Source organism: Hevea brasiliensis, chromosome 9 (assembly GCF_030052815.1).
Source record: "Hevea brasiliensis isolate MT/VB/25A 57/8 chromosome 9, ASM3005281v1, whole genome shotgun sequence".
NCBI lineage: Eukaryota > Viridiplantae > Streptophyta > Magnoliopsida > Malpighiales > Euphorbiaceae > Hevea > Hevea brasiliensis.
Window position 1 is genome coordinate 11,599,309 of NC_079501.1, and position 144,179 is coordinate 11,743,487.

The 144,179-nt window shown below is 32.0% G+C and overlaps 10 protein-coding genes, 1 long non-coding RNA gene and 1 pseudogene across 14 annotated transcripts; 6 read left to right on the plus strand and 6 right to left on the minus strand.

Annotated features, from left to right (window-relative positions):
• Nucleotides 1-7,721: 7,721 nt before the first annotated feature.
• On the minus strand, nt 7,722-11,351 carry LOC110633706 (protein IQ-DOMAIN 21). The gene is made up of 4 exons (XM_058152882.1): nt 10,802-11,351; nt 9,544-9,837; nt 8,681-9,058; nt 7,722-8,592 (listed from the first exon to the last, which is right to left on the minus strand). The coding sequence occupies exons 1-4, from the start codon at nt 10,889-10,891 to the stop codon at nt 7,951-7,953; spliced, it is 1,404 nt and encodes a 467-aa protein (XP_058008865.1). The 5' UTR covers nt 10,892-11,351; the 3' UTR covers nt 7,722-7,950.
• Nucleotides 11,352-17,492: 6,141 nt separating this feature from the next.
• On the plus strand, nt 17,493-45,061 carry LOC110633695 (structural maintenance of chromosomes flexible hinge domain-containing protein GMI1). Its single transcript, XM_058152883.1, has 37 exons — nt 17,493-17,657; nt 17,859-18,194; nt 18,373-18,405; nt 18,529-18,615; nt 18,717-18,772; nt 18,856-18,945; nt 19,689-19,761; nt 20,048-20,103; nt 20,246-20,351; nt 20,520-20,588; nt 21,099-21,185; nt 22,602-22,652; nt 23,849-23,981; nt 24,173-24,234; nt 24,310-24,438; nt 25,692-25,782; nt 25,878-25,912; nt 28,036-28,111; nt 28,206-28,388; nt 34,069-34,227; nt 34,371-34,392; nt 34,511-34,625; nt 34,745-34,861; nt 34,981-35,304; nt 35,413-35,522; nt 35,791-35,968; nt 36,082-36,190; nt 36,302-36,396; nt 39,460-39,558; nt 40,372-40,438; nt 41,665-41,750; nt 41,835-42,284; nt 42,399-42,513; nt 42,937-43,150; nt 43,249-43,440; nt 43,855-44,175; nt 44,588-45,061. Exons 2-37 carry the CDS (start codon nt 17,880-17,882, stop codon nt 44,859-44,861), a joined length of 4,779 nt encoding a protein of 1,592 aa, XP_058008866.1. The 5' UTR covers nt 17,493-17,657; nt 17,859-17,879; the 3' UTR covers nt 44,862-45,061.
• A 1,714-nt stretch (nt 45,062-46,775) lies between these two features.
• On the plus strand, nt 46,776-57,887 carry LOC110633690 (CLP protease regulatory subunit CLPX1, mitochondrial). The gene is made up of 15 exons (XM_021782407.2): nt 46,776-47,540; nt 48,832-48,893; nt 50,543-50,643; nt 51,119-51,198; nt 51,398-51,448; nt 53,047-53,121; nt 53,258-53,335; nt 53,598-53,654; nt 54,943-55,013; nt 55,111-55,210; nt 55,342-55,446; nt 55,838-55,900; nt 56,109-56,231; nt 57,349-57,504; nt 57,610-57,887. The coding sequence occupies exons 1-15, from the start codon at nt 47,001-47,003 to the stop codon at nt 57,679-57,681; spliced, it is 1,734 nt and encodes a 577-aa protein (XP_021638099.2). The 5' UTR covers nt 46,776-47,000; the 3' UTR covers nt 57,682-57,887.
• Nucleotides 57,888-59,025: 1,138 nt separating this feature from the next.
• LOC110633702 (E3 ubiquitin-protein ligase SINAT5) lies at nt 59,026-62,456 on the plus strand. Its single transcript, XM_021782425.2, has 3 exons — nt 59,026-59,585; nt 60,847-61,233; nt 61,988-62,456. The coding sequence occupies exons 1-3, from the start codon at nt 59,328-59,330 to the stop codon at nt 62,348-62,350; spliced, it is 1,008 nt and encodes a 335-aa protein (XP_021638117.2). The 5' UTR covers nt 59,026-59,327; the 3' UTR covers nt 62,351-62,456.
• Nucleotides 62,457-63,477: 1,021 nt separating this feature from the next.
• LOC110633698 (pentatricopeptide repeat-containing protein At3g49240, mitochondrial) lies at nt 63,478-65,943 on the minus strand. Its single transcript, XM_021782421.2, has one exon. The coding sequence runs from the start codon at nt 65,679-65,681 to the stop codon at nt 63,753-63,755; it is 1,929 nt and encodes a 642-aa protein (XP_021638113.2). The 5' UTR covers nt 65,682-65,943; the 3' UTR covers nt 63,478-63,752.
• Nucleotides 65,944-73,769: 7,826 nt separating this feature from the next.
• Nucleotides 73,770-79,519, plus strand: LOC110633221 (calcineurin B-like protein 4). 3 transcript variants are annotated; one of them, XM_058152886.1, is made up of 10 exons: nt 73,770-74,391; nt 76,629-76,788; nt 77,194-77,276; nt 77,402-77,461; nt 77,641-77,749; nt 78,011-78,063; nt 78,374-78,454; nt 78,537-78,649; nt 78,898-78,973; nt 79,062-79,519. In XM_058152886.1, exons 2-9 carry the CDS (start codon nt 76,695-76,697, stop codon nt 78,959-78,961), a joined length of 657 nt encoding a protein of 218 aa, XP_058008869.1. In that variant the 5' UTR covers nt 73,770-74,391; nt 76,629-76,694; the 3' UTR covers nt 78,962-78,973; nt 79,062-79,519. The 3 variants fall into 3 exon arrangements, with proteins under 3 accessions (XP_058008869.1, XP_058008868.1, XP_021637424.2); XM_058152885.1 differs by lacking the exon at nt 73,770-74,391 and adding an exon at nt 75,038-75,152 and having other exon boundaries at nt 78,898-79,519; XM_021781732.2 differs by lacking the exon at nt 73,770-74,391 and adding an exon at nt 75,113-75,217 and having other exon boundaries at nt 78,898-79,519.
• A 2,122-nt stretch (nt 79,520-81,641) lies between these two features.
• On the plus strand, nt 81,642-87,921 carry LOC110633206 (uncharacterized; annotated as a pseudogene).
• A 13,569-nt stretch (nt 87,922-101,490) lies between these two features.
• Nucleotides 101,491-111,880, plus strand: LOC110633203 (NAD-capped RNA hydrolase DXO1). The gene is made up of 13 exons (XM_021781708.2): nt 101,491-102,114; nt 103,260-103,492; nt 104,661-104,726; nt 104,849-104,927; nt 105,065-105,144; nt 105,240-105,263; nt 107,743-107,867; nt 108,386-108,602; nt 108,713-108,766; nt 110,347-110,393; nt 110,728-110,812; nt 111,383-111,446; nt 111,608-111,880. Exons 1-13 carry the CDS (start codon nt 101,748-101,750, stop codon nt 111,709-111,711), a joined length of 1,545 nt encoding a protein of 514 aa, XP_021637400.2. The 5' UTR covers nt 101,491-101,747; the 3' UTR covers nt 111,712-111,880.
• A 1,010-nt stretch (nt 111,881-112,890) lies between these two features.
• LOC110633212 (probable pectinesterase/pectinesterase inhibitor 34) lies at nt 112,891-116,390 on the minus strand. Its single transcript, XM_021781720.2, has 3 exons — nt 115,127-116,390; nt 114,704-114,840; nt 112,891-113,837 (listed from the first exon to the last, which is right to left on the minus strand). The coding sequence occupies exons 1-3, from the start codon at nt 116,104-116,106 to the stop codon at nt 113,140-113,142; spliced, it is 1,815 nt and encodes a 604-aa protein (XP_021637412.2). The 5' UTR covers nt 116,107-116,390; the 3' UTR covers nt 112,891-113,139.
• Nucleotides 116,391-122,661: 6,271 nt separating this feature from the next.
• Nucleotides 122,662-124,223, minus strand: LOC110633219 (F-box protein CPR1). Its single transcript, XM_021781730.2, has one exon. It carries the CDS (start codon nt 124,104-124,106, stop codon nt 122,874-122,876), a length of 1,233 nt encoding a protein of 410 aa, XP_021637422.2. The 5' UTR covers nt 124,107-124,223; the 3' UTR covers nt 122,662-122,873.
• A 1,662-nt stretch (nt 124,224-125,885) lies between these two features.
• LOC131183361 (GDSL esterase/lipase At4g10955-like) lies at nt 125,886-128,082 on the minus strand. 2 transcript variants are annotated; one of them, XM_058154144.1, is made up of 4 exons: nt 127,789-128,082; nt 127,426-127,578; nt 127,252-127,358; nt 125,886-127,074 (listed from the first exon to the last, which is right to left on the minus strand). In XM_058154144.1, the coding sequence occupies exons 3-4, from the start codon at nt 127,344-127,346 to the stop codon at nt 126,126-126,128; spliced, it is 1,044 nt and encodes a 347-aa protein (XP_058010127.1). In that variant the 5' UTR covers nt 127,347-127,358; nt 127,426-127,578; nt 127,789-128,082; the 3' UTR covers nt 125,886-126,125. The 2 variants fall into 2 exon arrangements, with proteins under 2 accessions (XP_058010127.1, XP_058010126.1); XM_058154143.1 differs by having other exon boundaries at nt 127,252-127,578.
• Nucleotides 128,083-140,758: 12,676 nt separating this feature from the next.
• Nucleotides 140,759-142,436, minus strand: LOC131183062 (uncharacterized). The gene is made up of 3 exons (XR_009151225.1): nt 142,271-142,436; nt 141,471-141,527; nt 140,759-140,891 (listed from the first exon to the last, which is right to left on the minus strand). It is a non-coding gene; the product is annotated as an uncharacterized LOC131183062 (long non-coding RNA).
• Nucleotides 142,437-144,179: the final 1,743 nt, after the last annotated feature.

Consider the following 144,179-nt stretch of genomic DNA (forward strand, 5'->3'; position numbering starts at 1 on the left):
TATTTTCTTTTTCTTGTCAAAATGGGATGATTCCATCAAATAATAATAATAATAATAACAAAATTTATATTAATATTTAAATTTAAAATTCTATAATTTTAAAAAACTTTAATATTATCAAATTAAAATTTATTAATATAATTACTATTAATTAAATAAGTTCTTTGAAGAACAAAATTAAAAAGAGAAAAAATAAAAAATAAATTTTTTTTTATCACCAAATCAATAGATGATTTTGTATATATAGCTTTGTCTCTTAATCATTTAATAGATGAAAGCTAGGTTTTATTTTTTAATTTTTTTAATATTAATTTAGGAAATTTAATAAATACAATTTATATTAATTTTTTTACATTAGTAATTAACAATTCAAATTTTATAATTATATCATTGAAAATTCAAATTTTTTATAATTATATCATTGAAAATTCAAATTTTTTATAATTATATCATTGAAAATTCAAATTTTTAGTCATTAATTTTAAATTCTTTAATTACTTATTACTAATTATTAATATTTAATGATTGACTACAGTTAAAAATTAAATTAAATAAATTTTGATTATTAATTTGATTAATAAGTAATTAAGAATAAGCTTTGATTTTTGAATTTATAAAGTTTAAATGATGGAAGAAATAGCTGTTTTCTCCTATCTTGATGGAAGAAATAGCTGTTTTCTTTTAACTTTTGACTGCTAAGCCCTAAAATCTTAATTTTGAATTTCAAATAAAGTCAAAATATTTCACCAAAACTTGACATTTAAGTTCACTATTAATTGACACTTGGTATAATTAACAAATAGTAATTTTATTTAAAATTTTCACCTTAATTTATCTTTTTTTAATTATAAATTTAATTATTAGCATTAGATAATATTTAACTGAATAATTTTATCTTAAAATATATAATTATTAAAAATTATAAATATAAAACAAAATGAAAGGAATATATTTAACATAAATATAATTTTAGTTTATTTCATATATATATGCTAATTGGTTGATTTTAGAAAATACTAGTTGTACTGATTTAAGAGATTTATTCACAATGAGGTAAACAATTGAACTGTTTTAATTTATTAGAATATTAATTTATTAAATTATTTATTTAATTAAATTAATAAAAAATTTAAAATTTTAAAAATTTTTTGGATCAATAAAAAATAATTATTAAAATGATTCATTTTAAAACAAAGGCAAAAAATATTCATATTACTCATATTATAGCATAATAAATTTTATCTTTTTAAGAATTTTTTATGTAAAAAAAAAATTGTAAAGACCTCCACATCTTTAAGAATTTCAATTATTAAACTTAAGAAAACATAAAAATGATAAATTTCCACCAAAACTAACAGAAAATGGACATTACATAATTGGTTCAATCAATTGAGCAATACAAAGTAACAGTATTTTTAACTTAAATTACATTATACATAAACTTTCATCCAAATTAACTGACAAGAGCTCAACTCTAAAGTGTCTTCAAAATTTGAAAGCATTATTGAGCAGCTTTCTACTAACCATAAAAAATATATATATTTCTCATTTACAAAAATCAAAGAACATGCCACAATTATGTTTTACTCCCTGGGACATTTTTAAATCTCTTTCTTTTTTGTATTCCTCTTAATCTCTATTCTTTTAATTCGATTCAGCAGTCGAACTACAGCCACATTTGTTTCGAACTATAATAACATTTGTTTGTATTTGAAATTTAAGTTTTATTTTTAATTTTGATTTATTTTATATTGAGTGAACTTCAATCAAGTGAATTATTTATTTTTTTATATATTGATAAAAAATCTATATAGTATTATTTTTTATCCAATATATATTAATTTAGTAATATTTTGTTTAAATTTAAATGCATGAAAATTTATGTAAAAAATATTATCGAAAGATATAATTATAATATTTTTTATTTTTTAAATAAAATTATTAATTTTTTAATTCTATCAAATGCTAATTAATGGTGAATAGAACTGTCCAATTTTGTTTATTATTCAATACCAATAATTAAATTCATAATAAAAAATATAATTTAAAATAAAAATTTAAACACAAATAAGATAAAATTATTAAGTATTATCTAATATTAATGATTAAATTTATAATTAATAAAGTTAAATTAAAATAAAATTTCAAATTTATTAAAATCTTACCTAAATTAATTTATCTTTTAAAATGAAATTTCAAATATTTGATTATGCCATATATTATGTAATACCCCTATATGCATAGCCTGGTATATTTTACTATTCCGGTAATCGTTGTCGATCCGCACAATTAAGGGAATTAGAACCACATCTAAGACACCTAGATAAGCTCTGAATGCAAAAATTGGTGATTGCTAGATAGTTAAGTATAAATAAGAAAAACAGAACATAAAATGTTAACTGAGCCGGGAGTCACAGCGATGGGTGACCTTCCCGGGAAGTGACTGCAAGGTCAGTCTTAACCCAAATTTTGAACCGGATTGTGACACTACGGTCCTTAGGACTATTGCGAACACAGTGAAAAAGAGAAAATCACAAAAAAGAATTGTTAAGCTGGTCAAATAATTAGATAAAGGATCCATAAGAAATACTAAATAACTAACAAACCGGATCAGACCGACGATGGGCAAATTGGTCAATTCACCCATAGAGTTTACTTTTGATCTAATTGTCCAATAAAATCGAAGAAACGAAAATTTCGGAGTCGAGAACTAAATTAAAGAAACAAGGAAAAATAAATGAAAAGAAAAAGAAAAGAAAAGTGAGGAAAATTACTTATTACATTATGCTTACCTCATACATATGACATCATAAATTAAATTTAATTTTCCCTACATTTTTTACCAAGTCAAATACACATAATTACACATAAAAATACATAAAAAAAAATTAAAAAGGAAATTCACTTCTTATTCTCTACCCAATTTGGCCAAAACTCTCTCTTCCTCCTCCTTTATTATTTATTCCATGAAAGCTTGGTCTCAAGCTTTTGATTCCATCAATTAACTCTAAATTCTCCCAAAATTTCTCCATAAAACCTTGTTATCTCAATTAGAAAAGAATATTGAAAAAGAAAAAGGAAGGAGAAAAGTGAAGATTTTGAGACTCATAAATCAAGGGTTGAGGTAAGTAATTTAAATTGAAATTTTTAGTTGAAGCATATGTTTTAAGTTAATTAAACTTAGAATTAATGCTCAATCAAACAAAAACAATTATTGGGGGATAAATGGAATTTTCGGCCAGCATTTAAGCGAGTTAGAAGGGTATGAGTTTGATGAAATTAAAGAGGTAATTGAGTGTAATTAAGCATGTAAACAAGACTTATACACTTTAATTGCATGAAATTGTACAATGAAAAATTAGGGTTCTTAAGCCTTTTGAAATTAGGAGAAAAATTGGAGGAAATGGTCAATTGATGCAATTGACCATAATTAAGGTTAGAAATGGTCAATTGAGACCATTTGTTATGTGTATGAATTGATAGAATGAAATTACAATTCGGATTGGTTAGGGATATTATTCTGGCAACTGGACCTAGATCTCTTTTAGGGACTAAAACTGAAAATTTACTAACACAAATGGTGTGAGGCTAGTTGGGAATGAAAATAGACACATAATGACACATTTTTTATTGAGAAACCATGCTCAGAAAATGACATTAACATAGTGAACAATTAGGTCAAACCCATGTGTAGTGCACTGCCACTGTACCAAAATGACCAAATGAACAGTATGGCCATAACTTGGGCTAGACAGGTCCAAAAGACCTAATTTTTGTGGCATTAGAAAGGTATGACATAGCCTTACTGCTGTCATGGAGAACACTAACCCAAATTCTGCCCATAACAAAGTCATTTTGCCACCCAAAGTTGGAGATCCAAAACTGTCAGAACCAAATTAGGTGCCCAGAAATCTGGGTTAAATCAATCTAACCAGCCATGTTCAAATGGCCATATCTTAGGCTACAAAACTCTGAATGGAGTGATTCAAAAATGGAATTAAAGCTAAGACAATAAGGAACAACTTCTATGATAACACTTAACCAAATTCCCACAGTAACATGACCAATGGAATAATGCAAAACAGGTCATCAAAATTGAAAATTTAAAATTATGCCTAGGAGACCTAAAAATTGAAGAGGCAACCAAAATTAACAAATTAAGCAACCAAACTGTGGCATATAGGTGAAATTGAAATTTCCATACTTATTAAGCATAAGAAAGTCAACAATTTAATTTGAATAGTATCGTGAATAGTAACTCCAAAATGCAAAATTCAAAGAACGTTAAATTAAACATATTAGAGCTAGACATAAGTAATTGTGAATTTATTATTGAATTTATTATATGTTTTGATACTGATACACTGTAAAATTGTATGTTTCAGTTGAAAAGAATACCGAAAAAAGAACTCGAGACATTGAGTTAAGGCCTAGAGGCGACTCGCACAAGGTTTGTGCACAAGATAAAATTTTTCTGTAAATTCTCTTGACAATTTATTTTGATGAATAAATTATGATTTATTTTTATTGCAAATTTATGAATGAAATGAATATTATACTTTTAACTTAAATTGTTGGAAATTTAATTATATGTGTTTGAATTGTCAATAAATGTTTAATAAATTGTTAAGATAGTTTTGAAACCACAGTGTTATAACCACAAATTTGAATGCCTCACTAGCTTGACTAGTGATAGGAATTAGTTTTGAATTTTGAATTCCCTCTCTAGCTAAAGTGTTGAGGTATGTGCCAATAGAGGAAGAAATTGAATGGGTACCCATAAATTGTGCTAGCTAGCCTTGAGATTCCTCATAAGCCTCTAGCTATTGAGATGAACATTGTGCTGATGACATGATATAACTGTGAGTTTTTATGAAATCTGTTTTGGGACTTTCGAAATGAGACTGTTTTAACTAAAATTATAAATTGTGTTTTGTATTTATTTTTCATTTTCAGTACCATATGTGAATAAATATGAATTGATTTATGCATAAGATTTTATTTTAGTATGTTGTGCACCACTGAGTCATAGTACTCAGCGATGGCTGTTTTTTGCTATCGCAGATAAAGAAATTAGTAGAGCAGCGGAATGAGCTGCTGAGGATTTCGGTGCTGCTTTGGACCTTTTATCGGGTATAATTTTATACCCTAATTGTACATATTTATTTTGATGTATGTAACTGTATGTATATTTATAAATTGACCATGAGCAATTGTATAGATTCTGTAACAATATTATTTTGGGTTTTTTGATGTAAATTTAGACTGATAAATATAAATAAACTTTTTTTCAATGAAATGCAAATGAGATGAATTATTATTATTTTTGAGAACAATTGAATCGAGAATTATGAACTGTGGAAATTGATTTAAATTGTGGAGTTTGGAAAAAAATGTATTAACTTGAGTTGTAATGGTGATTAAGATTGGTTGAAGTGACATATTTGGAAGTGTTTTACACAGGTATAATTTTTTATTTTTCTTAATTACAGCCGGCACTCTGTTGAAATTAAAATTTTTTATTTTTCTTAATTACAGTCGGCACTCTGTCGAAATTTTTTCAAAATTTGCGAAAAAATAAAAATGAACAAAAATTTTACATAACTTTTAAAATTCAATTAAATATTTTTAATACCTGCTAGAAAAGCTCACCACTTTCAAAAAGTAAGAAAATTGTTTTAAAATCCCTTGTAGTGTATTTAATGAGTTATCGGTAAATGGAGTTAGTAATTCATTAGGTATATTATGGGATCATATTATACCTTACAGAGGGGTAAGATGTGACATATTAATTAATGATATATATATAATTCAGAAATATTTTATATTTTTAAGTAAAATTATTAATTTTTTAATTATGTCAAGTTTTAGTTAACGGCGGATACAAGTTGCAAATGTTGGTTAATAGTTTTTGAGTTTTAAGCATTGAACCCAAAATATTTCTAGATCCTATAAAAGCTTTTTTCATTGAACAATCTTTTTATAAATGATTAAATTTAGTATTATCAAAATTAGCTATTAGCAACCGATTTACAATCAGTTGTAAAATTTTTTTCATGTTTTTTTTATTAGCAATAAATTTTGTAATTGATTTGTAATCGGTTGCAAAATTTTCATTCAAAAATTTTCACTTAATTTTTAAAAGAAATTAGCAATCAATAATAGTTACTAAAATTAGTTGCAATTTCAAATTTTTTTTTCTATTTTTTCTCACTTTCTTCATAATCATTTTTATTCTCATCAATTTTATTCATCTTTTTTTTTTTAATTTTTTTTATCTTTTTTTTCATCTATTTTGTTATTGATCATATTTTTCTTTCTCATATATTTTTTATTTCATCATCTTTTTCTTTCTCATATAATCTTCTATTCATCTTTTTCTTTCTTTCTTATATTTTTTATTTAATTTATTTTTTCTTTAACATAAAATACAAATAGATTTTTGTTAATAAATTATTTGCAGTATTAATTTTTATTAATTATTTGTTTAATATGTACGGTAAATTTTTTAGTAATTTATCTTATAAATATCTTTTTATGTATTTTTGTGTTAGTGGTTATTATTGATAATGTTTTTATAATATTTTTATATTATTTCTAGTATTAATTTTCATTAATAATTTATTATTTGAGTAATTTTTTTGAAAATTTTATTTATTTAAAATTTTTATTAATTTTTTTAAATTAATAACTAATTTTTTAGTTGTTAAATTAGTTGTAAATAACAATTGATTTATAAAATAGTTATAATATTATAAAATTAAATACACTATATCTTTTGTAACTGATTATGTTTTGATTGCTAGTAGTAATCAATTGTTTTTTAATAATTTTTTTAACTTAATTAATTTAGCAAAAGATTTAATTGCTAGTTGTAATATGCTTTATTTTAAATAACTGAATCGATTGTTAAATTAATTAGTAATTAATTTTAATAGATTAGCAATTTGTTGGTCGCTCATTCAAATTTTTTTTTTTTTCAAATAGCAAGAGTGTAAAGAATATATTTTATCGAAATTTTAGGGTATTGTAGTAATTTATTAAAAATAGAAGCGCTTTCTTTATATTACAACAGAAAGCAAAAGCTTTCTTTTATTCATAGAAATCGTTGTGAGAGGGGGATATCAAAAACTAAAGCTGCAGTGCCAATATTAACAATTAATTATATTTCAAGATCTATTTAAATATTCATATAATTAATTGACAAATTTAAATTTATATTTTAAATGAAGAATATAATTTTAAATTTAAATATTTTATTATTGAAAAATAAAGTTGTCTTGTACTGTATTTGGATGAAAATTTATAACAGAACCCATAAACTCCGCAATTATTTTTATTTTTTTTTGTTTTTTATGCATATCTTCATCCAAAGTCACAGAATATCTATCCCAAAAAAACACCACACATTATTCATATCATTTTCAAAAAAATCTCTAATCTCTCATTTAAAAATTAAAATTTTATAAGAATTTAATTCAATTAATCCATCTTTTTAGTGAATTCTTATATTTAGAGTAAAAAATTCATTATTTTTAATTTAAAAAATTTTTATTTTAAGAGAAATAAAAATAAAGTATATAATTGTATGAGAATTTAATTAATTTTTTTTATAAATAATTTATTTTAAAGAAAGAAAAAAAAAAAGAGAATTTATAATTGAATCATTGGAGTTTTGAGTTCAAATCATAATTAGAGTCAAATTATATATATATAAAAAAAAAAAAGACAAAAAAAAGGTATGAATTGAATGGTTGACAAATAGTAGTGATACAATATAGGATCCAAATGAACATGAGAGACGTTAGTTCTTGCACCCAAACAAATATAATTACCAAAGCCTTTCAGGGGACTGGTAAATAATAACATCACGAATGACAAATTAACGTCGATCGCTAGTAACTTATTTGTATAAACATATGAGAAAAAGTTCCATTTAACACTCATCATCTATAAATCATGTCTCCAACCGTAGCCATCAATGCGAGGCAACCTCCAATCCTCGCCAGCACCGTCGGAATGTGGGCTATACCCAGCAATCTGTCTAGACTGGAGGCGCATCCCATTATTATTGGGGCTTGGGCTCCTTGGAGTCTGGTAAACAGCTGTTCCTCCGCCTGAACTTGAGGAATCACAACCTAAACCAACATTCTTTGTGGATGAGTTCCAATGGGGCACACATGGCTTACGCTCCTTGATTGTGCTCTGACTACGCAACTTGGCCTTGGCAGACTGGGTTGGAGCCATGTAGCTAGGGACATGGGTGTTTAAGCTTGATTGTCTTTGCTGCTTAGATGGGTACGGAGAAATGTCCAGTCGGCTATTGTTGATGTTACTCGTGGCTGGTGGAGTGACCATGTCCATCTCCACTGTTTTCTCAGACATGTCATCTGTGGTGGTTGTAGTTGTGTTTAGTGTCATATAAGAAGCTTCATTTGGCTCCAGATGACGAGCATGGTATGGTTGTGATTGCATCCATCGCTCAAGCCAGTTCCAACCCCATTGCACCTTTTCCCTTCCATTTGCATAGAATCCTATCTCTTTACCATTTGGGTCGGATTGCAAGAGTTGTTGATGCTGCCGCTGTTGTTGCTGCTTAAAAGGCCATTTTTTAGCTATAAGTAAAGGACGATTTTGGAGATGATTTAGTAACAAATATACATGCATATAGCTCACCAACCTGATATGCATAAGCATAAGCAAGGGCTCTCTCCCTCTTCATGGCAGCATCATGTTTCCTGGAAGCATTTTCCTTAATTCTCTCTGAACTTTGATGTCTGTTATCCCAAGCTTCCATTCCATAACTCTTTAATGGGCTCTTCGGATAATTTACTCCTTCATCCACTGATCTCCTTCCTTCTTCTTGTTCTTCTTCCTCAACTTTCCTTTCAAGCTTCTCATGAGCCAATTGAAGTCTACGAGCTCTAACTCTTGCCTGCACACGTACTAGTGCTTGCATACACCTCATTGTCATCTGTGCTTGCTTGCGCACATTATGGCCTCTCACCAATGCTTGTAGCCTCACTAATCCCTTCAATGCACGCAAGGCACGCCTGGCCTGCAAATATACAAGACAATTCCAATACAATGTTATGGAAAATTTTTAAATTAAATTTTCGAGCGCAAAGCAACTGCAACATTTTAATGTTGAAGATCGCATTTAAAGTGGCTAATTAACTAGACTAGTTTAATTTTCTCTTTTGATGACGCAGAGATCAAGAGATCAAACTCTTGTATTTTTATAATGAATGGGATGAATTTAGGAATAAGTAGGGTTTTTCCTGTTGTAAAGGGCAAATACAATAAATTTCGTAGTAAAAAAATCGCATTTATTAAAGTGAATGTGTTTGAAAATAGAAATAGTATTATATACTTTTAGTTTTTGTGTCAATTTAACAATAAAATTATAGAATTAGAGCTTGGTGCAAGGTATCTTTTATATAGTTGGCCAGATCCTAGAATGGTCTTCAACAAATTTAAGCAGTGGGGGCACTGAAAGAGAAAGGCAATAAAGAAGAAAATAAGAGAGAAGGAAAGAGTTACAAGGTAGCCCCTGTAGTATGACTGTATAAGTGTAGCAGCTCTTTCCTCCTTAGAGTGACGTCCATAACCAGCCAATCGAACAACTTTAGCTGCTGCTTGTGCAGCTGCAACCGCAGCTTCTGCAGCCTCGGCAGTTGCCACTGCAACTGCAAGGGCATGATTTCTATCTTCAGTCAGTGGACTTGATTCAATGCTCTCTTCATTAGTAGCATATTCTGGAGAACTTTCCGCAGGGAAATGTTCAAATGCAACAACCTCGGGGACCTTATGTTGCCATTTCTCTACATTGTCTCTCTGAAACATACATTATCAGTTCCATGATTAATTCCATAATTATCACTGCAGGAGAAATGTACATATAATCCATTGGTTCAATAAACACAAATTCATTGTAAAATCCTAAGCCATGACGCTCATAACATTACTAAATCAATAACCAATTACTAAATATCAATTATAAATCAATCATCATCATATCATTATTTGGAGCTTTTGCCTCAAGTTGTGAAGGGGAAAAAAAAGAAACAATATTGGCATGATAGGGATCCAACAAAGGAAATCACATGTGTTGATGAAGATAGATGATGTGATAGCATAGGTGGCACGATAATAATTTATAATGGGAAGAGATGTGCATGGTTTGAGGGTCATATATTGATTGGGGACCATATACATGTGTCCCCTTGTTTATTTATGGTCCTAAATACAGCAAGGGCAGTTCATCTTTAATGCGACTCTGTTAGCCAGCAGTCCAACACATATCGACATAATAATTAATCACCACAGATGATAACCTGAAGTTGGGGGAATTTAGGAGAGAGAAATTCACATGTAGATCTACACATATATATACATTTCAAAATTGTTTAATTTTTTATTATATATGTTATATCTTTAGTTAATTCTTTTAAAAAATATAATATAAAAATGGTGATTTCCATCTTCAATTATTATTTGCAAATACACTACTTGAATCAATTCTAAAAATCCATAAAATATATATATATATATATAGGAACTAAATTTACTATGCAAATGAGATCGATAACTCACCCCTGTCAATATCACATATACTTTATTAGGTGTACCTTGAAAATAATTAATAATATATATATATATATAAAGAGTCAATAAAGTGGTGGTTATATGTTGAACTACTACTTTTGAATCTTGCTTACAAGTAAAGTATTAGTACTCTAATTACTTTGTTAACATAAAATAAATTATAAATGAAAATGAAAAATGAACAAAATTTTACCTTTCTCTCTGGCAATTCCTTACTATTGGAAGATGACTTGAACACTTTATGCTTCAATGATGAGAACCAACCACCTTCTTTCTTCCCCATCTCCGGCGAAAGAAATCAACTTTATGATCCACGAAAATTTTGTTTCAGGCAATGCACACTTATATAGATATATAGCATGGACCAGTAAAACCAGAAAAGCTCGCTCTTAATTAAACACATAGAGAAAAACCATTCACGAATAGTTTGGAAGAAAACACTAGAAGTATGGAAGGAAGAAAGCAGTAGAAGTTTCACATCCTCTTTCTTTAATTATAAGTTCATCGGTTTTATTCGCAGAGATTCGGTCGATCGAGCAAGTAAAAGGACGAAAACCTCTGATACCATAAGAATAAAAGGAAAGATAGCTTTTAGAGGGAGGAAATTAGGAGATAAGAATAAGAAGAAAGAGGAAGGAGAAAGTTTTCAATTCAGAGTTTCTGGTTAGATGGAGAGAAAGGAGGAGGAGTAGGAAAAGATGCGAGAGGAGTAACTGCAAACCTTCGCGCTTGCCGATAGTATTTATGGAAGTCACGGCGGGTAATTGAGCCCAATAGAATATTAACACGTCGCCTACAAAAAAAGGCGTAGGTTTCACGGGTTTTGCAAAGATCACGAGTGATTTCCTTATTTAAATATTTTTTTTCCCTGGTAGACTTATCTGAAATCTGAATTTAAATTCTAATTAAAGTTCCTCAAAGTTCCATTTTGTTTTATATATATATATATATAGCAATAGTATGTATTTTGGTTTGGTTGATGAGTTGTTGACTGTTATTTTTCATTTTTATAATTATTTTTTATAATTATTTTTAATTTTTATATTATCGTTAATGGAAAATAAAAAATTTTGAGGAATTAAAATATTTTATAAATTAATAATATGATGATTAAAGTGTAACTAAATATTTTAAACTTTAATTATGTATTAAAATTTAATCTAGTCTAAAATATTAAAGTAGTTGAAAAAATAATAATAATGTTGGTTCATAATAAGTTTTATGGATATTAAAATATTAATTTTAAGATAATAAAATTCAAATATATTTAAGATGAATGTTGAGATTTTTTTTTTATTTTTTTAATAATTGTCCTGATTTAGATTTGTTTTTAGTTTTAGGCTTAAGTAAAAGGGATGTAGGCGTAGAGTTTGAATTTTCGATTCCTTTGTATTATTGTAGGATAGATTTACAATCACTTAATATTTGATCCCTAACATTAATTAATAATTAAATTCTTTATTATTTCATAAGAAGTCAAATAATTAACAGTACTTGTGTAATCTTTATTATATTATTTGTTTATATTTTATGTATAATTATTCTATATGAAAAATAAAATATTGTACTAAATTGATTATTTAATATGAGGTCTAGATTATGGGGTTTGAAAGTTTTAATTTTTTTTTTATAAAAAAAATATCAAGAATTAAGCCATAATATTTCTAAAATAGGGCATAAAGAAGTTCAAGTCTTAAAATTACTTAAAAAACAATGGTGTGGATGAAGGAGGAGAGTCAAAATAAACTATTTATTCATTTATTAAATGTTAGCAAGTTGGAAAATTATAGAAGAGCTTTTTTTAAGCTAAAATTATGAGTTAATAACTACACATTTTAATTTTTAAACTCTTAATTTTTTTAGTTTTTATAATAACTATTTAAGAATTGTTTCAATTATTATATTTATTAAATACTTAAACTAATTATCAATTAGTGGTTCCACACTCTTATTTTTTAAGTGATATTGAGTGTCTCTTCCTTGTTGATAGAGATGATGCCCATTAAGAGTGTTTCACCCTTTTACTATACCAACTTAACATAAATAAAATTAATTCTTATCCATTGGATTGGGAATACCTATGTGATATGAAAAAAAAAAAAAAAGGAAAATTTAAACTAATTGCTTCAATCATGTAGATGCCATTTTAACTAAATTTTCATTTATTTATGTATTTTTTAAAGTATTAGCATTACTTAAACTTTTATTATTTATAAATAAATTATAAATACAATTTACATGGCAATTAATAATTTTATTTATTTATTTTTCTATTTAATTTACTTGCCCCTCACCAGCAATAAATTAATATTAAGGCCTCAACCTACACTAGGGCTAGCATTAATTACCCATAAAATTAAGGAAGTCGTATGAATTGTAGTTTGTGGAAAGGAAAATGTTGACCCTGTGTAGCTCAAAATGAGTATTGATTTTGATGATAATAAAACTCAAATAGAATTTATCTAACCCAACTTTAAAGTGATGTGTAGATTCTTTCTCTTATTCATAAAGAATCTTTGAAGTTGCATCTAAGGAGGAAGAATACTCAAAGGCATCTCAAGACAAATCCAATATGAGAAAGAACAAGATTATGTAAGCCAAGACTCAAAGTAAAGGTATGAAAATCATTGAGTTAGAAATTAAGTCTTAAGACTTGTGTAAAAATAATAGATTAAAGTTTAGTCGAATGGAGCTCAAAAATGAAATTTTATCTTTTAATTATTTTATAAATTTTTCTCTCATTATGACCTTGGATATTACTATTGGAGTATATATATATTTTTTTCTTAAGGTCTAAAATCATTTGTTTAAGATTACAATTTGAAACAGGCATCTGGTAAATTAGTGTGCTAACCTGTTTGCTAAAATATTAGTTTGCTAATGTGTTTGTTAAAACATTAGTTTACTAACTAGTTTACTACTGTTGCCAAAATTTTATTAGTTTGCTAAATGATCAAAGTTGTTTATCTTCGCACAAAAAGACAAAATAATGGTCATTTCGCCTAGAACAGAGTGTATAACATTCCAAAAAAGTTTCAAACGGTTTAAAATGATTTGGGACTATAAATACACATTATTTACTTCATTTTACATTTGATGAAAGCTTACATTTGAACTCCAATATTGATTTTTCATTTATTGCTTTCATGCAAGAGCTTTAAAGTCTTTGAGCTACCATTGGCAAATCAACTCATCTCTTCTTTATAGTTGTTTTTGTATTGAGTGAGAGTGAGTGTTAAAACATTAAATTGCATTTAAGAGAGGTTGTACAAGCACCTATTTAAGCTTGAGAGTGTAAGTGCTTGAGATAGCACTTGTTAAGGGTTCAAGCTACCTTGATAAAAGCTTGGTGTTGAAAAGTTGTAAAGGGCTTTTGGTCTCTTGCCTTTAAAAGAGCAAATAGTGAAGAGAATACTCAAAGAGAATTTTTTGAGAGAGTGGATGTAGGCTAGTTAAGCCGAACCACTATAAAAATCATTGTGTTTGATCTCTCTAACATTGACCTCCTTACTTTTATGCAATTTAATTTTTATACATGATATTGAATGTTGATTGAATAGATTGAGTTGATATAATTGAGGATATATTGAGTAAGTTGAGAAATTAGTTGAATATTTTGTGATGCGTGTTATGTTAAAAATTGCTATAAATATTGATTCAAGCTTGAATTGCAATTTAGGGACACATTATTGAAACACATATCTCTTTCATTATATATAAAGGAGCACCTAGTTGAACAAAGCCACAATTTTTCATTAGGCTACAAATAAGGGCCGAAAAATTATTAAAGTCCAATTTACTCCCTCTTTGACTATTTTTGGGACAACAGAAAATTAAGGGGTTATTACATAAGTTGAATTAATTTTTCATATGTGATAATATGAACTAATAATTCCTTAATTTAACCAGAAATTAGTCCCACATACTAACAGGAAATTGTACGGTGAAATGGTTATTACATAAGTGATAATATGAATTAATTTTTATTTATTATGCCAAGTTGAAATTTTAATCTAAGTTGAATCCAGACTTACAATATAAGAGTAAATAATTTTAATGTGAATAAATTAAAAAATAATATTTAGCACAGAATTATTTATAAAAGAAGAAGAAAGAAACTTGTTGGTGGCATGCATATATGTGGAGGCAAAGAGAATTGTGGAAAGGGTTAATATGTATATGCATGCTAAGAAAAATGGTCCCAAGAGTGTAACAGTAGAAGCACATGCTGTTATGTAGGGCTAGGCCCCTTGCTATTAAGCATTGCAACAGTAACATAAATTTGGAGAAAGCTGCTTCCCACCAACCCCTTCATCAAAAGGGCAAGCTAGCTAGCTGCAAAATACACAAGCCTTGCTTCAAACTTGTTTTCTTTTAATACAAGCAAAAAACCCCTCCATCTAACTCATCTAATCTCTTTTATTTTCACTTTCATATTATGCCCCAACCAAATACTTATCTAGTGGGTGGTTCTGTAAACCTATGTATATATTAATTGTAAAGTATTCATCACAACTCAGCAAGTACCATATATATATATATGTATATATACACCATTTGTGGTGGAACCCCATTGTTCTTAATGTAGGTCTCATGAAATAGACAGCAGATCAAGTTGCACTATCTATACTCATGACTTATATTTTACTAAGTTAAATTAAATATTAATTTATTTATAAATAATTTTTATTGATTTTTATGTCAAATCAAATGTTTTTAATTGATAAGCCATGACCCAATCCCAATTATGGAGAAATCTTTGTTTTTTTTGCAATATATATATTTTTTTAAATTGCACATAAAGAAATGTCATGTCAAAATGCCTTCCAAAAATGGGACAACAATGTGCATATTGGCCACATTGATTTGCTTTTAATTAGCCAATGAAAATAAAAAGGGCGAGAAGTGTGTGAATCATAAGCAAACACTATTTGCCAAACCTGTTAAGAAATAGAAGGAACTCGTGATATACATTCAACCACCCCAAAATGAGAGATCTCAACCATTTAATGCAATCATAAGACAAAAACATCTCTCTACATCTCATTATTAAAGTTTGGTACAACTTATCAAATCAAGTCATGCCTCCTCTTTTTATCCTGTGTCTATATATAACTAGCCTAGCTGCAAATAAAGGGGAACCTGAAAGTGAATAGGATTGACAATAAATTAATTGTTCTTGATTAATAAAGTAATGATTTTGCTTTCTCTTCTCCTTTCTGCACACACCAGGAAATGATTAGATAGAGTCATAAGAAGGAAATTTTAAGGCAATGTTTAACTGGAAGGAGATTTTTATTCCTTTATTTTCTCCCATTTGTGCTTTATTATTATTATTATTTTTTTTTCAAATTCTCTTAGTTAAATGAAACTCCGATAACGCCCAAATTTCAACTTTGATTTTGCCCTAATTGAAATAAGGCAATTTTTCGCGACAAAAGAAATACGTTTGTTCCTGTATATGAGACAAAAAAGAATGAAAATATTTGTCACTGAAGGTATAATGTTTTTGCGACAAAATCAAATTTTCATTGATATATGTCCACAGTCATATCACTAATGTCCACTGTCATGCGCTGCTGATCAGACTTACAATTCAATATATGAAAGATGAATATCTTCGTCTTTGGAAATATATATATATATTTAAGGACGAAAATATATTTTATAGGAGACGAAATATTTCATTATAAAAGCTTTGAATTTTAACCATAAAAGCTTTTTCATTGCTAAAGGATAGTGTTTTATAACTAAGTGTGTATTTGATAGAAAATTTAAAAAATTGAAGGTTAAATATTACTATTATAATTTTTTAAAAAAGTAATTATTAATTTAAATTTTTTAAAATTAATTTTTAATATTATAAAAATATATAAATATTAATGTGATAAAAAATTAATATATTTTTCTTTTAAATATTTAAATAATATTAATAAAAATTTTAAATTATGAGGTAACAATTATTCTTATTAATGTTATACCAAGTGCTCTCTAATTGATTTTTTTTTATCGATATATATTTTTGTTCACAGCACTCATGGGATGGAGGTGGCTTCTTATTTGTTCAGAAATTATTTTAAGCAATGAAAAGTGAAGCTTTTTTCGGTCGTTAACTATATTTCAAAATAAGAAAAATTAAAACATCGCATTGTCCGTTCGTGTTGCCTCCGATGCCAATTCCAAGAGTTTCCTTAATTAATTTACCAAAAATTAAATCAAGGGCTAAAGTGAATAAAATCCTCCAAATTCATTCATAACATTAGTCTAAAAATTTAATTCGTTTTCTTTCAATTATCATCCCACATTCAGTTAACACGCTGTTTGAAGAAGAGGTAAAATAAAATTTTTGGAAATAAGATTTTTCATAAATTTTAAATTTTTATATTTTTAATATTTGAGTAGAAGAAAAATTTTAAAAAATATTTAAAAATTTAAAAAATATATATATTTTTAATCCAAATTAGTGGAATGAAAAATTAAAATTTTTAAAAATTTTCAAAAATTTCATTTTAAAAAACTGTTTACTCTCTCAAATACAAATAAAAGTTTTTAAAGGCTAAAAAAACTTTTTTCGTCTTAAAAAATTATTAAATATACTATATATATCAATTTTTATAATTATATAAAATTTATTTTTTATATTATAAAAAAATTATAATGGTGCGCATTGGAAAGGACCCACACAACATTTCTATCCAACCTGGCAGGTTACTAGTAGTTGTGGGTACTATACTGCTCCCAATGCTGACTCGTTTCTTCGCCGGCAAGTTACTTATTCACTTACGTGGCACGCGTTGCAGTATCTACACCCCGAAACGCATTATGCACATATTAGCAAATGATGACTTAATATGCGCCAATAAGTGCCGTTCTATATTCTTGTCTCCTATGCAACTGTTGAGTTTGCTTTTTCGTATCACTTCCTCTCTTCTTTGTTTCTTTTCTTTCTTTTTTTCTTTCTTTTTTTCTTCTTTACTAAAACCATAGCTTCTGAGTTCTCTCTCTTTCTCCATCTGTTTCAAGCTCAAGCGGATTCTGTCTAAAGAAAGGTGCTATTATCATCTTCATCATGGCTTTCTTGATTGAGAAGCAAAGTTTTGTGTCAGAATAGCAGTTTGCGGTTTGGTTTTTGTTCTTGTCTCATTTTGGTCCGAAGAAGAGTTTTTCTGTTTTTAAAAGAAGATATACTGGCTTCCGAGCACAAATCTTTTAATTATTCTGTTTAAATGGTTCACTTTTGCTTTTGACAGATTTTCTTGTATTTTTGAAATATGGAATCGAGGGGGAGCAAGAGGCAACTAGTGGCGATGGAGATGATTTATAGGTTCAGGATACTATTGCCAAATGGAATGACTGTAGGATTGAGATTGACGGACCCAGGAAGTGAAATTTTGTTTGATGATTTTATTAAATTGGTGAAAGAAGAGTATTTGCTGGCTCAGCGACAATCGGAATCGAAGAGGAATAGGCCTGTAAATTGGAATGGTGGAAATCTGTACCTTGAGGATGCAAATGACAACAAAATAAGGCGCAGGATCTACTTTGCTAATTTCAAGCCGCACAAGTGTCACATTTTGCGCCTTCATGTCAGTATTAGTTGCTTCTAAAGAGCCTTTTTGGACTTATTGTCTTGTTCAATTCATTTTTGTGGTCTTTATGAAGTTTATTTGTGTAATCTCTTCATAGTTTGATTTGGGTGTGCTATTCTGTTTTTGGGTACATTTGTTTGCTAACACTTCTTAACTTGCTTTGTTCTGGAAATAGGATGGGTCCAAAATGACTATTGATATTTATGAGGTTCGAAGCTACTCTGCATTTTTTTTTTTAAATATGATTAAATAATTTCTTTCTTTCCAGACAAGTAAACTTGCTTGATCAAGGGTTCTGCGTAGTTTTGAATTCTACTTATTTTGTTTGCAGAACATGTGGGATTTGACTCCTGATACTGATTTACTAAGGGAGCTACCAGAGGAGTATACTTTTGAAACTGCTCTAGCAGATTTGATCGTAAGTTCTTGATAATTTTGTGAATAACAGGTTTAGTTGTGTGTTCCTTTTCTTTTTTTTCAATATATTTACGCACTTACTCACTTCTGGTCATTTAACAGGACAATTCCTTGCAAGCTGTTTGGTCTAATGGTAAAAATGATAGGAGATTGATAAGGTTCGCCTTCATATTGCTAATTCAAGCTTTGTTTTTGTTAATAGTGATATGTTTACTAGATTATTATTTTCTTAAAATTGCAGTGTTGACTTCATGAAATTGGAGGATAAAATTTCAATTTTTGACACTGGTCCTGGAATGGACAACAGTGATGAAAACTCTATAGTGAAGTGGTATGCTATATCAAATTCCTTTGTTAACTTCAATTTTCTGAGTTATTAAATAAGGTTATTTTGGTTTTTGAATGAGATAGAAATTTGTATGTGTAAGAATGGATTACTGTTGAATAGCAGAATATATATATATATATATATATATATATATATATATATATATATATATATATATATATATATTCTTCTCATCATCCTGCAAAAAAGAAAATTGGATTTCTAATTGCACATTTTATTTTGATGTGATTTTTTTGCTTGCTTGAAAAGGAATGTGTGAAAGTGAATAACAAATCTTCAAAGATACATGCATTATTTTTTCCAAAAACAAGAATGAAAGAAAAAAAAATTCCAAAAGATGCATGAATAAAAATTGGTGAAAATGAGAAGTCATTTTTCCGATTTAGGCATTCAATATGAGAAGTCACTTTCCACTTTATTGTTTATTTTAAAGCTTCAAATTTATTTATTTGTTTGTTTCCAAAATTACCATTTAGTGACAAAATTAATTGATGCTGAAAATTTTTAAATATTTTTCTAATGAAGTGTCATATGATAATGATTTTTATATATTTCTATAAAATGGTTGTTATGTGATATTTTATGTTTGGTGACTTATGTTCCATGTTTGGGTTTCACACTGCCCCTGCTCTCTGGCAAAAGTTACTGTGATATGCAGTTCTTCTGAGCACCATTGTTTTTGGTGCTGTTTTAGCCAGGAATTTTATGTTGTTAATCTTATTCAGGGGAAAGTTGGGTGCCTCACTTCACAGATCATCCAAGACTCGGGCAATAGGGGGCAAACCACCTTACTTGATGGTACATGCATTACTGTCTCATGAATTTAATATATAGTCATATTGTTAGTCTCTAGTGCACTTGAAGTATGCGCTCCAAAATTTTAGCTTGGCTGCAGGAGAATAAAGTCTTCTGCTCTTTTTGGTCTGGGATTTTACCTCCTTATTTTTAACTTAATCTCAAGCACTTCATAGATTAAGTTAATGAATTTTTAATCATGAAGGTGCTTGTGATTATAAATTTAGCTTTAAAGGCCAATTTGCTCTTCTTTGTTATGCATTATGCATTTTGTGATGATGCATTGCAGCCGTATTTTGGCATGTTTGGATATGGGGGACCCATGGCATCTATGCATCTGGGGAGGTATGACCTCTCTCCTTCTCCCTCACAACACAAACACAGAGACTTGCACGCATGCACTAACCCTATTAATGGATGTCTGCCTTGATAAGGTGATTTGCTAGGTGTAGTTTTGGATCTAATTTATTATGCTGTACTGTCATAGGTGTGCTTTAGTCTCTTCCAAGACAAAGGAGTCTAGAAAAGTTTACACTTTACATCTTGAGAGAGAAGCTATGCTTAGCAGTACTCATTCTGAACTAACTTGGAGGGTAATAAACTATTGCAAGATGTTATTCTATTCTTTTAGTGTTAAGAGTAATTTTTTTTTCCCACATTATGCTCTCTTTTATTTCTTTTATGTTTTTGTAGGTTTTAGAATTTTTTCGAGGTACTAGCATATTAATTTGTTGCTAAAGGCCATTTAACCTATATTTCAGACTAAAGGAGGCATGAGGAATCCTACAGAAGATGAAAATAGAGGATCTCCTCAGGGAAGCTTTACAAAGGTGAATTATACTGCATAAGATTCCTTCCTTTCCTTTGCTGTCACCGACATTTTTTCTATGTCTGCATAATTTACTATCTTGGGATTAAACTTGGTTTTATCTTTGAACTAGAAGGCCATTGCGTGCTGTTATCTTTTAATTGTAATCTTTATTTGTGTCCTTTTATTTACATAGAAATTTTGGATTTTTTTTTCTTTTGAGATTGTCTTGTTATTATGGGCTCAATATGCAACTCTTCAAGTGTTCTTTGCTTTGGCTTTTTTGTGCAACTGTATTTGGTCCAGTTCTAGATAAATTCTACTTCTTCATTAAGTTTCTGAGGTAGAATGTGGAATGGGTTAATAATTATGTTCATGAAAACTGGGACAAACATTAACACATGTTTTCACATAATTATAGATCCAAAGGGTTAAGGGGTTGGTTCATTAAGGACTATGTGCTATGCACAATTTCAATTTCCAAAGCTTAGACATAATAAAATGTTGTATAAGTTTATGAAATACTTGACAGGTTGAGATATTGGAGCTTAAAATGAAAAACTTGGACGTATTTCAACTCCAATGCAGGCTGAAGGACATCTACTTCCCATATATTCAGGTGGGCAACCTCAATTTACAAGCTTATTGTTAATTTTAAAATGTCAAAATAAGACTAACATGTGATCGCTCACTGTAGGGCTCAAACCTACGACCACAAGTTTGAGAGCCTTGTGCTCTACCGAATGAGCTAGATGTGCATTTGTTAAGCTTAATAATTACTTTTACTTTGTTGAAGTTGCCTGAAGGAGGCTTGGTTATTTTTATTGGTATTCCATGTCTGCTGTAGACTTGCTTTTAGTAGGTTGTTAGGAGAAAAAATGTTGCAAATGGAAAAGGAATATTTTATGTTTTATTTTGCTTTGATTATAATTGGATATATATATACACACACACACACACACACACACACACACACACAATCTTGTGGTTGAATCTTATGTGCTGAAAACCTCTTAGTTGGGACCTACTAATGGAAATTTGCATCTAATGTTTATGAACTTTTGCTCACATCTATTGATCTGCAAATATTTTATGCATAGTTGTCAAATCGAGATTTGAATTGAGAATGAAAATCTTCATTTTGTGAATCAAGAATCAAATCAGATCGTAAGATTCCATAAAAGTTCTCAAAATTAATTAAAAATAATGTATGTTCTAAAAAATAATTAAAAGGAAATATTATAACATATTTTGATAAATATAGAATTATCATTTAGCTAATTAGAAGTATGCTTTATAATAGAACAATATATTCTTATTATGTTATATAGTTTTATGTTATTAGTTATGAACTCTTGAATTATAAGCAATGATTATCATTGTGCATATGTTGAAACTTCCATTTAGATTTAATCAAATAATTAAATAATAAAAAGGGATAGAAGGTTAAATTAAAAGGTCATCATATATTAATATAAAATTTCATAATTTAACAACTATAATTAGAGAAGTAAATTAAAAAAATAAAAAGAAAAAGAAAGAAAAGAGAGAGAGAAAGGAATGGCTGGTGGAAGCAAAATAGCTAGGGGACGGTTTATGTGCACTTTTCATTATAAAAATAAAGTGAAATCTTAAATGTTGATGGTATAGGGTCTAACAGCCATTTAGAAAAAAAAAATCAACCCAATGTGTTGATTCATATCTATTCACCCGATTCATTATCGAATGGTAGGATTCAGTCACAATTTAGGTACATTTGCAATTAACTCCATAGATTTGAATCGTTGGATTGGGGAATCGAATTGAATCGTATGAATTGAATAAAGAATCGAAAGATTCTAACAATAGTGATTCTATGTTAGCGACTGCTTTGGGTAGAATTTGCAAAAGAACTAACTGGCCGAGAAATAGATATAGAGAGAGTATAAAATCTAAAATATCATCTAGAAATACATATTCATTGTTTACCATCATGATTATTCTTTTTTTTTTCTCCCCCAAATTTTTACATATGAATTGTTCTATTCATGTGCAGTGTGATGATCTGTCCAACGAAGGGAAAACCACTACACCAATTAAGTTTCAGGTTTGATTCACTACTATAATTTGATTTTATGCTTTGTGAAAAAAAAATAATTTTGATTTTATGGAAACTTTTCTGGTATGCATTAGACATTGGTGATAACCTTATTTGTTACTGATTCTTTAAATTTCAATGTTCAACTTTGTAAATCATTAACAGTCTAATATTTGTTGAACTTATACCCTCTAGGATTTAATGTGGCAAATATCTGCAAATCATCTTCAACCTCTGTTGGCTACTATAGAATAAGTGAATGTATAAGATGATCAAATAATGAGTATAAAATACACAAATGGGCTATAATTAGATCAGGAGTTTCAATACATGGCTTTACTTTGTAACTTTATGAACTATCTAAGCTCTAGGCAGTTTTATTTACATATGGTCTTTAATTTCTTAAACATGATGGAAATATGGAGCAATATATTTCATTTCGAGAAGGGTCAAAATAATTCTTTATTGTGATTTGGTTTTAGTAAAATATAATCCGATAAATTAATGTCACATTAATATTGATATTTTGCATTTTATCGTGATAAATTAGCAATAGATATATTTTTTATTCATCAATGGTGAAACTTGCTGCCAATTCACGTGGAACTGAAAATTTCTCTCAGATGCCTCTCATTGATGCTTCAAGCCTCCAGCAGGACTAACACTTGTCAAGTCATGTTATATATTACATAAACTAATAAAAAATGCAAACTGTAATATCAAATTAAGGATATATAAAAGTAAAATTCATTTGATAAATGTTTTTAATAAAATTTATAAATTAAATTTATTTGAATTGATATGTAAACATGCATATTTAAATTTATATTATTCTATGAAATCATTTGTTTTTCTAATTTATTTAACATCTATTTCAATTTTTTTTTAGTACTAAATTATAATAGTTATTTTGCATTCAGTTTAATTATAACTTTTTTAAAACTAGAAAAGTCACATGCATTTTAAATATTTAATTGTTATTTTTTAAGAAAATTCGAATTTGGTATATTTTTATGTTAAAACCAATATCTTTGACTTCTATTGGTATTTCATCGATATTTCGATATATCATTGAAAAACTAGATATATACATGGAAATCAATATTAAAGACCCTGTATGTACATTATTCTTTTTGATAAGATGATGTTGTCCCACGGCCCAGGGCGGGCTGCTTCGCCATTGAAGTCTATTTTGTGTTGTTCAGGTTAATGGTGAAGATTTAGCTGAAATTGAAGGTGGGGAGGTTTCAATTACCAACTTGCACTCTTGCAATGGCCCTGAGTTTGTTTTTCAGCTTCACTTTTCTATCAATCAAGATAATGTTGGATCCAATCCAGGCAAGTAATATATTATTCTAATAATTTTTTTTTCTAGTTTTATTTCTTCATTTGTTGAAGCATGAACTCTCTTTTTCCCTTTTTCCCCTTGTATTCCTGATATCATTGTTCTTGTTTGACTAGCAACAACATTCTAGCTTTCATTTAAGTTGCAATATTTGAACATTTCTCTAAGAGCAGAAAATTTTCAGGTTCAAGGTCATCTCGAGAAGCTAATGCACGTCTAAAGTGTGTCTATTTTCCTGTTGTTGAGGTATGATCATAGCACCAAACCTGTAAATTTATTTTGACCGTGGACTTGTGGACAAATTTTGACTTGTTTTTACAGGGGAAGGAGAGTATTGAGAAGATCTTGGAGAAGTTAGAAGCTGAAGGATGTGGAATTCAAGAAAAATTTGAAACCTTCGCCCGTGTCTCTATCCGTCGGCTTGGTCGTCTACTTCCAGATGCTCGCTGGGTTAGTTATTCATTACACTGTAGGCACTGATGAATTTGATTACCTCAGGAATCACTGCCTTCCTAATTTGTGCACAATGTTAATACTGCTTTCATACAATAATTAAGGAACACAAAACAAACTAATCAAAAAATGATACTAATTTTAATCTACAGTTGATTATAATCATCACATGCTATACATTTTCTAAACCTGACTAATTTTGTGTGAATTACAGCTATAGATCAGACATTAAATTGTTCTATCTATGTGGCACGAATTCTATATCTTGGTGTGAGTCGAAACCTCATTTCAGAACTCTTTTCTTTATGACAATGAATCCAATTATCACCCAAGTTTGTGGTTTCCATCCTATACAGATATATATATTTGGTGATTTTTTTTGAAAGGATATATTTGGTGATTTTATTACATCTTGCTTTATGCATTTGTGCTTAAACATAATGATATTAAATAGTAATTGCCTAAATGAAAAATAAATAAATATTGTGGACTTTTTAATCATCTAAAAGAAGTCTTTAACAAAATATCATTTAAACTTGGAATCATGCTAATGCAGCCCATGAATAAAAAAAATTGTTACTTTAGTGCATAGTTACTAGATTCATTCACCCCGTGGGTACTGCTTTCTGGGTCACATGTTCCAGTTGGTGTATTTTTTGCATCTCAAACTGCTAGGGGACATGATCAGAGGTGCCAAAAGGGTTCCAGTGGAAAAGGAAAAAAAATATCAATATACCTGAACCTTACTGGTTTAGGGTTAGGCTTAATTGCTGTTGTTGTTCTCTATGTAAAACTCTTCAATGCATTTTCTTAAAGTCAATTTAAGTCAATATAGTGTCTTCGCCTCATATATGTCATGTTTCCTTTGAATGGGTAATGCTGTTGAACTTGGAAAGTTGTAAAAGTAAAATAGGAAGGAATTTTGTTTTATTTTACTTTAGGTCATGGCTGCATCAACTTGAAGATGTTAATTATCATTGGTTATGTTGCCTCTCTTATCACATGGTTGATTGCAACATACACATCTATACACAATTTGAAGGAATTAATTATATTTTCATGATTATGTACTCCCTGAATGATGGTTATATCAAAATTATGAATATAGGGATGCCACAATTCATTTCAATTTCATTTATTCATCTGCACACCCTTGTTTATTTTGTCTCTACAATTATTGAATAGTATATTATTTGTTGGTTGATGGATCATTCATGCGAATAATGTTGGTTATTTTTCCACCAACATAGATGAGTCTTCCTTTCATGGAATCTAGGCAGAAGAAAGGTGACAAAGCTTACTTATTGAAGAGATGTAGCTTAAGAGTTAAATGCTATGTTGGTAAGTATGCATGATTAATTTTTTATTCTTTTATATTATCCCCTTTTTTTAACCATGTTATCAGTATGCTTTAGCATGAATGTTTGTAAATGCAGAGACTGATGCTGGTTTCAATCCAACACCTTCTAAGGTAAGGCATGTAATTAGCCAATATCATGCACAAGTATGTAAATTAGATTGCTTCTATCATTTTCCATGGGGGGCCCTAGAATTTTGTACTTATATTGTCCAATCTTGGAGATGGTTCCTTAATAAAGTGATCGTGGTTAAGGGTTAACAGAAAAAATAAGTAATAGAAACATTTTACTAGAGTTTGGTTCCAAGCAATAGGAAGGATGACCATACCGAAGTGACAATTAGATAAAAAATCTGAACTTTGCTAGTTAATGAGCAGTTGAATTTATAACTCTCTAAACTGAATCACAAACTCGCTTATGGCGTATATGATTTCAAGAGAACAAACTTCATTATATTCATCATTTTTCCAAAGTATTAATAAATTTGGCCACACCCTTGTAGTCCATTTTTATAATAACCTTGCGAAATTTAATTGAAGACTATTACAGACCCAAGAGTGTGAATATCAAACTAGTAGGGCTACAAGCTGAATTGGACTTGAAACTTGGCTCACATCACCAAAATGTCTTGTTTGATTTAGTTTGCCAATACTTATATGCCCTTTAATTCTCTTGTATGTTGTCGATGTAGGACTTATTCCCATAAGCCATATTCCAACACTCTCCAATTTGTGCAAACTTCTTGTTGAATGGTTGTTTTCCTGTTTAGTTGAAAACTTGTTTTCCTATTTAGTTTAATTAGTTAAATAATCTCTTGTATTTTGCTTAACTATATTTTATTTCAATTCTAGTTGAGGTTATCTGTGTAAGAATCATTTTTTTTTTCCTATTAAGTGTGGAGCTAGATCTTTTGTAAGATCCAAGGACTTTAAATAATTCTTACTGTAGTCAATGTTCTCCATGCACTACATTAGTCTTCTTCCTGTTATATATCAGCCCATCTATAGGTGCAGGTTGAATGTGACCAAACCATTTCAATTGACTGACCTTCAGCTTATCCTAAAAAGCACTCACATAAGATTATAGAATATTGGTATTGTCACGTTTCCTTTCACCTCATTAATCAACAACCTAATCAATCATCATTGAATGGCATTTATGTGCTTGTTGTGCATCTATTATTGGTACTAAAAACTATGCTCATGGGCTTACAATGCTTAAATGAGAGAGGGAGACATTGCAAAATGCAGCTTCATATTCAACATATTTATTTAAATCTTTTAGCGCAAATGGGCACGCACTTGAAATGCAATCTGATGTTGATCCTCTCCTTGCCATTACTCTTAGAATTATGATTATCACTCTCCTATTTTTTCTCTGAGCTAAAAGTTAGTCACCGGAGCGATGAGTTGGGTCTCTACATCATACTTTTTATTGACTTTTTTTTTTTCACAACAATTGGCTTAGTGTAAATCCTAAATGAACCCTCCACTAACTTTTTTCTTTTTTTTAAAAGAAAAAAATTAAAAATAAAGGGCAATAAGAGATGCTTAGTGTAGAAATTATCTAAATAGAATTGCTGCAGTGATAGTATCATGCCATTTAAATGAATATTGAAAAACATTTTTTTGAACTATCCAACTTATTTGAAATGATTTTCTTTTCTTCTTTTAACCTATGTAACATTTTTTGAAATAATTTCTCCATACTAATCAAGTTTTAACTATCCAACTTATTTGAAATGATTTTTATTTTTATTTAAAAAAAAGTTTAGTTCTTTATGATTAACACTGCTAAAGATAGAAGTGAAAAACACCTTGTCTTTAAAGAAAAATTTAGCTCATAAAGGGTACCCTAAAAGTGATTGGCCAAAACCAATAAATCCTTGTAATTGAATCCAAATATGTTGAAAACCTATAGGAAGTCTCTATTTATTGGAAATCTGAAATCATATAGGAATTTGAAACTAAACCTAACAAATGCCATATAAAAAATTGTTAAGTTTAAACATAAATAGATTTTGCATCAAGGGAGTGAGTGGTTTAGGAAGAATGTTTGGGCATCATTGTAATGCAATTGCATGTAACTTTTAGGATACAAGTGAAAAATATGGTTGTAAAATCTTGTGAAAAGTGCTTTCTTGTATGCTTTTTGTTTTCTCTCGCTCTCTATGTACATAGATATACTATTGCTAGCATTCATATTTATATGATTAATTTAAATTATTGTTCTGCAGACTGATCTAGCACACTATAATCCTTTTACTACCGCTTTGAAGAACTTTGGTAGTAAGATGTTTGAGAAGGAAAAAGGTTAAATTTTTCTTCTTTTCAATTATACATGTGAAACAACTAGTGATTGGTTTATTTTGTTTGCTGCTTTTTTTAACTAATTTCATGCTTATAGAAACCAATGTTGAAATTTCTCGAAATGGTAAATTGTTAACTCCTTTGCAACTGGAAAAGGAGTATCAAGATTGGATTCTTCAAATGCATGAATGTTATGACGAAGAAGTTGGTTACGGTGAGGATGATCCAGTTCTTATTGTTAGTCCTACAAACAAAAGGGATCTTGGGATTTCTTCTGATGGTAGGTATTTGTTGATTAAAATCCTGATTTATAATATTAAATTTGTTTGATTAGTTTCCAATCACTCCAAACGATAAAGAAGCTGTTTACTTTTGTTTGTAATATATTTCATTAATTCAAAAATGCTTTTTGTTGGCACCAGTTATTTAGACAATTGTTGTTGGAATAAGGAGTATTGAATTTTATGCCCATTCAATCTCTAATATTTTTTGGATAACTGCAAGGTATTTGTTGAGATTAGAGAGAATTGAAGAATTTCTTGATGTATTTCACAGTGTTACAATGATTCAAATTTATACACAAAGGCTATAGCCTTAATAGAAAAGAAAATAAAAGCTAATAAATACAAATATTCTTAATATCACTAATTTACATTCTAACTACAAGGTATTTGTTGAGATTAGAGAGAATTGAAGATTTTCTTGATGTATTTCACAGTGTTACAATGATTTAAATTTATACATAAAGGCTATAGCCTTAATAGGAAAGAAAATAAAAGTTAATAAATACAAATATCCTTAATATCACTAATTTACATTCTAATTTACAGCTAATGCACTAATCAAGGGATTTTAATACATTCTAATTTACAGCTAATGCACTAATTAAGGGATTCAAACACTTTCCCTCAAGTTGGTTCATGTATGTTGCACATGCCCAACTTGCAAACTAGGGTATGAAACACCTTACAACTTAACCCTTTAGTGAAAACATCAGCTAACTGATCTTTCGAACTTACGTAAGAGATATTTAAGGAACCATCCACAATTTTTTCTTTTATGAAGTGTCTATCAATTTTTACATGCTTGGTCCGATCATGCTAAACTGGATTATGAAATATACTGATTGTAGCTTTGTTATCACAAAACAAAAACAAACCATTAGCTTCAAACAATTTTTTATTCTTCCATCAACTTCCGTAACCACAATAACTCGCAGATACCTTGAGCCATTGCCCTGAATTCGGCTTCTGCACCAGATCTAGCTGTCACATTTTGCTTCTTACTTCTCCAGATGACTAGATTACCACCAACAAAGGTACAGTATCCTGATGTTGATCTCCTATCATCAAGAGACCCAGCCCAATCTGCATGCATCTGTAAAGGCTTTAATCTGAAGGTGAACATGCTTTGAGAAGAGAAATCCTTTCCCAGGTGTAGATTTTAGGTATTGCAAGATGCGAAAAACAACCTCCAAATGAGATTCACGAGGATCATGCATATACTGGTTTACTAGACCAACTGCATATACTATGTCTGGTCTAGTGTGCGAAAGATAAATTAGTTTGCCAACCAACCTCTGATATCTCTCTAAATCTATTGATTTTCCAACTCCAGCTTGCAATTTATGATTGGCCTCAATAGGAGGCTCTGCCGGTTTATAGCCCAGCATTCCTGTTTCTTCAACAGATCCAAGATATACTTTCTTTGAGAAATAAAGATTCCCTTATCTTATCTGGCAACCTCTATTCCAAGAAAGTACTTGAGCCTTCCCAAAGCTTTGATTTCAAACTACTATGCTAGGCGCTCCTTTAAAAGAGCCATTTCTTCCTTATCGTCACTAGTTACCACAATATCATCCACATAGACAATAAGTAGTGTGATTTTGCCTCTACGATGTCTCATAAACAAGGTATGATTAGCATTGCTTTGGCAGTATCCAAAGGAGATCATCGCTTTACTGAACCTATCAAACCATGCTCTAGGTGACTGTTTTAGACCATACAAAGCCTTTTTCAATCTGTAAACTTTTCCTCTGGTCTTCTCATCCTCAAACCCTGGAGGAATTTCCATATACACTTTTTCTTCCAAGTCATCATGTAAAAATGCATTTTTAACATCGAACTGCTACAAGTTTCACTCAAGATTTGCTGCACATGACAACAGAATTCTGATGATATTTATTTTAGCAACAGGAGCAAAGGTCTCTTGGTAATCTACTCCGTACGCCTGTGTGAAGCCTTTTGCTACCAGTCTGGCCTTATGCCTCTCAATTGAACCATCTGTTCTATGCGTCACAGTAAACACGCACTTGCATCCAACTGGCTTCTTTTCCACTAGGAGAGTAACTAGTTCCCATGTCTCATTCTTTGCCAAAGCTTTCATCTCCTCCAACATAGCTGCCCTCCATTTTGGATCGAGGCAAGCTTTCTTCCAATCCTGTGGGATAGAGATAGAGGAAACAGACAGTAGAAAGGCTCTGTAGGATGGAGACAGAGAATTATAGGAGATGAAATTAGAAATTGGATGTTTAGTACAGGTCTTAACACCTTTCTGGAGAGCAATAGGAATATCAAGATCATTATCAGAAGAAATAAGAATCAAAATTAGACTCATCAGAAGCCAAAGGAGACTCATTGCATACCTCAAGATGTCCAGGGATTCCGATTGATCAGCAGTCTCCTGCTCGATGGCTATATCTGTCTTGTTTTGTCGAGTATATGTTCTTAAATCTAGCCTTTTCAGTCTTTCTCGAGATTTAGGTGACTCTCCATGATTCTCCCCCTGAAATTGAAGGTTGGGAAAGGATGAGGATGAAGAGGTGGATGGAAATAAGATTCAGATTCCTTGAAGGTAACGTCGATACTCTCAAAATATTTTCGTGAAGGAGGATGATAACACCTATATCTCTTCTGAATGCTAGAATAACCAACAAAAACACATTTCAGGGCTCGAGGTTCTAAATTCCCACTATTAAGCTTATGAACAAAGCAAACACAATCAAATACCTTTGGAGGAATGGTATATGAATTTTTACCCTGCAAAACCTCTAAAGGACTCTTAAACTTCAATGTCTGAAGAGGCATCCTGTTAATAAGATATGCAGCAGAAAGAATAGCATCTCCCCAGTAAGGTTTAGGAACATTCATGGTAAATATAAGAGATCTAGCAACCTTAAGTAAGTGTCTATTTTTTCTCTCAGATACCCCATTTTGTGAACTAGTATTAACACAACAAGTCTGATGTAAAATCCCATGTACCTTCAAATACTCCTGAAAGACTCCATTCATATATTCTGTATCATTATCAGTTCTCAATATTTTAACATGAGTATCAAACTGTGTACTAATTATTTTATGGAACTGTTGAAAACAAGAGAAAACTTTATTTTTCCCTTTCATCAAATATACCCAAGTTAACTTACTGTAACAATCAATAAAGGTCACAAACCATCTGTAACCCGATAAAGATACAGTTTGAGTAGGCCCCCGTGCATCAGAATGGATAGTCATAAAAGGAACTGAAGATTTATTATTTATTGCAGGATAAGATTGTCTAGTATGTTTACCAAACTCACAAGCATCGCATGCTAACAATTCAGTTTTGCATTGTTTAAACAGAAAAGGATAAAGTTTTTCTAACACAGTAAATGAAGGATGTCCTAATCTCTTATGTCACATGATAATTTGTTCCTCAGAACCCATAGATTGCCCCAACATGGCCTGACCAACATAATCATTCAAGAGATATAGCCCATCTTGCAGTCTACCACTGCTAATCGTTCTTCCTGTCGTCAATTCCTGAAATACACAGTGAGTTGAGAAAAATTCAATTTTGTAGTTTAGAACTTTTGTGATTGAATTGACAGACAAGAAGTTAATAGGAAAGCTAGGCACATGTAAAACAGAGCTAAGACTTATATCAGTGATGCATTTAACAGAATCTGTTCCAGAAACACTAGATAAGGATCCATCCGTAGTGCGGACTTTTTCTTTTCCTGAACATGGAGAATAGGATATGAATTTATTTGAAGAGCCTGTCATATGCTTGTTTGCTCCAGAATCTATAACCCAAAAAGAATTATTAAGATTGGCAAGAAAAGCATTACTTGAGTTGACGAAGTTAGAAGAGGCAAATGTGGTGGATTGAGATTCAAGTTGTGATAGCAAACGCCTTAGAGTCTGTACCTCTTCATTGGAAAACATCTCAGTGGTGGTAGTATCTTTAGACAGATTCTAAGGCCTCAGATACATTAGCTTGTGGTCTAGTAAAGCCCATCCTTTTTCCTCTACGCCCTTTAGTGGGGCGTCCATGCAATTTTCAACAGTGTTCCTTAGTATGCCGGTTTTTTTCACAATAGTCATAATGTAGTTGATCCTTATCTGATAAACCATGTGACTGTTCACGTGAGGAATTAGCAACTAGCCCTGCCTTGTCAACAGACATAGAATGAATCATGGCACTCCTCCTGCTCTCTTCCTGCTGAACATAAGAGTATGTCTGTCTTAAGGCAGGTAAAAGATCATTCCCAAGCACTTGAACCCTAATTTGATCACATTCCATATTCAACCCAGCAAGAAAATCATAGATCCGCTCTTTCTCAATTAATTTCTGAAATTTAATAGCATCTTCAGGACATGAGGCCTGAAAGTCCTAGTAAAAGTCCAGTTCCTGCCATAGACCACTCAATTCTGCATAATATTGAGCAACAGTGAGCTCACCCTATTTCATACCATGAACCTTATTTCGAAGCTCTTACACTTGTGCATCGTTCCTAACTTGAGAATAGGTCTGAGAAAATGCTCTCCAAATGGCAGCTGCACTATTCAACAGTAAATACCCACGAGCTATATGTGGTTACATGGAATTGATAAGCAATGACATGATAAGAGAATTTTTTGACTCCCATTGACTATAGGCAGAAGCAGACTTTTTTGGTTTTTGCTTATCTCCAGTAAGATAACCCTGCAACCCTCTAGCTTGAATAAAAAGGAGACACGATCTAGACCATGCAAGGTAATTTGTCCCATCAAGCTTTATGGGGCTAATAATTAATGAGGGATTTTCAGTTGTAGTAGTTATTTTCCCTTTAACTACTGAATTTTTTGCATTAGACATGACTCAGAGAACTGATTAAAAAGAAACAGTAGGCAAAAGACAAGTACCCAAAAATAAAATTGCAAACCATGAGATAGGAATGGGCTGGGTAGAGGCGCGGTACACTAAGGATGCAAAAAAGTGCGGCCGGAAAAACTAACCAGGAACAGGCTCACTCCCCGGCACGTGTAGACTTGGCAGAAACCTTCTGTTAGCGAGTGGGATCATGCACCTCACCGGATGGCGGTGAGAATCCAGGCGAGGACTGGCGGCGAGGTTCTCTTCCTTCCTAAAGGGGCGGTGACAACTAGCTCTCTCAATAGACCCACTTTCTAGGCTTACCCACACAAACCCTAACTATTTCTCACTGTTTTCTCTCTCTGCAAAAAAAAAAAATGTCAGATAAAATGGCTAAGGCTTTGATACCATGTTGAGATTAGAGAGAATTGAAGAATTTCTTGATGTATTTCACAGTATTACAATGATTCAAATTTATACACAATCTAATTTATAGATAATGCACTAATTAAGGGATTACAACAGTGTTATACACTAGATTTGTGGGTTTTGAGGGGAAAAAGTTATCAAACAAATCGGGAAAAAAAGGTTCTTATGGTGTTGCTTACCATATTTCCAATGTAATGTGAAGAAAAGCTTTTGCAAAAAAATATCTGTTGTTTTCCCAATAGCTGGCTAAGTAATGAAAAACAATGTCATGATGGATTTATATCTTTTTTGGATGCTCTTTGATGTTGTAGATGTTATTTATGTATTTTTGATGCTATATATCAACTCCTTGCTGCCTTATAGCGAAGTTTCTGAAGAGATCCAAAAAATAATTTAATTGTCATATCAATCTGTAGTTGTACGGGTGCATCGGATTTTGAAGAGGAAAGGCGTATCTTGGAAATGTGGTCAGAAAATAAAAGTTCTTAAGGGAGCTTGTCCGGGGTTGTATAAGACCAATGTATATGCAACATTAGAATATTTTTTGATTGAAGGTTTTCAAGGAGATGCTGGTGGTATGTGACAGTCCTTGCAGCTTTCTAAAATATGTATTTGTTCTTCGCATTGTTTAAAAATAAAATTGAACTTATAATATTCCTTTATTTTTTAATTTATGTCATCTTCATGCTGTTTCTTATTTTTGGTCCCTGTTTGATAGGGGATGCTCGGATGATATGCAGGTATCTTTTCTTGGGCAGTTTCCTTTACATAATTTATTTATCATATATGTATGTATATAATGTAACTCACACTATCTATTCCTGATGATTTGTGCCAATGTTACTTTAAATTTGGAAGACCACTTGATGTTGGAGACGAGGATGGCTGTGTGCTTGAATTGAACAATGGGACAATAAGTTTGGAAATCCGTCGCTCTTTATCCTTGCCTTTTAGTATAGTTGATTCTGGAAAGGTTTGCCTGTTTTACTTTCTCACCTTCTCAATTTCCCTCTGTACACGTTCACAAACCCCCATTTTCTGATTGTTCCATAGAATTGGGTAATTTGCTGATTCATGGTCAACTAATACTAGTGTCTAGTAATTGAAAGGAATGAGTGGGATAAACAACTTGAGAAGCGACGTTTGAGAGCGCCCTCTACAATTGACTTGCTGGGCACAAAACATTGTCAAGAGTTGGAAGTTGATGGGGTCAGTGTATTTTAACTTTTTTTTTTTTTTTTTTACTTATTTTAGAACAAGGTATAGCTTATTTCTTCATCTTTGTGGACATCAGTTGGTCCCTTATATTAATGTTTGCTTTGTTTCAGGCATTACCGTTTGATGCTACAATTGATGTTGGACAAGTACCTCCGCTTGAAATTGTGGCAGTTATTCGGCCTGCCAGTTATGTTGCTTCTAGCACTTCAAACAGTTTGGACCAAAAGTATATTTTCAAAGATGTATCGGAGATGTCTATGGAAGTTAGTTTTAGAAGAGAAGCAAAGGATTGCAGAAGTGTAGAACATATGTACTCAAAACGTGTTGCTCCTTCATGTCGCAAAGGTTTCAATGGCTTATACATTTTTCCACTGGGTCAGAAGTTTCCTAACTTGTTCCAACATCCGGGTGTTTATAGATTTTTGTTCTCTCTTGTAAGTAGTATATTGTAATTGTAAGTATCATTTTTATATTGTATAGTATAATGTGGTCTTACATCTCAGCAAGTAACTAATATATTGCAATAAATTATTATTATTTAGGTTGGTTCTATTTGTAAGGAATGTGAGAAAAATGTGGTAGTAAGGGCATCTTCAAAGTTTGCAAAGTGGAAACTTTTGAGTAATAATGGGAGTCAACCATATATTGTGAGGTAATGTGGCTTTGAGTAAGTGATTTCATGAGGAATTGCTTAAAATACCTGGTTACGCAAATGCTCTTTCAATAATTGAATTTAGATAATCATCCTACTGATTTAAAAAAAAAATTCCAAAAAGAAAAAGCTTAAGGCATGCCACATGTGATATGTTTTTTTTCCATTAATAGTATTATGTTTTTCATAGATTTTCTACATCAATTTATCAGCACATTAAGATTATAAGTTTTCCATCATTTACTGATCAAGTAATTATGTTGGTCAGGGTGGGCTCAACGTTTCGACCACTGGCAATAGGTTGTTTTGACAAATATGACAATCAGATTCCATTTGTCTCACTTCCAGGTGTAAGAGTTACACTAAAATTACATGATGGCTTGCATGCTCAAATTGACAAAGTTAAGACCAGCCTTTCATCTGATAAATTGACACTTAAAGTTATGGTATGGTAATATGGTTTATATATGTAAATCTATGATCTGATGTTGCATTTTATTTATAATAAAAAGTGTTTTACATGACAAGGAGCCTTATTCAGTATATTCTGATTTTGCAGGATCTACTAATTGAAAGTAATGAGTTGGATAAAATACGGCCAAGTTATGAAGCCATTTTGCTGATATTCCTACAAGATGAGCTAGATCCGCTTTCCGTTCCATGTAAAGGTATTCTTGTCAATGATAATCCTTTTATTATGGATTAAATAAATTAACTTTTACACATTTGTTTTGGATTATCAATGTCTGATTCTTTTTATATGCTTTTTCTTGTATCAGTCACTCCTGGACATTTAGATCATGTCATACTACAATCACCGTTACCTGAAAACCAATTGTTTACAGGTCTTGTTGTTAAGGAGTTGGTATTAGAGGTAACATATAATTATCCACTTGATGGTCAGATGGTGTTTCCTATTTTTACGAATCCATGATGTTTTTGTAGTAGATATTGCATATCAATATATGAAATGTGTAAGTAAATATGATTCTGCACTAGTTTCATAATGATTTTAGAGTTGCAACTAAAACAGGAAAGCCTTTGAAGTAGCAGCTTCTTAAAATTGTATGCGTGCTTAATCTTTAAGAAATGAAGTTATGAACTGTGGTTGACTTGAGCTAAATTAGTTGTAGATTTATTGTTTCGGATAAAAATAGGGGTCATTTTGTGTCAAGGCATTCTTTTATTTATTTATTTATTTTTATTTTTTGTACCTTTACATCAATTTGGTATAGAGTCTTTTTGATATGCTTGTGAACAACCAGGCCCCCTACTTCACGCAAAAATTTCCTTCAAAATTTGGTATTAGGTTACTGTTTGGAAAAAAAAAAAAAACACAATGACAAGAGCTTCGTAAAGGCACCACGGTCCCCTACACATCACCACCCATCATTGTCATGGTCTTCAAAGTACCACCACCACCACCACCATAGATGCAGCGCTTGGCACGAGGCAACACTGTTGGTACCTATCTGGCCTCCAGATGTTACCAAGGGACTAAGATCCTTTGGAATCTAGTCGCCATCCAAACCACAAGTGAAAGAATAATGACTATTTTGGAAATCAGTACCTTCCCACAGCTTCTCTGACTTCTGTCAACTCAATAGCTACCGAAGGAAAAACCATTTGACCCTTCTGGAGTCAAATACTTGATTGGTCAGTTTGACCTGAAATGTGAACAGATTGAGACCTGTCTGTTGGCAGCTCCTAATCTTTCCCCTCCCTTCGCCTGCCTTCAATTCCCTGTGCAGCTGTCAAACTCGAAACTTCATTTTGGCATCTCAACTTAGAGAAACCAACAGGTTAGGTCAAGGAGTCATCGAGTCTACTAGGCAAGCTCACAACCGGCTCTGCACCTGTTTTATATCAGATCTTGCAGGTGCCATGTCAAACTTCCATTTCAGCACTACTTCACTCCCATCTCAGTGTCACATCACCTGATAGTAACACATCATCACTGCCACATTAGGAGTAAAAACAACTGCTAAAGGCTGAAAATTGTGTTCCGGTGAGGTATGCTTTTTAATTGGAACTTAATGTTACGACTCACATCGAAAGACTAAAAGATGAAATTGATCACTATAAGTGTAATTACTGATTTATATCATTGGTTAAGTAAATATTTTGGTGTTCCTATATATTATAAATATCGAGATATGCAACGAATTTTATGAGTCTGGGAAAGAAAACTTGAAGCATGGAAGAAAGAATAGGTGATATCAAGTATCTTTAAACTGAAAGCAGAATTTGATGCAATATCAGGATTGAAAGCACAGTTTGATGAGTTATCAAAAGTTGTTAAAGATTTAAGGCAAGAACGGAAAGAGCACTTTGAATCCAGAAAGCAACTTGAAGAACCTGAAGCTTTGGATGTTGAGTCTTCATATGTTTAAGGACCACTTCTAGGAATGCATGTTGAAGAATCTGTTCTAGAACAAGAAGCTTATGAAGCTGAGCATGAAAAGTTTGAGGATACTAGCCTAGAAATTGAAGGAAATAAAGACATGGGGTCTTCAATAGAAAATAAAAATAATCAAGCTAATGAGATGACAATGGAAATTGAAGATTTTTCAAATTTCCTTGTTCTTATTGAATTAAAGAGCCGTTTGGTGGTTGTTCTAATTCATTTTATGTGTGTTTGATGTTGCTGGAGATGAAAAAAAATGGACTTCTTCGCGTCAACATTTTTGCTGTCACCTAAGAAGATAATTGTGTTTCCTTCTCACTTGGTTCCCGATTGTCCTGCACTACAAGACGAGATGAGTTTTCTCCAGCCATTGGAGATAAATGTAGTATTGGAAAAACTCAATAATGTAGTATTGGGAGAAAACTCAATTTAGCATACTTAGGAATTATATTCAATGCAAAATTAGGAAGTTTATATTTTTAGGCTTAGAATTTATTATTTAGCAATTCTATAAGGTTTATAATTTCACTATTAGGATTAAATTTATATTCATAGATTGTTTTGTTTAGAATTTCTAGTTAGTATTTGATTATTGTTTCTTAATCCTAAAAGTAGTAAGACTACTAGTCTATAAATACCCACACAAATTTTAGTATTTTCCTTGGAGATTATTATTATGGCTATCATTGAGAATTAGTTTCTCTAGTGAAATTGTTTCTTTTTATTTGTGTCTTGACAATTTGTTTCTCTGTTTTCTTCTTGTTCTACATCATACTGCCACCAAAGAAATTCCAGTCTTTCTATTGGAAAAAGACCATCAAAGATCCCCCTATAAGAATTGGACTATAAGTACTAATTTTGAGCATATATGGCGGGGACAGACTCATTTTCATTTCCCAAATTCATGGTTATTAGTGGAAACTAATATATCAATTTGGCATCCTTTAGATGATGTAAAGATAAAGCTTGATTACTTAAATTTGATTATTTCTTTCGATTCTTTTTTACTTTTAAGTGATAGAATGAAACAATTATATGTATTTTTTCTTGTTCAAATTCATTTCATTTTGTTTTTCCATTGGGTTTAATGAATTTTGTGTTATGCTGAAGTCTATGTAATCCATTTGTTGAAGCACAATAGAAAAAACTTCCCTAATCCTTGCAATGCAAAGCAACGATACACTAGGGATGCCCTTTAATTTTTTTGCACTATACGGGGCATGAGATTTTTCGTAAGATAGATAACTGTTACAAATCATAACAAGTCATTTAACAACTAGGCCAACTATCTGGAACTTTAGTATCCATAATGTAGTAGGGTGCCTTACCATAGAGTATGACAACTTTAGCCATTTATCTGGAACATTAAAATAGTGGAACAGTAATTTCTTGTTAGAGATAGTAGAATTATCCTTTTTGGAACATAGAGAATGTTCAGTACATGACCATGAATAGTCAAGCATAAGCTCATTTATCAGTTGTTTGAATTGGAATTTTGCTGACAATGCTTATCCTACACATTTCGTCCAGATGTTTGATGTTTATGGTAATCATGTTGCAAAAGATATTGGTGTTCAACTCAATGCAGATGGATTTGATATCCTTGATCAAACAGGTCCATTTCGTAAGGTCAGGTTTTACTGAGCATAGTTGGTATATCCATGCTGCATTCCTGTTCTGTCTGAAGAATTGCCTTTATGCTTGTTCGATATATTTGATTTCCATATATTTTTCTTGAATTTGTTATTTACATTTTAGTCTTTGATGAATGCTGATGATACATGTGAAAGAAATAAGACGTGTAAGAATCCTTTTACGAGTACATCAACAGGTGTTAGGCAATGGAGAGGTCTTTTCCATTTGTCAATCTTCAAAGACTTTTTTTGGTGTGTGTGTTTTGTCATTAAGAAAGCATTGATTTTGAATAGAAATCTAACATTCAATTTTAACTAAACTTTAATCCCACTTGGTTCAGGGCTACATCTGCTCAATGGTCTACTGTTGGTACATCCTTCTTCACTACACCACACGTTATACTAGTTCTTTCCTCCTTATTTAATATGCTAAACCTTCAATTGCTTGTTTTGTTTGTTTATCTTTTTCTATGGTTTTCAAAGTAGAATAGAGCAGAGTGTAGAACCCTTCATTTATCTTCTATTTGATGTCTGCCTTTTTGTAAATAAGTTTCTGTATAGTTTAAAATGCATATCTGCTTATTGCTTTTCAAAAGGAAAAGAGCAAGGGAAACAGGGGTGGGGTTTTCTCATCTGTCAATATAGAATCGACATAGTGTGTGGAATGATGCTATATTCTTCTTTTCCGTGCAAGGCAGTTTGATAAGAATTTCAGGTGTTGGAAATAAGACTTCAGTCGTTGAGTTTTGAGTATGATGATGCTTCATATAATATTATATTTTGTTGATTTGTAACTTTTTCAACCTAGGTGGATGTCAATGGATTTATCGACCTTAGTGGTATCCTGAAAGTAACAGCTGGGTTTGGGAAAACTGGTATGTCTCTATTATCTATCAACTTTTAATTCCTTCATATTTCTCACTATTAAACTGTCCTGGAGTCAACAAAAGCAGTAACACTCTTGAAAAAACTAGGTCAAACAACAAAATACGACGACAATAACATTTAAGCCTTAATCCCAAACTAATTATGGTTGGTTATACGGATCTACTTTTGCCATTCAGTTCTGTTTGAGACCAATTCCTAATCAATGTTAAAAAAAATTGTAGATTTTTTTATACTACTTCCTTCCACGTCATTTTAAGCCAAGCAACAACATAGGAGGGAAAAGAAAAAAAACACTGCATTTGAATTTTGCTAAAGCCTAACATCATACCTTGTTATGCCTCCAATGTTATGAACCATTGTTGTCAATATGTAAATGGTTGTTAGTGGGAATGTTTTCTGTTTCTTTTGAATAATATAACCATAGATTATTAGTTAAATTATGTTTAGTAACATTCCAAGCTTTTGTGGACCACATAGTCAATAATAATATTCCTAGGTTGAATGGAGTTTGACCTTTTTGTTGACATTGAGTGAGGATAACTTGGTGAGCCAGCATCACCTTTTCGGCTTATGGCGCTTGGGTTGCTACACTATAAGAAGTTAGAATTGCGCCTCTACTAACCGCATAAGCTTTTGTCACGGTGGTAAGAGCTTGATCCTATAATTGGTATCAGAGATGAAGTCATGGGTTCGAATCTTAAGTAGGTGTTGGGGGGAATTGTTGGCACTGAGTGGTTGGGGATAGTGTAGTAGGTTAGCATAGTGCAGTAGGTTAGCATCCTGCCATGATCCTTTCGACCCATAAATTCTTTCTGTATTTTTTTATTTCCCTTACCAGCTTTAGGGTATAAAACAATCTTAGCTCACTCCCTAAAAGCGAAGGCTAGGCTGCTACAATATAAGAAATTGGGGTTGTGCCTCAGCCAATAGTGTAAGCTTTTAGCATGGTAGTAAGCACTCGATCCTACACTTTTCGTGCGATAGCTTTGTTTTTGCAAGTAAGCACTCAAAACTTGCTACTCTTGGATGAAAAGGTAAGCTTGACTTATTTACCATAGGTCGAATTTGCCCGGCATAGGATTCTTCACTTAGTTTGTGAAAAATCACAGCAAATACTTTTGTACAGTATGAAGTTCAACCTAACAATTCAGAGTCAGTAATATTTAGCCTGTATTAGTTCATGGTAATTACATTATAATGCACTGCCCTGCAGTGTCAATTTCTGTTTCATCTTTCAACAAAGTAGTTTTCAAGCAAGAGTTTCAAATTGGCAAGAGGGAGCTGAGAATTGCTTCAAAGGTTGGTTTTCCTTTGCTTTTGTTCTTGATTTTCATGCTTTTTTTGCATTCTTGATTGTAATTTGCATAGGTTTATATAATTCAGGTACCGGAATATTTAACTGCTGGTTCTCTGCTGGAAAATCTAGTTTTTGAAGTAGTCAATTCTGAGGGTGATGTTGATAAAACTATTCATGATCAAGATAAGTGCAGCCAATCTCATACGCTTACAATAAAGTCAGATTCATTTAAATCAGAGGATTGTGTTCGCTATGCTTTTAGGCATGGGCGTTGCACTGTCCCTGTTGTTCCCCTTCCTGCAATTGAAGGAAACTATTGCCTCGATGTTGCTCACACCTTTTACCCAGAGCTACGTCTAAGTTTCAATGTGTCTGTCTTAGAAGCTCGAAATGTGGAGTATGATGAGGTTCAATCTCCATGTTCACACGGAAAGTTATTATTGCTACAGGATTCATCATTGCAGAAGAATGTAGGAAACACAGCATCATTTGATAATGCAGGAAATCTAATGCAGTCAATTGTGAATCTTGAAAAGGTATCATAACAATGTGAAATATTAATGCAAATTCAAGTTTAATATGAGGCATGGTCGTTGGTATATAGTTTTATAGTTTTACATACCATCCGTGTTTTGGATTATTTTCTGTAGGGACTAGAGGAAGAAATTTTCAAATATGGTGAGCGAATTGGATTTTGTGAAAATCAACTAAAAGAGCTTAATGAATTGAAGGCAGATCATGAGCAAGGGTTATCTGAGCTTGAAGGTTGTGGATTACTAGTACAATACTTCTCCAATTTGGTTTCTTATTTAAGTTGATGGGAAATTTTATTTTACTTGTTACCTGTTAATTTTTCTCTTCTTTTGGCTCAAACTTCCAACTGTTATATTAGGATGGTTGCTAAAAAGGAAAAATTAAACCATTGAATTCTATTACTCTCTCTGCAAGTATAACTTGTTTGAATAATCTTCTTTATTACTTTCTTCAAATATCACATTTTAGAGTTTTGGCGTTTGAGCCTTATGGCATACTTGGGTTGCACATGAGCACCTACTGTGTTGATTGGGATACGTGTTATTCTCACTCAGTTACCATTTTCTGGCAGGTGCCAGATGTTGGCAATTTTATTTGAAATTTATTGTAACTGTTTAATTAGCCAATAATGGTTTATGGCTGATTTCTTTTCAGCTTCCACAGAACTTCAGTTGTTTAATAATGTGAACTATCTGTCCGCAAAAGAGGAAATTACAGAGCAGATTAAGAGCAAGAGCCATTCTGCAGCCGCCACTCTCTGCCATCTTTCTAGAAATTTTTCATTCCAAGAAACCCAGAAGCTTTTCATGCAAGATATATTTGGCCTGGTTGCATTACTTGGAACGGTTTGTAGCAGTAAACTAAGCAGGCATGCAAATGAAAATGTTATTGAGTCCTCTACAACCTGAAAATCATTTGTCAACACTTGCTTCTGATTTTTGACTTTCTTGACTGGACTGTTTGCAGGATATTGGCGGAGTACTTAGGTGAAGATCAAATGCTTGCTATAGTTTGTGGTTCCTATGAAGCTGCCAGCTCACTTGAGAAGTACAAGGAAAATGGGGAAGTTGATAGCAATGTTGCTTTTCATGCAGAAGCAGCTTCTCTTGGAAAATCAATATCTGGCCGATTTCTCGTTATTTGCCTTGAGGATATAAGGTGCAAGATTGTGTTTTGGTTGCAGTTTTGCATGATAATAATCATTGATGTATATTTCTCCCTACTACTCAGTTTCCTATTCCTAACCTGGATTAAAATTGAGTATTAAAGATCAGAAGTTTGTTATAAAATGGAGCATATGCAAAGGAAGAAATTGAATTATATTTCAATGCGGCAAGTGGCACCTTTTCTTGGTGTGCACTTCTGTTTAAAGTATTTTTATTCATTCATTTATATTATTGTTGTCATTCTTATTTTAAGGTAATGACCTTGAAGTCCATTCCAATAGTATTATATTCTTATGTCACTCACATATCTATATGTACATTGATGGAGCCTCTTTTCCTTTGTGTTATTTAATCAGTTTGTAATTAAAAAAAAAATGATGCCATGGTCTGCGTTGTTTTTTGGCAGGGCATACAAAGGAGAGGTCGATGAGAGTGACCCTCAAAGGAAGCTAGTCTTGCCAGATCCTCTCTTGCGTAATGGGAATACAGCATCAGGTTTCATTGGCTATGCGGTTAATATGATTAACTTAGATATCTATCATTCTTGTATTAGGACAAGATCTGGCAATGGTCTTCGAGAGACCTTATTCTATCGCCTTTTTGGTGAGCTTCAAGTTTATGAAACCAGGGAGCATATGGTAAGGGCTCGTGCTTCTATTGAGCGTGGTGCTGTCTCTCTTGATGGTGGAATTTTGAGAGAGAACGGAATTATTTCTCTTGGATGTGGGTATGTCTCTTATTCTACGTTCTTGATGCATACAAATTTGGATATAATTGCATACACAAAAGAAAAGTAGGAAGTTGAAGATGCTATAATTATTTGGTGAGACCAAGTAGCATTATATTCTAGTTATAATACTATTATGTGACCTCATTCTCCAGACAGTCCAGTTCCAAAAGAGGGTACATGTTGTTACGAGATGGGTTGCATTGTACAGAATCAATTACCTTGCCTTTACTATTAATCGAAAACCTTAATTTTTTTTTTTTTTATGAAAAAAATCCGTCTTGAAATTAGATGGAATGTGTACATGTAGCTATATGCATTCATAATTTATCACATGAAGTGGAAGATTTTAATTAAAATTTGCAAGGTGTAGTTTTGCTGAAGGCTACCTATGCTGATCCTTTGTCTTCAGGAATCCTGAAATCTGTTTTCCCGTTGAAATGCTGGATGATGCGATGGATTGTTCTCCAGTGAGTTTAGAAATCAAGAAGAAAATTGAAGAAAAGAAGAGAGACTTGCAAAAAATCGTAAGCCAGATAGAGAAGTGGAATAGAATGCATGATAAAGCAATGAAAAAGTTCACAAAGAAACGTAATCGGTATATGAAGTTCATTGATCTAATGGAGCCTGGACTTGAAGACCATAACAGATCTAACATGAACAGTGGAGATATCTTCGGTAGGTAATTTGCTTCGTATTCTGCAGTAGAGAAAATAGTTGCTTGTTCTTTATATCATTCGCGAATGTTCAATTTACAGAGTAGAAAAAGAATATAGAGGCTGACACAGACAAAATCTTCCCTCTATTTATTGTAATATGTAGTAGTTAAATTAAACAAACATCAGTTCTGATAATTTTTAAGTTTATGCCGGTTAGAGATTCAATATGCTGTGGAAGTTTTTTTTGGTTTTGACATGGAATAATTTCAGTTTGTGCCCCCAGCAAGACACTGTTTGGGTAAAGACCAAGCCATGTTTTAGACTATTAATTTGATATAATTATCCTTTCACATTAACTAATGATAATAAAATTTTCAGGAATTGCTTTTGCAACTATTTCATTTTTTTTTAAAAAAAAAGAAAAAAAATTTATCTTATTATAACTTCAACAGAATGCATTCTCTGCAAATTGTAAGTTTTCTTCGTTATTTTCATGGTGAATTATAAAAAAAAAAAAAATCACTCTTTCAAAAAGTATTTAGTATTTTGAAAGTGTACTTGGTTTAAAATAAAGTAAATATTATTTTGTTAAAAAAAAAAGGTGATTTAAAGAAATTTTATATTTGAATTTATTAAATTTTTGTAAAATAATTTTTTTTTTATAAATTAGTCAACTATTGAAAATTTTATTCACTTAATAAAAAAAATATTAAAAAAATAATCTTAAAAAAATTATTAAAAAAAAGGCATGGCCCCAATTACTGTTGTTTGAATAGTATCATATAAAAAATATGAAAGCCTAATTAGCATGTTGCATGGCTCAAAATAATTTATATTTAAATTGTAAAAAAAAAATTTCAACACTTTTTTTGTGAATAATATAAATAATATAAAATTTTTTTATCACTCGCTAATAATATATAAATATAATATAATGTTACTGTGTTTCATTATTAGTCTCTCTTATTACTTATTTCATTGAAAGTTATACATATTTTTTTTAAGAAAAATGTGTCTTATAAATAAGAATAAAATTGATTAAATTATTTTAAACAGTGATATTCAAATGATTTGCATCACTTCAAGAATTATTTCGAACACAAACTTTATTGCAAATTTGTTTAAATTAAATTATATTTAAAATTCAATATAATTAAATTTACTTATAAAAAATTTTAGTCCATGTTAATGATTTGACCTTGGGGGCAGAGCGAAAAATATAAAACTCTAAATTTGCTCCGAGTTAAGACTACAAAACCCTAAATTTGAAAAGAAAAAAAATATATTTATGATAAACATATATAAATATCTTATCATAAATTATTATATAATTATCTAAATGTATTTGAAAAGTAAATATAATATAAAAATAAAAATGATTTTATATTTGATCATATCGGCTAAAAAAAATGTGTAAAATTTTTTTTATATCGGTGGTGAAAGAAATTAAAAAAATAGAATACTAATAAAATGAAGGTCGAGATATAATAAATTGAGAGAAGCTAATTACAGGATCAATTAAAGAATCGACTAATAATCAGTTTAACTTATTTTAATTATTTTTTAAAATTATTTTGAGCATATTTTATAATGAGAATTTTGAGATTTGGAAAGTCATGAGAGGATAAATACTCTGAATTTTTATTATTTATTTTTATTAATTTTCAACATGACAGACTCCCTCTTTTATCGGAGGGGAGGGAGTATAACGCAGCACTCTATAACAAGGCACCTTGGAATTTGGATGATTGAGTTTTGAGGTAATAAATATTCCATGCCCTCACGCCTATTTTTATGATTTGCACGTGATGATCTGCACGATGCGTGAATTCAACTCCCTCTTGGATTTTTGTTAAAGCAACGACGTCGTTTCAGTAAAAAAAAATAATTGAGGACAGCCGTAGATCTTCTCGAAAGCTCACGCCGTGTTGGCCTGGTAGTGGTTTAGCAAGATATTGTGTTCTGCCCCTGTTATTCTTTCATTTATATCTACAAAAATTCTGCATCCTCACACGATGTTCATAAAATCTAAGATATACCCGCTTAAATTCACCTCCAGATGTCTCAAAACCCTTGATCGATTTTCCATTTTGATCCATTTATCAGCCCTTAATTTTCTATTATTCTGAGCTTCTTACTTCACTTTCCGGCGAAAATTTCGACACCATGGCTGCGCTTCTCAGATTGAGAACTTCCAAGGAAACGGCTTCTTTCACAGCCTCTCAATTGAGAAACTTATCACTCAATTACATGCACGCGGGTGGCATGTCTAGCTCTTACCGTTCGCACCATTCAAAATGGGACGATCGCTTCGCTAATGCTCCTTATCATTTCACTTCTTTCAAGCCTGTCTCGCTGCGTGGTGAATTCGTTGACAAGAGTACTCAACCATTGGATAATAGGAGAAGTGGCCGTAATTCAAGTAAGGATCTTTGTAGGAATTGGAGCGGGAGATTGAATGCCACTGACAGTGGGTCCAATAATGGGGACCCGCCTGAGGTGTGGCAGCCTCCGGGCGATGGGATTGCAACGGTTGGGGTAAACGAATCCGCCGTGAATGTAGTTCATGGAGGTAGAGGTGGGTCTGGGTCCAATTCGAAGGATGGGTGCTGGGGTGGATCCAATTTGGGTAATAATTTTCCAACACCAAAAGAGATCTGTAAGGGGCTGGATAAATTTGTGATTGGACAAGAACGAGCTAAAAAGGTGATTATTCTTCTGGTTCTGTTGGTGTTTGGATTTCAGAATGCAATGGCTTTGTCTTTCAAGTGCTTATACAAGTAGCATAGAATTGTTTCCCTCACGATATATAATTGATTTAAATTTGGAAAACTTTGTTTTGGTTATATGGTTTAACACAAGTTATTGCAATTCGTTTCGTTTAGTTATTCACTTAGTTACTTGTTCCTTTTTTTTTTCTTTTTCTTTTATCGATTTTATGTTTAATTGTTTGGAGTCCAAGTTTTTGGTTACGCTGGATCTTTTTAGCATAGTATTTTTTTTTTCAACTTTTAGCATAGTATTAGAGATGTGCTTCTTTGCAAACTTCTGTTATTGCCTTTTGACGGGAATCCATTTTGCTTATACAAAAATTACGTGTTTTCATTATTTTTTTCACTTTTTTTTTACGAGCAGAAAGACAATCCGTCTTTATTTGAACTTTGGTTACTTTTGATGGAGCCTAATGTAATACAACATTATGTAATGCAATCAAAATTGTAATACAATGTAATTATCATTACATTTCTCAATTTGGTTGCAAAAATAAAAATATAAGTAGAATAATGTAATGATAATTTTTATTTTAATATTTAATTTATTTATAATGTTAATAATAAGTGGTAGTGATTGCAATGATTGCTAGTCGAGTGATAGTAGTGGTGGTGGTGATGGCAACAACGATAACTAGATGGTGGTGTTGGTGTCAAGGTGAGATAATGGTGTTAGTAGTGGCCAGGTGGTGGCAAAGGTAATAATAAATAAGTAGTAACAATAAATAAGTGTTAATAACGGTGGCTAAGTGACGGTGACAGCGATGTTGGTAACAGGACCATGATGGTGGTCGTCATGGTGATAGAGTGGAAGTAGCGTTGGAAATAGCAGTGGTGGTCGAATAGTGGTGATGGTGATAGTATTGACAATAAATAAAAAAAATCAAAACAAGTAATTATAATTATATCAATTTTTATATGTAATGACTATTATATTATTTTAAGTATAATTAATTACGTTAATTGTTATTCTATTACATCAAATTTTTTTTGTGTTACCAAACAACATAATCAAATATGTAATGTAATCGCGATTACATTACAACTCTAATTACGTCATACCAAACACGGCCTTTGTTCATAAATTATAGAGCTTCTCATATGTAATGTCGATTGTGAAATCCATAGCTACATCTGTACTTGTATTAACATTTTTATGTTTATCTATTTCCACATCTTCTACATCCTTCTTGCATTTCTTTTTTTCTAATTTTATTTCTACACAGGTGCTTTCTGTTGCCGTTTACAATCACTATAAGAGAATCTATCATGATTCCATGCAGAAGTGGTCAGTTATATACCTTCACAACATGCACACCTTGTTCTGTTTAGCCTTTGTGACCAATCTTTCAAAAGTTCTGATCATCCCATGAAACTGGGTGTTAGCTGAATGCATAGCAATAAGCACATTCTTGAGATTTATTTTCAGTGCCAGATAAATTGCCAGTGTTATGTGTTTGGCCTTAGCTTTCTCATGGCTAGCCTTTGAAAAGAGAATAGTGCAGGAGATTTGTTTGGTTAGCAGCTAAATCTTTACCTTTTTATTTTAATACAAAAAAGCAGTGGGAAGAAGAAAAGAAAGAAAGAGAGAGAGAAGAGGGGGGGTAGATGGGTTAGTATGTATTCAAGCTGTAATAGTACCTGATAGGTTTAGCACCCCTATTGTGGTCAAGTGGCCAACCTAACCGAGGTGTGCGCCTTATTGCCTAAGCATACACCTTTATCTAGGCACAAGGCACGACAAAGGCGCACCTCTGATAAATTTTGCCTGCTATTAGTTCTTTTTTTCTATATACTGTTATTTTTCATCTATACCTTATTGTTATATGGTTGAGCATTGGTTTATAGTTTATTGTAATACACCCAATTAAATTAGAAGCATCTGAAAAAATAATGACAACTAGGACCAAATAGGTAATAGGACATTTTTAATAGAAAATACCGCTTAATTAAAATAACAATAACTAAGCCTTAATCCTAAACTAGGTGAGGTCTACTATATGGATCCATTTTCATCATTTAGCTCCGCTGTTAAACACCAAGTCGTATCCATATTCAAAACTTGTAAATCCTTTATACTATTTTCCTCCATATCTTCTTAGGTTTCCCTCTTCCCCTTCTCACTCATTCCCTTGCTAGCTTATCACACTTTCATACTGGAGCATTTGATGCTCTACGTTGGATATAACTAAACTATCTTAATCGACTTTTTCTCATTTTTGTCTCCAATACATGCTACATGCATTCTCTGACGAATGTAGTTATTCCTAATCTTGTCCATTATTGTGTCACCACTCAATTGAAAAATTAAAAAAAAAAAATCTACCAAATAAATAAAACAAAAGAAAAGAAGATAAGAAGAAGGCTTTGTCCCAAATAGGATTTCCACAACCCCACCCCTATCTGTCTTTGCCTTAGTATGACATGTAGAATTTTTGTAATTCAAGCAGTAATATTTCCATAAGAGATACTACACAGAACACTTGTTAAATCCAAAAGAAGGGAATCTGAACTACATAGTAGTTGTCTTGTGAATGTGTGATTTTAATTTTGAATTTTCTAGCAAATTTTATTTCTTTTGTGCCAGCTCTCAATTGTGTTCCAGTGCCGAGCCTCCTGTACCCTTTTGTGCCTTATGCCTTTCATAACTATTAAGTGAATCCCTTTCCATTTCCTTCTGATTTTCCATTCATTCCTCTGCCCCCTAATGGAGAAGGCCTCAGGTGCCCTTCCTCTTATGATAAGAGAATATTAGCAAACCAAATTGTGCCCTTCTCAATTTTCATCCTTGATAGGTGCAGAACAGTACTGTTGGATCACCGGGTCAATAGTAAATAACTAGGATGTGCATGCACACTCGATTCAATATTTCCATTCATGATGTTTATCATGCAAGTTGTTGACTTCTAACTTGTTTATTATAACTTGGGAAGTTAGGTCTGCAGGAGGTTCAGGGAACAGCAAAGTAGAAGCTATGGATGATGATGGAGTGGAACTTGAGAAAAGTAATATTCTTTTAATGGGGCCAACAGGTTCAGGTAATTTGTCATTATTCATATTGTGACTATCAATCATCTTCTTGCTTTCTATCAGTGTTTTCAGAAATTGAAATTTTCTATTTCCTGACACCCAAAAATCTCAAGGCGTTCTTGTTTTATAATTTAGTTGTTTCCATATGCGTCTTTACATGCTGTGTGGAAGGAGAATATATTCCCTTGATGCTGGTCCAGGGTGAATAAATATTGCTAGTTGTTATTTATTATTGCTTCTTTGTGAAGTTTACAGTCAAGATTTCCATCCTGCTGCTTTTTTATGTTGTAATTTTATCTTAATAATACCAAAATAATGATTGTGGACATTCTACAAGGGTACCTCGTCAAGTAGCCTTGTTTTCATTTTACCTTGGATTGTAGGGTAATGAAGATGATATATTCTTTGTTTGATTGATTATTGATGACTCTGTTATTTACTGTTCTCACTTGTTTGCTGTTTTTGATGCCATTTCAAGGACAGGGAAGACATTACTAGCTAAAACCTTGGCACGGTTCGTTAATGTTCCCTTTGTTATTGCAGATGCAACTACATTAACTCAGGCAAGTTTGTGGCAATCATTTCTTTACTATGGTGATCTTTGTTCAAAGATTTGAGTAGAGTTCTTTAACTAGAATAATATGCTTTATAACATTTTTTCCTATATTCCCTTTTATGTGAAATTTGGATGCTAATATATGAACATTAGAGTACTTCATTACATTAAGTGATTTGTGTGTTTTATGAAAATGCTATGTGCAGGCCGGATATGTGGGGGAAGATGTGGAGTCCATATTGGGCAAGCTACTAATGGTAACTTCATATGACCCTAAGTTTCCCTTGTGTCTCAAGCATTACCATATGGTCAAAAACTCATGTCCCTTATATTATGCTATTTATGATGTCTTATTTATCTTATTTATGGTTTGGTAGATCATTGTATCTTCTAAAATTATTACCTGAAAATCTACAAAATTTTCTTGTGTGGTGCATATGCTAGGCAAAGTTGCTTGCTGTTTCAGTTTTCATCGTGCCACTATTTTTGGCCACCTTGTCGTACCAATACCATCCATCCATAATTGTATTTGGTATCATCTGCATTGGACTTGCTGAGCTGTTGATATTTGTTGTAAATTTGTTCAACGATTCACAATGTTCCCTTTGGGTTGTTGAAGCATTTCTTTATCATCCTTCTCTCACACAATCATTTTGTAATTGAACCTCCTTATGACTTGTTTCCGCCCTAGTTTCTGTTTTGCTAACATTTTAGTATTTAAAATTTGCATATCAACTAACAAAATATCTAGGCATTCCATTCCATTTATAGAGTTCCATTTTTCTATGGCAATCTTTCATTTTATTGCTGTTAATCCCAAGCAGTTGAGATGGAAAACTTGTGATGTAGTGAAACCCTAGATATCCTTTATATTATGATGGGTTAATATAGATTACAGGTTAGGGTTTGATATGAATGAATTTGAAATCATTTAAGGGTTTTTTGTTTGTATGATTTGGATTGCTATTGGTGGCTGAATTGTAAGTTGAATGACTGGTTTCAATTCTGGCCTGCAGTGAAGGTTGCTAACTCGTGTGTGGTTGAGAAAGAAGGAAAAATAAAACAGCCAAAATTATAAATAATGAATATTGGAATCATTTTATGTACTCCAAAACTGTAAAAAATAGTCCTAGTCCTAGAAAATGATTGATCATGATCAATGGTTTAAAATCCTTAAAAAAAAAAAAAAAACTCGTTAAGTAGAAGATATTCTATTTCCCAAAAAGAGAAATTTACATCACTTCCGTAGTCCAAGAAAACAATACATTGCAGCCATTGGTCTAAAATCCTATCAAAAGAATCCAAAATTACCAAAACTTGCACAATGCCACAGTGGTTTAAACGGTGGTGTCAAGTGAACGAGACATACTCCACAGTATCTCAAAGAGTTCTTAGAATGACTTGACTGAAGAAAATTTTCTTGAAGTCCTACTTATATAAGAACCAAATGACCTAAGAAAGAACTACCACTGACACTTGTTTACATACAATTATCTCTTCATCAATTGGAGTTCATGCATCTAGTTTCAGGCTTCCAAATCTGTAATTCCTTAAGAACCATGTTAATTTGTTGCTAGATTATAATGTATGTATCAATGGAAGAGGCTTTTATTCATGCAGCTATATTGGGGAGTTTCTATTACTTATTGAACCATATTAGGGATATCCTTTGATCTTAGTGGCATGTAATCCAGTGGGTAGCATGTGAAAATTTGGCGAGGTTGTTGCACCTTTGTTAGTTGTTACAATTACAGCAATAGCATGACTCCATTGAACTGTGAATAATTGGTTGGACTATGATTATGTCCCTATTGTGCGCAAGTGATTCTCACATTTTCTTTTCTTCTTATATCAGGCTGCTGACTATAATGTGGCAGCTGCCCAGCAGGGCATTGTATACATCGATGAAGTTGACAAGATCACAAAAAAGGTTCCCTGCACCATTTACTGTCAAGTCCTTTTTTTTTCCCTTTCTTTATTCAATCTTTCTTCTTCTTCTTCTTCTTCTTCTTCTTCTTCTTCTTTTTAAAAAAAAAAACTTCGTGATTTATATTTTCCATTTGCAGGCTGAGAGTGTTAACATTAGCAGAGATGTGTCAGGTGAGGGTGTTCAGCAGGCATTATTAAAAATGCTCGAGGGAACGGTGTGTATTTGTTTTGCATAAACTGTAGGAACAATTTCATTTAATAATCGTGTATCACTCCATTGGCACATGATGTTATTATGATGCAATAGAAACAGCCAGATGACCTATTTGTTTTATATGTTTATGAGTTTAGCAGATTAGACAAAATTTCAACCCAGTCATAGATGGAAAAATTAGCTTATTGAATTATGGCTTTTTTCTAATCTGGGTGAGTTTATGGATTCATATATTTACACTCATGATCAATTGCTTGATTTAGGTTGTCAATGTTCCTGAAAAGGGAGCTCGAAAGCATCCAAGAGGTGATAATATTCAGGTAACATGCAACAGTGCTTATAACACTTGCTTATTGTTTGATTGGTTATCGTCTTGGGTTGCAACCATGTTTAGATAGTAATATGCATTTTTTTTTTTTTTGGCTATGTTTAAGAGATGGTGGGGACTTTGGCTATGGGCCTGGTCTTTACTATCATTAATGAGCTTTTGCTGGTGCTTGCCTGCAATTTTTTTTTTCCTTTCTGAGCGTGGTTGCCAAAATTGCGTAGGGAAGCGATATAAGAATGTAACTTTCCCATGTTCATTTTGTGTAGGAAAGCTGAAATCCCAAGAAAGTTACATTCTTGAACTTGTAGGTCCCAGCACAACTTTCCCATGTATCTGGATAAGTATTTTCATATCCCAGAGGGTGGGAAAGTTACATTAATGGGAATCTGAGATGAAAAAATAATGCAGACATTTTTTCTCTTATTTATAATAATGTATGGATTTAAATACCTTATTGATATTATTATTTACAAGTATATGTGCTTGGTATGACATAGATTTTATTGCATTAGTATTTATGTATTTATCATGCGTTTCTTATGGAAATTTAAATAAAATTTGGGAAATTATTGAGTGCATCTAGTGTATTAGACATTAGTGCACCTTGCATTTACAAACACATGGTATCCGCTTGAAAACGTGGAAAGTGGATTCCACATAAATTTGAGCAATAAAGCACTAGATATATTGAATAATCTCTCATATTTTTTAATTTTTACTTGATAAATTAAAAGGATTTTGTGTTTTAACTCTTAATACGATACGGATACATTATGAAAGTAGAATAAAAGCTCAACAATTTTCAATTATGCATTTAGTCTATTCTCTATAAGGCCATACACTTTTTTCTGTAATAATATCAAACCATGCACTCAATTCAAGCAAGAATCATGCATTTTTTTTTCCAAATAAACAACCCATAATTGATTGACTAAAATTTTAGATAAACAATTCGAGTAAATAAAATGCATTTATATCAGGGGTAGTAATTTATTTTTTTTTACATTTTTATAAACTAACCAAATACAGTAATGATACATTCTAAGGAAACTTCTTATTTCCAATAAAAAAAATAATATTCCATTCCTAAAATCAATTGCAGGACAGTAATGATACATTCTAAGGAAACTTCTTATTTCCAATAAAAAAGATAATATTCCATTCCTAAAATCACTTGCAGGACTTTAACTTTTCCTAAATTCTGTCAACCAAGCTCACCACATAGTATTTGTTACTTACACCTTTTATTCCCTCTTTCTTGATATGTGTTTCTCTGACAGATTGATACGAAGGATATACTCTTCATATGTGGAGGTGCATTCATTGACTTGGACAAAACCATTTCTGAAAGGTTTGCCTCCATGCAGATTACAGTTCTCGTCCTTGTGGGGAAAGTAATGTGAACTCATCTTCAAAATGAAAAATGATGTGTTTTGTGTTCATCACAGGCGCCAAGATTCTTCCATTGGGTTTGGTGCGCCTGTACGTGCAAACATGAGGGTTGGTAATGTTACTAGTGCTGCTGTGACATCATCTTTATTGGAGACTGTAAGTTCACAACAGTCTTCGATCAACAAGTAACAGCTGATAGCTTTTTTTCCTTTTTAATGTTTTCTTTTTCTTCCCTCCTGTTTAGCTTTATGTTGTTCATATACTGTACGAATTCTTATCTTTGGCAGGTTGAAAGCAGTGATCTTATATCATTCGGTTTAATACCTGAATTTGTTGGAAGATTTCCTGTCCTTGTGAGTTTGTCAGCTCTTACTGAGAATCAACTTGTACAGGTAATATATTGAAATGATTTTCTTCCTGTAGATATAATATATGCATTTTTTTGTTTTGATGCTTCTATATCCTAGATGAAATCATGGAGAAAGTTGAAATTAATTAATAATTAGTAAATAGACATCATGATAAGAAAGAGTCCAATGCTTATATTGCACCTATGGTCTTATGTTATCCAATATTCGTAATGGAATGGATACTAGTTTATATAGAGCAATGGTACGAATGTTCAAAATTTTCTGTTACCATGGAATTATTTTTCATGGAAATCTTGTAACTGATGCACTTGGCACTATTTGTTTATACTCCTGAAAAATTACTCGAGTCTTTAAAAGTCTAAGCAATATCACTGTTTATTTGGTGTGATTGATGGCTAATAATGTTTTGAAGGTTCTGTCAGAGCCAAAAAATGCCCTTGGGAAGCAATATAAGAAGATGTTTCAAATGAATGGTGTAAGTGTCCTTTTGATGCTGCTCTCTTTTCAAAGATATTTTCTGGGAAATCCATATCCATTTCGTTAGCAAACTCTTAGTTTCACGCATGCTATCTATATTTGTCTTTTTATGTGAGCGTTCGGGTGTTCTTTGTCAATTCCTTTTTAATGCTTGCTCATAAAATGTGATTATTTTGGAGCCACATTCACTTTTTCATTTTTTCCAGGTTAAATTACATTTCACAGAAAATGCTTTCAGATTAATTGCTAATAAGGCAATAACAAAAAATACTGGGGCTCGAGGGTTGCGGTCCATACTAGAAACTATCTTGATGGATGCCATGTATGAGGTACGTAACTTCTTGCCTGTTTTCAGAACTTGCCTATAGGATCACAACTAGGGGTGTGCACTCAATTAACATAACCAAATCAAAATTCTCACTGACTGAAATTTTTAATAGTCTCTAAAATAATAGCCTAACCAAACTAGAATTAAGAGAAAATCAAACCTAATTAAAATTGAAAATATTCATTGTTTATCGGTTATAACTTAACTAATTGAAAAAATATATATATATATATATTATTAATTAATAAAATAATAAATATATATTTATAATAATTTTCTATTTATAAAAATAATAAGTATGATATATTTTTAGTAAAAGAATAATTATAATTAAATATTACTAACAAATTATGAAAAATTATAATTATAAATGATATATTATTAATAAAATAATAATTTATACATTAATTAATAAAAATTCGGTTAGTTCATTTGCTAAACCAAGGGTAAACAAACAGATAACTAAAAATCAATTTTTCTTAAAATAATCAAATGTCATCTGTTTATTTCGATTATTCAGTTATAATCAAATAATGCACATCCTGGATCACAACTACAGGGGTATTGTTGAAGGATGAGGTGGCTAGGTGGATGACACGAAATGAATAATACATTTCTGTGTTTGAGCCATGACCCAAGTAATGCTACATCTATGCGTCTGTGGGGTCATTTGAGCCATAATATAATGCGAGAACATATGGGCCTGTTGTGGTAGACAGCAGAGATGGCTTTTCAGTAAGAGTCTTGCAAACGTGGACTGAGTCTAGGATCCTGTTCTATATCAATTTCTGTTGTAACATATACTCAGGTAGTTTCAGGTTAGTTCTCACGGGGACTGAAAAGGAGAGAATTCCTTATTTTTATGAATAAGTTGACTCCTAGCATTTTGTGTACATGCTATTGATAACCTTTGAACCATTGGGAGTTGATATATTATTTAGTTGGTTGGGATTTTTTTTTTTTTTTTTTGTCTCAATACATTTCTTATACTCTTTTCCCAAACCCCTATCAATCTCATTCTCTATCAATCTTTTATTTGATAATGTATTACTCTTTATTATTCTCTATCGCTTTCTTTTTTTCAGATAATGTAGCCTCTATCTTTAATTTTTGTGTAGATTCCTGATGTTAGAACAGGTGAAGATATCATAGATGCTGTTGTAGTTGATGAAGAATCGGTAGGAACCGAGGGACAGGGAACTGGAGCCAAGATCCTTTATGGAAAGGGTGCATTGGATCGATATCTTACCAAACACAAATCAAAGGATTTAGAGGTGGGCGTATATTTACTCATTGAATGCATCTTTTGATGAGTAAAATCTGTCTTGAGATCTGGTCCACATTTTTCTTACTGGCTAACACATTGATTGTGTTTGTAGACAAATGCGGAAGGGTCCGATGGAGAACCAGAGGCAGAAACAGAGCTTTCTTCTATAGTTGCTAGCATGTAGTCTGTTGATCTCATTTGTAGCTTTATCCATGTACATAATAGCTTCACATTAATTTAATAAATTTAAAGATGCAAATTACAATTCACACTGTGATTGGTCGGAACTGTGCAGCACTTGATACAGTTGAAGCCGTATATTGTAATTGTACATGTATTAATCATGTGGCAGCCCAATGGATAGCTTTTACTGTTGTTTAGCTAAAATAAGGCCCTTGTTTTCATTATTAGCTCGCAAATCACGGCTTTGAATAAAGCAGGTAAAGATCCCTAGGTAATTTTGACATTGTTTTAATCTCTAATATAAAACTCTCTAAACATCAAATCAATTTTGTGAATAAAGCTTTTATTTAACTTAATTTTTCTTAGTCTTTTACTTAGTTATTAAGATGAGATGGTAGACATTGGAGAAGACAATAATTTTTCTTTCCTCCCTATCTCTTTATGCACTGTGCTTGTAATAACTCGGTTTGCTCTAAACATCTCTCAACTTTGATCTTTATAATTTTTGATTTACTTGAGATAATTTCTATGGTGAGGAGATTGTGTTTGGTGTCAACAAGGGTGTTCAATTTGTGTCGAAAGATCTCTTTTCCCAGCATTATTTTTTCATACAATGGATTGACAGTGATGATGATTAGAAGAATGATGAACCATGAAGATTTGGCATAGGAATCAAAAATGGGCGATGGAGGAGAGAGATGCAAGGGGAAGTAAGTTTCTTTCGCTTTTTATGTCTGCCAAGTGAGCTTGATAACTCGGAAATCGGCAAAAATGAGTTGCAAATGTTTTTAGCGTTCAATAAAAGTCAATGTTGAGAGAACCTTTCAATTAAAAATGTTTGTACATTACATCAAATTAAATTTAAAAAAAAAAAACTTTTATATTACAAAAATATTTACGATATTTGTAATTCAAAGTCTACAAATTTACCCCAACTTTAAGCTTTTGGTAAATGTGTAAACTTTATGGCTTTTGTTGACTTTTATCGTTTGACTAATGGAGAAACCATCTAATTATTAATTAAAGTATTAAATAGTTAATAAATGAAATAATAAGAATTAACAATTTGAGATTTTTTTTAAAATAATTAACTATTAAATTTTAAAAGTATAAAAATCGATTCATTAATTCTACTTCCTTTGTATCACAAACATAAATTTATTGTTTGTCCACATATTAAAAAAAATATAATTAATATTGTTTAAGTAATAAATTTTTTCTTTATGACTCTATTTAAATTAAATAATTTATATTATTACTAAATTATTCTTATAATTAATAAAATATTAATAAATAAAATATTATTTTAAAAAAATAATAATAAATAATTTAAGACAGATAATAATTAGAAAAAAAGAAAAAACAACCGACCAAGAAAAGAACCTCCTTTTCCACAAAGGAAAAAGAGAGGACGGAGGGGGAGTAGTTTGGTTCCTCGGAATCTCTCTCTCTCTCTCTCTCTCCCCCCCCTCTTTCTCTTCTGTATGTTCTTGTAAAACTTTCCCGAGAAAACACCAGAAAAGCAAACGGAAAGCGAAGAAAATTAATTTTGGGAAGAGAAAAGAAGAAAAGGAAAAGGAAAAGAACTCTGAAATTTCATTAGAGCTTTTATTAAATTAGAAAAAAATCGTAAATTTCTGGGGTATTATGGAGTTGGATGGTTTCGGGTGTGTGTCATCATCTGATGGGTTGGACGAGGATGAGATCCGTCATCACCATCCTCATCATCACCACCATCAATTTTCTTCATCAAAGCCTCACAACGCCACCGCCAATAACAATAATAATAATAATAATAGCGTCAATAATGTCGTCGGTTCAACTGCAATCGCTCCAGCCACCAATGTTCATGAGTTACTAGAATGCCCTGTATGCACCAATTCCATGTACCCACCAATCCACCAGGTATCATGCCATGAATTTTTAACTCCTGATCTAGTGTTGTTTGTTTATTGGTTTTGCCCCGTTTTCTTTTGGCCATTATTGTTGAATTTAATGAGTCTATAATTTGTTCGAGTAGATTTGTGTAACTGGGTTTGAAGACATGGATGATGATTCTGATGTGCATGTGTATATATATATATATATTTTTTAATTTTGCTTAATGGTTAATTTGTTGTTGTTTTGAAGTTGTATTTTTATGAATTCATTGTGTTCTTTTGTACAGGATTACTAACTAGGTTCTTGTTCATTTTTTTTTCCTTTCTGAATTATTGCTAAGTCGGTAATGTTCAATGGTTTAGACCACCAATCATGGATATGACTTTGGTACACAGTACATCAATGAAAGAGAGAATCAGTTTATGTCTGTTGATAAACCTATAAGGTATCTTGTGGCTTTTCAATTGTATATGCTTATGAAGGAAACCCTAAAGAATAAGGGGATGACTAGGGGAGTTAAGATGAACTGGATAATTTTCTGACATTGAGGTTACTAGTTGTCCAAGGTGTAATGTCCGAGTTTGGGGATTTAGTTGTTGCCATAGATAAACATGAAATAGTGGATATCCATGTGAGGTTACTGGATTTCATTTTAAATGAATTGCTGTTTTTTATTTGTTTTCCATTTTTGGATACTCTTTCTTACTCTGGGGAAGAGAAGGGCATTGGATAAAATGGACACATTTTAGATGATAGGTTTTCTTTATTATCTAAGACTTAGTGGTGGATTTATAAACTTTAAGAGAAATATCAGTTATCAGCCAAAATGAGTTGTTAATCTAGAAAATTAATAGGATAATGATTATATATCACACAAACATTGGAAAATTTCTATGCCAACTTAATAATAAAAGGAGATCATTCTCCTTCAGGACTTCTGATATTGGAAACCTCCTAGGTTTCTTAAGGCCAACATGGTTTTGGAAGTCCAACATTCTGTTAACATTCTCCTAAGACTTAGCAATAATATTTCAATCTTAGGGCCCTATCTTTGCATCTAAGGTTTAGCAGTAGCTGATTGCACCTTTTGCTTTTTCATGAGTGACTAATCATCAGCATATTTAAATTTCCCCATCTGTTTTGTTGTCTCTCAGAATGTCTGCAACGATACTAAGATATCTCTTGTTAATTAGATGAATGAAAATGTAGGGTTGTGTGGACTAAAGCATGTCTGTACGTGTGCTTACGATAGAGTCTACATTTTAACTATTTTGCTTCGTTACAGTGTCATAATGGGCACACACTTTGTTCCACCTGTAAAACAAGGGTACACAATAGGTGCCCCACTTGTCGACAGGAGCTCGGAGATATTAGGTGTTTAGCACTAGAGAAGGTGGCTGAGTCACTTGAATTACCATGCAAATATTGTAGCTTGGGTTGTCCGGAGATATTTCCATATTACAGTAAACTTAAGCATGAGGTAGTTTGCAACTTCAGGCCATATAATTGTCCATATGCTGGATCAGAATGCTCTACTGTTGGAGATATTCCTTTCCTAGTTTCTCACTTGAGGGACGATCACAAGGTGGACATGCACACAGGATGCACTTTCAATCATCGTTATGTGAAGTCAAATCCCCGTGAGGTGGAGAACGCAACTTGGATGCTGACGGTAATTTTAGCATTGCCTTTTAGATTATTTAACCATATTTGCAGAAAAAAACAATAATGTGATATGCCATGCATGCATGTGTGTGTTGATGAGATGCAATGTATAAATGGGCAGTAAAGTACTTTATATTATAATTTTATTCCTTGACCTTTAAAATTTTACTAAAATTTAGTCCTCAAAAGTTGAAAATTTTGATGACACTTACAGATTATAGTTCTTAAGTTTTAATGCTATAAAATGCTCTACTAGTAATGTGTAGCCTAGACTGTATCTTTTTGAAATAGGAAAGATGAAGCTGATTTCACATGGAGGGAACATTAGTAAATAGTGCTAGTATTAAATAGAATTAGGTGATGAAGACATTTTCATTATAAAATGGTGGTGTCATTTTCATCACTTGGAATATCCTTGTGGAAGAATAGTTTATTTTGATGTGTACGTAAGCACATTGGCAGGATAAATTGCATTGGCTAATTAGCATGATTAAATAGGCTATGAAGGGACAAAGCTTAAAGAGAGGATGTGGTTTGATGACTAATTTAGGAGTACATTGAAAAACAAGTGTGCACTTGCTTTGGTCCGTGCATTATTGGGATGAACACAGTCCTTGAAATGGCTAAATAAACATGACTTGCATATTCACTATGGCATTTGCAGGTTTTTTTTTTTTAAAAAAAAAAAAAGAAAAAAATGGCTTTTTCACACTTATTACCTCAATTACTGAATGTTGGTGTGTTGCTTTCTTTTCTTTAAGGTGTTTCATTGTTTTGGCCAATACTTCTGCCTGCACTTTGAAGCGTTCCAGCTTGGCATGGCCCCTGTTTACATGGCATTCCTTCGTTTCATGGGTGATGAGACAGAGGCTCGTAGTTATAGCTATAGCCTTGAGGTTGGAGCCAATGGCAGGAAACTCATTTGGGAGGGTTCTCCAAGAAGCATCCGAGATAGCCATCAAAAGGTGAGGGATAGTCATGACGGTCTCATTATTCAACGAAATATGGCACTTTTCTTTTCTGGAGGTGATAGGAAAGAGCTAAAGCTCAGAGTTACTGGAAGGATATGGAAGGAACAACAAAATCCTGAAGCTAGTGTTTGCATGCCAAACCTCTGTAGCTAAAGCAAGTGATTTTGAAACATTTCAAGGTTTGTGTTTGAGACCATTTTTTGTTCTGGAAACCTAAGCTTGACGGCCAAAATCATTAGAATGCCAAGTTGCTTGCATATCTGATATATTTTTTTCCCAAAAAAAAAAAAAAAAGCCGACATTTTTTTTATTTGATAAAAAATTTTAAAAAAAAAGTTAGTTTAATTAAATAATATAAAATAAATGTAAAAAATGATAAACAAGTTTCCATAAAACAGAGAATACTGTTGGTTGTGATCCTAAACATAAAAACGATTAAATTAAAAGCAAAAAAACTCTTTGTTTATAGGTGATCGAAATCTTCACTCGTGAAATTATTAAATTTTTGGCTAAATTATATTGGTACATGTATAATAAATAAATCAAATTCTTATTCATTTTAAAAATAAAACTAAAAATCTTTCAAAAAAATCAGAATTTATTAATTTTAAAAATGAAATAAATCAATTTAATTAGACTTCAAGGAAAAAAAATGTCAATTTATGTATTTCAACTTTTTTTTTTTGTCTGAATGCCATTGGCATGTATAAAGGATGTGAAAAATGTAGGTCCCCCTGAATTTGAGCTTTAGATTTTTCCCTATACAAAAAACATGTTGGTTCTTGTCCAAATTTCACATACTTTTAGCTTCCAAATATTCATTACAATTACTTAATTCCAGTTTTTTTTTTTTTTTACTAGTAATTGTTAATTTGATCCCTGAGATGAATTTCAGATTTAAGTTTTATTTATTTCAAAAAAAAATATTTTCTTGAAAAAACATTTCATATACTTTCTATTATTTGAGAACACTTAGAAAAACTTAATCAAAAGAAAAACTAAATTATTTTTAAAAAAAATGACATTCTTTTTAAAAAGAAAATTATTTTTTATTATTTTAAACTTTAAAAATTTTATTAAAATACGAACATGTTTATACATATATATAAAAAAAATATCATTAATTCAACATTTCATTCAAAATATTTTTTTTTTCAACTATTTTCCATCTACAAAGACATTTTTCGTCAAACAAGCGGCGCACCTTTATCGACTAATTATTAATGTGAAGCAGCTAAGTTAAATGATCTCACATCTCATTTTTATCTAGATTAAAAGGCTGCATAAAATCAAGTCACTCGAATTAATTCTTGAATATCTGCGAGAGTTCACAAAAAGCAATTGTAGTCTATACAGCTCCAGCGCTTGCTTCTTCAGCGAGAATAGAACAAATGCTTATAAATTCAATGAGTCGCATGTAAATTTATCATCAATTCCTAACATTTTCAGTTTACATAAATGAAGAAAGAAGCACAAATATGTTAAACATTTCCTTCAAGTTGTTACCTGCTGCTCAGTTGTGTCATCATTTTTAGCTTCTGCCTCATCTGCATTCTCACCTTTGATTCAATTCCTCTGAATTCATGTCAGCAGGAGCAGACCCTACAACATTTGCTTCTTCAACAGTGTCTTTTTTCTCAGGTAGTGCTCCTCCATTTACAGAGGCATCCTCAACTGCATTTCCATTTGCCTCCTTTGACTCTGTCTCAGCTTCTTTGTTCCCAAACAACTTTGATGGAAGCAAAGAAGAAATAGCAGCTCTTGCACTTCGCTTGGCAGCCTCAGCTGCCTCAGCCTCCTTAGCCTTAGCTTCAGCTTTCTCCTTCTCCTTCTTCTCCATAAGCTCCGTCAACTCCTCCTCTCTACTATCTCTTCCCAATTGTTCCTTGGCAAACTCCTGCAACTCGGAATCAAACTCGATCGCCTCATCGTCCAACATTGCTTCAACCATTTTAAGCAGTTCATCCATCTGCCCTGCATCTGCCAATGCTGTCATCATAAACTTGTAGCTCGCATTATCCATCTTAAGTTTCTTCACCATCAAATAATAAAACGATTTTGCCTCATCAATCTTTCCAAAACTAACCAACTTATCAACCAATCTATTGTAGACAGCCAAGTTAGGCCTCAACCCTGAATCCACCATCTTTCTAAAGTATGCAGCCCCGTCATCAACTCTATTCTCCTCAAAGCAAGAATCCATCAATAGACCATAAGTATACTCATCCGGTTTCACCCCCTTCCCATCCATTTCTCCATATAGCTCCTCAGCTTTAACCAACATTCCATTTTTGCACAACTGATCAATCAAGTTATTAAATGATAAGACGTCTGCACTGCATCTATAATCACCCATCTTCCTGAAAACCTCAATGGCATCTTCAAATCTCCCTTGTGCGCAATAACCATCAACCATCACATTGAAGCTCCCCAAATTCACAGCCAAACGTCTAGGTGGGTTATGTTCCTGCACCATCCTATCAAACAACTTCAAAGCCTCATCAAACTTACCATTCTTGCACAATGCATCCAATACCGAATTGTAAGCAACGGCACTCATCTTAACCTTTGAATTCTCCCCCACAGCCTCTTCATAACACTCCATAGCCTCATTTTCCATTCCCCTCAGGAAATAACCCTTCATCAAAGCCCCATAAACCACTCCATCATCCACAAACCCACCCATCTTCTCCTTCAACTCCTTAAAAAGCCTAAAAATCCCATCGGAATCTGAATTTCTCGCGCACCCTACCATCAAATAATGATAAACAAGTGGGTCTGGCATGAACCCTTTAGTCCCCACCATCTCCTCTTTCAACTCCAAAGCTTTCTCAACCTTTCCATTATCCACTAACCCTTTAATCAAAATCCGATAAGTTGTCGGAGACGGATTAAAGGGAGCATCATTGATTAGCTGCTTATAGTGCTCAAGCGCTGTATCCGGCTTCCGGCAATCCAGATAAGTCTGGAAGATTAAATTATGAGTAATTATATTGGGTGCCACACCGGCCTGAATAATGAAGCGATGAAGGGAAAGGAGATCGGAGTATTTGGACTGGCGGAGCTGGGCATTAAGGACGGCGTTCACAGTGTAGATGGTCGGTCGGCAATTAGAGTAGATCGAGTGGCGCGTGAAAAGCGCAGCCTCCTCAAGGTCATTCTGGCGGATGAGGGTTAAGATGCGGTTATGGAGATCAAGACGTTTACCGGAAACTTCAGAGATGGGTTCGGGGACTTTGGGGGCGTTAGGGTTTTGAATGGGTTTTGGGATTTGTTGGGGTTGAGATTGTTGTTGGGCGCGGTGGAGGGAGGAAAGCGGGGGTTCGATGCGTTGGCGACGTTTGCGGCGACGCCGTTCTGCGGCAGCTTCTTCCGGCGAGGAGAAGGAGAGGAAACGGACAGAGACGATAGATGACGGAGAACGGTGGTGGTGAGTAGCGAGGGCTTTGAGGTGGGCGAAGAATGTTGGTTTAGAGAGTGCCATGGAAGATAAGGGTTTCAGCAAGGAACAAGATGAGGATATTGATGGAGGAGGAAAAAAATGTAGGGTTCAGGGTTTAATAGGTAGAAGATAGAAGGTGTTTGGTTACGGGCTTACCTAGCACTTTATACTGGTTGGGGATCAGCTAATCATCAATTTAGAATTATAATTGTTCAATTAACATTGTGATGGTTTTGAGCCGATGGGCCTTGCATTTGAATTGGATCGCATGGTGAGGCCTCTTTTATTTCTGTTGCCCTGTGTATTTGGGATTGTGTTTGTAGGCCGGCTGTTAAGGGCTCTGCAACTCAGTTTCCCTATCAATGAAAGTCTATGTTTGATTTAAATAATAAATTAACATTGTGGATGGCTTTAAAAGCAAGCCTCTCCTCGTAAATATTCAGAACCTTTGCAAGTTTTTCTTCACTCTCTTGGATGAGCTCTGGAGAGGAAATCCCAAAGTTGGCACATAAAATTTGAATGGCCAAGTTGTAAACTTGTGGCCTCCACCTCTAACCATTGCTCCACCAGGCCCCTCTCTTCAAAATCAGTCCCCTGCAACTTTTACTTTCCTGCTAAGTATCTATCTTCTAATTTGCTCGCTATTCTACGCATTGAATTGAACCAGTTGTTATCAAGATCAGGTCCAATTCAGGAAAATATATAGCTAGAGTTTATTCATCATCAATTATATTGACAAGAAAGAGAAGCCAATTCAAACTAAATAAAGGCCATCCATAATAAATGTACAAAAGAAATAATGAAAATAACTCGGTGAATCTTTCTTTTCTGGATTATGAGATTACTAGTTCAAAACTGTGAGATTACTAGAAAAATAAATAAATAAATGAATAAAATAACAAACCTGTAAGTTTAGATATTCAGGGCTTCTATTTTCTCCTTTGTTCTCAAATTCAACACCCTTCTCAATAAGGCAAACGAGCATGCGATTGACAGAAGCAGAGGCTGCACCATACACCTTCACCACCATTTTTTCAATCTGAAATTAGGCGGGTTCAATGAGAGGACTGATCAGGACAGTGTTTCTATTCTTATAGACAATAAAAAGGTTTGCTTGTCAATTATGAATTGCATTACAGCTCAAGAAAGTTGGTAGGTGGAAATTTTATATCGTGTGAAAGCTGCACATACTTGTCTTGATCAAGGAATGTATAATGTTCCTGGGTGTCCCTTGTTTGGAACATACACAAAATTTACAATAAATTTTAATGGCAAGTAATGAACATATTTAAAGTGCCACTTTTCTGAGCAACGTATCAAATCAAACAGTAATGTCAAATTGTCCCTTAGCTTACAACGCTAGCTTACTCAACAGTCTCTTTTTTCTCCGTCTGTGCTGCTCCAGCTACTCCATTCAAAGAGGCAGCCTCAACTGCATTGTCAGTTGCCTCCTTTGACTGTGTCTCAGCTTCTTTGTTCCACAAATTTTTATATATAATTTTTAAAATTAATAAAATATTCAGATGTTTAGAACAATAAATTATCATAATTAGCCTAGTCATATAATTAAGCATATTTCACGAGAGTCATAGATATGTGGCCCAGTATTTGTCCTTCCTTCAATTACCAGCAAAATGGGCCTTCCTGAATGCTTAGCCCTCTCCAACTTGGGCTTCTCTCAGCATCATTATTTTAATATTTATTTTCTTTTTCAAAAATGCTGTCAATAAAAATATATTTTTTTTGTAATTAATGATTTGGTTGGCTTTTTTTTCACATCAAAAGGTGTCTTTTGACTAGACAATAAAAAGTTGTATTTAACAAAAAGTGTTACACTTTATTTAAAAGTAAAATTAAACAATTATATACTAATTAAAATTTTAAAAAATTAAACCAATAAGATTAAATAATTGATTGCACATATTTAATATAATTTTTCACATATAATAATAATAATAATAATTAATTGATTAATTATTGGCTTGATCACAATTTTGTAGAAATTAGGTTGCACATACTTGGGAAGGTTAAGTATTTAGACAGTTGTTATGCGAGGTAGCTCTTTTCTTGGGTTGGTCTGCATGAGCCATCAATAATACACACACTTTATTTTCAGTATTAAAAAATAAAAAATAAAAAATGATAATTGTACCATTTCTTTTGGTTTTTCTAATAGATTAAAAGCAAATCCATTAAAATTAGTGATTCATATTATTGATAATTTATAATTTTAAAATTATAAAATAATAATTAAAAAAAAACTGTGAAAATTCTGAAAGCTTAATAAATTAAACTGTACTTTAATATCTGAAATTTTAAAATATAAAAACTTTTAAAAATACTGGACAGTGAAGTACTGGGAAAGTTAGAATATGAGGTATTAATTACTTGTTTCTTTATGGGTTGGTGGACGTGTGTTTGATTTTGGAATTATTAGAAGGACGGACATGACAATGGTTACACAGCATAAGGTGGGCTGGAGAATTCTTTAGCATGAAAATGTGCATTATGTTTCAAGGATTATTACATAGTGCAATTATTTTATTATTAAGATAAATTATCTAAAATCCTTTTAATATTTTATAAAATTCAAATTTAAGTTATTTATAAATTATATATTTTTTAAAATAAATTAAAAGAGTGAGCATTCGTATCTAATTTAACATATATGGGCAAGCTAGAATAGGCCAATAATTCATTTATATATGAAAATATTTTTTATTATTTAATTATAATATTAAATTAATAATATATATTTATATCATATATATATATATATAAAAAATATTTCTTATTTATTTATTTTTCTGAATATCTTAAATATTAAAAAATATAAAAACATATTTTTTTTAAAAAAAATATTTTTTATAAAATAAATAGAGAGCCTGAAAATTATAGCATTTATAATGAAAATTATAAAAGAAAAATCATTCTCGCTAATTATTACTCCGTTTAGCTAAGACTCCTTAAATCAAAGATTATGCTGATACAGAGTGCTTGTTGTTTCCTGGCCCGCTTGATCTCTACGTGACATTAGTCCTAGCAAAGAAGACAGCATGATTTTAAAATTGCATGGTAATGTGCATGTAATGCCGTAAGAAACCACAACACATAATGGTCCAATTTTTTATTAAACAAATACAAATTTGAGACTGTCATAATTATTATTTATATCAATTTGTGTGAGAATGACAATGTAATTTGTGTGTGAAGGTTCAATCAAAGGTTGTAAGTAATTAAAGTAGAAAAAGGAAAGAAAAGAAACTTGGCCAAAAGTAAAGCATAATTGAATTGCTTTTACATTGATGACATATAATTTGGCAAGCCTATCGGCTAATGCATGATTCACCACATCCAACAATTTGAAGCTTCTATGGTGGGATGGGACTCCAATGTCTCCCTAAAAGATTATCACGTGTTCGGTCGTAATCTTTCCACTTTAATATGGTACTGTACACTCCGTAAGTTCACAGTAATTCATTAATATTATGTTGTCACTAAATTTGTGTGAGCCTATAATTTAAATAAATAATATTTTTTCGTAATTAGCTACATTATATATATATATGTCATAATCTTTCCACTTCAATATGGTACTGTACACTCCGTAAGTTCACAGTAATTCATTAATATTATGTTGTCACTAAATTTGAATCATATACGTGTGAGCCCATAATTTAAATAAATAATATTTTTTCGTAATTAGCTACATTATATATATATATATATTAAATTTAATTAGACTATTAAATAAATTTATAGTGATTATTTAAAACTATGGCCAAACTATTAAAAGAAAATATAATTATAAAAATTTGAATTGAAATCCTGAGTACTAATAATAATTATAATTTTTTTAATATTTAAAGCCTATTCGATAATAACTTTAAAATAATCATTTAATATTTTGATTATAGTTAAATTATTATTTTTTTATTAATATTATTCAGTAATATAATATTATATTAATATTTAAAGATTAAAAAAATTATTTATAAAAATTTATTTTTTCTTACTTTTAAAAATTAATTGAGCATTTTGATTAAATTTAATAAAATAATATAATTATTTTTACATTCAATAAAAACTTTAACAATATTTTAATTAAAAATTTATGTTTTACCATATAAAAAATTAATCATTAATAATTAATATTTAACAACTAAAAGCTATCAAAATAAGTAATGGTTATTAAAATATAAGAGAGTCTAAGTCTCTTATTAAATAAAATTAAATATTAAATTGGATGATACATAAATGGTTTGCTTTTGCTATGGAAAAACAAACTTAACATGATATATATGTTTATCATTTTATGCATTGCACAAATTCAAATTGAATTACTATCATTCAATTTCACCTAGCTACGAAACTTTGTTAACGTGATTGGAAAGTCATTGACTTCAATTAATATTTAACAATTAAAAGCTACCAAAATAATTAATAATTATTAAAACATAAAAGAGTCTAAGTCTCTTATTAAATAAAATTAAATATTAAATTTGACGATACATAAATGGTTTGCTTTTGCTAGTATAGAAAAATAAACTTAAAATGATATATATGTTTATCATTTTATGCATTGCACCGAAGAAAAATTTAAATTGAATTACTATCATGCAATTTCACCTAACTACGAAACTTTGTTAACATGACTGAAAAATTATTGACTTTAATTAATATTTAACAGCTAAAAGCTGTCAAAATAATTAATAATTATTAAAATATAAGAGAGTCTAAGTCTCTTATTAAATAAAATTAAATATTAAATTGAACGATACATAAATGATATGCTTTTGCTAGTATAGAAAAATAAATTTAAAATTTAAATTAAATTATTATCATATAATTTCACTTAACTACGAAACTTTGTTAATGAGGCTGGAAAGTCATCGGCTTCAATTTAATTTTTTTTTATTTTAATTTTAATATATATCTATATTTATCTTTTGCCATGTCAAGTTGTTTGACTTTTACATTACGGATTTGATTAGTCAACTTATGCAACTGTTTTTTTTTTTCTCTCTTTAACTTTACAGATTTGCTGAAGTGCTTTAATAATGCTTTAATATTGGAAACTAATATTTTTTAAATATATTAATTGTAAAATATTAAATTTTGAATTAAATTTAATATGTTTTAATATAATAAAAAAATTCAATATTTTTTCATAATATTTAAAGAAAAGGACTTTTTTTAAACATTAATTAAGTTCCTTAAAATTGTTCTACATTGTTCACCAATAATAGAGCTTCATGTAATAACCGAATTTTAAAATATAAACTTTATATTTTTATATGGTATTAAAATATTAATTTAATAGTATCTATCTAATTTATAATTATTAAATAGTTTAATTTTAATTAAAATAGTTAATTTATGTATTAATATTAAATTATTTATCATAATATAGTCTGATTAAATTGTTATTAATTTTATAAATATTATAATAATAATTATTATTATATTTATTATTATTATTTTCTTTGTTATCTAATTATACACAAAATTATATTTAGAATCTAATTGAAAAAAAATTTTAACATATTAAATTATATCTAAAAAATATTATTTTATATATATATATATTATATTATAAATATAATTTAATAATAAAAAAAAGAAGAAAAAGAAATGAAACTTGGCGTGCCACCAGTCCTTTAAAAAAAAAGAAATTTAAAACAAAAATCGAGAACTACCACCATCATTTCTCTCTCTTCCTCCGCACTCTCTCTTCCTTTTTTTTCATAAATTTTTAAAATTTTTGAGATATAAATAAAATTTTAACTAAGATTATTTTTATTATTTTTTTAGTCTATGAGGCATGCAAACCCACTATTCGGATATCTTTTTTGCAATTTTGGCTCAAGTGGAAGCTGTTCTTTTCATTTTTTTTTTATATAATTCGCTTTGATCGTAATATAAATTCAACAATTTATAATCTTGGAAATGACTCATATAATCTCATTGATAGCTATCCTTTCGATCGCCAAATTTTATTTTATTAAAATAAACATGGGATTTATTTATTTTATTATTATTACTGGAGAGGCAAAAGTCAAACTTCAAATTAGCAAAATGTATATAGACTATAAATAGCAACATATTCTTATATTTTTAAATTTTAACAATAAAAAATGTAAAATCCACCTTGTCACGTCTGCTCAAAATAGAAAGAAAATAATATCTTAACGGAAGTCTTTGATAGGCGAGAATACAATATTATGTGGTCGCGCTCGCTAATCGTCATTAATTGACTGTTAAATATGATTAAGTTTCTATCAATATGATGCGGAGTGGAACTGGTCGTCGGCCGAAAAGATTTTGACAGCGTCTGTGAAGCTATAAATACTTTTTTTTTTTTTTAAATTAAAAATATTATATAAAAATATATTTTGGATCCAACGGGATAACCACGGACCGTTTATCCTGCCATGCCCTGTTGCTTGTAAATTTGTCAATATATATATATATATATATATATATGTCTGATGCCCTTGATAACTTAGTTGGCTAATTCATTTTATTAATTATGAAAATTAGACTTGTTGATAAGGGCAGATGAATTCAAACTCTTTGACTTAAACTTTTTAGGCCTAGTTGAATTAATTTAGTCGCTATATATTTTTTAATATATATATATATATCTTATTTATAATAATTATTTTATATACACTTTTATTTAATATTTTTTATATTAACTAATTAAGAATAGTTTAATTAATTTTTTTAATTTATAATATAAGAAATGTGAAAATCTCAAATTTTAATATCTTTATTTATTTATTTTAAAATTATTTATATTTTATAATAAAAAAATGAGTGAGTTTTCTCCTGTTATATAATTCATTAGACATTGTGCCTTTATTATATATATAAAAAAAAACTCTTACATTAATTAAATTATTATACAAGTATATTAAAAATTTTTATATTTAGGATAAATTTTTAATTATATAACATTAATAATTTTAAATTTTAAATATTAACATCGTGTTTAAAAAGTTATTTTATCTAATTTTTTTAATATTATTTGATACTTAATTTATAAAAATTAATAAATTTACTTATATTAGTATAAATTTATAATTGTTACTGAAATTATTTATTATATAGATTAAAAAAATAATAAACAATATTTATTTAATGTAAATTTAACTAAATTTCGATTAAATTTTAAATATGTGAGCCTCTACCCCCACAAAAACAACAATTTTTTTTTCAATACTTAGATTTTATATGTCTGCATTACAATAAACATCTAATTATGACATTACTGTTTTTTTTTTTTTTTTTTTTGAAAGGACCATATAAATTTAATGTGCGCAGCAATCAGGCATAAATCTGCATTTATCAATAGATTGAATTTTACCTGTATAAAAAATTTAGTACACAGGTAACCATGGACACATTCGATTTGACATTTGACACTGCCAGTGGCTTTTTAATTGAATTTCAATTGAAAGTATATACTCACACACATTGATATGCATGGATTTAGATGTACAAATTAAATATTTTTTTCTATGATTTTTTATTTATATTTTCACATATTTTAAACATGCCTTAAAAAAACCTCTTTGTGCAAATCAAACCATTTTCCTATAATAATTATAGTCTGATTATGTTAAATTGATATTGAATTTTTTTTTTTAATTTGGAACAAATTCAGGTTAATCTTTTTATTTGGTTTACGTTTATTTTATTAATTTAAAATTTATTAATTAAGACTTGAGTAAGTAAAAATTAAAAAATAGTTATTGAAAAAATAGTTTGCTAAACCCAATTCATTTATACTATTTTTAGATTGAAAGATTTAATTATACGAATTTGATTTGAAATTGAACTAAATAAAAAAATATATATATATATATATATAATTTTTATTAATTATATAAATTCCAATATAAATTCTTCCCAAAATTAATAAGATAAATTCTCCCAAAAATTTGGCGTAGCTTTCAAATTCTCAATATAAAATTCCAATAAAAGCTTATGAATTAAAATTTTGATGCGTTCTTCATCCATGAAGTATGAAAAACGTTAAATCATTATAGTCATCAAATTTAATCTTAGTTGACAGAAACTGTGAGACTATGAATTGCGAATCTCATAGAGGGAGAGAAAGCGGAAGCCGTGTAGCACGAAAGAACATCACTTCGGTATCGTGTTTGCAATGTGGCGCTTGCAGATTGTGCCGCCTGGCGCACTCTCCCCTTATTCATCTAATTAAATCAAATTGTCATCGGCGATTTCAATCGATTGAGTGGTGATTCAGAAATTGATGGGATCTTCAGGCCAATGAACCATTGACTCAATCCAATTCTAGATTTAATTCAAGTGGATCTCAATTCGATTCACCGTCCAAATCGGTCTTGGCAATGGCCGGACCTTTAGTAAAAGGTGATAATAGTCATGCAGAGTAAAGGGTTTGGTAGTTGCGGTGGGGACAGTTGTGAAAGTTATATAGCTGTCTTTTACTGTGTATTCATTTTTATTTTATAATCCGCTCTGCTGTGTTGACGGGAAGCCATAGTTGAAAACAAACTAAAATACAAATTTATGCTTAGGAAAGAGAGAGACAGCTTTTTGGAGGCGCCCTCAAATTTATAAGCAAGCAAAGGGAAGCCGAGAATGCTAAGAAACACACATCTAGTCCTTCTTTTCTTCTTTCTTGCTGTAAACACAAGTGCTTAGCTCGCATCAAATTACTCCATCAATTTTCATCTGAATACTCACAGTTTTAAGAAAGGTTGGTCTTTTTTCTTCCTTTTTCTTATTTGTGATCCATTTCCTAATTTTGCATTTCTTTTGTGCCCTTTTTTAATGGAGTTGAAGGTGATTTGGTTGGTTCTTTTGCCTTGTTTCTTTCTTGGGTTTTCGCCGGATGGGGAGGAACTTCTCTAGAAAGAACTAAAATTTCTGAAAATCAAGCTTTCTTTCCCATTTCTACTATTTTCCCTGCAACCAATAGGGAATCTTACATTTTCATATGTTCGTTGTCTCACAATTTCAATCAGCAAAGAATCTTTCATTTTCTTTGACTCTTAATCAATGAATTATCTCTATCCGTTTTTCCTGATAGGATCCTGAGCAAGTTGCTCTGAAGATATTTCATTTTCATTGTTTCTTTCAGAATGAATCATCATGTTCCTTTATATGACCCCCCATGTTATTGTAGTATATACACGCATGGTAACAAATCACATTTTGACAATCTTAATTGTTATTTTCTGTTTGGTTGCTGAGAAAAACTCAAAAAGGAACATAAAATGAAAATTTGAATATTGCTTTCGTTCCCTAGAAATAATTAATTTATTTCAACTGGGACATTAGCAGATGTAGGTATGTGGTCCCAGACAATGAAAGCTTTTGTTTTCTTTTTAAGAATTAATATTGATACTTTCCTTATTTCATGAATTATCTTGGGCATATGGACATGAGAGAATAACAACTTTGTTCTTTCTGGCTCCTTTCTTTGAGATCTGTACCTGTGGTTTCTAACTTTCTAAGGTTTCATCACTAATTTTTGGTGCTCAAGCTACAAGTTACCTGACTTGAAAAAGAAGCTTAATTCTGTTGGCCTACTTTCAATATTACCAGTTTATTTATTCCTTTAGTCGATAATTGCTTGACTTAAAGCCTGGGAGTCCTTTCAAAATCTCTTTTTATAAATAGGGGAGATCATATCTGCTTACATAGGCTTTGTTGGTATTAGGGGTTTAAATATTTATTTAATTGTTTAATTTCCTGGAAAGTTCTGCATATTCCTTCACATCTTTGTATTTATACGTTTGAATATCATGATGTTTGATTAGTTTAAAGAACCGTGTGGCATAAGTGTAAAAGAGCTGGACGGCATTTATGTATTAGATGTGTCTGTTTTTATTACCACCATTAGACTTGATTCTCCTTTCTTTTTCATAGGTTTGATTTTATTTTTGTGTGCATATTCCATTAAGCAGGAAGATTCAAACAGTACATATATAAAAATGTTATTAAGCGTGTGTCTCTAACAAGAATTATGGTATGTGAAGTGAATACTTACAGTGTTGGACAGTCTGTAAAAGGGTCATCATTATTGCTTCCTTCTTTGTGAGGAAGGACTGGTTTCCCACTTTTTACTCACCTTCCTATTAGATCGTATGTTCAAGTTCTGAGAGCAGCTACTTCACGTGTAAAGATGTGGAATGGCTGGACTATCTCCACATTTGCTTCCCTAACCTTGCGTATCAGGCTTACCCTATGATGGTCGTTAAGCCAACTCTATTGGCCAGTGCAGCAGTGCTTACAATAAGTAGATGACCTATCCTGTGTTATCCAGTCAACATGTTCCTTTTTCTTTGTTTGTTAGGAATTATACATCTTTAACCGTTGAATTGCTGACCCCTTATGAGACAATTGTTCATCTTCTGGATGGTTGACTATTCGATCTAGATTAATGAGCTTTTTCTGCTCTTATCAGTGAGACTACTTCTAAAATCATAAGCTTCAGTAATTTATTCCAAATCAACTCTATTGGTCCACAAAACCATTCTGTTGAATCAAAAACAACCTTGAGCTGTTTGGCGCAATCAGTGTATGCAGTTGAACTACATGTAGTTAATAATGCAGTTTATTGATTTTGAATCTGAATTTTGAGAAACATATCTGCCACCAAACTAAATTATTATACATCTTGGGTAGATGCTTATTTTTGTGGATGACTTTAGGGTTTTGTTTAAATTAATGAATTGATTGAGTTATAAATTGAAGAAATGAATGATTTCACAAGCATAAGGCTAAATTTCCTAGGTCAATATTAGACCCATATTTAAGCGATTGCTAATAATGTTATTCCTGATCACAACCAGATTGATGTTGTTGTTTTGTGTTTTGGACTTAGAAGATAGAATTCTGGCTGTTTTATCTTTGCTATCATAGAAATGGTTGTAGGTCGTCAAGTTCGGCCGTTAATTTTATCCTTATTTCACTGGTCTTGGCATGCAGGTTGAATTTTCAAGTACTACCACGGGCATGACCCTATTGATTTTCAGAAAGTTTTGCAATTGAATCATGTTACTTGCTTTCAAAGGCTGCTTTTGCTTAAAGAGATCTAAACAAACACGGGGATATGAAGAACCCACTGTTCTTGCTGCTGAAACACCTTGTGAGTTGCATTATTGCCATGCTGGTTCTTGCAAATTTTCAAGTGTAATTTGCCTCTGCATAGTTTCTAATTAAGCATGATTGACAATAACTTGGTGTATCAAAGTGGTCTTTTCAAAGATTTTGTTTATGGTCTCACATCAATTTAGGATGCAGCCATTATTATGAGTTATTAAAACAAGACTGGTGTCAGTTTCAGTAATTACTAGTCTGAAATGATGTGGGGGAAGGGAATCCATATTACATTTTGACTAGAAGGAAATAGATAGAAAAAAAAAATGTGTGGTTGTTCCAATTGCTAGTCAGAAACGTCCCACTAAAACCATAATAATATATTCTGATTGCAATAGTTATTGATATACATGAATATTGACTGTTGAGTATATGAAATATTTCTCTCTTGCAGTTACGGTTAGTGAAGTAGAGGCCTTGCATGAGCTTTATAAGAAATTAAGCAATTTAATAATCAATGATGGGCTTATTCATAAGGTATGGGAATCAGATTGTTTAATTTAATGCTAATTATATATATGCCAACAATTATGAGTTGGTATGTGTTTTTATCATTTATGGCTTAACTTGAATTACTACTGCCTGTGCTTTCTTTTGATCAGGAAGAATTTCAGCTAGCACTTTTCAGGAACAGAAATAGAAGGAATCTTTTTGCCGACAGGGTGTGTACTTTTTTTTTTTTTGGTGTGTGTGTGTAATATTTTCATAACTCTTGCTGATATTGCTTTGATTCTAACTGGCCATGGTGCTGCCAAATGCTTGTTATCTTCGTTAACAAAGTTGTTACATTCTGCAATGACACTTCTCTTCCTAAGATGCATCTATTTTGGTACATTTGTAGATCTTTGATTTATTTGATATCAAGCGCAATGGAGTAATTGAATTTGGAGAATTTGTTCGATCGTTGGGCATCTTTCATCCCAATGCACCTGTGGAAGACAAGATAGAATGTAAGATTGATTTCTCTAGTTGGAATTTTTCGTAGGCCTATAAAAATATATGCAGATACATTCTCTCTCCTTTTTCTTTTTCCTCTTTCTCAGTTTCTTTCGTTTGAATTTCTTGTAGGCCAGTAAACATATATGCAGATAATTTTTCTTGCCTTTTTATTTTTCCTTCTATGTTAGATCAATCTGATCAATCTGGAATGTAGTTTTCAAAATTTGGTCAAGTATATTTTTTTCACACTTCCCATTGAATACATTTTGCAGTTGCTTTCAAATTATATGATCTAAGGCAAACTGGTTGTATTGAACGAGATGAGGTGAGCACTGCAAAAACCTTCCTTGACCACTCTTTCTTTTACATTCACTAAAATTATGCACATATAACTTTCTATCTTCTACTTTTTCTAATAGATAGTTGTGAACTTCAATTTCATGAAGCTGAGAAGTTTATTTTAACTCATAAGAACTCCACTAAACACACAATTTCACACTGTAGAGCTAACAGTATACTTTTGGTAACTTGTACCATCAGAGAATTATAAGGAAATTGGCAAAAACAGAACAGTAATAGTAGCATTTTGTTTCTCCTAAAGTATGCTACACAAACTTCTAATGATTGTCCGATAGTTGAAGGAGATGGTGTTGGCACTTCTGCATGAATCGGAGTTGGTTCTGTCTGATGATGTTATCGAAATGATTGTAGATAAGGTACATTTTGAACTGATACACACTCTGTTATTATTTGTACTTGGTCAAAATATTCTGACTTATTCTAGAAACTGTTTTCCAGACTTGGAAGGATGCAGACACAAAAGGTGATGGAAAAATTGATCTGGAAGAGTGGAAGGAATTTGTGTCAAAAAATCCGTCTCTTTTGAAGAACATGACTCTACCATATTTAAAGTAAGTAGCAAGATCCAAACACAGTTTGTACCAGAGTGAACTCAGTCAATGTGGTAAAAAATATGATAAAGCACTAGAAATTGAATCTGTTATTGGTGATAAACTGCAATTTTGTTGGCAGTTGTTTTCACTTTAGAAGGGTCCTTTGAAACTTTAAAACCTTCTCTTCACCTTCCTGTTTGATGAAAATTGAGGTACATTGAAATAACCCCTGAATAAACTTCAACGTACCCTTATGTTACTTGTAGGGATATAACAATGGCATTTCCCAGCTTCGTGCTCAGTTCTGAAGTTGAAGACTCGGAAGTCTAAGCTTTGGAAAAGGTTCTCAATCATGTATTGTCTTATGATGGTATGCTTCTGGAGAGGAGTTGGAATCACCAGTCACACTCATTTATGAGCGTTAATGCAGGGACTAGAAAACATGAGCTTAGACAACCTCCCTCCTCCCTCCCCGCCAACTTTGGCCAAGTTATCAACTTCTCAACATATTCTTCCCATGGGAGCAAGCTAAAAGTTAGGTACACTCGTACGTTTCATAAGAGTGACTGAAATTGTGGTAAGATACTTATAAAATGCATATTTCAGATTCTGCTTGGAAATAAAATGTATATGTCGTGTCCTCAAGGGGCATCCCAGTGGTAAAGGCTTGGAATCTCAAGTTCAAATCCCATTGGGTGGGGTAGAGGGGGGTTTATGAAATGGGGGAGAGCTGCACTCATTGTGTAGCTCATCCAATGAATAAAAGAAAATGTATATTTTGTTAGATATTTAAAACTTCGAATTCGGACCCTCAGGGCTCTCATGTATAAGTTTGAGTTTACAATGCATAGTTTGACACAGTTTGTTATAAAATGTTGTTTGCTGTTACCTCTCCTATCTCCATAGGCCCTCCTAAGACAAGGATATGAACCCACTTTGCACCTCATCTCCATCCATATGATAAAATTTTGTATCGTCTGTCATTCTGTTCTGTTATCAAATATTAAGTTAAATAATTATTTATCTTTTATTGCCAAACATTAACTATAATCGCTGAATATAAAATTCCCTTAATCTAATGATAAAAAATGATATATATATATATATATATATATATATAAAGTATAAATTATTTAATATAAATAAATATAGGTTTAAAATTTAGTAGAATAATGCATATATATTGATGTACTAAAAATTATATTTATTAATGTATATACTTGTGTGTTGATGTACTTAAAAAATTACACTTTAATTTGATTTAAATGAGATATACTTTAATTCAATAGAACGAAGTTAATATAAATACATATTATACATAAAAAAATTTATATAAATAATGACCAATTACGCTAATTCAATGGTACAATTTCTTAAAAAAATATATATTTTGAAAAACCTATAGAGAAAGTGAGATAATGGATGCAATTAAGACTAGGAGCAGGTAAAATTTGGTTATAATTAAAAAATCAAATTGAATTATTTTAATTATTTTTTAATTTTTAAAAAATAAAATTCGGTTAATATTATTCATAAATTTTAATTTTAAGTTTGATTTTATATTTTAGTAAAAAACAATAACAAACCTAAATTTTACTCATCTGATATTTTTACTCGTACAAGTTGTGGATCCCGGCCCAATTTAACTATCCAGCCCAACTTCATTGCCCCAGATCTATTTCGAATTCAATCCTTTTTTTTTTATTATGCGTTAAATTCTCATAATTCATTTCATATAATAATATATTAAGTATATTTATGTATTTAAATATTGATGCCTTCTATGATTATTTAGTTTCATGTAAAGTATAATTATTTTGTTATAAAAAATAAGATAATTTCACATAAACTTATAATTTATCTTATGAGATTTTTATAAAATAATTATTTTTTATATAATAGTTAATTATGAAAATTTTATTAATCTAAAGGAAAAAAATTTTATTCATGTAAAAAACACATAATATTTTTTAAAAATTTAATAAATAATATTTAATAAACCAAAACTTGTTTCTATAATTTTTAATAAAATTTACCATAAATAATTCATCTCTTAGATTTTTTTTAACAAATATTATGTATTTTTTTATTTGAGAAAATTTTATTTTTTTTAAATTAATAAAATTTTCATAATTAATTAATTTACAAAAAAAAATTATTTTATAAAAATCTAATAATAAGATGAGTGATAAATTTATATGAAATTATGTTATTATTCTTAATGAATTAATTATATTTTGTATAAAATTAAGTAATCATAATCTTTCTCTTTAAATATTATAATTTTTAAATACAATAAAAATATATTATTAAAATTAGGATGAAATTTTATATTTTATTTTTTAATATTATATAATAATAAATTAAAATAAAAAGGTTCCCGTAGAAAAATTTACTCCTTAATACTCAACCTGAATTCTTGTGAGATGAAACAGAAGAATGATGCCATCCCCAACCCCTTTTGTTGTCATTCCTGCATCGAAATCACTAAGCGAATTGCTAAATCCATCATTCAATCTCCACATTTGTGTTGATTTTGTATCACAGTAAATAAAAAGATCATTGTTCTTTGTAGTACAGTTGTTGGTTTTATGTAATCTGTTTGTGAGAGACCATTGCAGAGAATCTGTGGTTTTTATTTATTTTGAGAGATGTACAAAAAAAAGTTCAAAACTGAAATCGGAATTAAAATAATTTATTTTATTTTTATAATTTTTATATTTTCATTAATCAATTATTTTAATTTTACTCGATTTAAATTGATAATTTCACATCGCTAACAGTAGTTCCACTATCATGCTCTGAGTATCATATAATAATTTTTAATTTGATTAGTTTTTCCCTGTTTAACCTTTTATAATTTTTTATTTAATAAATTAATAATAATTTAATAAACTATAATTTACTTATAAAATGAATATTTTAAATTTGATAATAATTAATTATAAAATATAATTTAATTTATTCAATTTTCTCATTTTTAAAATTAAAAAAAATAATAATGAACTGCTTATTATAATTTTTTGTTCTGCGCTTCCGAATCCAAGTCCAGCAAAAGAACTCAGCTTTTAACAGGTCCCTGCCCCTTGTCTCCAACTTCAATCACAGAATCCAATTCCTTATTCCTATCCATTTTCGGATTCTCTATCGTAAAATTCGATCTGCCCAGGATTCAATCTTTTCCTTTCATAGCTGATCATTTCCATTGCCTTTCCTGGTAAATTCAATATTTTTTCTTCGAATCCAATTCCTCTTGTATAAAATAAATGTTTGATTGCGGATTCGATGCGCTTTATTATTGTGTCCAGCTGATTATTTTTGGCGATGGAGAGAGCTTTGTTACCGAGCTAATCCTTGGAGTTTCTTAGCAGGTAAATAAGTTCTTTTTTTTTTTTTTTTTCTATCCTCCTTGGTTTGTTTGGAGGAAAATTAGCCGGAAATGGAAAGAAATTTAAATTTTTGAAAATGGACTATTTTTGCACTTGATTGCTGAGAAAATGGAGGGAAAATATCGAGGCTGGTTATTGCTTTTCTTTTAGTTCATTTAATGTCTCTAAGTCTGTAATTTACACAGATAATATAGATTTCTTAATCTTTTCTTTCTTCTGGTCATTTGAAGGGTTTGGTTCATGCTCTCTTGCTAATTAATTGAAAGCGGTTACTTATTTTGTAATGCAATCGGTTGACGAGAACGAGATTAAGAAGTTGAAGCGTTTGAGATCATTCAATAACAACATGCCTGTGACTGATACTATCACCCCTCAAAATATTGATGACTGCATTTTTTTCCCTATTGAGGAGATTGTACAGTCTCCATTGCCTGGATACGGTGCACCCACATCAATCAGTTTCAGTCCTGATGATACTTTAATAACTTACTTGTTTAGTCCTGATCAAACTTTGAATAGAAAGTTGTTTGCTTTTGATCTCAAGACTGGCAAGCAGGAATTGTTTTTCAGTCCCCTTGATGGTGGACTTGATGAGAGTAACATATCGCCAGAAGAGAAGTTGAGGAGGGAGAGGTCAAGGGAACGGGGGCTGGGAGTGACACAGTATGAATGGGTGAAGACAAACTCAAAGAAGAAAGCAATTATGGTGCCTTTGCCTGCAGGGGTTTGTTCGCTCATGTCTTGTAATTTATAATAATTGGTGTATTTTTTGGAAGTGCAAGCTTTGTATCTATTTTTGCCTGACATAAGATAAATAGACAGTATTTGCATTACTAAGGTGAAGGAATAAAATGTGTTCTCATTGGTGGTACTTCTTGCTGGTGGTATTGTTACAAAGCTGTCTTGAATCCCATGTCATTATTTGCAGGTGGTAGAACTTATTTGGTAACTTGAACCTTTTTTTAATATGAAGTATTTCTCCAAGTTATTGTTTGTGATGAGGGTTTTGTAAAATCCATGGAATAGATTACTGGCACTCTTTTTTTTTTTTTAAATTAGAAAAGAAAGTATTTCAGTTTGCTTATTACCGTTAAATTTTATCTCATTTATTTGTGTGTTTCTGTGTACAGAAATCCAGAAACTTGAATTCACTGAGCTCTGCTGATGGTTTATTTGCTATTTGTTTACAGATTCATTTCCAGGAACTTTACTCATCAAAAGGGGAGCTTAAGCTTCCTAGCTCGCCATTTTCACCAATTATTGATCCACATCTATCCCCTGATTGTACTATGCTTGCTTATGTAAAGGATAGCGAGCTACATGTTCTAAATCTCTTGTACAATGAACCAAAACAACTAACACATGGTGCCCAGGGAAACGTAGTGGTAAGTTTAGTATTTGTACAAGGTTGGATCTTTGTGATCACTATGGATGTTATGGGTCATATGCATAGATTTCGTCTCAATAATGCATGATGTGATGAGCTGACTGACTGAAATGTTTATATTGTGTCTTTGTTATACTTTGTGACCATATATTTTAGAGTTTTATGTGATCGCAAGATTCCCAATAAGTTGAAAGTAAAATTTTACTGTACAGTCGTACGACCGGCCATATTATATGGTAGTGAGTGTTGGGCACTGAAGGAGTGGTATGTGTCTAAGATAAGAGTTGCGGAGATAAGAATGTTAAAGTGGATGAGTGGCCATACTAGACTAGATAAAGTCCAAGGTTGGAGTGGTGCCAATTGAGGATAAGTTGAGTGAAGGGAGATTGAGGTGGTTTGGTCATGTAAAGCGTAGACATATGGAGGCTCCAGTTAGACAAGTAAAACGCATTAGGTTAGAAGATAGAAAGAAAAGAAGGGGTAGACTTAAACTGACTTGGAGGAGAGTAGTACAACATGATCTAGAAGCATTACACATTTCGGAGGATTTAACCCAAAATCGTTTAGAGTGAAAAAAGAGAATTCATATAGCCGACCCCAAATTTTTGGGATAAAGGCTTAGTTGAGTTGAGTATATAATCAATTTATCGTGCATTCCTAACTAGATGGGATTTCCTAAATTCCTATATGCTTCTTCTTTGCCCTGCAGTTCTATCATTTTCCACTAAATCACTGTTAATTAGTTATTCACTTTCCAACTTGCCATTTTATTTTGGGCCAGTGTGATATTAGTAAGTATTTCCAGTTTTAGTTCTCTTTACATCCACCATGACTGAGAGTTATAAATATGCAGGATACCAGATGTTATAACAGTTAAAAAAATTCAAGTTGTTTTTATTTTTTATTACACTGTGTTCATAAAATCGTTTAGAGTGAAGAAAGCAAATTCATATAGCCGACCCCAAATTTTTGGGATAAAGTCTTAGTTGAGTTGAGTTGAGTTGAGTATTACACTGTGTTCATACCCATCATTGTCTTATCCTACAATTTTCCATTATTTGTAGACTTAGGTTGTCTTAAAATTTAAACTGGGCCACCATGATATAGTAGACACTGTAGAGCACTTGTCTGAATGTGCAACAAGAACTTAGATTTGGGGGTTGACAGTTTTATTCTTCTTTTTCTGGGTAATATTGAAATTGAGGTGGTTTTAAAAGCAGGTGTTGTGGCATGGCATTACACCACTGTGGTTCTAGTGCCAGGCTAGGTTGCTTCAATTTTCTGTTCATTCATATGATTTAGGAATAAAATATACACTTGCAGTGGATAAATTCTTGGCATTCTATTATTTTCTTTTGCTTTGAAGTTGACACACTTCGTTTTCCCCTGCAGACTCATGGCCTTGCTGAATATATAGCTCAGGTGAGAACCATATTCAGTTATTGCCTTTCCCTTCTCCATATATGCATTAAATTAGATATTCTCTTCTTGTAAATGTTTTCCTTTTCAGCCCTGGAAAGTGTCAATTTTGCCTGGGGAGGCTCTTGGGACAACTTTATGAAGAGGGGGAGTTTTTGGTTAATCATTTGCTCCATTGTGAGTGGGTGAAAACTCTAATAGTATTTTGTGTCGGATTAACCGAGTCCATATTCCATGCAGAGAATTTGGAGATGGAGGTTATAATATTTGAGACAGGAGATCTTATTCCACAATTCATCATGATAAAGTTTTGGATGCCATAACATAGAGAGAATTAGATTTAATGGTTCTTAAGGATAAAACAACTAGACAAGCTATATACTGAAGAAATGAATGTATATGCTATACTTATGGATAACAAGGAATATGTCTATTGATCATTTTGGTTTTGTAAATTTTGTTGATAAACTTTCCTGTGAAGTTTTCTAAAGCATAAATCCTAGTCATGGCAAACCATTTTGTGTGTTTGTAAAATTGCTTTTACTAATTTTCCTTTTCCATGTGAACACCAGTTTTATGCATTTTAAGTTGCTAGAATTTGATTTTATAGACTGATGATAATATTATTTTTATCATTACTGTTATGATTTTTAATTTTGCCTTTATTTTCCTCTTTGGTTAGAATTAAGCTCTTCCTCAGGTCTTTAATTGTGTAAATTGCAGGAGGAAATGGATAGGAAAAATGAATACTGGTGGTCACTTGACAGCAAATTCATTGCATTCACCCAAGTTGATTCATCTGATTAACAATAATAATTATTTTATTATTTTATCTATATTTTAAAAATTATTTAATTATCTTAAAAATAATTATTTTCTTATTTCTGGTGATCCAATAAAATAAATGGATATAATATAAACAGGAGATTAATAATTAGGAGGTATATTTATTTAAATAATATAATATATTAATTTAATAATTATATATTTAATTTAATAATAAAATAAATAATATAATGTTGGAAATAAATTTATAATTTTATATTTATTTAATAAAATAAATTATATGATATATACGCTTATTAGTCATTTCACATATTAACAGGATTCAGACATTTGTATCTCCATGACGCAAGTGGCTTATGCTTGGGACCCATCACTGTAGGTGAATGGATGGTTGAGCAAATTGCTGGTGTAAATGAGGCTGCAGGGCTTGTGTATTTTACTGCAACTCTAGATGGACCATTGGAATCTAATCTTTATTGCACTAAACTATACGCAGATGGCAGCCAAAACTTTCTTGGCCCAGTGAGATTAACTCATGGTAAGGGGAAACACGTGGTTGTACTTGATCACCACATGCGTAACTTTGTTGATATTCATGATTCCCTTGACTTTCCCACTAGGGTTTTGCTGTGCTCCTTGCTTGATGGAAGTGTAATTATGCCTCTGTATGAATAGCCATTCACCATTCCACAATTTAAACGGCTTGAACTTGACCCTCCAGAGATAGTTGAGGTTCAGGCAAATGATGGGACCATTATATGGTGCTTTGTACAAACCTGACCCAACAAAATTTGGTCTGCCGCCATACAAAACCATGATCAATGTGTATGGTGGCCCATGTGTACAATATGTCTGTGATTCTTGGTTAAATACCATTGACATGAGAGCTCAATATCTGCGGAGCAAAGGCATTCTAGTATGGAAGGTTAGTATTTTCACTTCAGACATCCTGAAATGCTTACCTGGTTTTGATTTACTGTTTTAATTTAGTTTACTTTTTTTTTTCTCCTAAATCACCTTGATTGTCCAAGAATGCATTCCAAATGCTCTAGAGTTTCTCATATGCATGCCCGCTTCTGTGTGTTCATATTTGTGTCACTCATAGTTATATTCTGGTGTTGGAACCTGGAACCGTGGAAACTGACATTTCTCAATATTTGCTTGCATTCTTATCACTGGGTGCTTGTTTGGGTATCATTCATTTAGAAAATCTTAAGTTCTTTCATGCTTGAATATTCCTGCAGTGTGAAAAGATGTACGCCAGTCGAATGTACAAAAGACAAGGAATGGATCTTGTTCATTGAGATGCATGTTTGGAGATACCTTATACTAGTCGCACATTGTCGTAACTAGCTTAGATGCCTGATGGGTAACGTATCTTGTCTTGGTTGCTTCACCATTTACAGTTGGATAATAGAGGAAGTGCTCGACGTGGGCTGAAGTTTGAAGGTGCTCTCAAATACAACGCTGGCTGTGTTGATGCTGAGGATCAGCTTACCAGAGCTGAATGGCTTATCAAACAAGGGCTAGCAAAAGTTGGCCATATTGGGTTGTATGGATGGAGCTATGGGGGATATATGTCAGCTATGATCCTGGCCAGGTTTCCAGATGTCTTCCGTTGTGCTGTCTCTGGTGCTCCTATGACGTCATGGGATGGATACGACACGTTTTACACTGAGAAGTATATGGGATTGCCTTCTCAGAATCCTACTGGTTACAAGTACAGCTCTGTGATGCATCATGTGCACAAGTTAAAAGGGAAATTATTATTGGTGCATGGCATGATTGATGAAAATGTGCATTTTAGGCACACTGCAAGGCTTGTGAATGCGCTAGTTGCTGCTGGAAAACCCTAAGAGCTACTAATTTTCCCAGATGAACGGCATATGCCACGCCGGCACAGAGACCAGGTTTACATGGAAGAAAGAATCTGGGAATTTGTTGACAGGAGTTTGTGAATTGTGAAAAATAAATCATTGCTTGTAGGTTGTTGAGCGTCAGCCTTGGAGCAACAATAGTTTGCTCCTTCATGACTAGGTGGTCACAAGTTAGAGTCGGGGAAACCATTTGATGAAAAGTCACATATTCGAGTCATGGAAACAGCTGCAGCGGTAGACAAGATATTCTGGGCCCTCTTCAAAATTTCTTTTTACATTGTATAAAAAAGCTTGGGGCGAGTACCCTTTTCACTAGGCAAGGTTCACGTAATGATGCCCCATGTATTAAATTCCAATGAGGGTTTATGTAAAATTTCCAATTATTTACTTATTTTGCTGCGAGTGATATGATCGATTTGCAAATGTTCTTTACTGGCATTCCATGTGCGTGGTAGTAATTGTATATATAAAAAATATTTTTTATGTTTCATGAAAATATTTGTTAAATTAATGATATGTATTTATATATCTTATATATAATTGTTATTTTAATAATATTATTAAAGTTTAAAAAAATTAAAAAAGAGTTATTTTTTTATGAAAAAATAGATTCTGTTATATTATTGTTTTAGTATTTAAAAAGTGAGAAAAATATATATTTTTTGGGAAAAGAGTTTAAATGTTCTAACAAGGTGACACCAAAACTTGCTTTAAAAAAAAAAAAAAGAACATAAGGACCAATATATTCATTTTTCAAAACCATTTAATTATGTAATTCATAAACTGATCTAAACAATTCACTTGGCAGTATTTTATGCAATTTGTCACAATTTATAAAATAAAAAAAAAGGGATAATCCCTCAAAATAAAAAGATAAGTGTTGCTGCTGTATTGTTATTCACACTCCTAATTTAGTTTTGAGCTCATATTTTTAGGGCTGATTATTAAATTCTAACTAATTTTTAGGTAAATATTCAAATTTAACCATAATGTTTCAAAGGTTTACAATTAAATTCTCAATTGCGATCACAATCTTTTCAATTCAACAATATTATTCATCTTAACAAAATGAAGCCATTTATTGGGTATGAATTAAAAAAAAAAAAACTAAATGAAAATGTAATTTTGTGTTATTGACAAAGTAATGAGTGATAACAAGGTAAAAATGTTTTTTTTCAGTTACTAATTCATTGGGTTAAGTACAATCTGTTTGTGTTGAAAAACTCATTATGGAATAAAATGCTTTCGGTGGGAATTTTTTCTATTTTTAAAATAAAAATATTTTTTATATAAAAATATTTTTTATTATAATGAAATTATTTCCTCATTGAGTGAAAGACAATATGTATAAACAGAAGTGAGAAGATGAAGTTGTGGGATTATAATAAATAAGGGTGGTATTAAATATAAATAAAGAATTACTATTTTAGTTTATTTATTTTAGTAATTGCGTAATTTAATTTGTTTTGACTCAAATTCTGGACTGGACTGACAGTAGGACTTGAGTCAGTATAAGGCTCTCGAAACCTATAGTAAGCCTAACTATTTATAGTCTAATCATAAATCTCATAAATATAGTTCAATTTTAAGAAATCAAACGGATAGAGTCTGATCATAAATTGAACTATCAAACGAGGAGCTTAACTCACCCGACCTGTAAACTAATAAAACAATAATATGGAGAGCTCAGCTCACCCTCACAATGTAACACCCCAAATTTTAAATGTATTATTTTGTGAGTAATATTAATATTTTTATTTTATTTAAATTTTAGAAAATTATTTGAAATTTTTCAGATTTTCAAAATCGAGTTTAATTTCTCGAAAATATAAAACTTTGATGATTTTTAAAAATTAATTTAAAGACCACGTGGCAAAACTAAAAATATATTTGGAGTCTACGAATTTTTCTGAGTTTTCTAAAATTTTTTTCAGAATTTTTGGACCTCGTTTTCGGTCCCAAGGCAGAGTAAAAATTTAAAATTTTGTATCTTGAATCGGACCGGCCGAACCGAACCGGACCAAATCGGACCGGCCCTTTTCTTTTTCTTTTTCTTCTTCCTTCTCCCTCGCGCACCCGACCTCTCCTCCTTCCCCTCCTGTTTTCTCTCTCCTCCCTCACCCCCAGGCCGCACCGCCGCCTCCCCAGCCTCCCTACCTCGCCGGCACGCCGCCCCGATGCCTCCCCACGGCCGGCCGTCGTCCCAGGTGGCCGGAAAACTCGCGCGAACCCCTTCCCTACGCGCGTGCGACACTTCACATTCCCGGCCGAAATTCGGCCTATCCGGCCACCGATTGGGCCGGGTTTTGTGTCAAATACCATCTACACCTTGAGAGCTTTCCATAGACACCAAGAACACCAAAATCCATCTAGCGGATTGTCCAATTTTTGTCCGGGAAGTTTTAGCCCATTTTGACTTTTGGGCTAGATTTCTCGTAAATCGTGAACCCCACGAGAAAACCGAGAGTACCAGAGCGCTCCACTTGTCGAGAGCTTCGCTGCAATATAAATTTCAAAATTTTTCGATACCGTTTTTCAGTGGGTCCCACGGAACTTCGTAGTGTTTTTTCGAGTATTAAATGAGCTTAGAAAATTTCGTAAAAATTATATACTAACCCCCGTGTTGTGGGCTTCGTGTAGGTACCTTCAATTCGCGGAAATTCGACAGTTGTCCAGGTCTGTGAATTTCCAGCCAGACAGACCGGCTACTAAAAAAGTCTCTGAATTAGATCGAGATTTTGATTACCCCACCATTGTCAGATGTCCCGAGCGCGTCCCCGGAGTCAAAATCGGCATAGGTAAACCCGAACCTTGCTTTTTCGTAATTTTCTAGTGCTTAAATAGGATTAAAAATCCATTAAATATTCGCGGTAGCTCAGAAAATTATAATTCTTTTTGCATTAGCCTAGTAATATTGCTAAAGATCGCGGGGCAAAGTTTTAGAATTTTTAGAGTTTATTTGGGTAGTTTTTGCAAAACGGGTCAATTATAAGGACTAAACTGTAAGTTTACATATTGTGATTGATGACTGTTTGGATGGGCCCAGGAAGGGCTGTGTGATATGATTGAGTTATGGGTGTATGGTTGGTGGATATAGAAGTGTGTTTTAAACCCATTTGCAGGTTGGGTAGGTCCTAGGTATAGGGGAGACTCTGTCGGATTTTCGGCACGACTTAGGACGTTTTTGGTCTTTTTCTTAGTTTGTATTGACTCAAATTTATTAAATGATTATAATAAAACTGTCAAGTGAGCCGGGACAGCCTTCTTCCTCCGCCCAACTGCCACAGTGACTGCTGTCAAGTCTATGAGTAAAATATTAATTTTAATTGTAATTTCAATATTATTATATGTTCAAGCATGCCCATGCATCACTTATATGTAAATATCTATGTAGTTAAACTCTAGGCACGTTTTATGTTGCATTCATAACTGTTAAAGTGCCATGGATATTATTGTGGTAATTTGGAGCAGTGTGCGTGAGTTGGCGTGCGTGTGGTGTGGTGTTGGCTATGGACAGGACGGGTAGACATGGCTTGAGATCTTTGCTGGGACCCGGTCCTTCGGGGTAGACATGGCTTGAGTTCTTCGCTGGGACCCCGATTTGGTTTATTAAGCGAAAGTCCAGCTTGAGTTCTTCGCTGGCACAGGTTGGATTAAAGAGAGTCAGATAGGATCACTCCCATATATTTATGATTTGACATTCTTGGGTGTGTGAGTGCTTCAAATTACCTTTTTTTGTTATGATGTGAAAATATTACGATGTTGCATTTCACTCTCTGAGGTGCATTAGCTTTAGATAGTTATAGAGATTATGGTTAAAATTGATATTTTACTCTCTGAGTCGAACGCTCACTCCTGTTCATTATTTTTCAGGCTACAGGAGGATTTTGTTGTAGTTAACCTGCTTTTCTCCTTCGCAGGTTGTTTATTAATGTTTGTGTAATTCTATTAACTCCTAGAATTTCTGCATGTGTTAGAAATATTTATTTGTTTTGGGGACTGTAATATAATTGTTATGTTGGGCCTGTAAACTTATTATTATATACATGTTTGTTGGACTGGATGAGGGAGCTGAGCTTCCATTTATTTTTATGACATTTGAGTATGTGGAGGATGAGCTGAGCTCCCCAATTGATTATATATTGTGTTTACAGGTCGGGTGAGTCAAAAACTCCCCGTTGAAAGGTCCACTTTATGGCCGGACTCTATCCGATTAAATTCTTGAAATTGGGCCCAAATGGGCCTTAGAGTTGGGTTAAGGAATAGTTAGGCTTACTACGAGCCTCGGGGGCTTTAGGCTGGCCTAGGTCCTAGTGCCGGTCCGGCCTATAGGTTGGGTCGTGACACACAATCCTTAAAGCAGATAAATAATCAAATGAGAGCTCAGCTCCCTTATCCAAAAGAATGAATATCTCATGCATCCCAATATTTCCACATAAATAAGGTTACAACTCCAAAACTTTAGTTAATACAATCCTAGATAAGGATAATACACTACTAGTACATGCAAAGTTTTAGAATTTTACAAAAGATAATAAAAGTAAATTGAACTTTTGTGGTTTAACCTACAAAAAAAGAAAGTAAGTTATTTTCAATAAACCCATCTGTCACCTAAGAAAAAATAGTTGAACAGGGGTGAGCGTTTGACTCACAGAGTAGGATATTGATTTTAAATATAATTTCTATAACTATCTAAACCTAATACATTCCTATATATGAAATGCAATATACAAACATAATTTCGAACAATTCAAACAATATTTGTATAAAAGATAATTTGGAACACTCACAAGCCCGTGTGTCACATCAACATATATACATATGAGAGTTGATCACCTATACAACTCTCTTAATTTCAATACCTGCCAGGGGGATCAACTCAAGTCGGACTTTCTCTTAATAATTCAAGTGCAGGGGTCAGCGAAATCAACTCAAAACAGTACTCACCCTGATTTATCCACATATAATGATCAAGTCCCAGCGAGTCAAGCTTCAGCCATGACTATCCGTTATGCCCATATCCATATCCACATCACACGCACGCCAACACACACACACAGATTCAAATTACCTTAAGGCGACATTGACAATAATTTCATCAATAAAATATGTAGCATAAGGGCGTGCCTAGCATTTAACTACATATATATATATATATATATTTATAAGTGAATGCATAAGCATACTTTCAATATATAATAATAATATTGTAATTAAAAAATAAAATTAATATTCACTCATAGATTATCCAAATGTCACTGGGGCAGCTGAGAAGATGAGGAAGGTTAACTCGGATCACCTAAACAATCATATTCAAGAAATTTATGAATATTAACTCAAAATAAGGAACTAAAGAGCTTAAGACACCCTAGATTTATGTTAGAAATCTGGCAGAATTTTTTATGTACCTAGGACCTATCCAACCTACAAAATAACTCAACTAACGCTTCTCAATCCAAAAGGCCTCAGGCCCACAATATAACAACTACACAATACCCCTTCTGGGCATGCCAAACTAGTCAATTCCTACATAAAATAATTACTTAAAAATTTAGGACGTTACATTCTTTCATCCTTATAGAAAATTCATCCTTGAATTTTTATACTAGGCACAACAAATGCACTGAGTTACAGACTGTGCATATCCACTCTAACTCCCAGGTGCATTCCTCTATAGATTGACTTCTCTATAGGACTTTAACCATAGAGATCTGTTTTGACCGAAGCTGCCTCATCTGACAATCCATTATAGCCACTGGTTGTTCCTCAATAGTTAAGTTCTCATTTGACTCCATTGTGTCTTGTTGCAATACATGAAAAGGGTTAGGAACATATTTCCTAAGCATAGAAATATGAAATACTGGGTGAACATGAAAAAAGTTTGGTGACAACTCTAACCGATAAGCAACCGCTCCCACTCTGTCCGAGATCTCAAAAGGTCCTATGTAATGGGGTGCCAACTTGCCTTTCTTTCTAAATCTCATAACCCCTTTTATCGAAGAGACTTTTAAGAACATATAATCACCCACTGCAAATTTTACATCTTTCCTCCTTGGATCTGCATAACTCTTCTGTCTGCTCAAAGTTGTCTTTAAATGTTCCCTGATTAAAGGAACCATCTCTGAAGTGTATTACACTAGATCTAAATCATGTACTATCGTCTCTCCAACTTCTGTCCAACACAGAGGGGACCTACACTTCCTGCCATATAATATCTCACAGAGCATCATTCCAAATAATAGCTGTTATTATAAGCAAACTCCACTAATGGTAGTTGATCATCTCATTGATCTCCAAAATCCATGACATACATGCGAAGCATATCCTTCAATGTCTAAATTATCTTTTCAGACTGTCCATCTGTCTATGGGTGGAAAGCCGTACTAAAATTCAACTGTGTGCCAAGTGCTTTTTGAAGTTTCCTCCATAATCGAGAAGTGAACTTGGGCACTCTGTCAGATATTATGAAAGCAGGAATCCCATACAATCTGACTATCTCATGGATGTACAACCTTGCATATTAAGCAACAGAATAGGTGGTCTATACAGGCAAAAAGTGAGCTGACTTTGTGAGACAGTCCACAATCACCCATATAAAATCATACCCTTTGATAATGCGAGACAACCTAGTCACGAAGTCTATGGTGATCATTTTCTACTTCCACTCTGGGATGGAGATCTCCTGCAACTTCTCCAACGGTCTCTGATGCTCAAACTTTATTTTCTGACAAGCTAAGCACTTAGACACAAAGTCTACTATGTCTCCCTTCATACTATTTCACCAGTAACTATCCTTCACATCATGGTACATCTTTATACATCCTGGGTGAACACTGTAAGGTGTATAGTGTGCCTCTTGAATAATTTAATTTCTTAGGTTGTCCACATCTGGCACACATACCCTGGAGCCTTGCATAAGGGTACCATCTCCATCAAATCCAAATTCACAATCTTCTTCCTGTTGCACCCTTTCCACAATCCGTATTAATTATAGCTCCCGTTGCTGGGAAACTCTAATTCTATCCTGTAGATTTGGCCATACTCTAAAATGTACCAAAAGTACACCCGAAGCAGTTATATCTAACATTAAACCCCGATCCAGCAGTTCATGCAACTCATGTATCAATGGTCTTCTCTCTATTATTATATGTGCCAAGTTGCTAGAAGACTTTCTACTCAAAGCATTTGCCACCACATTTGCTTTACCTGGGTGGTACTAGATAGTGTAATCATAGTTTTTCAGAAGCTCCATCCATCTCATTTGCCTCAAATTTAAATCCCTCTGCTAGAAGATGTACTTTAAGCTTTTATGGTCGATGTATATCTCGCTCGTTTTGCCAAACAGGTAATGCCTTTAAATTTTCAGTACAAAGACAATAGCTTTTATAGTATTCTCTCTATTGTTATATGTGTCAAATTGCTAGATCATAAGTGGGATAATTCCGCTCGTGCTTCTTTAACTGTCTAGAAGTATAAGCTACCACTTTAGCATGTTGCATCAAAACACACCCTAATTCAACTCTAAAAGCATCACAATATACAGTATACCCTTCTCCACTCATAGGCAAAGTTAACACAAGAGCTGGAATTAAACAGTCCTTAAGCTTCTAGAAGCATTCCTCACACTCATCTGACTAGAAAAACAAGATATTCTTTTGAGTCAACCGTGTCAGAGGAGCTACTATCCTAGAGAAAATCTGCACAAAGTGCTTGTAATAACTTGCTAGGTCTAAAAAACTTTGGATCTCAGTAATTATAGTAGGCATAAGCCAATCAGTTACTACTTCAATTTTCCTGGGATCCACTTGAATTCCTTCACTTAAGACCACATGTCACCAGAATGAAATACTTTCTAGCTAAAACTCACACTTTAAAAACTTAGCATACAGCTGATACTTCGTTGAGGTCTGTAACACCATCCTTAAATGCCAAGTATATTCTTCCTCGGTTCGGGAATATACTAAAATGTCATCTATGAAAATAATGACAAAGAGATCCAAGAATAGCCTAAACACCTTATTCATTAGATCCATAAAAGCTACTGGTGCATTAGGGAGTCCAAACAACATCATTAAGAACTCATAATGACCATACGTAGTCCTTAATATTGTTTTTGGCACATCCTCACTCCTTATTCTTGGCTAATGATAGCCCGATCGTAGGTCTATCTTAGAGAAGTATCTTGCTCCTTACAGCTGGTTAAACAAGTCATCAATCCGAGGGAATAGATACTTATTCTTAACTGTCACCTTGTTCAGCTTGTTTGTAGTCAATGCACAACCTCAATGACCCATCCTTCTTCCTTACAAACAAAATAGGAGCACCCCAAGGTGATGTGCTTGGCTGGATAAAACCCTTGTCCAGAAGTTTCTGCAGCTATTCTTTCAATTCTTTTAACTTCGCTGGGACCATCTTGTAGGGTGGTACAGAAATGGGGTTTATACCTAGTACAGTATCTGTGCATAATTCAATCTCTTATCAGGTGGCATCCCAGGAAGCTTCTCAAGAAAAAAATCCATAAATTTCCTAACAACAGGTACATTTTCCAAACAAGTACCTTCAACAGATGTGTCCCTCATTAGTGCCACATAACCTTAACAATTACGCCTTAACATCTTTCTGACACTTATAATTGACACTAAATTGTATGGAGCTACACTCCTATCATCATCAAAGCTAAATTCTTCCACTCTAGGAATATGAAAATATACCTTTTTATTATTTCTTAATCCTAACTTGATTGCAAACTCCATTACTTTCAAATTTTTAACTCTGTGATTAGTTTTCACCAGTACATCCATCATATAGTATCATATTAAAGTACTAACCTACTACTCATTTTATGAAACACAGGCCATTCACCATGGTTGATTCTTCTTGCATCTCCTTCTCCACATGACCATCAAAACATTATCGTTCCCTACTATCCTTTGTAGAGAATTGCTCTTCATGGTTAGATAGGTATGTTTAAACCTATAATTTCCATATGAACTATCATGGTAGTGAGAAATGAGCGTTGTACCACAATTTTAGATAAGATACTTTACGCATTCATTCTTCTTGATATAACCACATTTATTACCTACAGCTTTCTAGTCTTCAGTCTCAAATTTACCCATATCTTTTGATCCTCGTCTTTAATTTTCGTCATCTTTTTGCAGTTATTGTATTCCACCTACAGGATTTTACTGCACTAACTCTTTATTATACCACCGCCATGCCTGGCATAAAATTTTATAATTTACTATATCTGTTTACACTTTATTTATATTTTATACCTAGCATCATTATCTTATATCCCTGTCTTTTATGGCATTATGGAAGATACCTCTTACTATCAAATTCTTCCAGAAAAATCTCTAGTCTTATATTTATTACTTTAATCTTTGTACTTCTTAGTAACTTGTGAGTAGCATTTATACCTGTCCTGTCCTCTACTATTGTTCTGTTACCTATTATCAAATTGTCACTCATGTTTCCTCACAGAGTTATCTAGTTAGTCACATTGAAAACACTTGTCTAACTCTCAATTATAAACTCTAGGTCTCACCATTCTGAATTATAACATCAAATCTTTGTGCTATTATCCCTTATTCTTTTCTCTCATCAAGGCATATTTGAATCAATTAGGTCGAGTTTTATTCAACTTACTATCTACTAACTTCGCTTCTTTGTCAGATAAGACAGTTCATATTACCATTGCACACTCTCTGGTTAATACCTACTTTGGTTGCATACCACACCTAATTTTCCTCATAATATTAATAATCTAAAAAGTCCTTGTCACATTGTCCTTTATTATACCTTAGGGATAGAAAATAGACAAAGTCTATTCCAAATCCTACAACTCTGAGCTTCATGTTCTGGCTCCTAACACTGCACCGACTATGACCTACTCTAAGTTCTGCATATTTGGATTCTATACCATGACAAATGTTTTTCTCTGTATTCTAACTCTACTCTTCCTAATCTTATCATAATTTGGGCATTTCAGTTTGTTCTTTAGCCAACTCCTTTTATCTTACCCTAATCCGAACTTTGACTATTTTATTCTTTAACTCTATTCTCTTTATTGACTTGACTATCATGTAAAAAACTTGTATCTTTTCACTATCTTTACCAAGTCATCTACACCTAGATGTTACTCAAAATTAGTCCTCTGACCACTCTAGCTAGTACTTCCACTGGCATTCGAGTTATACTGCATTTGCAACCAACTGTCAAAATTTTCATTTCTACGCTTCCTATATTTACTGGTATTCTGTAATTTGCCTTTGCTGACTTACTTACCTTATCATTATTCTATTTAGAGTATACTATTTTCTTAAGTAATAAGAAGTTAAAAAGGAACTCAGAGAATTGTAGCCATGCATTTACTGAGTGATCTCTGTCCCTATCCTTTAGACTACATACTACCCCTTACTACCTTAAAGAGGGGATTTGTAGGGATTCTATTTTTTTCATATTCACTCAATTAGCCAAAACTTAAGATATTAGGTACCCAAACCCGTCATTCAATTCAAAAGCTTTACATCCAACATGATCTGATCACTTATGATTTTTACAATGGAACTTGTACCCTTTTTAGGATACATGAGCTAACAACTCTCTACCTCACTCTACAATCCCATTTGGGACACTATTCCGTAGGTTAACATCACTAGCAGTAATCTTCTGTCCCTCCTGAAAGGATAAGACCATATCCTACATCACAATTAATTATAAAGGAGGTACTACATCTGCCACCTTGCCACAATTATGTCCTGCTATCTTCTCTTTTATCATATTGTAAACTCCTTAAAGCGTCATTTCACAGGCTATGAACACCATTCATAGCATTTGGTCTCCTTTTTAGGCGAGTAAAGTCATACTCCGCGCCTTTCTGCCACACAAAAAAAGATATTATTTTTACTAAACTTTAGGTAAAACATCCATTATAATGCTAAAACTGTCAAAGACCGCATATTGGAGACTAGATGGTCTCACTCTACAGGTGCTACCTTTACTTGTGACTATATTGAAACCTCTAATCTTATGGCAACTTCTAATGTAACTCTAGCTCATGCTAGGATAACGGAGTTACTGACTCTAGTTACTTCCCAACTGGTACCTTTGATATTCTAGCTCAAGGGTTTTAAACCCCTAACTAGGACTCTCAAACTCCTTTGCAAAAACATAACTCTATTTTAGTATATCCATACCAAAACAAAAGCGAGCTACAAACATCCTCGTATAACACATTAGGGATGCATGTAGTTCTACACAATAATCCCATCTCGGTACTATAATCTGTAGTTTACCGCACAAACAATGAGAGCATTACGTAGGTCACTACGATATGTCCTAACAGATTAGGTTTTCCAACCTCTTATCTCTCTTTAACCCACTGATACCATAAACTTGCCCTAACTGGGCTATCCACTGATAACTACTAACAGTGGTACCCTTACCCCCATCTAGAGTAGCTATACTGCCATAACTCATATTTATGTACTCGTGCCTTGCACTAGACAGGCACGTTAATTAGCCTTATTTTGATAGAAATATGACATTTCTTAAAGTACGTATCCCTCTAACAGACCTTAACACATTTGCTAGCTCAAGTTCACATCACCATGTACTCCATGAAGACTGAGACACTAAACTGAAGCACTCTTACGCTACCCAAAGAACAACGTAAAATCTAAAAACAAGGAGTTACAAAAAAAGATGAAACATAAACCTATACTCTACATGTGATAATCCCAGGTACACACTTTTCCATGAATCTAGAGCTTAAGCTCTGAAATCAACTTTGTCATAACCCAAATTCTCAGTCTGATCGGCACTAGGACTTGGGTTAGCATAAAGCCTCTGAAGGACATAGTAAGCCTTACTATTTCTAGCCCAATCATAAAGGCTATAAATATAGTCCAATTTTAAGAAATCAAATGGATAGAGTCCGATCATAAATTAGACTATCCAATGAATAGCCTTAACTCACTCGATCTGTAAACTAATAAAACAAGAATATGGAGACCTCAGCTCACTCTCACAGTCCTCAAAACAGATAAATAATCAAATGAGAGCTCAGCTCCCTCATCCAAAGGAACGATTATCTCATGCATCAAAACATTTCCATATAAATAAGGTTACAACTCCAAAAGTTTAGTTAATACAATCCTAGAAAAGGATAATATACTACTAGTACATGCAGAGTTTTAGAATTTAACAAAAGATAATAAAAGTAAACTGAACTTTTCTGGTTTAACCTGCGAGAAAATAAAGCAAGTTATTTTTAACAAGTCCACTTGTCACCTGAGGAAAGATAGTTAAACAGGGGTGAGCGTTCGACTCATAAAGTAAGATATTGATTTTAAATATAATTTATGTAACTATCTAAATCTAATACATTCCTATATATGAAATGCAATATACGCACATAATTTTAAACAATTCAAATAATATTTGCATAAAAGACAATTTGGAGCACCTACACACCCTTGTGTCACATTAACACATATACATATGGGAGCTGATCCCCTATACAACTTTTTTTTTCAATATCTACCAGCAAGGTTAACTCAAGCCGGGCTTTCTCTTAATAATCCAAGTGCAGGGGTCAGCGAAATCAAATCAAAACCGTACTCACTCTGACTTATCTACATATAAGGATCGAGTCCCAACGAGTTAAGCTCTTGCCGCAACTATCCGTCCTACTCATATCCATATCCACATCACACGCCAATACACACACAGAGCTCCAAATTAGCTTAAAGTGACATCAATTTCATAAATAAAACATGCAACATGAGGGCATGCCTAGCATTTAACTATATATATATATATATATATATATATATATATATATATATATATATATATATATATATATATAAGTGAATGCATGAACACGCCTTGAATATATAATAATAATATTAAAATTATAAATAAAATCAATATCTACTCACATATTATCCAAATGTCACTGGGATAGCTAAGAAGATGAGGAAGGTTGACTCGGATTACCTAAATAATCATATTTAAGAAATTTATCAATATTCAAGAAATTTATCAATATTAACTCAAAATAAATAACTAAAGAGCCCAAAACACCTTAGGTTTATACCATAAATTCGTTAGAATTTTTTCTGTACCTAGGACCTAACCAACCTGCAAAATAACTTAATTAGTACTTCTCAATTCAAAAAATTTCAGGCCCACAATACAATAACTACACAATGCCTCTCCCTTGACCTGTAAAATTAGTCAATTCTCATATAAAATAATTATTTAAAAATTCAGGACTTTACATAATTCTTCACATTTGAATTCATTTTATTAAATTGACAATAAAAGATAATTTTATTTTATTTCTTTTAAAATATATATACAGAGTTGGTATGGTTGACCTTATGTTAAAAAAAAAATTATCTTAAATAGATGTGACTAAAATTTAATTCTAACTTAATTTTAATATTTTGATTATAAAAATTTTAAAATAATTAATTTAAAAAAAACATTATCAGAGTCTTTTGAAATAAGAGAGAAAAGGGATTGAGATTACAGGGATAAAAAAAAATCTCATTCAATTTATTCAATTATTAAATATTGAAATATATTGAAAAAATTAAATGAAAAGACCATTTATTTAACAGAATTACTAATTAATTTGTTAAAATGAAGAGATTAATTTGTGAACAATGAAAATAAGAAGAGACCAAACAATAATGCGGTCCTTTAGGTTTTACATTGAATGTGGAAGATATATGTATAATGTTTATATGGAATGAGAGATTTTAATAAAATTTTTATGATTTTATTAATATGTGGAGTTCTGATTTTAAATATTAGGTATATGTGTTTTAGTTATTAATAAAAAGAAAGAAAACCTAGAGTAGAAATAAAAAGTAAGCTAAATATTTTTATGTGACCTGAGTCGGATATATTTAATTCTTCAATATCACACATTAAATATGAAAAGTGTGCACATATCACTTATATGGGATGCCGAGAGGTTTTGATAAAATTATTACCCTGTCCCTTAACCTTGGGTTTGTGCCATCTATTAAAAAAACAAAAATAATGCCAAGCTAGAATCAATCTTGGTCTCGTTCTCAAATGTAAATTAAGCAAATTTCAAGGGTTTCAAATAATTTTCCCTTCTACGAAATTTGCTATGATAAAAAAGGCCAAAATAGTTCAAAGTGAATTTGATCAGAAGAGAATCCCCGAGCAAAGCACTCGATAGACACAGAAGAAGAAGCACAAGGCCAGTAATGGATTTCGCAGAGCAAGAGGTTGATTTATTTGGGGAAGACTATGAGGAGGATCAAGAAGATAGAGAGAACAATGGTACCCATAGATCATCTCCCTCTTCCTCTTCTGCATCATCGTCATCTGGTTCATCGTCATCTTCGGCGGCTTCGTCTTCATCCAACAGTAGTGATGGTGGGGACAGCAGCAGTGCCAGTGGGAGCGCTAGCAGCGGAGGGGAAGAAGAGGAAGAGAACGGTGAAGAAGTAGAGAATAACAAGTTTGATAATTTTGGGGATTATAATGAAGAGCAAGAAGATAGAGACCTTTTTGCCTCTGATAATGATGATTATGTAAAAACCCCTGCCATTAGCCCTTATTCTATTCCTGGTAATTTGTCCAATACCTTCTAATTGACTTTTCTTTAGGTTGCATTGGCTGCTTACTATGGCTTATGGGTTATAAAAGGGTCCATAACTATCATTTTTACACTGTGTTGGTTTTGTTACTCTTAAGTTCGTTCAGTGGGTTTTACTTAGCTAATGTTTTAATTGATTGGGTCGCATTGGATTGAATTCTTCAATATTTGGACTTGCAATAGGATTTAGGATTACCCTTTTGGTGTTTCTTGAGGCTTATCTTTTGGGTTCCTTTCGTCTCTTTATATTGGATCATTTTCATTTTCGTGCAGACTTTGATTTGTGGGATTTTTTTTTTAAAAATTTTTTTTACACAAATAAAATAATTTGTGCAATGGTTCACCCAGGTTTGTGTTCTATTACTTTTCCAATAAATGTTTGGTTTTAGTGGTTAATTTGCTTAATTGGATGGGATGAAAAAAGCAAAAAAAAAAAAAAAAAAAAAGGGAGTCTTTTACCCTTTGAATATGGCAGTCAGAGTTATGAAATGCCATTGCTTCACAACACTGAGTGGTGAAGGTATCATCTCTATACAATCAATGCAAGGGTAATAATTGATTGTATAGTAAAATTCTGGAAAACGTTTAAGAGATCTATCCTGGCTATTGGGTTCAGTTGCCATAAGTTCTTTCACTTGCATTCTCATATTTTGAGTCCATGGTTAATGGGTTTGTTACCATACCAAAAGTTCATGTATTCAAAACTGTGACAAACTTTATGAGATTTGAAAGAAACTTGTCTTGTGCTTTAATGTTTTATTTGAAATTCTTGAAAGTAAGCAAAATTCGGATAGCTGTGCTATTGCAGCACAATGACCATTGGGAAAAAGTAATTGATTTTCTTGATAGTCATGCTATAGGTTGACACCATCAGAATAAGATATGATTCGGTTATTGTGCTTTTAGTGAAGAGGTGCAAAGCTGAATGCTTATCATGTGATTAATTCTCATAGTTGATTGCTTCTTTGGGAAAGAAAAATGTCCTCTGCACTTTACACTTCTTATAGATGAATTGATAATTCTAACTTCTTTCATATATTTTCATCTCTCTCTCTCTCTCTCTTGCTTGCTCATCTCCAATCATCTATTATTTCCCTCCTCAAAATCTATTTGGCAGTGTTACCTGTCACACGCAATATCAACAACCAGGGAAGAGGGAATTTTGGACGTGGCCGTTGGCAAAATGACAGAGGAGCAGGCCTTCTTCCCCGACCTGGATTTCCTCCACGGCAGGGCTATGGCTATGGTTCAAAATTTTCAAATGGTCATCGTGATGAACGACTTGTTTCTGAACTAAAGTTCTCAAAGAGTGAGGAAACATTATCAAGAAAAATGGTTGCTTTTCAGGCGGTATGTGTTTTTTTTTTAAAAAAAAAGAAAAATTATTTCATAATCTATTATGTGTATGTGACCAACATCGTGCAATAACTGTCTTCTGGATACTTATAGCTCATCATGTTATGCTTTGACCTAGATCACCCAAATTTTATGGATTCTTAGATGGTCCATTTTGTGTCATTGATTGTAAAATTTAGCTGTTGGGCCTTATTTGTTTGCATTTGAAGGTTCTGTTTCAAAAAATAATTTGTTTATGGAAAATATTTTGTAAGAAAAACATTTTCTGAGAAGATGATTTATTTTCTATTATTTGATTACAATATTAAAAATCAGTTGGCAATTAGCTTCTAGGACTTTGATAGCAGAAGAAGATGTAAATTTTCTTTCCACTCTACTAGATAAAGTCCGTAATGAGAGTATTAGAGAAAAGGTAGGAGTGGTGCCAATTGAAGATAAGTTGAGAGAAGGGCGATTGAGGTGGTTTGGTCATGTGAAGCGTAAACATACGAAGACTTCAATTAGACAAGTAGAGCACATTAGATTAGAGATAGAAAGAAAAAAAGGGGTAGACCTAAATTGATTTGGAGGAGAGTAGTACAATATGACCTATAAGCATTACACATTTTTTAGGATTTAACCCAAAATCGTTAGAGTGGAGAAAGCGAATCCATATAGCCGACCCCAAATTTTTGGGATAAAGGCTTAGTTGAGTTGTATAGACTTTGTATTTGCCTATTTATGGATGAATATGGGAGAAAATCGCACAAAAAATGATAAAACAATGATTGAGGGTAGTTAGTAGAACTAAAGGAAATGTGCCTATGTTGGTCTCTTATAGTTTCCTCTCCTTTTTATGAGTTTTAAAAGCCTGGAAAGTGACTTCTTGTTTTGACAATAAGAAGTTATTTACTTGAAATTGGCTTATTATTTCATTTGACTAGGAAAACATTTTACTTTTGTTATGTTTCCCAGTATTTCCAAATGCTGGAAAATGCAAGAACATATAAAGTCAATGATCTTGTTGGTCTTACTTTGTGTGGTTGTTTAAGATGACCCTGATCTGAGTATAGGATACCATATGTATTATCACGGTACTAGTGAGCCATGGTGCTGGACTATTTAATTAATATTTTATGAACTATTTTTTTTATCATACTGAATAATTAAATTTATCCTATAGCCATGTGAACTTGCTTGCTATAGTCGTGTAGAAGGTGGAGATGTCTACTTTGACGATCGCAGCTTGGTGAGCTTCTGGAACTTGTTTTTCCAATAGATTCTTTAACTCTTTCATGAGGTTTCAGTCTTGTATGATGCTTTGTGATTATGATTAGCTCATTCAAATTCCACTTTATTCCACATTATTAGAGGCTTTTTAGGCGTTATATTTCCGATGATGTTGGAGCTGATCTAAATGAGGGTTTTGATACTTTCATTGAGAAAAAAGGTGAGGCTTCTTTCTGAAACTTGGCTTTCCCAAATTTACTTAAATTCATTTTGTGTGTGTCTGTTTGAGGGCTTAGGGCTGATATATGGAGTTAACTCCTTATTTTTGTTTTGTTTTAAATGAACCCGCTGCACTAGATTTGGGCTCTGAAGGATTTGGTAACCTCCTTGGTTCCATAAGGGCCAAAAATATTATGCTTCAAAACATGCATTTTGTGGTAAGAGATGTCTTCTACCTTTTATACTGTATATGTTATAAAATTCTGATGAAGGCTATGAAGTAAAGTTCATTTCTCTGTTTCTTCCCCACCAGACTTTCCGTAACAACCTGAATAAGGTAATTTCTAATGCTTGTTATTCTTATTTTTTAAATTTATTTTCTTTATTTGTTATTTTTTTTCCTTCTTCGTTTTTCTTACCTCCACTTTTATGCTGGATAACTTCTAGTAGTCATTATTTTTAATTTCTGGTGAGCCAATATGGCTGAGCTGCTCAAAGCATTTATTAGTCTTGAAGGAGTCTTTGATTAGCTACTTTCAAGTGACACTCAAATAACAGTAGAAGTTTGTTATGACTAATGAGTAGAATAGGAGATATGAGAATGTATAGGAGAACATATGGTATAAGTAGGAATAACGCTGTACTGAGAAATCAGTGAAGAATTGAATGATATAACAAATGCTTCTCTCTCTACTTCTTCCTCTTTCCCTCCATCTTCCCTTCTTTCTCAATATTCTTTCTCTGTTCTACTTCGTCCTCTGTTCTTCCCTTCTCTTTCTTATTCTTTTGCTGGTTTGGGTCATTAAAATTAATCTTGTAAAATATATACGTCGTAAAAAATAAAAAATATGAAAAACTAAAAGAAAATTATTATTTTATTTGGTGTTTTAAACTTAGGAATTATATTAATTAAGTGTAATTCATGTTCCGCGAATTGAATTAATAAGATTCACAAACCATGTTCCGATTTGGCGTTCCATCTAAACATACTCCCCGTGTATTCAATACTAGGGGTGTGCGGTTCCAGTTCGGTTTGGGGTCTGTAAGGAACCAGAACCGAATCGAAATTTCGGTACTGTTCCGGTTTAGTTTTTCGTCATTTTGGTTTCGGTTCTGGTTTGGGACGGTTCTTGGTTCTGGTTTGGGACGGTTCTTGGTTCTGGTTTGGTTCTCGGTTCATGAAACATTTTATGTATTTATTTCCTTAAAAAAGTCATATTTAAATTAACTTTTAATTGAATTATTAATACATAAAATATCATATAATATGTATTTTAACTATTTCTAAATTATATAATATTTAACAATAAATTGCATATATAATATAGTAGTATAAGTATATCATATAATATACATTTTAACTATTTATTAATTATGTAATATTTAACTATAAGATACAAATATAATTATGAATTAACATATATATAGTATAATAGTACATTTATAATTAAGAATTATAAGGTAATTTAATGTATATATAACTAAAATTATTAAAAAAATATAAAGAAATAAAATATAATATTAGATTGTATTTAGTTTATAATTAAATAGACATATATAAATATATATAATTATATATATATATATATATATATATATATATATATATATATATATATATTCGGTTCTAGTTCGTTTCGATACGGTTCCAGTTCAATTCCTAGTGAAGAATTAGAATCGAACTAAATTATCAAAATAACTTCGATTCGGTACAGTTTTTCGGTTCGGTTCGAGACCCCTGAGAACCATGCACAGCCCTACCTAATACTTAGCTCAGTGGTGTATCGTGTACCCAAATTACTCATAGCCATGCCACGATCTAAGATGTCCTGCATTCTAGGTAACTATGATTCAAGATCGTGCTTGACTTCATTTAAAATGGGAAAATTAGTTTAAAAGATAACAAGGATTTTGGCAACTTGTTAGTTGTTACTTCAACTTGGAAAATTGTTACTTCAAGTTCTTTTATTAGATGACAAGTTTTGTATGACTCTTCTTTATTGGGAGTGTCGCAATACGCTTTTGGAATGCCTCTTGGAGGACTCCATATGTCCAATCTTGCTTGTGGGTTTATTGAATTTCCTCAATGCAATTTGATGAGGTGCAAGGAAGTTAAGGAGTTGTGTGGATCGGAAACGGTGGATGAGTTACTGGCAACTTCAACTCTTGACCTCATTTTTCAAGAGGTGTTTCAGTCTCTCAATGACTTATTGACATTTGTGAGATTTCCATTTCTGTCAGATCACTTGCTGAAGAAGTTGGTGCAGAGCAATCTTGGCAAGCATATTCACATTAGAGCTAGCCAAATTGTTTTAGGATTTTTAGCATGCAGATCGTTGTTTTTGTTCGTCTTCTTTGCTCATTCTTGAGGACAAAAATGATTTGAAGAAGTGGGGAATGTATTAATAATGAGTAGAATAGGAGACATGAGAATGTTTAGGAGAATATGGTAATGGTATAAATAGGAATAGCACTGTAACTGAGAAATCAGTGAAGAATTGAATAATACAACAAATCCTTCTCTCTATTTCTCTCTCTCTCTCTCTCTACTTCTTTCTCAATATCATATAGGAGAATCAAGCATAATAGAGTTGTTATTAACTTATTATTCAACATTTTACTTGGTATACCTCCTTTATATTATGATATTCGAGTTAAATCTTAATATCTCTAAAATTTTTTTCAATCTTTTTGGCTTTGTGGGTCAGTTAACTGGCTCAGCATTTAACTAATTGTTTAGGTGAAAATTTAGCTGTTTTTTTATATTTGGATGACAACCTCTTTCAGTATTTGATTAACTTCTTGTTTTTGTGCAGATCTTGGCAACTGCTTATATTCGACATGAGCCTTGGGAAATGGGGGTACACAAAAGGAATGGGGTTGTCTATCTTGATGTGCATAAATTACCTGAAAGGCCACAAAGTGAGTTAGATCGTCGAAGGTACTGGACTCACATATATTTGTATTAGCAAATACATGTTCTTAGATTTTTACCTTGACGAGCTGAAAGGTAATAGAAGGTTAGACAGTGTTGGCACACTCCCTTGTCTGCTGCTAGCATAATTGTACCTTAGACTTTAATTATATAATTTAATGTGTTTGCTCTCGTATTCTAGGTGCTTATCAGATGACAATTTTGCTTTAATATAGATAAAAGACTCATTGGTCCTGCCATAATGTAAGGAATGTCAGCTTGATGAAATGGGTCAAGTGTTAGTGTATAGCTGGAAATTGGTTTATTTGCTGGAGTAAATTGTTTTATGAATTGCTTTCTGAAGAAAGATGGGAAATAAATGTTCTAGTGGACACTGGGATGAAATCAGAAAAATGTAGGAAGCTTTGAGTGAATAGTAATACCCTGTTAGTCATTCTTGTTGATTTGAGGTTTGTGGTTCATATTTATTTTATTTATAATTGGTAATTGACTTTAATCTTGTGCATCTGATTTCGTTTATTCAGATGTTATTGGGGATATTGTTTTGAGAGCCTGGCCACTGAAGATCCAAGGAGGGCTGATGGAGAAGGGATACATCATGTTGATGCCAATGTTGAATACTGTTCTGTGCTTAAAACCAAATTAGGGGCTCATCGTATTCTCATGGGTGCTGAAATGGATTGTTGTGATTCAACTGATGATGGAAAGAGGTTTTACGTGGAGTTAAAGACAAGTCGTGAGGTTTACATCCATGCATCTCAATTTTTTCGTTTAGTTTTTTTTTTTTTTGAATTTTTATTTTTAATCTTATCTTTACTTGGATAACTGTAAATTTCTTTTGCATTCTGCAGCTGGATTACCATACTGAGGAAAGATTTGAGAAAGAGAAACTGCTCAAGTTCTGGGTACTGTAGCTTTAAAATATATTTTTCCTTTTGCTAATAATCACCGTCTCTTTGCTGTTTTAGAAATGCATGAGCCTCTTTGTTTTTCTTGGGAGAATGGGATGAAGCCTCGCAATTTAGAAATACCATGCCACTGGATGTCCAAAGCATTGCATAATACATTCAGAGATGGTCTGTGGTGTTGTTTTTAAGCACGTTAGAACTTAGAATAGCATCTTCCTAGTATATTCCAATGTAATATGGACTTAAAAGGCTTCTCTCACAATAATTTGCACTTTTGTTATTATTTTTAATTTTTTTCTTATTTACTTAAGGGGACAGATTTTCTTTTTTACTTTTGGGAAGCTGTTTTGTTGAAACTAAAGCATTGTTTGTTTCACAGATGAAACTTTTTGTACTTTCTGGTGTTTGGGGCACATGGGATAGTTGGGCAATGGTAAACATTCTCCTAGTTAAAAGATAATAATAATAATAATAATAATAATAATAATAATAGTAGTAGTAGTAGTAGTGGTAGTAAAAAACCAACTGCTGCCAGCCAACATCAGTCTTTACTTGCTCCAACCAATCATTGTTGGCTGACTTAACTTTGCTTTGTGCAATTTTGTTTTCAATTTACGTTGACTAAAACCTGGTGATGAAGTCCTTACAGATCTCAACATTCTCATGGTCTTCTTTGATGAAGGAAGAATAAGTTTTTTCAGTGTACTCCAAATGTCAATTCTCTCTTTTTTCTTTTTTTTTTTAGCATTGCAACCAAATAAAATAATAGAAAATACTTATTTTCTTGGGATATATATATATATATATATATATATAGTGAACTTTCTCTCTCTCTTTGAAACAAACATTGCCTAGTGGCAATTTGCACTACTATGTGATAAATGCCTTATGAAAGGAAGGCATTTGAAAAGAGCTCACAGAAAAGCTTTCAACTTTCATTAGCCTTTGCCAAAATTTTCCATGAACTTCTAGTTACACATATTTTCAGACCCATTTGAAGTCTACTTAAAATCCTAAAATTCATCAAATTATAAATTCTCCTTAGAATCATGAGGAAAGGAACAAAGACAAATTACCTCAAGTACCTGACCCTTGTGCTTGTTTGATTGACAGTAGTCAACCAACATTTGAGAATGTTAAGTAAAATTTACTAACTGGATGTAGCCATTAATAGTTAAGCACTTAAGGTGATGGGTCACTGTCTCTTCCAAGGGTTTGAATTTGGGTTTCACCTTGATTTGGAATGGTCATATATATATAGTGGTTTTGTTTGTTTCTACTATGGGCCACCGGCCACATAATGTAAGTTTTGGATTGGGTGGGTTTGTGTTGTATTGGCTTATGTTAGGAAATTTAATTTCAGCTTTGTGTCCTCTTAATCATTTATGCTTGAAATTGCCACGCATGATCCCTATTAGAACTACTAGGGTTTCTGGCATCATAAGATCTATCTTCAATTTTATGTAAGGGCAGCCTTAAATGTTTTCATGGTATGTGCAAGATTGCAATTCTCTTCCTCCTCTCTCTTGAATGGAATTGTATTATGAAGACTAACTTGGATGTTTTATCTATTGCAGATTCAATCATTTTTGGCTGGGGTTCCTTACATTGTTATTGGATTTAGGTAATTTTAATTTCTATATCTCATCATCAGATTTCTTACTGGTTTTGCTACTTAGTTACATTTTGAACTTGGCAAAGCCAATTATCTCTCTTGCTTTGACTTGGCAATGACTTGCCTTTGCAATTAAGGTTGGATGGAACCAAAAAGGTCATCATTAGCTTATATTGGAGAAATGTCATGATTGATGTGAGCATGTTGTCTTTGGCGATATAGCATTATGCAAAATATGCAGCTTCTCAGCCTCTCTTCCCCGCTTCCAAAACACAAACAAATGTAATATGCAGAGTGATGCTGCTAAATTATTCTTCTGTAAAATTATCTTTCTTTTCTTCAGGGATGATGCTGGTCGCCTTGTCCGCACGGAGAGACTGACAACTAAGGACATAACAAACAGAGTAAAAGCAAAGAATTATTGGCAGGTTAATCCTGTTATCCTGCAACTTGTTTCTTCTTTTTGATAGCCTCATCTCTTCAAATTGTTTTTTAAATATTGGTTTAGTTCACATATTAGAAATAATCTTCACGTTAAAGAAAGTGCACTTTTGGGGTGGGGTTACTTGTTATGGTGACTTGTTCACTGCTTCCCTTACCTTTCCCCCTCGCTCTCCGTGCACACCTACCTCCCTCCTCTTCGATCGAGCAAGCACCATAGAAGGTTTTAGTGGCCTTTAAATTTTTCAAGGGTAGCTAGTGAAAGCTTGCCCTTTTGATGCAGAAGGCACTTCAACTCTGTAAATTTGAAGGAATAATAATGAGCCTTTGCCATGCTGAGGTGGGCTGCCTGCCTTTGGGGATGGAGATAGGAACAAGTGTTGGGAAGTGCAGGGGGTGCGTAGAGTTGCTAGGCTCTCTCTTATAGGTTATTGCAATATTCAAAGGTCATGTTAGGCTGAACTATCTCCATTTCCAAATTGCGCACCATTGGTAAATCAAATTTTTGGTAATTGGTATCGTCCTTTATTCCTGATTATCACTAAATTTGTTTGCAGGGAGGTGTCTGCCTAGCATTTGCTGATGAGGTATTATGCTGGCTTTATGGAACAGTCAAGGAAAGTGAGTTTTGTAACCATTGTTTCTTCTTCTTTTTTAACCTTATGTTTCATTGCAATGCTGAAAGAAAACAGATAGAGGACTTAAACGGCATTTTCAAGTGAGATTTATCGTTGTCATCTTTATCTGTAACTAATATACTTATTTTTATTATGTGGCTTCAGATGAAGATTACATTTTGCAGTTTGCTCCACCTTTCACGCGTTTAGAGCTTCTGCAAGCCCAATCTTGCCCAGATGCAATTACTAACCATGTTATGCAATTGTAAAGCATTTTGGGAAATGTTGCTTAAATAATTAGAACACAGATTTAAAAAGGGGTTAAGTTTTTTTTCCATTGAATATTATAGTTTCTCTAACATGGTCTGAAGCAGATCACTGCTGTGTCAGTATACCATGAATTGGTTTTCGCGGAATGCCATAGGTTCCTTTATTTTTCTTTTTTCTTTTTTTTTTTTTTAACAACAGAAGTAGTTTTACCATCGTAAATTTAACTCTTATACACAGGACAAATAAGAATATTAGTTTAAGGATATATTTTTTTTCTCATTAAATAACCTCAAACAAGAACGCTGGGGCTGTTTGAAACTGGTTGCACTCTTTTTTGTGAGTTGAAAATGAATGTAGACGTCTTGATGTGATTATTTTGAAATATATATATATACACTATGAGAGAAGAGGAAGATGTTAATAAGAAAATTATATTTAAATATAAAATATATATATAAAAAATTTAACAAATATGCGACATGATACTTGAAAAAATAATAATAATGGCCAAGAGTAGAAGGTAAGCAAACGACAGCTCCCATGTGCATTCTTGCCTAACTTCCATTTGCAGCTGATACACTCATCTCACAAATGAGATCTTGTCTTTTTTTTTCATATATTTATATATATACACACACAGTTTTGTTGAAGTGTTAATGATTTACATAGTGATCTCATGAGAGAAAACTGTTGAGATATATATAAAATATTTATAATGGCTTTTTGTAAGCATAAATATTTATGCAGATAAAAAAAATACCGATTATCTTGACCGGATGAATGTCCAAAATAGGTAAAAACCAACAATAGTGTGAAGATGGAATTTAAATTGAGGGGACAAAAACCATCTGAGTTTCAACCCCACTTGGATCATGCTGTCCAACTGGACCCCAAAGGTGTCGGTACAAGGCCAAAATTAGGGTTGGAGCCGTGGTCCAATTTGAACACTGTTGGCCAGCCTTTAATGATCTTTAATGTGAGTCAACTCGTCATTAATACTTGCGAAATCCACCTACACCAATAAATTTGAGATCCAATTGTACCTTCTCATCACATTCTATAAAATATTCTCCCAACCAACCCACAGTTCACACCAAACTAATACGATTTTGTCACCCTCTTTAGATTAATGGGTATTTATATTTTTCCATACCCAGCTTGTTATTTTAGAATCAATATTGAATGAATTTCAAATTTCATTAATGCATCACTAGTATTTCTCAAGACTTACAGTTTTAATAATAAGAGAGATAACATTTCCCTTCAACTTTCTATCCCAAGTTACAACTGCACAAGAAAAGGAACAATCACTGTTTCAATGGTTATTGAATTATGCCAAAAACGACAAAAAAAGAATAGAAAAATTATCCTTGCATACAGTCACTAAGGACATGCGTGGTAGCAACTTTATAATATATGTATATTACTCAAACTGATAATCCAGCTAAAAATGCCACCCCAGTAGAAGGCAACCATGATGATCCATAAATAAACTCTGCTACGGTGAATCTACTTGCCTCAACAGTTGAATTGATGACCCGATACCCGGGCCATTTTACACGTTGCCCGACAGACCCACCTGTCCCATAATTCATATACTCACCATAGTATAGTGTATCAAGTGCAAATGTTGCATTCCACTCTAGCCACCCTCTTGGATGAATGTGATCACCCATGTACGTTTGCATATAGACAGTCCTTGAGTAAAGCTTCCATGGACGACCTAGATATGTTGAGAAGTTACCTTTGGCCGCCTCGAGATCTGGGGTGGCGTAGAGTCTACAGGCATGGATAGATATGCCTGTATTTTGATTAGGGTCTTTACGATTTTGTGCAGTGATAGTATTTTTCTGAAAATCCATAGGTTTACGAGCGTAAATGCTGCAATTTTGAAACACCACAGCAGCATTACCAAATATGAAATCAACTGTACCATAAATATCACATTCCCGGAAAAACTGGCGATTCGAGTGCACATAAAGAGTGTCTTGGTATCCGATGATGTTGCACCGGTAGACCACGGCATGGTCAGCGCCAACCCGGAGAGCCACAGCTTGATGCCTGGCTGGACCAGCCCAGTTCTCAAATGTCATGTCACGAGCAATAAAACCAGCCCCAGTAGCAGCTATATGGAAATTGAAACAAAAAGACAAAAAGTGACATAATAAGAACCAGAGTGACTGATATATTAAACAGCTGGCGTTTGCGCGTATGACAAAAGGCAGACGAATGAAAAAGACATAAAGGAGTGATTAATAGCTTTGAAAATTTTAAATCATCTGACCCTCTATGCGTTATTGATTGCTGGCAAGTGTAGAGCTATTAGTCATGTGATGATCATGACCCACCTCCAATAATGTGATTCTCTTTGTTCTTTAATTTGTAGCGATAAATTGAATTCGAGAAGGGAATTCGCCAATATTAGACGATGAGTGCGTAAATTTGCAGTAGGATTTACGCAGGGAATTGACAACTTTTTAATGTGGTTTTGATGAGCACAAAGTGAAGTTTAATGCTACGGCAAACATCTATAACCATTCTTTCTTTTTTTTTTTTTTTTTAAATGCCTCCACACAACTACATTAAATTTAATCAACTTCACTTGATGGGAATAATAGTAAAAAAGAGGATGTATTCTTTAATCTAAACTGTATGTACATACAAGCTTTGACATGAAATTTATTATACATGCAAAGTTTGAAATAAGCAATTACAACATTGTTTAAACTAAAGTCACTCCTTTGGATCCTGCCATTGCTCCTCCCTTTTTTTTTTTTCGTAAAAAAAGCTTAATGGGAAGAGAAATTGGGAGGACACGTGTTTGAAAGAAAAAGGGTTGAGGGTGATGGCAGCCCACGTGCAAGTTGAACACCGACTATGCTAGCGTTAATGCAAGGCCATAATAACACGGGCCACAGACCACAGTAAGCTAAAAAGACAAGACTGTAACTAGACAGACAAAACAAAAGGGTAAAAAAAATAGAAATTTACCCAAGGATGCAGTGTGGAATGTCGTCAGATTATCGAAAACGCTCTTCCTCCCTGAAATCACCGTTTTACCCTTTCCATCTCCAATGAACATCAGATTCCACTTTTTTCTCGCCACTTTCAAGTTTTTCTCTTCATATCTGCAAATTACATAAAAATCAAATCATTCACTCATTTCCTGCAAATTCTCACTCTAATTTTTTTTTTTTTATGCAAAAACATTTTTTAAATATAAATAATTAAATAAATTTGCATGTGCCATGAATACAAACTTCTCGAATTGCCACCCAACTTACGTTACGTGAATAATATTTTTCTTTCACTATTCTAATTCCATGATTTGCATAATGAACTCAATTAACAATTTCAAATGAAAAGCCAGCTAACGAAAAGATTCCTTTTTCTCTCTATCATTTATAAATTTACCTTCCTGCCCTTACGTAAATTATTGTTCGCCGATTACTGTACTCCGGCGCCTTCTTAATTGCCTCCGTGATCGTCTTGCAAGTCCCGTTACCGTCTTGCGAAACGATTATATCGGCCTGTATGGCCGACACCGGCAAGCTTAACAGTTTCCTTTCTTTCCTCCCCAACCAACTCGGGAGATCATCGGCATTTTCTTCAGATATCTCGGCATCCATCAGTCTCCGCCGGTTCTGTATCGGAATGCCCGAGAAATCGTCGCCGTCGGTAGCAGAAAAAATTGCCAAGCAGTTGCTTACTAACTCTGACAAGTCCTTCAACTTATCGGACATCTGATCCTTCACAGGTCCATTCAAGCTCGCCAATCCCTCCGTACAGGTGTCCTGATTAGTCAGCGCAGCGCTTAGCCAAGTGACCACGTCTTCAGTGGATCCGCCGGGCTTTATCTGTCCGGCGGGGTTCCCCTCCAACGACGGCGCAACGGTGGAGAGCGAGCGTGAAAGCGCGTCCACAGAGTCATCAAGCAGCTCGAGGCAGTCCTCGTACGCCGATTGTACACGCGTATCCATCTGGAGATAAGAGATCTCCGACGAAAGGTATAAAGCTTTAGTAAAGTGCTGCAGAGTCATGTTGAAGGAAATGTGGACGAGGTCCTCCTCGGAGGCAGCAGTAGAACCAGGAAAATCAAGCAACGAGTTAACACAGAGAGCCGGGAACCGAGTCTTGCTGCATGTTTTAGAAATAGCCTTGGTGGGCTTCGGGATTACAACTGGGCTTGGTTGGCCAGAAGGGCGGGAACGTAGCCAGATTAAAAGCGCGGCGGAGACAGCAGAGGCGATGATCAAGGCGATGGATAGAAGGGAAAGAAGGATTACCCCCCTTTTGCGGGAAGGGTGAGGCGTGGCGTATTCTGGTTGGTTGATAGGTTGGGAGGATCCGCCGGGTTCGGAGGGTCCGAGCCTGCCATAGTTGAGGGGTTTCATTTCACTGGTAGGAGTGGAAGGTGGAGAGAATGTGAAGGGAGTAAATCAGTGTGTGAATATATTATATACAAAGAAGAATATCGGAGTGTAGAAGAGATAGAATTATATAAATAGAATAACGGCGGGCATTTAAGGAATGGGGTGGGGAAGAAAAGGGGAAGGAAGGAGGAGGAGGAGGAGCAATAGCGGTTGGTGTGAAGTCTATGTCGAAAGCCAAAATAGCTGGCCTCTACCACCAGCACCACCACTGCCTATTAAGGTATGAGGACTGTGGCCTGTAGCTGTGGGTAAGTCTGTTTTTGTGTTCTGTTGTGTTTCTTTATTTATTTATTTTTTTCTTTTGGTTTCTTCGTGCTTTTGTTTTTTTCTTTATTTTTAATATTTTTATTTTATTTTATTTTATTTTATTTTACGAATAAATGAGCAACACATGTAGATTCCCTGAGCTAGTATAGTAAAAGTGGGAACTTTTACTAAGTGCTTCTGGTGGATTTTTATTTATTTATTTTTTAGTACATCATATATATATATATATATATATGTTGAGAACTTTCTATAATTTCCCCATGAAGAATATTTATAATCATTATGGATCATCAGGTATTATCAAGTTAATTGATATAGTTTACCATTTCAATTTGACACAATTTAAGAAACTCAAATTACCCGTTGATACGAAGAGAGGATAGAGCGGCCACTGATATTTAGTGAGAAAGACAATATTGAGGAAAAAGGAAATCCATACGAGTTTTTATTATTTTAATTTTAATATTTAAAACAAGAAAATCAATATTTTATTATTAAAATTAGGAAATATATTGTTTTAATTTAATAGAAAAAAAATTGAACTTGTTTGAGCATAAATGTAAAATTTTGTATTTATTTTATTAAAAATATTAAATTGGACTTATTTAAATTTAATTCAAATTAACATCTCACATGTAAAGTTCCAAAAAAATTCATAAATAACTTGACTTTCATATATATATATATATATATTTTTCCCTTAATAATTATCAACTTTCTTATACATGGAATCCACTTTATAGAGATAGAAACTTTTTTACACATAATAAAATGAATGTAATAATAATAATAATAATAATAATAATAATAATTCAAAATTAAATAAAAAGGGGGGATTTTGAAATTGTAGTTATCTTGAATGCTACCAATTGATTGAATCCCAATTATTAGTTAAAGAGTTGTTGTGATTCGAACGGACATTAAACTAGCAAAAGCATAATGAAAACTTAAAAAGGGTTGAACATATATATTATAATGAGAAAGAGATTGCTTAGTCCAATAGTAATAGATAGATATATTAATAAATAGAGATTGTGTTTTTTCTTGCTGGAAAGTGGATTATTACGTGGATATAATAGTGTAGGCCCAATGACACACCACTCACTTGGTCCCCAACATTACCAATTATTAAAGAAATAAAAAAGTAACCAAGCTAATAAAATAAGTGAGTTATATTGGTGTAATTTTAATATTATAAAATTTGAGTCTCGTTTAAAATAAATTATTTTAAAAATAAATAAATAAAACAAGGCAGTGGACGAGAAAAGGTGTAGAATAATTCATTACCATCTAATGTGATCCATCATCAAATTTAGGGAGTGTTTGGTTTATCTGTTAGGTGTAGTTGATAGCTGATAGACACTCAAACAGATAAATTATAGTGTTTGACAAGTTAAAAAAATGATTTGGTTTTATTTTTTATTTTGATCATATTATCCTTTTTTATTTAACAAGAAAATTAATATTATTAATATTTTTATTTTTTCATTTTAAATTTTAACATTTTAATTAACGTATTTTAATTTTGATAAAATATTTTTTATTAATAACGTAAAATATAAAATATTTATTTATATCTAAAAACTTAAAATTAATTATAAATTTTTCTATTAATAATAATAATTATTTTATTATTTTATTTATATTTTTAAAATTATTTAATTATCTTAAAAATAATTATTTTCTTATTTCAATAATAAAATAAATGATATAATATAAAAGATTAATAATTATATATTTATTTAAATAATATAATATATTTAATTTAATAATAAAATAAATAATATAATGTAATAAATTTATAATTTTATATTTATTTAAATAATAAAATAAATTATATGATATATACCCTTATTAGTCATTTCACATATCAACAGCAACAGCTAAATGTAATTTTACCAAACACTTAACATAAAATTTATCATCACTATCGCTTATTTAATATCAATAAAAAGAATAAATATATCAAACAAATATCATCAAGAGATTTAAACCAACTTAATTTAGCCTACTGTCTGTCCGAATGAAAAGAGGTCACACACTCTGCAAGCTGGTGTTTGCTGGTTGATATACCCTATAAACATTGGCTTAAATTGGAAATGTCAATTAATGTCTGAATTAAATGTAATAATTAATGAGTAGCGTAACATACTTAATATTTTTTTCTCAATTAAAATAATATTTTATTTTCTAAGATGCAATGGTCTTCCTCTGTATCATAATCGGTGTCATGAAGGCCATTAGATAATCATTTATTATACGAACTTAAAATTCTCAACTGAGACACATGCTGTTATATACAAGTAGTTTTAATGCCAAAACGATTACCAACTCCATCGGCTCAAATAGCAACCGAACCAGAAATTAACATTAAAAAAAAGTGAAGATTCATTTTTTTTTATTTAAATAGCTATAATTTTTAATTAGAATTAAAAAAAATTACTTTTAAATTCTAAAATTATATTTTTATAAAATACACATTAATAATTTTATTTTTACTCATAAAATGTATTAAGTTAAATTTATGATAATAATTAAATTTAAATATTAAAAAAAAAAAGAGTTGAACTAGGAGTACAATACTAAGTCTGGCTAAAGGGAACAGGATGAATTTACACAAGAATAAATACAATAAGCTCTTTATTTATTTATTTTTCTTTTTTTGAGGAGAAGCAATGGCAATTGCTGGTCCCTAGTTTTGCTTGTGGTTAATTCAATAAAAATGGATTATACAAAATGATAAAATTTAAATAAATTAATAATTTTTTTGTTATTTTTAAAGCAAAAAACAAGAAAATTAAAAATCAAATAAAAGGACACCAAAACAGTATAAATTTTAACTAATTAAATTCGATTTTAGATATAAGCGATTTGATACTTTTATTTCTTAAATAAGGTTGATTGAGTGTTTAATTCATTACAAACAGAATTAATCTTGATCAATTAATGATTAGGTGATGAAAAAGTACATAGTAATAGGTTGGTTAAATAGTAATAAATGAATATTTTAAAAAGTTAAAAATCTAATTCTATTAATTTAATTTTGATTTAATATTGGTGGCATATATATATATAAAAGAAAATTTTTATCTAAATTTGGGACTTAAAATACAAATATATATGAATCATATAAAAAATTTTTTCATAAATTTAAAATATAAATATATAAAATTTAAATATTTAATAGATAAATTTTTTAGTACATTAATTTTCCCTTTACTTTTAATTTTTTTTCTTTTTACTTTTAGGTGAGTTTGTTTTGTGAAAGGTATTTTCCTTAAGGGGAAAAAAAAAAAGAGTTAATTAATTTTTTTTAAAATTTGCTTTTTGATTGGTAGGACAATTAGAGAAGAAAATGACATGTAAAAAGCAGATTACTATATATAAAAGTGAAACACAAATATATCTTTTTCCGGATTAAATCATGGAATTTTTTTGGATCCTATGATAGTATGATGTGATTTTTTTTCTTTTAAAAAAACTTCTAAAAATTGCAATTTTTCTAAGGAAATTAAAATATAAATCTCGATTTGAAAAATATAGAAATAAAATATATTAAAAATATTACCATATAATTTTTTTTAATTTTTTATAATATTATCTAATATTGTATTTATATAGTATTTAAAATTACAATTCAATAAAAAGAATGCTTCACTTAATAATTATTGTAAGTCATAAATTAACTTTTATGCTTTTAAATAAGTTCAATTATTTGAATATTAATAGAAAATCATCACGTTGATAAGTGGTCCCAAAGTCAAATGGCATGATAATTTTCAGGTAAATACGCCTCTCTCTCTCTCTATATATATATATATATATTCTACCAACCAAATAGTCTAATTTATATGGACGATACCGATTACCTGCAAATCTACTTGTCTAATCATTGATCTTCACCGTCCAACCTAAATTAATTATGAGAAAAGCGTCATTAAACCAAATCAAATTAAATTGCAGGCAACCTATTCATAGCCCACTGTTAAGAGTTAGGGTTAACTTAATTTTGATTTGATTATGAAGAAAAATAAATATTGTCCCTCTAATATGTGCTAGCTAGGAGATAGATCACTTTTATCTAGCTATCAATTATCACATGAATTTTTATAGGATAATTATTACTAATAGATAAGAGTTAACAGATGAAATGAATCTAATAGATTAATTTAAGTTATTTATCAAATTGATATTTTGTTTTTTTAAAAAAAAAAGAATTGTTTTGCAAGTTAATGGATTAAATATTTGAATTTTATATTTTTTTAAAAAATATTTTATTAATTTAAAATATATTAATTTTAAATCAAATCATATGAATCATTTTTTTTTTAATTTATAATTCACTCAGTTCAAATAATTTCAGATTGATACAAATCTCAAGTCTAAACAAGTGGATTAAATAAAATTTATTGATCTTTATTCCGTACTACACATCGTGCCAAATCTAATATGGAGACGGAGACGTAGATAAGGTGGATAAAGAATAAAAGCAAAAGAATATATATATATATATATATATATATATATATATATATATATATATATTATGCAAACACAAATATATAATAAATAGAAGAGCTTCCATGGTGGTAGGGAATATATGCCAAAGTGTTCATAGCCCATCACATGTTGTGCTGTGTTCTATTGTCTCTCTGCACACCTTCTTTAAATTTGGAATATTGATATGTATGCATCTTCATTGTTGAGGCAATATGGGTTTTCAAAACCATTAATTTGCTTTATTTTATTTTCTTCCTCCGGATAATTCTCATGGTCAACTGATCAAGTCTAGTTAGATTTTATTTTCAATTAAAATAATTTATTAATATGAACAGATATATATATATATATAATCCTAATATAAGTAGTAAATTCACACCCTTTCACATGATATTTACTAGGGAACACTCAATTTAAGTTTAAAAATTTAAGTTTATTGCAGTGAGTTCCAAATATTATATTAAACTTTATATATATATATATATATATATTATATTAAACTTTATATATATATATATATATATATATATATATATTTCTAATGTGAGATCTTTTAATTCTACTTTCTGTTATTGAGACGTGGTAAATCATATTAGTATGTAGTACGAGAACACTATTAGATTGAATAAACATATGGTCCTTATCTATATATTTGTATGACCACAACCAAATGATTGGGCTTTGTTTATAATATATTGTTGGTTTCATAGACCACTGAGGGCGGACTGTGAATAATACTGGATTAAAGTGTATACAAGTAAAATCCTAATGCATAAAATTAGTCATCTCATCTAGTAATATGTCCAAATATATAGGCAACACATAAATGAGGATTTGGAGTTTGTGAGATGCTACCATCTCACCACCTTATTAATTTGGCAGCTGGGGTGGAATCTCAGAGAAAAGAAAATTGCATTTATATGCATATAACTAATAAATTGATAGATCAAGTCTTGAATTCAAGTTTTAATCCAAGCTAAATGCGGGAAAAAAAAAAAATCAAAATAGGTCAATAATTTTAGAAAATTTTGATTCATAACATGTATAGTGGGTATAGACCGTTAGAATTAGAGCCCTTTGCATCATAATGGTTCAATGCTTATTTCTGACCCATCAATTGTGTTGCTCAACTTGGGGCAGTTTTTTTAGCCCATCAGGAAGAAAGCTTATTAAATTATCCATTTTCTTTGGGTACATAGGCAGTAAAAATGAGCCCTTGGCCTGTGAATAGATTTAACTCTAATTGTTGTGGTACCACCACAAGAAGGTGCAAAAATAGATTTTCCAACATTAGGCTTAGCAGTTAGACCTGCCATTAGAAAATAGAGATCACACTAGCAGAGAACAGCAAATGGTGCAGAGTTAAAGATAAAGTTAAACAGTGCAATTTCAAATGAGTGCAGTAGCTCAAAACTGATAACATGGTAGGATGAATAATGGGGTCGGGGAGACCATAAACTAATTAAAGGACAAAAAATTAGTAGGAAATAAGAACTATCAATGGCAATATATCGAGTAGCCAGTGTTCGCATACCTGCTTTCAAGAACAAGTTCAAAACCAACTTTCAAAAACGTGCTATCATAAGCAGCTGAAATCAAAGTCAAGTGCTCTAATTTGATCACCACCATGCACTATCACAACCTTTTTATTAGATTAACTTGAAGTCCCCAAATCAAGAAAAAAAAAACAAGAAATTCAAACAATGCATTAAATAAAGATGATATATATATATAGGATGAAGCCAAAAATAGACCAAAAGAGTATGACAACTGCACATTAACTAACAATATAAAGATAAGTAGGTAACTTGTTAGGCTCAAATTGGATCAATTCACAATCAAAAGTAAAATACTAGCACTAATTCCTACTAACAATATCATATATGGAAAGGACCTGAATTCCCAAGCAAATTCTTGTAGCCTAAAAACTGAATCGTACTAAGCAATATGAGCCTTAAGATCTAATATATTTCAGACTCGCGAGTCTTTTCTACTTCCAAATACCCTGCATTTGCTACTGGAACCAAGCTGTCCACATAACTGTAGAACTCACATGTATAGTCAGAACTGCAAATGGGTAAGGTCTTGATGCCTTTGTTATCGGGATCAAAAAAAGATAGACTAACACAATGTGCCTCCATACGTTTGACTAGCAATTCAGAATCATTGTGAACACCAATTGGGTTAAGTCCAGAAGAATTCAAGTCTATTGTATGGAGTTTAGTCCAGCAATTACCATCAACATCAGAAGCATAATCTTTATCCAATGTCCACAACTCCATTCGATTGATGGGTCTTCCATATCCAGGATAAACAGACAAAGCAGGATACAATGCCAAAGCAAGTGATTCTTTGAATCCTACAACTTTAACACAAATTTCACTGGAAAGATAATCTAGGATTTTTATTCTTCTGAATTCTTCATTACCCATTTCGAATGAGACGATATACTTGTGATTTGCCAATTTCCCAACCCCATTAGCTACCCAATGCATAGATCCATCCACAATCACAGCTTGCTGGCCTTCAGGAATCACACAAGAACCCATTCTTTCTTCGATCATTCTTCCATCCAATAGCATCCACGAACCCGTTCTCCACGAGTAGACTTCAGCCCTCACAACAAGAGAATCATCTTCGTTACAATGGAAATTCACAACTCTTACCAGTTTAAAATCATTACTTTCGCGACTATACCCAAATCCAGTAGCGACCATCCAAATTGGCTTATGGGCATCATTGATTCTTGGACGAGGAAGACCTATGAATTGCCTAGTCGAAATATTCCACAACACAAAAGCGGAGGCATAGCAAGGAGAGATATCGAGACAGATAATACCATTGCAAGACTCAATAATCTTGGGATACCGAATCAAAGAACCCAGAAACGGAATCTTTATCTCGCGAGGAATTGAGGTTCGATTATCCATCAAGATTATAGAAAAGTTAGACCCAGTTGGATTGTGGAAGCGGCGAATCAGAAGAGACGGCCCACTGGAAGAGCGACGGAAATGGTTGGAAATGAAGTCATGGGAATTGAAGAGCAAGTACCAGGCTTTGGACACGGATTCAAATCGTTTAATGGATTTGATCGGAAGTCTTAAGAGGATGTCTTTGATGATATTATGGCCAAGAGGAGAAGGAGGATCGGAATTGTTAGCCATGGATTCCGACGATCGTCGCTTACTCTTCATAGAGAGAATCACAGCGGGTTCTGAGAAATATAAGAGAAGGGATTTAATTTATACTTTTATTTTTTAGGGAAGGAGAGGTTTTTGTTAGGGTTCTGACTTCTGGGTACAAAATTACAAATTATTTCTGTTAATCACTGGAAAATTAAGGTTAAGGCCCAAATCATTCGGTGGCTTCTTTGGATTTTTTGGATAATTATAAAATTTGTTAAAATTAGGGCAAAATTTAAATTAAACTCTATTAAAAAATTATTACAATTTAAACTCAGTTTTTTTAGTTATAATTTTTGTATTAAAGAAAACACGTGATTAATAGAGGGCATGTTTAGTATTATTATTGAAATTACCGTCAAGACAATTACCTTTTAAAATATATTAATAAGAAAATATTAAAAAATAATTTAAAATTAAATTTGATAAGTTTTAGTTATAAAAATATTAAAGTAATAAAATAATTTTTCTCAAACTGCTCCTTTTAATAATATATAAAATGATATTTTTATTCAAAAAAATAATTTAAACTCTTTATATTCATAAAACCAATTTGAGTTTTTTAAACGCAATGCTAAAGAGGCACGGAGTTTTTACAATTGCAAGGCAACTAATCATTTAAGTGTGAATTACTAGTTATTATATTTTAATAATATAAATTAATATATATTTTTATAATTATATTATAAAATTATGTTAATAATTAAAATTTTAATTAATTATAATTTTATTTCAATTGATAATAATTTTTTTATTGTTTGAATTATAAATTTCAAAATTTTTAAAAGATATTGTAAAAATGAAATTTAGATAATCTTTTTAATATGAGATAAGATTTCGATAGTTGAAATTTAAAAAAACTTAAAAATTTATATTTAAATAAGATAAGATTTTTAATAGTTGAAATTTTAAAAACTTAAAAACTTGATGTTTAAATGAGATAAGATTTTGATAGTTGTAATTTAAAAAACTTAAAAACTTGATGTTTAATATAATAAGTTAATTTTTTATATAAAAAAATATAAAAATAAAAATAATAAAAAGGTTGTTCTACATGTTAATTTTTTTAAGCAGTTTTAGTAGTTTATATGACACACTCTTATAAACCAATTTTAAAGTTTCAACTTTAACATATATAAATATTTTAATATCATTTTTATGCTTTTAAGAGATTAGTTAATTAATTAACTTGAGAAAACAATTTCACCAAATTTTGTTATACTATCAATTTATCTTTAGAGTAAATCAAGTTTAATCTTATCTTTTTTTTTTTTTCTTAAAAAAAGTTTAACCTTATCTTTATCTTAAAAAAAATCTAATCTTATCCTGCATATTATCTAATTTAATTCAATAACTTTTTTTACATAAAATTTTCAATTTTTAATATTGGATTCATAGGCTATTTATAGTATTTTTTTATTTATTTAATTTTCGAGTGACTTTAGAGAAATTTTTACATGCTAGTGTGTTTTGCATTAAGATATTTTCATTATATTTTTTTATTATTTCAGCAATAACATAATGATTTTTGTACATTGGAATGATAATGTAAGCACGATGGGAAAAGAAAGATGACAACAACCGGTGATTTTTCTTTTTTATTTTTTTCTAATGAAAATTTGTTGTCTTATCCATTACATTGAAAGCTGTTAAGAAATTTTGTTGCCACTTGTAAAAATGAAAATGATGTATGTTTTTATATGTAAAGAGCCCATAATTGAACTGTTGAGAATGCTTTCAGATTAGTTAATGAGATTGAGAATTGAGTGAATTGGAGTTGAATGGCTCTAATGTGGGAGAATGAATCATACATATTCTGCAAAATAAACTACAGCACATGTTCTAATGGTTGAGCTTGATTATCTCAAGCTCATGCTCCACCTTGGTGGGAATTACTCTAGGAAGGAAAGTTGCTGAATCCTTCAATTGAATGTTTGATTTATACAGAAAGTAAAGAATTATTTTCAGAGGTTTCAACTAAACAGTGCATCAGATCTACTATTAGTATTCCATGTTAAAAACTCCAATGCATTAGCTGAACTTGTGCAGTTCGCTTTGAAATTTTAAATTAGGATTCCACCACTGGTGAATTCCATGAGCTTGTTTAAAACTTGGAGATTCACTAAGATTAATAGTCAGACATGCTGAAGGAATTAGATGCGATGGTTCTGAATCCCTCCCTGGTGCACCTAAAAGCTTACTCCCAGCAGCCAATAGTCTCTCAAATTTTCCAGTTCCAGTCCCCTCCATCCCGTTCTTTTGCACAAAATACCCAATATACTTTGAGCAAATAGGATCAGCTGGATTTACAAACAAGTAAGGAAGCCAGGTAGATAATGCAACAAATGGATCTTCTTGCTGAGACCGCTGGTGGTTACCCTTTAGAGCAACAGCAAGTCCTGCTTTTACCATACTGCTTGTGAAGTGGATTCCATGCTTCAGCTTTTGATTCTTGATTATTTCTATTGGGGAAGAGAGGAGTGGTGGATTGAACAAGTAACTTTCAATAGGAATACCCATCGTGGCCATTTTCTTTCCTCCGAGTAACGCAATAGCCGACCCCAAAGAATGTCCAGCTAACCAAACATTTGTAGGTCCAGCTAAAGCAACGATATTCTGGAGAGCTTGCCCTGCAAGCTGGAAGCGGGAGCTTCGATGAAGTTCGTTGCATAGGCAAAGGAGATCCAGCTCAAAATCCCGTAAAATAGACCCTCGCTTTATGATCGTGCCCCGAAAGGCAACAACAAATCTTGGGGCATTTTGGGCTGAATGATAAGCAAAGTACTTGAATTCATATACGGCACCAAAGATGGAGCCATCAACATCTATAAGAAGATGATTCAATTGAAAATGGAAGAATTCCCACCAAGGCGGAGCAAGAGATTGAGGGCCTTGGCGATTCCGTTGACGTTCATGTTCCAGAATGTATACTCCCTCAACCAAGCTTGCAGCAATGGATGTTCGATGATGAAAATTATTCCTGAAAATTATTATGGTAGAGACATCAATAAACCAAATACACCATGATAAAATAGCAGAGTAACTTGTGGAATAATCTTCTATGAAGGTTGCTTGGAAACAGTGCAAATGCCCATGATAAAGGTCAAGCGAAAAATATCCTAGTTTCTAAGAATCTCTTACAAAAAATGAGTCTTACCAGTCGACAGAAGCGAGATGCACAGGCCCCGAAAGACTGAAAATTTCTTTCTCGGAGGTAATTGACTCCTCCTCTCCTATATTACCTTCTTCCATTTATCTCCAAATCTGATACAGGGTAGAAGAAAGTCATATAATTAACATATAAATAACAAATCTTGTAGGAAATTATTACATTACAGAGCGTCTCTTTTATCTTGCCCAAAACTTTTTGTCCAATCCAATATGGAAATTGATAGTTACAGCTCTAATCAACAGTGAAATTGTCCCTTTTTGGGTTATGAACCAACTCCATAACCAAGTTCCATAGGCTGATTATCTGTATGTGCTGCAGTTCATATCATAGAACGTGTATGAAATTACAGATCAAAAAGAGCTAAAAACAAGGTCATGATATTAATAAAAACAAAAGGCAAGCAATTGAACTGGCATAAAACTGGAGGCAGAAAAAGAACCCAATTGACAGCTAAAATTGGAAACATTCAACACATAAGAACAGAAACAAGAATAATGAAGAAAGAACAGAATCAAGCCTTACCTCTGCACAAAGAGAAAGTAAATTCTCAGCATCCAAACAGAAGGATGATGCTTATGACTGCAGAGGCCCTTCCTCAATCTAGAAAGAGAGAGAGAGGTTTCGTGAATAGCACTAAAAGTACGTTTGCAAATGTAAGTCGTCCCAGCACTTAATTGACATTAAAAGAAAAAGGAGAAATGAGAGATATGAAATCAAACCTTACTTACCTCTCAGAATTTTAAATCCGCAATGAATTGAATATCCAATGATCTCTCCATATATACATATAATATTAATTATAGGTAATTCTTGTTTAGATTTAATAATTTATCATAAATTTAATATATAAAATCATATATTTATAAGTAAAATCACCATACATTTTAGTTCTTAAACTCATAGTCATACATAGAGAGAAAAAGGAGACAAGGTCCATAACTTTAAACTAAATATGATTAACTAAGTCAATTCAACCATACACTTCCAGCTGATTATCAATTTCGTTCCACTTGCAGACGAAGAACCATTTAATTAGTTGAGTTAATGAGTTATGACTTGGTATATGATACCTACCCTGTGACTTTTTTTTTTTAATTTAAATTTAAGATTATATGTTTCTGAAAATAATTTTACTGTTATTTCTGAAAATTATTTAAATGTACTATAGGTCTCATCAATTATGATTTTGACATGTAAAATCTAAATAATTTCATGTTTATCAATCATATATGTATTATCTATTCGTAACATTACTCATAATTTATCATATAAAAATAATAAAATTATTAGATTTTTATTATTTTTGGTGAGCGATACCATTCCAAACTACATAATTTCTGAAGACTGAGTGATTAATCACGGTGCTTAACCGTTTCTTTTTCAAAGGATTTTTTAATGGCATCAACTACTTTATTATTTTAGCATTGTCAAATCCATCATTCCTCTTTGATCCATGCACATTTTGAGGGGAGTGCCGAAGAATTAAATTTTTAGCTATATTTTATTTTGTGAAAAATATTTTTTTAAAAAATATATTTTTTTTTATATTTTTCAATGTTTAAAGGCACTTATATTTTTCAAACAAAAGGGGTTTCCAATTAGAAAAGATAGCAAAGTGATGTTGTCGATCTCTGTGACCCTTTACAAGGACAAAAAGTCCTGCTGTAGCTACGCTGTGTACTCCATGGAATGTATTCTTGAGTACCTCGCTAGTAATTCTTACTTATAGAGAGATAAGAATGGTGGATTGAAGAGTAAAGTTTTGATATGGCGATCTCGCTTGGCCATGCTTTTCCCTACAAGCAATGCAAGAGCTGAACCTAAAGAATGGCCTGCTAACCACACATTACCAACTCCAACTTCAACAACCGTAGAAATGAAAGCATCTATTGCCTGCTGAAACATTGGCGTGGTATGGAGTTCATAACAAAAGCTCTTGAGATTCATCTTGAGATCGTGAAACAAGATTCTCGGTTTGATTACCGCCCCACGGAATGCTATAACAATTTTTGGGGGGCATTTCGTGTTGACCTGTGAGAGGTCTTGAGTTCATAAATACACCCAAAGACAGATTTATCAGTGTCCTCTAGCTTACGTCTTAGATGAAAATGAAAAGAATCCCACCATTGACTGGTATGGGCCTCCTGCCTATTTTGCAGGTGATCGTGTTCTAGATGGAATACTCCTTGAACCAAGCACGCTGAGATCATTATTTGGTAAGTTTTATCATCCCTAATAAGTATCATAAGTTCAAGGCAGAGGAAGTAGCTTTTCATAGAAATCAGAAAACAGAAAGCTTTATGTTGATCAACCAAATGGCCCGCATATACAAATACAAAAACGTCAATGATTCAATTGTGTTTGTTAGGTCAGAAAAAAAAATACATGTTTGTTAGGAAATCAGGATATAACTAAAAATCCCTATAAGATTTAGAAAACCTCATCTTAATTTGAGTGTGAATATTCTTCAATTAAATATAAAATTATTTGTTATGTAAAGTTAATATTTTAATGTTATTTCTATTTGAATGAGATTTATAATAAAATGAAAATTGAACCATCTCACACTATAAATAAAAATATAACGAAAGAAATTATGTGACTTTAAAGAAAATGCATGGAGTTAAAAAAAAAAGTTATTTCACTGCACATTACGCAAATCATTTATTATTTTATTTTAATAACATAATGTAATATTTATTTTGAGATCATTACCAATTTATTTATATTAAATTTTAGTCAGTATCTGTACTTAAAAATAATAGAGTTTGTCCATTTTTGTTACGATAAAACTGTTTCTGTCTGTTTTAGTTACGAGAAAGTTGTAAAGGATCGTAGGGTCTCACTATCTTCTTATATTTGGCTTTTCCTATCCTCTTCTCCTATATAAGAGAGGGTCTGTAATGTTGTAAGATCATCAAAACATCAATAAAAATTTTCAATGTACTTCTCTATCCATGAGTTTCTAAAACTATTTCATCTCTTGAAAATCCAAGAGCCTATGGCATTCCTAAGTTCTTCTCTAACATGAGTATGCTCTACGCTTGCCTAATTAGAAGATCCCGTGTTTCAGAAAATGCATAAGTTTTTATCTATTGCTACAATCTCTTTATTCTGATATGATTAGCAAAATAAAAGGGCACTGCCATTTATTTTCGTAATTATATTATAAAATTTTAATTAGTTATAATTTTATTTCAAATTTAATAAAGAAATAAATTGATTAATAGATTTTTTTTATTAATCTTTAAATTGTTTGATATATACCAATAAAAAGATAAATAGAATGGAAATAAAATATATATGCCACTTAGTGACTTTGAAAATATCATTATTAAAATTCTTATATTTTAAATAAATAAGTAGTGGTTTATATAAATAAAATAACGATCAATTTTATTAATTAATTATTCGGTTGCTAAATTTTTTAAAAAATTGGGCGACAATTTTTAAAGAAAAAATTTTGTAATTAATTTCAATCTGTTGCAAATAAAAAAAAAATTGAGAGAGAAATTCTACAACTGGGTCATAATCGGTTACAAAATTAATTACTAGTAACAACAAACAATTTCACTTTGTTATAAAAATCATTTGTTATTTGTTATTGATTTGCAAATCGATTATAAATAAAAAAAATAAACAAAAATTTTTAGGAGAAAATTTAATAACGAATTATAAATCGATTGGTAAATTCTGAAGTCAATTAAAATAATTCTTTAATTTAGCAATCAATTTCTTAAATTGATCACTAATCATATATTTAAATATTAATTTAATAATTAGTTTAGTAATAAATTATAAATATGTTATTTACACCGATCAATTTTTTAATCATAATTAATTATTTTATTATAAAAAGAAAATTAAAATCACAAACCAATTACAAAATCAATATTAATCAGTTAAAAATTAATTGTTTTTTTAATGATTCCTAACGCACTTCTGATGAGTGTTGCACAATTTGAGACAAATTATCTATTTTATCAATTCATCAATTTTTAAATCAAATTAACTCAAGTTTTAAAATTTAAATTTAATTACACTTTAATATCAAGATGAAGGGTAAATTGACCTGTCACTAATACCATTTCCTCCAAAGGTTCATTAATTTTGAAATTATTGGAATATCTTGGAGTTTAATAATAAATTTAGAATAATTTTCATACCAGGCAGTGGCAGAACAAAGTTGGGATTGGGAACGCCCTGAATCGGTGAAAATTTCTCTCTTAAAAGACATTTATGAATTGCACTGCTCTTCTCCTCGCCAGAAGTCTTCAATTGCTGTTGAGTAGGAAAAACTGAAACAACAAGAAATTAAGCACACCTTTAATCAAACATTTCTCAATTGCACTACCCTTCTCCTCACCAGGTTTCTTGCCAACCAAACAAAAACCTTAATTACATTGACATAAAAGAAAAGGAGAAAATGAGAGAAATGAAATCAAACCTTACGTATCTTTTGGAATTTCAAATCCACAGTGAATTGAATATCCAACAATTAATTGTTTCAGATTTATGGTTCTTCCTGTGAATCTTATCTCTCTCCATATATAATATTAATCCATGTATATTGAGAGAGGGGAAGGAGACGTTCATGACTTAACAAAATTAATCAATCATAGACTTCCAAATTTCAAGTTAACAATTTCATTCCACTAGCTGTCTAACTAGAAGCATCTAATTGATAAGTTAATGAAGATATTATTCAGTAAATCTAGTACACATGTATTCTCTTTTTTAGTGACATTAGTTCCACCTTCAATTAATAAATAACTAGTTATTTTATCTGTGCATTGTGTGACTTATTTATTTTTTATTTTAATATATAATTTAGTATTTATTTTATAAAATTTTGTTATTAGTTAATTATATTAAATATAATTAAAATATTTATTAACATTTTAAATAATTATATTCCTATTAAAATTAAATTAAAATTTTATTTCTAAAATGATTATCAATTATTTTCCTCCAAATATTCCTTCATAAATATATAACAATATAATATTTTATAGTAACATTGCGTTTAAAAAAGACCATGTAGTTTGTACATAATAATTATAATAATAAATGTGCTAAAAATAAAATCTTAAATATTAAGATAATATTCAAGAAATAATAATAATAATAATTTCTTAATTTATGATTTGTATTTTATTTTTCTCTTTTTTTTTTAAGTTTTAAGTTTGTCCTTCTAATTTTGAATTTTTTATACTTCTCAGTAATTAATTGCAAATCTTCATTGTTTAATTTTCCTATAAAATATTTTATATTTTTTTAAAACAACATTGATTTATATATATATATATATATCACTGAAAAGCTATATGGTTAATGATATATCTTTTTATTCTAGTCTTTTGATTTTCAAACTTCATGTATTTTATAAGAATGTTTATTTTTTGAAGTATAGTCTATAATTATGCACTTAACAAAAAATTTGAAATGTAATTTATTATTATAAACATAATGAATTTGAAAAATAATTAATAAATAATTATGTAAATTTAAAAATATAAAACAATTAAATTATTGCCATAAACAAGTAAAAAATGAGAAATTTTAATAAGTTATATACTCAATATTAAAAAAAAAGAGAAATGAATTTATTTTCTAATATTAATAAATATAATAAATAAGTTATTCAATAGTAACTGATATATAAATATAATTTAATTTTAAATTTTTAAAAATAATTTATATTATATTTTAAATTAGTTCATGTATACCAATTAAAGAATAAAAAAAGCAAAAATAAAAATGTTACAACTTTGAATGAAGTAAAATGGATAAAAAGAAAAACAAAGATTTAAATTTTAAAATTAAAGATGATAAATTGAAATTTAAAGTAATTAATATTTAGGCCAAATAGATATTATTTAAGAAATTATTAAACCATGTAGATTATAAAATGTAACACATTATAAATTTTTAAGTGCATTAATAAGTCAAATAGCTTAATTTTATAAACCCATTTTTATGCTTTAGCTTTATATATGTACATATTGATTACTTAGTATGTGATGCTTTGTGACTTCTTATTTTTTATTTTCGATTCAAAGTTAAATTTAACATCTTATATATTTTAAAAATAATGTTAATATTATTAATGTCACGACCCAACCTATGGGCCGGACCGGCACTAGGACCTGGGCCAGCTTAAAGCCCCCGAGGCCCATAGTAAGCCTAACTATTCCTCAAATCCATAACCAGGCCCACAATTTAGGCCCAATATGCATATAAAATAATTTAAATTAAACTGTTATAATTATATTTTTAGCCAACTTAACCCAGAAATTTTCAGAAACTAAAATCAGGGGAGCCCACCTCAACCCTGTTACCTCATTTATAAACTGTTTAAATACCATACAAATCTTCATTTATAAATTTCAAAAATTTAAATTAACACAATTTCTAACAAGGTCCACACTATTACTAATACATGCGAAGTTCTAAATTTTTTTAAATTTAGAAAAGATAGTAAAACAATTAAATAATCGACGTTAAACCTGCGAGGAAGAAAACAGGTTGCTCTGTAAAATAACTCCTCCTGTGGCCTGGAAAAATATTGAACATGAGTGAGCGTTCGACTCAGAGAGTAAAATATCAATTTTAACCATAATTTCTATAAATATCTAAAACTAATGCATCATGTGGAGTGAAATGCAACATCAGCAATAATTTCACATCATAACATCAAAAAGGTAATTTGAAGCACTCACACACCCAATAATATCAATCATAATATATATGGGAGCTGATCCCCTATACAGCTCTCTTAAATCCAACCTGTGCCAGCGAAGAACTCAAGCCGTGACTACCCCGAAGGACCGGGTCCCAGCGAAGATCTCAAGCCGTGTCTACCCGTCCTATCCATAGTCCACACCACATCACACGCACGCCAACGCACGCACACTGCTCCAAATTACCACAACAATATACATGACACCTTAACAGTTGTGAATGCACCATAAAACGTGCCTAAAGTTTAACTACATAAATATATACATATAAGTGATGCATGGGCATGCTTGAACATATAATAATAATGAAATTACAATTAAAATTAATATTTTACTCACAGTACACCGATGACTATTGTGGTCTGGATGCGTAAAAATAGCTGACCTCGATCACCTAATAATTAAATTATAAATTTATTAGTACTAAGTTAAGATAAAACTCTAAAGAGGCAATAGACAGCCTAATTCATGCCGGAAATCCAGCAGAGTTTTCCCTATACCTGGGACCTACCCAACCTGCAAAAAGGCTTAAATAACACTTCTAAATTCTCAATTTCCACAATCACATCTCATCAATATCACATGGCCCCTCCTGGGCCCTCCAAATTAGACAATACTCAAAATCTTAAAAATTATATTTTAGTCCCTATAATTGACATTTTTCAAAAATCCACTCAAACAAGCTCTAAAAATTCTAAAATTTTGCCCCGCGGTCCTTAATAATATTATAAGGCTATTGCAAAATGAATTGAAATTTTCTAATCACCCATGAATATTTTATTCAAGAATTTTACTCGATTCCATAAGTTTCCAACATCTAACATATTCTTAATTCAACCCAATTAAATATTCACATATTTAAACCTCCATCCTCAAGCTTCAACCAATTATATAAAATTTAATTATCTTAATTTCAAATAATCTTATATGCCCATATGCTAAAAATCTAACTAAAATCCATTTATATTTTTCAAAAATATTCTACAATCACTCAAAAATTCAACAAACACCATAGAATATCTCCAAATAATTTTACTTTCATCATATATATTTCTTAGAATTTTTCTCCAATTTTTCCTGTTTAAGAAACACTGTATTTATGCTCTACAGACAGAGAAATAATAGAAATTGTCTTACCCGAAGTTTATCTGTGTCTCAAAAATTCCAAAAATTTATGAGGAAGCCTCTGGAAGTTGAATCATCTCCATAGCCCACCGGAGCCACCGCGCACGGTGGCCGGTCGCCGGTGACATTTGCCGGATCTGATCATACCACCATGTTCCTCTCCTCTTCCTCAGTCCATAGGTGGTCTCGGATCGTCGATCCAACGGTCGGATCATCGTAGATCTGACGAAAAAGCTTGAAAAACTCGAAACTTCTCTCCTCCATATCTCACTCATCCGACCTCCATTTGCTGCAAAATTGGTATCAAAAGAAAGCTCTCGGAACAAGCTTTCCAACACCACCTGAATCGCCTCGATCGGACGTCGGATGAAGCCGGAATCGAGCCGGAAAGCCGCTGCCCACTGTGCGCGCATTTTCTCTCTCTTCTCCCTCTTGCCGCTTCGTGGTTCTCGCCGCCGAGGGTCGGCCGGGTGGGGAGCCGCTTGGGAAGTCGCTGGCCGGTCACCGGAGAAAGAAAGAAGAAGAAGAGAGGGGAGGAGAGGAGAGAAGAGAAAATTGGGGGGGGGGGGGGTTCCTCCTCCCGTTTTTGAATTTTTTTTTTTTTTTATTAAAAAGGCTGGCTGTGACAGTGGAAACCCACTGTCACACGCCAAAATCCCATCATTTTTTTTTTCCTGGATGTTACATTCTTTCCCCCTTAAGAAAAATTCGTCCTCGAATTTTCGAATAAACAAAGAAATAAGGAAAAGAAGATTATTAGAACAAGTGCAATCATTACTCCTCCAACTAAGCAGAGATTGGTAAAACATTTATCTTCAAACTCTTCGTATATTATATATGACATTCTACCGCTCTCTGATTCTACTATAGTGTCCTATTTGTCATCATCTCTTTCTAGAGGGCTTTTATCTTGTAACTATTCATTGACCATTTTTTCTGACATTTCAAGTATTCGCCATACCTCACTGTTCTTGACTTGATGTCTCATAACTTCAATCAACTTTGGTGCTTACCTCACTTTTATTACGCCCTAACATGTCTCTTGGTGACTTCAGTCATCATTCCTTTGTTTTAATAATCTCTGTTTCCCTAATGACATAACTTATGTTCCTTATTCCATGGTATCCTATGAGTAGCTTTCCTATAGCATCTAAACTAGGCATCTTGTTCGAGATCTTCACTCTTCTTATGACCTCAGTGGTCAATACCTATAAATCTTCTCACTCCCATGATACTTTAAATTTTAAATTTCTTTTGTGTCATTACTAAGGTACTTAGACCAACCTCTATCCATCTTATGTAACTAGTCAGGTAGAGTCTCCTCCAAGGGCCAAGTGTATCATTTATCAACATTGGAAAGTAAACTGGGTCTCTCCTTCTAGGTAACAAAAGTGTTTATATTCCCTGACAACTCAATCCATGCGACTTTATCAATTCTCACTCCTTCTCTGGAATGGAAATATCTAGACTTCTTCCTTTAGCTTCTTAGTATGTGGCATACTTCTGACACATTAACACTCAGATCGAGGCTCTACTACTCCTTTAATCTATCATCTCATAATAACTTATTTTAAACATCTCTTAGTGTGTTCCTAGCATACCTATTCCTCCTTATCCTCATCATTATAACTAGCTCTATCGAGCTTTATTCCTATCCTTTGGATCTTATCCACTTCCTTTTCCTATTTCTACTATTGTTGATATCTTTTCGACCTGCTGCACTTATTCCTTAATCTTAATCCTATTTCACCCTTACACCTTTTTCCTTCAAGGATATCCATCCCATCATCAACTTTAACTTTCATCTTATTTCTGAGTCTTATCTTGATTACTAGTTCTATTACTCCGGAAATTCTAACCTTACGATTTACTCCTACCAGCACATTCTTCACCTTATGTAACACTTGTAGTTAACCATAGAAAATTTTTCTTGTATCCCCTTTTTCCAACTTAACTATCAGAACATTATCATTCCCTACCCGCCTTAGTAGGAAATTGCTTATCCTGGATGGATATGAGCCCCAAAAACTATAAGTTCCATCTGAACTAACACGGCTGTGGGAAATGTGTGCCATGCCTTAATTCTAAACAAAATACTTCACATGTTCATTCTCCTTAATATAATCACATATACTGCCCATAGCTTTCCAAACTTCAGTCTCCACTTTTCCCATTAGCAACAATTCTATTCACTGTAACTCATTAGCAATTAGCACTTCCTGTAGCTCATAATTTAAAATAGTCACAAGCCTTAGTAGCTAACTCAATTTGACTCCTGTTATTACTCTGATCGTCCTTTCATACTTAACACTAGGTATGCACTTACTGTCATTCTCATATAAGGAAATTGTGTATGAATTGGTGCCTACCAAACTCTTAAATAACTAGGTCTCCTTGATTCAGTCTCTATTCCTTATATAACCCTCTAGAACCAAAAGCACAAGCTAAACTTGAAAAGAAAGAAAAATATCCTCTTATATTTAATTACGCCCGATTGTCCATATAACAACGTTTAACCTATATTTCTTGGTCTTTCTCTCCAAATTTCATCATCTCCTAGCACAATTGTGCTCTACCCATAATGCATCATCTGCATGTACCCTTTACCGTACCATTGTCCTTCCTGATATAATATTTTATAATTTATTAACTTTACTTATACACGACCTATGATTCATATCTATCATCGTTTATATTGTGCCCTTAACTTTTGTTGATTCCTGAAAGATTTCTCTTACTAATAGATTCTTCCAACACTAATTCCACCCTTATCTATGGTCATTAATTTGATGCTTGAACTTTCTAGTGATTTATAACCACCCAGACTTGTCACTTCTCGTTCTATCGCTACTGTTGTTCTGTCGTTATTGCTTCACTGCAAAGTGATTCTGTTGATCACACTAAAGACGTTTGCCTGACATTCATAACGAACCTCTAACTACCTTCTCACTATCTCAAAAGTCTAACCTAAAGCCTATGTGTCATTATCTATAATTCTTTCCACTCATCATACCTATTCGATCCCTTAGATTAACTTTTATTCAACTTACTACTTACTAACTTCTTTTTCTCTGAATAATTAGATAGTCCGCAATATCATCGCACACCTTCTACTTTTTGCTCATTATTATTGTATTTCTCGCCTAATCTTCTTGATACTATTAACAAGTTAAAAGAATCTTGCCCCATTACTATCCACTTCACTTTAGAAATAGGGAATAAGTAAAGTATGATCCAATCATGTAACTCCAAGCTCTATATTTTAGCCCCTGTCACAATCTCAACTACATCATGCTATGAGTATCACATTCCTAGATTCCATACCTCCATCACTATTCTCACTAATATGGTCCCATTTCGGGTTCTCCATCCTTGTCATTTACCTTGCCAAGAATAACACTTAGCCTATCCTATATCTTAACTTTGTTCCTTTTATTATGCGCCCTTCAGGTTGTCCTTTCATTTATTTCCTTTGTCTTACCCAAAATAGAACTTAACTATTCTATCCCTGGTTCCATTCTTCTTCCTAACATGACAGCTGTACCTGCTAACTATATCTTTCAGAGTCTCTACCACGTTATCACATATCTGTGCTATTCAGATTTGGTCCATTGACCACCCTAGCTAGTACTTCTACTGGCATTTAGATTATATTGCATCTGGCACCAATTGTCCAAGCCTTCATTTTGCACTTTCTCTATCCATTGACCTTCTACAATTTATCTTCGCTAATTTATTACTCTTAACACTATTATAATTAGATTATACTATTGTTTTAAACAATATGAAGTTAGAAAGGAACTCAGGAAATTGCAGTCATACCTTTATCGTATGATTTCTATTTTTATCCTTTAGCTTACATAATACCCTTACTACCTCGAGAACTGATTCTGCAGTAATTTTATTTATTATTATTATTATTATTATTATTATTATTATTATTATTATTATTATTATTATTATTATTATTATTATTATTATTATTATTTTCCATGTTTACTCAATTAGCCAAAACTTAAGATTTCGGGCACCCAAACCCGTCATCCAATTCAAAGGATTTACACCCATCGTGATCTGATTATATATGATTCCTATAATGAAACTTGTATCCTCTGCAGGATACCCGAGCCAACTACTCTCTACCACACCCTATAGTCCCATCTGGGGCACTATTTTGTTGGTCACCATTATTAGTAATAACTTTCGATCTCTTCTGAAAAGATAGGACTATACCCTAACTTGCTGCAACAAAGGTACTACATTTGCCACCTTGCCCAAAACCATGTCAAATTAATGTCTCTTTTATCATATCATAGCTCTGTAAATCATCAATTCATAATTTCGACCTTCTCTAGGTAGTAGGGTTGTTCTTTATTCCTTACTAATACACACAAGGTATACTATTCTCACTAAACTCTAAGCAAAACATCTGTCGTACTACAAAAACGATCCAAAATTCCATACTGAAGACTAGATGATCTCACTCTATAAGTGTCACCTTTACTTTGCAACTAGTCCGAAACCTCTGGTCTGATGGCAACTCTTAATGCAACTCTAGCTCATGCTAGGGTAACTGAGTCACTGACTCTAGTTATCACCCAACTGTGACCTTTCAATATTCTAACTCTAGACCCCTAACCAGGAGTTCCCAACTCCTCTGCAGATATAAAACTCTGTTTTTGCATAACTATACCAAAATAGAAGCCATCTGCAAACACCCTCATTATGGAGCACCACGGGGATGCACGTAGCTCTACACAATAATCTCATGTCGGTACTGTAATCTGCAGCTTACAGAGCAGACATCGAGAACATTGTATAGTTACTACGATACGTCCCGATGCACTAGGTCTCCTAATTTCTTATCTCTCCGAATCTTCTATTATCACAAACTTATTTTGATCGGGCCATTTATCGATGATCGCCAAAGAAGTGGTATCCTCATCCTTATCTAGGGCAACTATACTTTTAAGACTCACTTTTATGTACTCGTGCCTTACACGAAATGGGCACACCATTTAAACCCATACTGACAAAAATATAGCATTTCTTGGAGTACGTATCCTCATGATAGACCTCACATGTCTACTAACTCTATTTCACATTTCTGTGTACTCCACGAAAATCAAGACACTAATTGAGGCACTTTTATATTTTCTGAGGTATAATGCAGAATCTAGAAACAAAGAATTACAGAAAAAGACGAAACAGAATCCTATACTCCGCATGTAACATCCTAACAAGACTCCTTTTACACTTCCAAGTATATTCTTTCCCATGAATCTAGAGCCTACGCTCTAATACCAACTTTGTCACGACCCAACCTATGGGCCGGACCGGCACTAGGACCTGGGCCAGCTTAAAGCCCCCGAGGCCCGTAGTAAGCCTAACTATTCCTCAAATCTATAACCAGGCCCACAATTTAGGCCCAATATGCATATAAAATAATTTAAATTAAACTATTATAATTATATTTTGAGCCAACTTAACCCAAAAATTTTCAGAAACTAAAATCCGGAGAGCCCAACTCAACCTTGTTACCTCATTTACAAACTGTTTAAATACCATACAAATCTTCATTTATAAATTTCAAAAATTTAAATTAACACAATTTCTAACAAGGTCCACACTATTACTAACACATGCGGAGTTCTAGATTTTTTTAAATTATTAAAAGATAGTAAAACAATTAAATAATCGACGTTAAACCTGCGAGGAAGAAAACAGGTTGCTCTGTAAAATAACTCCTCCTGTGGCCTGGAAAAATATTGAACAGGAGTGAGCGTTCGACTCAGAGAGTAAAATATCAATTTTAACCATAATCTCTATAACTATCTAAAACTAATGCATCATGTGGAGTGAAATGCAACATCAGCAATAATTTCACATCATAACATCAAAAAGGTAATTTGGAGCACTCACACACCCAATAATATCAATCATAATATATATGGGAGCTGATCCCCTATACAGCTCTCTTAAATCCAACCTGTGCCAGCGAAGAACTCAAGCCGGACTTTCGCTTAATATACCAAATCGGGGTCCCAGCGAAGAACTCAAGCCGTGACTACCCCGAAGGACCGGGTCCCAGCCACGATCTCAAGCCGTTTCTACCCGTCCTATCCATAGTCCACACCACATCACACGCACGCCAACGCACGCACACTGCTCCAAATTACCACAACAACATACATGGCACTTTAACAGTTGTGAATGCACCATAAAACGTGCCTAGAGTTTAACTACATAAATATATATATATATATAAGTGATGCATGGGCATGCTTGAACATATAATAATAGTGAAATTATAATTAAAATTAATATTTTACTCACAGTACACCGATGACTATTGTAACTGCTGGATGCAGAAAAATAGCTGACCTCGATCACCTAATAATTAAATTAGAAATTTATTAGTACTAAGTTAAGATAAAACTTTAAAGAGGCAATAGACAGTCTAATTCATGCCGGAAATCCGGCAGAGTCTTCCCTATACCTGGGACCTACCCAACCTGTAAAAAGGCTCAAATAACACTTCTAAATTCTCAGTTTCCACAATCACATCTCATCAATATCACATGGCCCCTCCTAGACCCTTCAAATCAGACAATACTCAAAATCTTAAAAATTATATTTTAGTCCCTATAATTGACATTTTTCAAAAATCCACTCAAACAAGCTCTAAAAATTCTAAAATTTTGCCCCGCGGTCCTTAATAATATTATAAGGCTATTGCAAAATGAATTGAAATTTTCTAATCACCCATGAATATTTTATTCAAGAATTTTACTCGATTCCATAAGTTTCCAACATCTAACATATTCTTAATTCAACCCAATTAAATATTCACATATTTAAACTTCCATCCTCAAGCTTCAACCAATTATATAAAATTTAATTATCTTAATTTCAAATAATCTTATATGCCCATATGATAAAAATCTAACTAAAATCCATCTATATTTTTCAAAAATATTCTACAATCACTCAAAAATTCAACAAACACCATAGAATATCTCCAAATAATTTTACTTTCATCATATATATTTCTTAGAATTTTTCTCTAATTTTTCCTGTTTAAGAAACACTGTATTTATGTTCCATAGACAAAGAAATAATAGAAATTGTCTTACCCGAAGTTTATCTGTGTCTCAAAAATTCCAAAAATTTATGAGGAAGCCTCTGGAAGTTGAATCATCTCCATAGCCCACCGGAGCCACCGCCGGAACCACCGCACACGGTGGCCGGCCGCCGGTCGCCGGCGACATTTGCCGGATCTGATCATACCACCATGTTCCTCTCCTCATAGGTGGTCTCGGATTGTCGATCCAACGGGCGGATCGTCGTAGATCTGACAAAAAAGCTTGAAAAACCCAAAACTTCTCTCCTCCATATCTCACTCATCCGACCTCCATTTGCTGCAAAATTGGTATCAAAAGAAAGCTCTCGGAACAAGCTTTCCAACGCCACCTGAATCTCCTTGATCGGACGTCGGATGAAGCCGGAATATCGCCGGAAAGCTGCTGCCCACTGTGCGCGCGTTTTCTCTCTCTTCTCCCTCTCTTGCCGCCGTTTCTAGTGGTTATGGCCGTCGCCGGAGGGTCACCGGCCGGGTGGGGAGCCACTTGGGAAGTCGCCGGCCGGTCATCAGAGAAAGAAAGAAGAAGAAGAGAGGGGAGGAGAGGAGAGAAGAGAAAATGGGGGGGGGGGGGTTCCTCCTCCCGTTTTTTATTTTTATTTTTTTTTTATTAAAAAGGCTGGCTGTGACAGTGGAAACCCACTGTCACACGCCAAAATCCCATCATTCTTTTTTTTTTTCTGGATGTTACAATTAAATTAAAATTTTATTAATGTATTTTGTGACTTATAATTGCAGCTAACAACTTAAAACTGAAAGTTTTTATTTTTTATTGCTGTGAAGTAATATTATTTATTTATTTATAAATGTCTATACTTTTTTTTTTTTAGATTTATAGATGGTAAGTGTAAAATTATTTAGATGTCTTATATTATATATCTCATCACTTATAATTTCCTTTTTTTTTATAGGATTAATTTTATTCCACCCTTAAGAAAATATTTAAACTAGGCCTAATTACTGTTATCAAACTCTAATCATATCATTATCCCAATAAAACATACACTATAATCTAGACAAAATCAGTTGAGGAATTAAAGTGTACTCGATCAACCCTAATCCTTCCGGGAATTTAATCTTCTCCTTAATTTATGTCATGTTTCCAGGTAACCAAACAAAAACCTTAACTATATTGGCATAAATGGAAAAGAGAAAGGAGAGAACAATGAGCATTCAACACCTATTCCAAATTTCTAGTTTTTCACATATGTTATTTATGATCATGGATATTTTCTTATTAACTTTTACATATTAATCTTTTTTAAGTAATTATATGGTCTTTAAGTTCAAAATTTTATTAGAGTCAATTATATATATATATATATATATATGTGTGTGTGTGGCTTGAATACAGTTTTGTCATATAAGTAATTTATAAATCAAATTAAATTAAATTAAATATAATTAATTAAATCAATTCACCCATCCACCAAAATGTTTTAATTGTTAAAAAGGATCTTTAAATACTAGAGAGGATAATTCAAATACGAATTATTTTAAATTTTATATATGAATAAAAATTTCGTTAAATTTAGTCATAATTTTAATGATAGTTTATTTTTATTATTAATTTGTGTGAATATGTGACTTATCTCTAACAAAAAAAAATTCCCTCCAATTATGTTTTTATTAAATTTTTTTTTGAAAACAAAAAAACTACGAATTTTCGTAGAACTGATGAGACAATTCTTCCTGTCTCTATAGAGGAGACGTTCATGACTTAAACTATATATAATTAATTAAGTCAACTCAACCATAGGCCACTTCCATGCGGATTAATATTCAAGTTATCAAATTTCGTTCCACTTGCAGGTCTCCTGGGGCTAATTATTAGATGTACCGAAAACACTAAAAAATAATATTTTTTTCTTTCACAAAAAAGTAGACCCTTCTTATAATAGAGA

Bases quoted from the DNA above. Each gene is read 5' to 3' on its own strand.
- LOC131183361 (XM_058154144.1), bottom strand. From the start codon at position 127,346: ATGGAAGAAGGTAATATAGGAGAGGAGGAGTCAATTACCTCCGAGAAA. The intron at 127,075-127,251 runs GTAAGACTCATT...AATAATTTTCAG, and splicing joins CATCTCGCTTCTGTCGACTG to GAATAATTTTCATCATCGAA.
- LOC110633219 (XM_021781730.2), bottom strand. From the start codon at position 124,106: ATGAAGAGTAAGCGACGATCGTCGGAATCCATGGCTAACAATTCCGAT.
- LOC110633203 (XM_021781708.2), top strand. From the start codon at position 101,748: ATGGATTTCGCAGAGCAAGAGGTTGATTTATTTGGGGAAGACTATGAG. The intron at 107,868-108,385 runs GTACTGGACTCA...TCGTTTATTCAG, and splicing joins AGTGAGTTAGATCGTCGAAG to ATGTTATTGGGGATATTGTT. The intron at 110,813-111,382 runs GTTAATCCTGTT...ATTTGTTTGCAG, and splicing joins AAGCAAAGAATTATTGGCAG to GGAGGTGTCTGCCTAGCATT.
- LOC110633221 (XM_058152886.1), top strand. From the start codon at position 76,695: ATGTTACTTGCTTTCAAAGGCTGCTTTTGCTTAAAGAGATCTAAACAA. The intron at 77,750-78,010 runs GTAAGATTGATT...TACATTTTGCAG, and splicing joins TGTGGAAGACAAGATAGAAT to TTGCTTTCAAATTATATGAT. The intron at 78,064-78,373 runs GTGAGCACTGCA...ATTGTCCGATAG, and splicing joins GTTGTATTGAACGAGATGAG to TTGAAGGAGATGGTGTTGGC.
- LOC110633706 (XM_058152882.1), bottom strand. From the start codon at position 10,891: ATGGGGAAGAAAGAAGGTGGTTGGTTCTCATCATTGAAGCATAAAGTG. The intron at 9,838-10,801 runs GTAAAATTTTGT...TGTATGTTTCAG, and splicing joins AGGAATTGCCAGAGAGAAAG to AGAGACAATGTAGAGAAATG. The intron at 9,059-9,543 runs GTAACTCTTTCC...GTATATTTGCAG, and splicing joins CATACTACAGGGGCTACCTT to GCCAGGCGTGCCTTGCGTGC.
- LOC110633212 (XM_021781720.2), bottom strand. From the start codon at position 116,106: ATGAAACCCCTCAACTATGGCAGGCTCGGACCCTCCGAACCCGGCGGA. The intron at 114,841-115,126 runs GTAAATTTATAA...TGTAATTTGCAG, and splicing joins ATTTACGTAAGGGCAGGAAG to ATATGAAGAGAAAAACTTGA. The intron at 113,838-114,703 runs GTAAATTTCTAT...ATTTCCATATAG, and splicing joins ATTCCACACTGCATCCTTGG to CTGCTACTGGGGCTGGTTTT.
- LOC110633702 (XM_021782425.2), top strand. From the start codon at position 59,328: ATGGAGTTGGATGGTTTCGGGTGTGTGTCATCATCTGATGGGTTGGAC. The intron at 59,586-60,846 runs GTATCATGCCAT...GCTTCGTTACAG, and splicing joins TGTACCCACCAATCCACCAG to TGTCATAATGGGCACACACT. The intron at 61,234-61,987 runs GTAATTTTAGCA...CTTTTCTTTAAG, and splicing joins ACGCAACTTGGATGCTGACG to GTGTTTCATTGTTTTGGCCA.
- LOC110633695 (XM_058152883.1), top strand. From the start codon at position 17,880: ATGGAATCGAGGGGGAGCAAGAGGCAACTAGTGGCGATGGAGATGATT. The intron at 40,439-41,664 runs GTATGTCTCTAT...ACTGCCCTGCAG, and splicing joins AGCTGGGTTTGGGAAAACTG to TGTCAATTTCTGTTTCATCT. The intron at 42,514-42,936 runs GTTGTGGATTAC...ATTTCTTTTCAG, and splicing joins AGGGTTATCTGAGCTTGAAG to CTTCCACAGAACTTCAGTTG.
- LOC110633698 (XM_021782421.2), bottom strand. From the start codon at position 65,681: ATGGCACTCTCTAAACCAACATTCTTCGCCCACCTCAAAGCCCTCGCT.
- LOC110633690 (XM_021782407.2), top strand. From the start codon at position 47,001: ATGGCTGCGCTTCTCAGATTGAGAACTTCCAAGGAAACGGCTTCTTTC. The intron at 50,644-51,118 runs GTAATTTGTCAT...TTTCAAGGACAG, and splicing joins AATGGGGCCAACAGGTTCAG to GGAAGACATTACTAGCTAAA. The intron at 55,447-55,837 runs GTAATATATTGA...AATGTTTTGAAG, and splicing joins CTGAGAATCAACTTGTACAG to GTTCTGTCAGAGCCAAAAAA.